Below are 144,179 nucleotides of genomic sequence, written 5' to 3' on the forward strand. Positions count from 1 at the left end.
ACCCTGAAAAGCATAAAGGGATAAAAAGCAAAATATAAACTTTGTCCCACATTTCAGACAATCCTGGTATGTTAGTATGTTTTTTCAACCTTTTTTTAAAGATTTTATTTATTTATTCATGAGAGACACACACACAGAGAGAGAGAGAGAGAGAAAGAGAGAGGCAGAAACACAGACAGAGGGAGAAGCAGGATCCTCGCAGGAAGCCTGGTGTGGGACTCAATCCCAGGACTCCAGGATCACACCCTGGGCCAAAGACAGGCACTAAACCGCTGAGCCACCCAGGCGTCCCTGTTTTTTAAACCTTTTAAAAAGAATCTATATGTTTATATCTATATGTGCTAGATATAGAGAAAGATTGGTTGGGACGCCTGGGTGGCTCAGTGGTTGGGTGCTTGCCTTAGGCTCAGGTCATGATCCCGTGATCCGGAATCAAGTCCCACATCCGGCTCCCTACAAGGAGCCTGCTTCTCCCTCTGCCTATGTCTCTGCTTCTCTCTTTCTCAGTCTGTGTCTCTCGTGAATAAATAAATAGATCTTTTAAAAAAATAATAAATAAAATAAAATAAAATAAAAAGAAAGATTGGTTATATGTATGTATGTTTATACATAAAAATGTCATATATAATTTATGCTTTTTAAATTTAAGTATAGTTGACATACAATGTGACATTTGTCTTAGATATACACATAGCTTATACTTAACAAAATGTTGACTATACACACTCACTTTGAACTTTTCCTCATGTGAATTAATACTCTTACAATATAATTTGTAATGGTAGCATCTAAGAACAACCAACACTACATCAGCATTTCTTTGTGGGCTTCCTAACTACCACTGTTTTATTTGGAATCCCTAGCCAATGTTTCAGTCTGCTATTGTCAAAAAAAGAAACTTTATAAAATTATTATTATTCAATCAGTTGTGATAATGGCATTATGGTTATATTTAAAAGGAAGAAAAAGGGATCCCTGGGTGGCTCAGTGGTTTAGTGCCTGCCTTTGGCCCAGGGTATGATCCTGGAGTCCCTGGATCGAGTCCCACGTTGGGCTCCTTGCATGGAACCTGCTTCTTCCTCTGCCTGTGTCTCTGCCTCTCTCTTTCTGTTTCTCTCTCTCTCTCTCTCATGAATAAATAAATCTTTAAAAAAAATAAAAGGAAGAAAAAGTCTTTATTGGTTAAGACATACTAATAAGTCAAATGTGAAGATATTTGGGACTTGCTTTAAAATATTCCAGGAATTGGGGTGCCTGGGTGGCTTAGTCAGGTGGGTGTCTGCTTTCAGCTCAGGTCATGATCCCAGGGTCCTGGGATCGAGTCCTGAGTGGGGTCACTGCTCTGCGGGGAGACTGCTTCTTCTCTCCTGCCTGCCACTCCCCCTGCTTATGCTCCCTCTCACTCTCTCTCAAATAAATAAATAAAATCTTTGAAAAAATAAAATAATTGAGTCTAATTGACCCTAATAATTTGTTGACTTGGATTATGTCATTGGCTGATCCTCATGTAATCTCTGTGGGCAGACTGGTGGGAGACACTGTCTGGTTTAAGATAGTTGGGCCCACTCTTTGGGTTGGAGTTAATGCCAACTAAGCCACATGGATGAGAAATGCAAGCGACTCTTAGGAAGGCAGACATGGATGTTGGAAGGCTGAAAATTAACTCCAGACCACAAGTGCCACATCCTTCCATGATGGCAGGCATGTTAAGGTACTTAACTGCCCCCAAGATGGCAATAACAATATGTGTCTGGGGCAGCCCGCGTGGCTCAGCAGTTTAACACAGTCTTCGGTCCAGGGCGTGATCCTGGGGACCCGGGATCAAGTCCCATGTCGGGCTCCTTGCATGGGGCCTGCTTCTCCCTCTGCCTGTGTCTCTGTCTCTCTGTGTCTCATGAATATATAAATAAAATCTTTTAAAAAATATATGTGTCTGCACACCTTTTCACAATTTGCCAAGTTCCTTTCCATCCATTACCTCCTTGGAGCCTCACATTTTCTCTGAAAGCTAAATACTAGTAACCCTGATGTCCAGATAAGCAAACTGAGATTCAGGCCAAGAACACATAACTAACTGGTCAGTAGCAGAGATATGACTCAAACTCCTAAATCCTATATTTCTTCATGACAATGCCACTGACGTCTAGAAAAACACATTCAAAGCTGCCCCCAAATGGTAAAACATGGTCTGAGCCCCAGTTCTTGATCCCTGACTCCGTACACAAATTGGCCCACCAGGACAGCCTATTTTATGATGTTCATAGTTCTGGAAATCGTGAATTCTACCATCTGTGAGACCAGCGTTGACACAGCCTGATCTAAGGCTCTGTGACAGCACTATTGTTTCCCATTGGGCAGATTCCCCAGTTGTATCCAAGCCAGCTTCATTGGATTGCAAGTCCTTTCTTCTTGGACTCTCTTCAACCAATGTTTATTAGATATCTACTAAAGCCCGAAGTCCTCGCCATAGCAGTCAAGCTCCCCTACCTGTTTCTCTGGCCTCCCCTACAACCACTTTCCCCTCATTCACTCAGCTTCCTTCAACTTTCTCTTAAACATCCCCTTATCGTGAGGACCCTTCAGAAACAGTATTAACATCCCCAGCACTTACCAGTCCCATCTCTGTTTCAACTGTTTCCATAATAATTGTCACAACAAATGTCTTACACATTTATATTGTATTGTGTGTTTCCCTTTCCAAAGGGGGGTAAGCACCTCAAATTCAGGGATCTTATCTGGTTTTGTTCATTGATGAATTCTAAGTATCTGGAACTGTTCTTGGCATGTAGCAGGTGTTCATTCAATCAATATTTGTGAAATAATGAATGCTATCAACACAACCAACCAGCCATATTCTTTTACCTTTAGAGTTTTCCAGGCATGGGTGACATCAGCTTAGGTGCCCCCCAGTGTCAGAAGACTCAGATGAGGTTTTCCAGGGGGATGTCCTCAGAGCCCTTCTCATTCTTAAGGTGTTCCTCCTCCTCCTCCATGACAGTGGGAGGCTGGGGTTGATATCCAGAACACCAGTAACTTCAAAGAAACCCTCTCTCCTTCTTAACGTCAACTTTTTATGCTCTCAGGGCTGGTCAAGCTTACTTCAAAATTGATAAGTATGTCCTTCATGGGTTTCAGAATACAGCCTCACTTTACCTAAGGGTACTTGGCACCTATATTTTGTTTCTGGCTTCTGTGGCCTTAGCTGACATTGAGATACAAATAACCCCTTTGAACACCCTGCTGCCTGAGTGTTCACGGTACCACTGCAACACAGATGTCTTTATCTCCATTGTTGCAGATAGGGAAACTGAGTCCCAGAGAGTCCTTCCTGTCTGGCCTCTGAGACTGTAGAAATGCTCACCAAGTACTTGTTTCTCAGTACCCCAGAGAGCTATGGGTATTGTTGTCCTCCGCCCCTGGATATCACCTCTAGATAGAGAGTCAGTGTCTGGTCATCTGCTGTTTGCTCTGTAGGACCCTGCTTCCCACCCAATCGTTAGAACATTTTCTACCCTCAACCAGGCAGCACCCAGAGAAGCTACTGACCCTGATCAGCTGGACCTCTTGTCCACCGCTGCGATAAGCAGCTTGGTAGGGAGATAAATGGATGTGATGATTAGCCTCAAATGAGGTTTAGGGATTATCTGTGGATTTTCTCTATCCTTGCTGGCCGACACAATGGAGAGGGGAGGGGCTATGATTTCTGAACCCAGGGAAAGCGACCAAGCACATTCATGACTTGCATTGTGCCAAATCTTAAGAGTCAAGGGGGTTTTGGTTTGAATCTACATTCTGAGACCTTAGACAGTCGCCTCACTTCTCTGGACTTCTCTTTACAAGGGTTGGAGACATGCTGACAATGTTCTTCCACATCAGAAGAGGATCACTCTCCAAAGCTCTGGTTTGAAGGATTCTATGTGCAACTGCAAGCTCTCCATCAGTTCCCTCTAAGCACCTTATCTCCTAGTGCATCTCCTCAGCAACATCTTGAAGGAGCAAACTGAATTACTATATAAAACAACAACACTGATACTAGCAGCCAACATTCGCCAAGCTTCTTATGTGCAATGTGCAAGCACTTCACTGGCATGTGACCATTTAATCCTGTCAATAATCCTAAAAAATAGATTCTACTTTGTTCTCACTTTACAGACGAGTAAATTTGGCCTCACGCGGCTTGCCCCATGTCACAAAGTTGGTGACAGGTAAGATCAGGCCTAGAATCTAAGTTCTCTTCCTCAAAGCCACCCTCTGCTAAATGCCTCAATTGCATATGCCATGATTTCTGTAGACTATTCTGACTGAGGCTTGAACTGGCTTCATTAGAATAATCTTTATGCAATCTGAACTATGTTGATGAGCACATACCATACTTGCCTCTCCGTGTCCCTGTTTCTTCATCTGTAATCTGGGGTGATCACATTTCCCTTCAAATGGCTGTTTTGAGGATGTAATGAGATTATCATAAAAGTTCAAGAAATACCAGCTTTCCTTCTTTTGCCCCTCAAAAAATTAATATGAGTTGATTTGCTGAAATAATGACAGCTGGGATGTTAAGAATCTCAATAAAAACAGGAAAATAAGCCAGGCATGAAATTGGTAATGTTGGAATTGTTTACCTACCCATTCAGCACATCACAGAACGCCATGACTTTTAAGATGCTATGCATGGCACTGACACGAGAGCTAGATGACACAGAAAACAGAGTGGAGAAAGTGTCATTCTCCCTGACTCGCTTTCTTTTCCCAGCCCCGCAGTTTCAGAGAAAAACACAATCGACATAGCACTTGCTTTCATGGAGATTATATTCTTGTGAGAGAAACAGAGAATGACAAATTAAATAAGATGTTTTGAATACGAACAAGTCTTATCAAAAATAAAGCAAGGTAATCATCTAGAGTGTAACTTCGGAAGAGAAGGGGCTATTTTAGGGAATGTGGGCAGACCAGCCTTCTGTGAGAACACATTTGTATGAAAGCCTGAAAGCACAGAGCTGAGGCCTCTGGCTAAGAATGAGAGGTACATATTTAAGGAATGAAAAAAAATGCTATGACTGGTGTGGAGTAAGCAACAGGTTAAGTGATGGAATAATACCATCAGATAGATAGGTGGGGACCTGGCCAGGCAAAACCTTTAAGGAAGTTTGCGTTCTACTTTGAGTTCAACAGGAAAGATGCCATTAGAAGTCTGGCAGATTAATAACTTGAGCTGTTTTATACTTTTTTTTTAAGATTTTACTTATTTATTCATGAGACACACACACACACACACAGAGAGAGAGAGAGAGAGAGAGAGAGAGGCAGAGACACAGGCAGAGGGAGAAGCAGGCTCCATGCAGGGAGCCCGATGTGGGACTCGATACTGGGTCTCCAGGATCACACCCTGGGCTGAAGGTGGCACTAAACTGCTGAGCCACTGGGGCTGCCCTGTTTTATACTTTTAAAAGTCACATTGGACCCAAACAAATAAGGACAAAGGGTTTATAACAAAGACAGCATGCAGAACAGTGCAGGGGGGATGGTTTTTCTTTCAGCAAATGGTGCTGTGTCAATAGAGTAGCTATATGATCAAAAAATATTTAATCTTGGGACACCTGGGTGGCTCAAGTGGTTTAGCGCCTACCTTCAGCCCAGGGCATGATCCCAGAGTCCCAGGATCCAGTCCCACGTCGGGCTCCCTGCATGGAGCCTGCTTCTCCTTCTGCCTATGTCTCTGCCTCTCTCTCTCTCTCTCTCTGTATCTCTCGTGAATAAATAAATAAAATCTTTTAAAAATATATTTAATCTTTCACACCACATACTAAAATCATTCTATGTGGATTGTAAATCTAAAGGTAAAAGGTAAAACAATAAGGATTCTAAAAGGTAACGAGGAGAAGGTTTTCTTGACCTTGGGTAAACAAAAATTTCTTAAACAGAACACAAAAAGCAGTAACTGTAAAGGAAAAAAATGGTAAATTGAACTATGATAAAATTAGCAACTTTTGTTCATCAAATGACACTAACAACAAAGGGAAAGGGAAAGCCCCAGCCTGGGGGAAGATATTTGCAACACATATGGTTTCACAGCACCTAGGTGGCATGGTGGGCTGAACATCTGACTCTTGGTTTCCGCTCAGGGTCACGGAACTGAGCCCCACATGTTGGGCTCCCTACTCAGCAGGGAGTCTGCTTGAGATTCTCTCCTTCTGCCCTCACTCTGCCTCTTCCCCTACTCGCCCACTTGTGCACTCTCTCTTTCTCTCTTTCAAATATATATATATATAGTTTCAAGGGATTCCTACCCAGGGGATACAAAGAACTCCTACAACTCAATAAGAAAGTAACAGATATCACAATAAAAGAATTGATTAAAAAAACATAAACAGGGGGGCAGCCTGGGTGGTGCAGCAGTTTAGTGCCGCCTGTAGCCTGGGGTGTGATCCTGGAGACCTGGGATCAAGTCCCAGAGTCCCACATCAGGCTCCCTGCATGGAGCCTGCTTCTCTCTCTGCCTGTGTCTCTGCCTCTCTCTCTCTCTCTCTCTCTCTCTCTGAATAAATAAATAAATAAAATCTTTAAAAAAATACAAATTAAAAATTAAAAAAATTTAAAAAATAAAAAATAAACATAAACAGGCACTTCACAAAAGAAGTTCTCCAAATTGTCATTAAACCTGCTGAGAAGTACTTCATTGGCCATCAAGTAAATTCAAATTAAAATCATTACATACTCGCTCCATACATAGAATGGCTAAAAGTAAAAATAGATTGACAATACCAAGTGTTGGTGAGGATGTAGAGCAAGAGAGCAAGGAGAACTCTCATATCCACTTTATGGGAGTGTAACTTGGTATTCCCCACTTTGGAGAACTGTTTGAAAGTGTCTAATAAAGCTGAATATATGCACATTTTACCCGTTTATTCCACTCCCAGGAATACATTCAATAAAAAAACCATATATATATATATATATATATATATATATATATATATATATCGAAAGATCTATATAAAATTTGGAAACAACCCAAAAATCCATCAATAAATTGAGATATAGTCATATGGGGGAATACTACACGATAATGAGAAGTAACACACTGACACAGGAAACATGAATGAATCTCACAAACATGATATCAAGCAAAAGAAGCCAAATACAAAAGAATACACACTGTATGATTTCATAAGCCTATAGCATTCATCTGTAGAGTCAGAAGTCAGAACTGCAGTTACCTTTGAGGAGGAGTAAGGGGCCAACAACCGGGGTGCCATGATGGGGACTCATAATGTTCCATTTCACTATCTGGGTGTTGATTGCACAGTTGTGCTCATGGTGTGATAATTAATTAAACTGTCTACATGATTTGTGTTCTTTTCCGTATAAGATACATATTTTAAAAATCACTTTGGGGAACAAGAATGGAACTAGAGAGACCTTCTAAGAAACTTATAGTAGTCCAGGAAGGAGATTATGTTGCTGTGGAGGAGAGGGATTGGGTGGAGGAGACAAGCAAATTAAGTTGGAATGCATGTTGGTGGAAGAGCTTAAATGATCTGCTAACGGATTGGATGCTGAGAGAAAGGAAGAATTCTACAGCGACCTCTGGGTTTGTGGTCCAAGCGTTTGGGCAGATGTGGAACCACTGGTCCAGGTGAGGAAGACCAGGAAAGGAACCGGCACCAACTAGATGCCTTCATTTGTGACTTCATCTACTTCCCCCAGCAACTTTCCTTGGTAGTTACTTTTAATCCTCATTTTATAGAAAAAGAAACTGAGGCTGTCAGAGATGAGATGAAATTATTTCTCTAGGCTTACACAGGTCTGGAAGGAAACAGAATGGGAAGATTTTACCCAGGAGGCGATCAGGTATCACGTTGGAGCCTGCAGGCTCAAGTCGAACAGCCAAGATTTAAATCTGCCTCTGTCAGCATGCAACCTTGGGCAAGGCTCTTCTTTTTTCTTTACCTGTAAAGTACAGATAAGAGTCATACCCTCTTCATAGGGTTAATATATGTTAAGGAGCCTGATGCAAGGCAGTGGTCCTGATGCAAGTTAGCCACATCAGGGTCTGTGTAGACTTCCCAGAGGGTCGAGAAACAGAAGGTGGATTTTTAGTTCTTGAGCCAAGACTGAATTTCATTAGCATGGTGATTGCTCCTAAAAACACTGAAACAAATGATGGCATATAATGTTATTGTCACATAATAGAGATCATCGGGACAAAAATCCAAGAGCCAAAAGACATCAAGTGTGTACAACAGAGGAAATCCTGGCTTGACTGGGTGTTGGCCACCTGGGTGCCAATATGCTTTTCTGTATGTTGGAGAGGAAAATTGTTGTGATTATTTCAGCAACCATTTTGGAGGGCTATATTCCAGCTTCCCCAAGGTGCTCTGAGGTAGAAGGCCACAGGTGTTTACTTTCTTGAGTTAGTAGTCAAAGAATTCTGCACTCTTGGTTTAATTGGTGCTTCTCATCACTTCTCTCTTATTTGAATCATTGTAGTAGCCTCCAAACTAGACTCCTCCAATTTCTTCCTTGTCAAAGAATACTTCCTGAGCACTTACATTGTTCCAGGGTCATTGCTAGGTGCTAGGGAACAATAACAATGAACCCACAGGTATGATGCCTTCATGGAGCTTCAGATCCACATCACTCCAGAGTGATAATTCTGTTAGAAAGAAAGCACTTTACAGATTGTAAAGGACTGATCCAATGTTGTTACTGTAGGATAATCAAGGTAATGACGGCAGTTGTTAAAGCAGAGTTCCTGCCTTCCCACGTGGCTCTCCGCTGCTTGTAGGATAAAGGCATAAGCCAATTCCAAGCTTGGGAATGATCCCAGTCTCATTTCCCAGTCCCTATCCCTTATATTAGTCTTATACTCCATCCACACCAAAACACGAACAGTCCCTTTATTTCCACACCCCAAGGCCCTTAAATATTCCTCTGTCTGAAATACTCTTCACCTACTGTCTGCCTGGAAATTCCCACCTACTCCCTCAAGATCTAACCCCAACCTCCCATAAACCCTCCCCAGAGGTAGGTTCATCCCTCCCTCTTCTCCTTTTGAAGCATCCTCTCTATTTGGGTGTTTCTCAGTAGGGATTAAGATGTAACAGAATAACTTAAGAATCATCTTCAAATCTTGAGCCAACCCTGCTCACCAGTCATTTGGGATTCAGTTCATCTGGGGTGCATAATGGCTAAGAACTCAGGACTCAAGTCAAACAAACTCAGGTTAAGTCCAAGCTTACCTCTTTACCAGCCTCATGACCTTGGTCAGGTTATTTAGCCTCCTTAAGGTTCTATTAACTCCATATGTGGGAATAGAAATAAGCAGGAATGATCAGTTGAGACAAAGTATGTAAAACACTTAGCATGGTACATGACACCTAGGAAGTACTGAACAAATTGTAATGGTTATTGAAAGAATTTTTCTTTATTCTGATCTAGGGAGCCTATCCATTTCTTCCCCACTCCACCCATCTCCAGGTTTGCGAATTAAACTGTATTATGATCCATTGTTTATGTGCCTGTGTCTCCTACTGATGTGAAGCCCTGGAAGGCAGGAGGTATACCTTAGTTCTAGATGCCCTGCACGTAGCACCGTTCTGGGAATAGCATCACCATTTGCAAGCTGAGTGATCTTGGTCAAGTCCATCTGCCTCCTGGGGCCTCAGAGATTTTCAGTGTTGGGGCAAATGATGCTTACCAAGTAAGGCTGTTATGAATACCAAATGAGATTATGGCTGTGAAAGTATTTTGTGTGCTGTGAGGTGAGTTGTCATTATGGTTATGCCATCCAGGGTGAGAAGGGGCTGTCATTTCATAGCCACATATCTGTGGCCCTCCATTCATCTTCTTTTTCATCCCATGGAATATCAGCATGACACTTTTTCCTCAAACATGCTTATTCTATTTATACCATATAAAAGATCCCACCGTGACCTTCACAGTAGCTCCAGCCTTTCCAGGGAGAGAGGGGCTATGAATGCCCTGGTGTGAGCTAAGTTCCTCTCAGTCACTGAGAAAACTGCAGCAAGCCAGATAGACATGATCCTTGTCCCAGTAGAGTTGTAATTCCACTTGAGGGAAAGCCAATGATAAATAAGCAAATCTAAATCTGTAAATAAAATAATTTCAGAGAATAATAATTACTAAGAAAAATGAAGTCGAAAATGTTATAGCAGAATTGGGGGAGCGAACATTATCTAGAGGGGCCAAAGGTCTTTTGAGTAGATGACAGTTGAGCCCAAATCCAAAAGACAAGAAGGATTCAGCCATGTGAAGATCAAGGTTAAAAGGGTTCCAAGCAGAGAAACAACAACAAATTTTTTAAGTAAAGTGGTACAAAATGGAGGTTACTATAGGTGGAAGTACTGGGTCAGGAGAGAGCCGGTGGTGATGAGGCAGGAGGGGTAAACAGGAATGGTACCATGTGAGGTTTTACAGGCTGTGATTAAAAGAGAGATGGAGAAAAAGAGAGAAAGAGAGAATGAGAGAGAGAGAGAGAGATTGAGAGAAATCAAATGAACAATCAAGGGCAAGGAAGTTACTTCGACCTCCGCTTCTCATATGTGCATACATTCAGCAGACACAATTCAACATCTCTTGTGTGTCAGTCATTGTGTCAGGAGATGGAGATACAAAGAAAAAATAAAATATGGAACCAGTTTTTATGAGCCTGGTAACTGAGAATATAGATGCATAAGTAATTTTAATACAAAATGATAAGAAGTCTCCTAGAGGGATATAAAGGCTAAGGGAGCTTAAGGAGGGAGTGATTGTACCTTAGGGATCAGGAAGTTCTCACTGAGAATGAGGACACTTTAACTTGCAAACAAAGTGTAAGCAGTAAGGGGAAAGAATGTTCCAGTCAAAGGGAGCAGCAGATGCTAAGGCACTGGGGTGAACCTGTTCAGAATGAGTGGTTATCTGTTCCGGTGGGGACACACCTAGAAAGGAGGCCCTGGATCTGGCTGGAGAAGGACCTTCAGTGCCACACCAGAGAGTCTGCATTTTATTTATGATGCACTGTATATGCGGAAGCTTTGGAAAGCTCTCCCTAGGACGCGGTAGATGACTGCCTGGAATGAGATATGAGAGGCACTCACTAGAGGTACTGCAACCGAGCAAGTAGGCGACCTGCATTTGCTTCTTGGTCACGGAAATGGGGGAGGGGGGGCGGGTAGACTTCCAAGGCAGGCTGCCCTCTGTCCTCTAAGTAACAGGGCCCTATGTTCCCAAACTTCAGGGCAGAACTGGGTCTCTGGGAAGCTCCCCCTATGTCTCCCTGTAGGTTTCACTGCTGGCGCCCTCTCTCGTCCCCGTCGCTAGCCCCCGCCTCCTATCTCAGGAAGCTTGGGTCTCCCTGGGAGCGGGTCTGCCCTTGGGGGAGGCCTCTCGGCTTTGTGCCCTGCGGCTTGGCGGACCTCGGGGCGGACCGAAGAGGGGCTGGGCGCCCCCCGCGAGCACAGGTGCTAGCTCAGGCAGGAGGCAGCGCCTCGGCGGAGGAGTGCGGAAGGGGGGAAGAAGACGCGCGCCGGAACCTGGTCCCGGGCGCCCGGGTCGGCCGCGGAGGAGCTGCAGCCTCCAACAGGTTCGTAGAACGCAGGCTCGCTCGCGCCGCCGGGCCGCCGCCCCCTCCGCCGGAGCAGGTCCGCGGGAGAGGCCCTCGCCGTAGGCCCCGCGCCGCCGAGCTGCCTCGGGGTGGCCTCCTCCGGCCTCCTCCCTTCTGCCGGCAGCTCTCAGCCGCCACCGGCTCCTCCGGGGAGAGGCGGGGGCGCCGCGGGCTCCCGGCTGCAGCACCACCTGGGGGACAGCTCCCGCGCCCGCGGGGTCCTGCGGCCGGGTCCGCCCTGCCCCCGCGGGCGACGGCCGCCCGCCGCTCCCCGCCCCCCCCCCCCCCCCCCGCCCCGGGGTCCGGGCTCCGCGCCACGGCCTCCGCCGACAGCCCCTCGTCCCCGCCGACTCCGCTCCCCGCGTCAGCACCGCGGCGGCAGCAGCTCCTGCCGGCCGCCTGCTTCCCGGGAGCCGCGAACAAAGCGGGGCGCTGGGGCCTCTCGCGCTCCTCGGCGGTGGCTGGTTTCACCGGTCGGGGATGTCAGCTTCCCCCGGGGCAGCGCGCGCGGCGAGTTGCGGAAGGGAGCCCAGGCACAATCTCGAGCCTCTGGCTTGGGTCTGCAGTTTGCCAAGGCCTGGCCGTGCAATGGCGGGTCCCAGCTGGAGGCCGGAAAGGGGGTGGGAGGGGAGGCAGGCACGGAAGGGTCCTGGACTCCGGGGCGGCGGGCTGGGCCCAGCTGGCAGGGAGGAAGGCGCTGCCGCCCCGCCCCCCGCCCTCCAGACCCCCACTTCCACCCTAGCTCAGCACCACGGACTTCCTTCGGAGAGCCCAGCACAGACGCCCGAGGCTGACAAACTGCAATCTCTGACTCAGGCTGTCCCCGGAACATCCCTAGAAAGTGTGAGGCTGAGTTTCCGCGGGGTGGGGGGGGGGTGCGAGAAACCGCGGGGAAGCCTCGGGAACCGGGCAGCGACTTGCCTCCCCTCCTCCCTGCCCAGGGTTCCGCCCCCACCTCCGAAGTGATGCCCGAGAGGAAAGAGGGGGAAGGGAGGGACCCCGGCACCAGGTCGTGAATGGCGGCTTGGCTCCGGGAGGCTGCAGTTCGTAAGAAAAGAGGTTGAAAGAGCATGAGAAACGGGGAGCTTCCCAAACTGGGAAGCCAGCTCGGCGGGGCGGCCGAAAACCAAACGTGTAAGAGGAAACCTTTTCCGTGCGAGCCCAAGCCCGGAGGGCCCTTGCCTCGCGTCACCCTCTCCATCCCTGGTAGTCTCTACCAGAGACCCGAGACCCCGAGACTAGGAGAATCGAGAGTTGGCGTAGAGGGCTGAGGTGAGTTGCCCAAGGTCACTCAGCTACTTAGTAGCAGAAATGGGCCTAAAGCTCAAGCTCCCCCCAAATCCTGAGCCTGTTGTGTAACATTCACGGAGAAGCGTTTTTAAAACCCCAGATGCAGACAGAAGAGCCGAGCTATTTCCATTCCGAGTCCAAAATCTGAGCTCTGTCACTTAACTAGCAGGTAACCTTAGGAGACTGACCTTCTGAAAGGACAGGTTAAGATACCCACCTGTGGTGAGGATTTAATGAAATGCCTATATAATGAGCTTAGGGCAGTGCCTGGTACACAAAAAGTACTCAAAAAAAAAAAAAAAAACCGAGCTACCGTTTCTGCTATTATTCCCTCTGTAAACATGCGCTGAAGATCTCTTATATGCACTGGCTGTGCACTGGGGAAACAGAGAAGTGTCCTGGGGAGGGCATAGACCGGCAGAGGAAGCAGAAAAGAAATCAGTTGCAATAGGATGAGATAAGTGCTATAATTAAGGTGAGTACACATGGCAATGGGATCTCAGAGGCAGGAATGATGAGCTGTGGGGAGACAAGGGGAAAGGTATCTCAAACAGATGGAACTGTGTGTAAAGGCCAGGAGATGTGAGATCAGAGCCACCAGGGTGATGCCAATGTGCTGGAGAGTCCTCGGGATGGGGACTGTGAAATGAGAGTAGAGAGGAAAGCTGTAGCCAGTCCCCAAAGGGCCTTCTGTGATGAAATATTTCAACCGTATTTTAAAAAATAGAAAGAATAGTATAATAAACCCCCACGTATCCATCATCAAGCTTCAACAGTTGGCCGATTTTGTTTCATCTATACCCACACCCACTCTGATCACACTCACACACACACACATACACAAAGAGCTTATTTTGAAGCAAACCCAAGACATCATATCATTTAGTGCAGAAAGATTTTAACATCAACAACAACACCCTGCCATTCAAATGTTGTTCTACCTTGGAAGTCTATAACTCAAGCTATGACTTTCCTTCCACAATCTGCTCTAAATGTTCCTGTGCTTAGCGGCAGGTTTTGAGAGAGGTCCACCCTATGGTGGTGATGAGCCATGTGCATTAGAGGAACTAGTTCAGAAAAAATGGAGGGTCATCAGCCTCAACAGATTTTACCAAGCCAGAATTGTTTATCTCCACTATCTACACTGTGGCTAGAGACCAGTAACTATTTTCGCAGCTGACCAAAAGACAAATTGAGCCCCATAAAGAAAAAGACAAAAGTAAGAGCTTCCCTTTCAAACTAATCTGAACCATAATGTTATGAGAACAGAAGGCTTGAAGTCATGGAAGTCTCTGATTTGAAAATCATCAAACCCAACAGCCACATTTTATAGATGAGGAAGAGTCAGAAATAGAGAGGAATTTACACAAAGTTCTACAGTGCTGAGACCAGAGACAAGACCTTTGAACTCATAATCAAGAGAGTTCTTGTCAGTTCACCATTCTGCCTGAAAGATTAGGTCTTAGAGTTTTTCAAGCCATAAGCGTGGGATGCCATTTCCTTCCCAAGCTCAAAGAGCTGGAAGGAAGAGGGGGAAGTAGGACAAGAAATGTCCTTCCTGGTTCTCAGAGGATGGCAATGTATGGTAGTTGGTCTTTGAGACACCTTGACATGTTTCCCTTCCATATCCTTCTGAAGAATGTCTATGACAGTGGTACCTATATTCTGGCCACTATGTGCATCTCCCGTCTCATCACTTGGTTCTCATTAACAAATTTCTTCAGTCAGACACCCAGACCTCATTTCTGTACAGTTTTGCCCATCCTGCTTGAATGATGAATATTAAGCCTCTCTTTTTCCATTTGCCCTGAATTGGGCTGCACATCTCTCTCAGCTACAGACTCTGAGGTACAAACAGTGTTTGGCCCAGGTCCTGGCATGACTCAGAGTTCTTGTGCCTTTCTGGAGCATGAAGTCTCTCCTGTTACTGATGAAATGTGATGACTGTGACAGGTATGTGTGCTCCCATCGGGCTCTGGGCACTTCACAAGTCAGCATTTTGCTTTTCAGGGATGTCCCTGCCTGCAAATGGGGAAGGCAGTATCTCACAAGTCCGAGTCTTAGGTGGGCAAATTAAAGCACACATAAGGAGTTCTAAGCATCTCTGGTGAAGAGAAGTCAGCAGAGAATGGTCAATAAAATTGTCTCACTTCTGGAGTATGACTGTAGGCCAAGCTGTAGGAAGGTGATAAAGATAGTAAATTTCAGTTTGTGAAATTATCCCAGCTTTTAGCCTGAGGTGAGACCAATTCAGATATATTACATACATTATATTATTAAATTATATTTTATTTTATTAAGATTATCCATGTTTTCCCTGCTAGCTACAAGTTTGCATTATGTCATATCACTTTTGTGGAAACTACATTAGTACTCGTCTTTGCTAACCAAAGGAATTTTTTTTTTTTTTTACCAAAAGAAATTTGAAGAGGATTTCACTTTTACAAAAGGGTGATTGCTTCTTTGCTTTACACCATTTCGGTTTACAAAAGGTTTCATAAGAACACTCTACTTTCAGATAGAAGGGGAAAGCTGTATTACATTATATTATATTATCCGGGCCTAGTTGAATTGCAGTAGGTAAGATTCCAAAGGGACCTTAGCGAGCATTTATTCCTCCTCCAACATTTACTCATTGAGTGGCTGTTCTGGGTCAGGCATGGTTCTAGGTATGAACAAGACACCTCACGTGCCTGTTCCCATGGGACTTACAGACTTGCAGTAGACATAATTGTTAGTAACAATTTAAAAATTAATAAAAAACATTTAAGCAAACAGATAGATAGGAAGGGTCTGTCTGAAATGGCTACGTGAAACTCAAGCCCAAATAACAAGAAGTCAGTCATGTGAGGATATGGGGCCAAACACTCCAGCAAAGGAAATAGCTCTGGAAGAGGCCCTAAATGTGAGCCTGGTCTCTTTGGGGACAGACAAGAAAAGGCCAGTGTGGTTGGAGCAGGAAGCAAGGGGAAGAGTGGCAGCAAATGAGGGTGGAGAGGGGACAGAGACCAGTCTCTCACACATAGCCTTCTATGCCAGGGTCAAGGTTTGGGATTTTATTCTAAATGCAATGGATTGTCACTGGATGATTTTAAGCAGGAGAGTGATATAAACTGATTTTGCTTTAAAAAGATGCCTCTGGTTACTGCATGGAGAATGGATGATGTGAACCTGCTGGGCTAGGCAAAGAGCAAGCAGAGAGGGTGAGACACAGCTTCACCCACTGAGGTGCTCAGCAACCATTGAAGTGCTCCGCACCCAGCAGAGGAACCAGAATAGCAGAGCCCTGGGGGAAGGGCTGCCATGGGGAGGGATGTGCAAGGCATTGTGGGAACCCAGAGCTAAGAACTCATTGAACCTGGGAGGCATCAGGGAGGACTTTGTGGAAGTGGACAATGGCTGTTGGAGCACAGCTAGGAAAGGAGAGAGCAGGGCTGGTACCAAGGACAGAGGGCATGAGCTGGGGGCCAGGCTGCCAGGGTTCAAATCCCAGCCACACCATTTCATAGCTGTATGGACTTAACACAAGTTGCTTACTTCTCCGTGTCTCAGGGTCCTCATCTTGAAAGTGGGGATGACAATAATCACAATATTTATTTCAAGGGAGTTCTGTGAGGATCAAGGAAGTTAAACTTTGTGAAGCCCTCAGACAGTGCCTGGCAAGCACTTAGACAGTGCTGTTATGTGTGTTGGTAAATAAAAATGGAGTGAATGGAAGTGGGAGAGCAGGAACCTATGCTGGGAAAGGTCAAGTAGATAGAGCCCAACTCTGAGGGACCTTGAAGACCAAGCCAGATATGCTCATCTTCTCTGTGAGCAACAAGGGGCCATCAGAGGCCTTGAAGCAGGGGAACCAGGGGAGGAGAGTAAGCTTAAACCCAAAGGCCTGGAGAGGGAGAGGGACCTACCCACAGTCACACAGCCAGTTACGGGTGGAACACTGTCATTGGTCCCCCTACTGCTTCAATATTGTAGGAAGGTTAGGGCAGTATATCTTTTGTTCCCCCATTGCATCCTTAGGAGTAGAAGGGTGCCTAGGAAATTCTCAGGATTTGCTAAACCAATGACTACATCATGCAAGGAAGATCAGAAACCTTGAATCCTCAAGGTCAGTGTATTTCCAACAGTGGAGAAACTGCCCTCAGGAAAACTGACCAAATTCCTAGTGATATTGACTTGGGGGCCTCATGCCCTCTAAACCCCCGCTCCCCCTGTGACTGAAGATACTGCTGCCCACACTGCCCCAGACACCCACTCAAGCTGCAACAAGCATTGCTGCACAGGTTCAGAAGTTAATCTTGGTGAAGTGCCTGGCAGATGAAAAGCTTTCCCCAGACATCCAGCATAGTGATTGCCAATGCGGAGAAAATGTATCTCTACATTTGCAAGAGGCAGGCCTTTGTGTTCCACAAGAAAACAGCCATTAGAATTCTCATCTCTGAATCGTCAGGAAGCTGTGACAGCCTGGCAGGCAAAGGAGGGTCTTGCAGTTCAAGCAGCAGATGGCAAGAGACTCAGAGGAACTCAGATCTAGCTATCCCATTCCTGGACTCCTGCTCTGGGCAGGGTGTGGGGCCAGGCAGTTGTCCAAACTGGAGAGAGCCCCAGCCCCTTCATTTCCTGGCCAGTGACTTTGGACAAGTCCCATATTTCTCCGAGCTTCAAGTTCATCAGCTAAACAAGAGGGATAATACTGCTGGCCCCAAACTGGGTCATTTTACTTTTGATTCTGACCGTGTTGGGTTCAGGTTGCAATCCGATTTCGCAGAGCTGGAAACTGAAGCCCAGGGTATGGTTCACTGATTCCTCAATACTCACTGAACAGCCATGATTGGCCAATAACTATCTGAGAGCTGAAAAGCCAATGAAGAATAAGACAGACAGGATAAGGTCCATGCTTTCCCTGAGCTCACATTCTAGAGTGGAGACAGAAAAGCAATAAAATAATTTCACAAAGTCATAAAGGTGCTAGGAAGGAAATAGGAGAGGATGTATCAAGGAGGCAGGGGCTGTTGGAGTAAGAAAGGTAGGGATTTAAGGAATAGGCACTGAAGCTGACATCTGGACAGGGAGAAGCTGCTGGCCATGGGACAAGTGTCGAGGCAGACCGTGCTGAGGTAGGAAGCCGAGGAAGAGAGGGAGCGGGTGGTAGAGATAAGGGCAGAGAGGTTAATAGGAGCTGGAGCAGGCAGGGCCTTAAAGACTGGGTGAAGCAGAGGGGTGGCATAATCTAAACTGCAGTGGAGTCACTTCGCTTCCTCTTCTCACTGGTAAGGGGCCTGATGGAGCAAAGCCCACATCAGAGGGATCACCCGGACCCCCATCAGGCCGACAGTTCCTGCTTCCATCTCTAGAGCAGGTCAGCCAAAAGGCAAGCAAAGTGATGGATTCCCCTGCTGAGAAATAAATGCATCGACTGGCTGGCTGCTGGGTGGGCACCGCAGCGCCTTGCAGGCAGCATCCTAATGCCATGAGGCAGGAGGGTGCGGGAGAAACATAGGGCTGGCCAGAACTGGGATGAGGCAAGGGAGAGAGGCACCTGTCTCAGGTACAAAATGTAAAGGGATGTTAAAAAGCTCAGTCATCAAAATGAATAACATCTGGTGCAATATTTTTTAAAAACAAAATTAGTGCCCCCAAAATCCACGATGAAGGAAACATTACAATTTTCAAAGAAAGGGGCACCTGCCTTTGGTGGCTCAATTGGTTAAGCATCTGCCTTTGGCTCCAAGGTCATGATCTTGGAGTCCCAAGATCGAGTCCAGGCTCCCTACTTAACAGGGAGTCTGCTTCTCCCTCTCGCTCTGCCTCTCCCCGTCCCCCTGCTCTCCTCTGTCTCTGTCTCTGTCTCTCTCTCTCTCAAATAAATAAACATAATATTTTTAAAAATAAACATAAATAAAATTTTCAAATAAGGACAGGATTCCAAAAGGGCCAGGTTGAGGGTAAGACACATGGGGTGAGTCATACATGCGCAGAATCTAATCCTGATTCTGAGATGTTCACTCAACTACAGGGACACTTCCTGGGCCAGGGCTCTGTTCTCACTGGAAGCCAGAACCCAAAACTGGTCTGCTCATGACAAACATTATGAAACAATTCCCAGTAGGTGCCTCAGGGACCACCCTCTGCCTTGGCTGTGGAGACAGAAGCCCAAGCCGGGACCTCACAGCCAGGAGGTAACACCTGGCATGCAATCCCTGACACGACGTACTCCCAAGCGGACCTAAGTTCGAAATCACCCCTTGTATGCTATGGGACCCTGAGTGAGGTACATTGCCTCTCAAGCCTCAGTGTCCCCTCCCGTAACCCCAGAGCTAAAAAGACCTAGCACCCAGGATTCAATAAGGTAATATTTGAAGTCCTCCAGCACCTGGCTGCTGGAAGTGTGGTCCCTGGACCAGCAGCATCAGCATCTCCTAAGAACTCATTAGAAAAGCAGAATCTCAGCTGCATCTCAGACCCACCCAACCCCCCTCTCCCACCAGGGATTGGCATGCGCGGAAAAGCCTGAGATGCTGCTCAATTCTTGGACTTTGAAGATGCTCAATAAACAAATGATAGTACTGCCCCTTTGCCCACCCACCAAACCCTGAAGGAGATCCTGACTTCGGGCAAGGGGAAAAACTTGAGCAATAGAGAGAAGAAATCTGAGGTGAGCACCTCATTAAATATTAAGTGGTCAAGTTTTAAAGCTGAGCTCCTTCTATACAGAACCATATCAGCCCTCCCTTGTTCATCTGGAAAATGGGAATAATAGCAAATACCTTACATGGTTGTGGTGAAGACGAAATCACATAATATGAGTAAAACCTTAGCACGATGCTTGGCACACAATAGGTGTTCAGTAAATGCTTGCTGGTTGTGGGAGAGGTGGAGGGGGTTCAGTAAATGCTTACTGAGCACAGCCCATGTGATGAAATAGGTCATGTTTGCATAGCTCCTTGCCACTTACATTTTCAGGGACTGAAATATACCACTTATACCATTTCAATTGACTCTTCTCATAACCTCTTGGGCACGATACCATGAAATATATTCATTTTACAGAGGGAAAAAAATCTAGGCTCAGAGAGGTAGAGTGATTTGGCCAAGTAAACGAGGATTTTTTTTAATTAATTTATTTTAGAGAAAGAGAGAAAACAGGAGCAGGGGGCAAGGAGCAGAGGGGACAGAGAGGGAGAGAAATAGAGGGCTGGTGGAGCACAGAGCCCCACTCAGGGCTCGATCTCATGACCCTGAAATCATGACCTGAGCTGAAACCAAGAGTTGGGTGCTTAACTTATTGAGCCACCCAGGCACCCTGCAAACCAGGATTTAAACCCCCAGAATCTGACACTAAAATCTGTGCCAGCAACAGAGCATCCAACCAGTAACCATGGGGAAAGGTCAGAAATGGAATAAGATAATATTAGACTCTAGAGATGGTGTTGTTCAATCTCCTTATTGTACAGAAGAAAAACCTGTGGCCCAGGGAGGGGAAGAGGCTCATCCAAGGTCACTCAGAGTGGCAGCCCAGGGGTCAAAAGCCAGCTCACCAGGCTGCAAGTCCAGAGTCCTATCCTGAGTCCACACCCATGTCCTGCATCTGATTAGCCAGCCTCTGCCTCATGAACCCCAGGCTGTGCGGTGGGGGTGCCCCAGGCTGGTTCCCTGAGCAGGTCTAGTGGACCGGAGGCATTCCAGCCCCACCTTCCTTTCCAGGTCAATCTGGAAGAGAGTGCAGAAGCCCTCGTTGCCAAGGTGAGGGCTGTGAGGTTGCTAGGACACAGTTTGGGAGCAGTCAAGTGGCAGAGGAGGGCTTGGCTGGGGCTGGGGCTGGGCCTGGGACAGAGACTAGGACCTGCCACAACCTTCTTGAGGGTTGGGGAGGACCTCCAATTCCACAGGGCGGATCAGCCAATGGGAGAGTTGATTTTCACAGACCCTCCATCTCCATGCACCACCCAAGCCAGGCAGAGTCCGATTCTCCCTCTAGCCCAGACCTCATCAAGCATAAGTCCTGCTACCAATCCTCCCATCCCCCCACTCCTGCCCCTGCCCCAGGAAGGAGCTCCCTAGAGCACAAGGCTGAGCCCTGCAGTGGCTCTCCATCATCCTCTGGGTGAAGCCCGCGCCCCAATATAGCTCCTTATAACCTGCCCCAAAAACTTCCACCCTCATCTTTCTCCCCAAGAATCTGGCCAAACGAAATTCCTCCAAGTGAGACCATGCTTCCTCCACACCTTTGCAGATGCTCCTCCCTCTAACCTGGAAAGCTCTTCCTGCTCCTCTGTCCTCTTAGCCTCAGCTCAAGACTCACCTTCTCAGGGAAGCCCTCCCCTGATACCTCCTGGCAGTGTGGCACCTCTGACAAACGTGCATTTAGGGGAACATCACACTGTACTTTAACTCTCTGCTTTCCTGTTTGTGTCCCCGTTAGACTGGGCTTTTTACGTCTCACTCCTAGAGTGAGACCCAGGTTCCAACTGTGCAAGATCAGGACTTCTCTGAGTCTCTGTGCCCTCCTCTGTGTGATGGGGATTGTGACCTTGGCCTTGCCAGGCAAATGGGAGCATTCACGCTTGTGGATGTGAATGGCTTGGCCCATCACAGAGACACTGAAAGTGCTGCTGCTGTCGCCCTGTTATGTCAATACCACGAGCACCCAACCTAGCATGCTCACCTGACGTGGTCTCAGTGTACCCCTCACCTGCACCGGAGAACAATAACTGCCGTGTGAATGGGCTCGGAGAACAGTGAAGCCCCATTCAAGTGTACATCATAATAATTCCAATCCTTAGCACTCTGGATCCCCACAAGCCCTTGGACCTGAGTCATCCTGACACACTCTGCCTGCCCCTTTGAACAAATGGCTTTATTCACTGAACAAAAGTTGAAGTACCTACTCTGTGTCAGGCAGTGTGCTAGCTGTTGGGGACTCAGCAGCAGGTAGACGTTAAATACATAATTGCACCACCTTTCTTTCCTGGCCTCCTTACAGGTCAGCCTCCCCACCCGGAGCACAGATGGCTCTGCCAGAGGCCAGGGAGGCCACCTTTTGCTCCAACGTGCTCCCTGGGCAGTCAGCAGGCTGGCAAACACTCCCTCCCCACTTCCCCACCCAGCCAGTCAGAGAACAGTCACAGCTGCCCGGTTTCTAATCTAGTCACTAGTTTTCAATTCAAGTATTATCAGGATCCTGAGAGCCAGAGCATACTTGCCCTTTTCCCTGCGGTGTCGCCAGCATTTCGAACACAGCCTGACAGCCATTCAGCCACTATTTACTCATTCATTCACTCACCCAACAGATATTTATCAAGTCCTGCTAAGTGCCGGGCTCTGGGGAATCCGCGGGGCCCTTCCTCACTCAGCTCCTAGTCTAGTGGTAGGACTGGGACAGGAGGAGATTGTAGGAGGAGGTAAGAGTGCCTTGGAGCTGTGGAGACCGAGAGGTTAGGTGCCGTGTTCCCAGGATGGTCCCAGAAGACCACCAGTCCAAGGAAGGCGCTAGGGTCAGCTGATTGGTTGGAATCCGTGCTTCACCCGTACTGTATCTATGATCCCGGGCACATCCTCAGTTCCCATTTCTGGAAATGATACAACAATGTTCCCTTCCTTGAGTCACAGCAGGACTGTGGTTAAAGGAGGGAGGGAAAACAGTGGACGTGGCACCATGTTGTACACAGGTGCCTGCGGTTGCTGGAGCTTTAGCATCCAGCCAGGAGAGGCCCTGATTGCGGGGCGCTGGTGGGGGGATGGCCTAGAGTGGGGACTGTGGGTTCTCGCCTGGCCCCACACTCACCCCCAGGGGAAGCAGAGCAGATGACCTCCCCTCTCTGCACCTGTGTGCTCCTCTGTAAAATGGGAGAGCATCAACCTCAGTAACCCTAACTCTGAGAAGGCAAACCTAGCAACCTTGCAGAGCACCGTTCAGTCGACTCATGCAAGGCTCTGGAGATGTCATGGAACCTGCCCTTGCCTTTTACGGAATGTTTGGTGCCTCCCAGGGGAAAGCAAGGGAAGGTAACTAAAATTTGAGGGGTTACAACGTAATAGATATCTTCACAGATATTCCTTGTCAACAAGGACAACAGTGATTACAACAAGCGCTTATGTGGCACTGAATGTATGAGGTCAGCACTGTTTGCAGTTCCATTTTACACATAAGGACACCGAGGCTTGGAGAGATGTCATGTATTTTTCCCAAAGCTAGAATTCAAACCCAGATATGACAGTAAACCCCATCCATTGACATGGATCAGAAATCACATTTAAACCAAAAAGCAGTGTGGTCAGGGGTACCATACAAGCATTGCCTGAGCCAGTGCCCAAGATGGGTAACTGGTGTCAGGGGAGTAGGTGAGGTGGGGCCAGGGGTTGGGTCTGATGCCAGGTAGGGTCCCATCTTGCCCAGTCCTTTGCTGGAACCCAGGGGATCAGTGGTGGCCTTAGGAGAAGCAAGAGCATGTCCTCAGTGGAGTCTGGGGTTCAGTGCCCTTTCAGAAAGCCAGCTACCTCAGAAGTCCTCTCTTCTCACCCTTAGCACCCTCTCTCCTGCTCCAGGAAGCTGTACATTTCTGGCATGCCACCTGCTCTGCTCGTTGACTGAAGGCTCCTATATCTCAGCTCAGCCAAGAAGCAAAGGTAAGGGTACTTCCCAGGGTCATGCCCATGGGTGGTGTTCAGGGCCTCCACTCCTGGGGCCCTATTGAAGGAGGTCATGATGACATTTCCCCTGTGATCACCAAGAACACTTCTAAGTAGAAAGGGGTTGGATCAATGGGGCAATGTGGTGGAATGGTGCTAGCATGCATCATCAGAGCCATTTACAGCAGAGAGGTACTTTCTTGTGCATTAGACCTTTGGGAGTATTGTCCCCAGTTTACAGATAAGGAAGCTGAGGCACAGAGAGGGGACAGCATTTACAGCTGGCAGGTGGCTAAGCCTGAATTCTCACCTACATTTTCTTGACTGTATCCCAATATGTGGCCTGTGCATGTTGTCTGTGCTTGGTACATGCTTTAAGAATGAATGAGTGAATTAGTGAGCTGCTCAAGATCAATGGCAGGGCAGAACAAGGCTGGAACCTGGCTCTCCTGTCACCCCAGTTCCTATATTCTTTCTGCTAACTGTGGCTTCCTGCGCTGATGAGCTCAACACTACCCACCCCCCAGCCTGCACCCTCACCCCAGCATCCCAAACATCTCAAATTGGTGTCCATTACCCCTCCTGCTGGAGACAGAGGATGAAGGTGGAGTGGTTGGCCTCAGCCCCTCTGTCAGATGGCCCCCAAGCTTGGATCACACCCAGAGTCCCTTCATCCACATTGCCTCTTCCCCACCACCCACTACCAGTAATCCAATGTGCATAGTTGTAAACTTGTTTCTTTAAATAAACAGTCTTGAGTTTCATACCAAATAGTCTTTTAAGAGGAGGAACGTCTCCAGGCCACCTCGTATTTAGCATACAGTGAGCCACATATTTGCACAGAGAGAGTGTGTGTGGATATAGAGATCGCTTGATCGCTATAGATATCGTTGCTCATCCAGATGGGAGCTATTTATGATGCTGAGTCACTCGCAATGAATGCCACTGAGGGATTCCAGGCTGGGCTCTGAGCCCCAGCACCACAGACCTCATGGCTCTCTGCCTCATCCTCATTCTTCACAAATGAGAGAGACAGAGGGAGAGTGTCCCCCATCTCAGTGCAGGGACAGAAGGAGACATTTTTGCCACAAGAAATAAAGACTTTCTCATAACCAGGTTCTATTTCAAATCCTTGTCCTCCATCCAGAACACCACACCCTTACAGAGCATCTAGTCCAATTCCTTCCTTGTATAGGAGGGAAAACTGGGACCCAAAAAGGGAAGGACCTTGACCAGTGTCACACAGCAAGTCAGTGACAGAACTGGTCCTAGAGCTCAAGTCTTCTGATTGCTGCATGGGGGCTCTGTCCTTTTCCCTGGCCATCTTCTTCAGTTTTATCTCCAATGTCTTAGCATTTCAACCTCTCCAGAGCTTCCTGTCCTCTGAAAACTTGGAGATATCACTGGGTACTTCTTTCTTTGGGCTTCTCCAGGAGAAGAGCTAAGTCTGTTTTTTTGGGGGCTATCCCCCATACTTACTGCAAGAACTGCACACACTGGGCACTCAATGCATGTGCCTCAGGTGTTATATAAGACCAAACTCAGCACCAATTCTTGGGGAACCCTAGTTTTCATTTGAAAAAGCATCCATTTATCCCCACCCTCTCTTTCTTGTCTCTAGAAGCCAGTTCTCTATCCATGCAAAAATAGACTCCCTCCCACTCAACACCCACCTCTGCCCAATTGTATAATGAATCAATTTTATTAATAGGCTTTGGGATGGAAATTTGACAAAGGCTTTTTGTGAAAGTCACCCTTTATCTCCCTATATAGTTCACTTCTCAAAGAATTCTAATAAACTGGCTCAGTGAGATTTTGCTTTATATAAAATATTCATTAATCCACTTTCCCTCCATATGAAAGGTGTTTGTTTAAACAACCTTTATTATGGATGCTATCCAGTTGTTTCAAGAGACAGTGGGATGAGAAAGAAAGAACATGGGCTTTGGAATTAGCACTGGTTTAAATTCTAACTGGCCATGTACTGGTTTTGTATCTACAATGGTTGTTGTGAGAATTAAATGAGATAATGTCTATAAAGTGTCTAGCACATGGTAAGTGCTCAATGCAAGTTTGTGAATAAGTGAATGACTCAGGACCCATATGAACCATATCCTAAAGGATAAGGGACCAACTGACCTGCAATCTGAAGTCTTGAAGTCATTCAATCCCAGGAGGGTAGTTTGAGAAGTCTTGAGGAGCAAACTCTCTAGATATTACATTGCTGGTTGCGATGTTTCCAGGCTAGAAAAGGAAGCTCTTTCTCCAACCCCTTGTGCAAGGATTTCCCTCAGCTCAAGGAAAAATCAGAGTCTGGAATCTAGGTTCAAAACAGAAGACTCCTTGAGAGTAAACATTGTGTCTTATTAACTGTTGGATCCTACTTCTCCCAAAACTAGAACCTAGCTCAGGGTAGTACAAATAGGCAAAGAGATACACAGTAAGTATGCATTGAATTAAAATGAGTGAGTTGAGTTGAGTTGAGTTGGCTTAAATTGACTTGATTTGGGTTTGCTAATAGACCCAACTCTAGGACCTGCCAAGGAAAAAGCTTCCTAGCACTCAAGCTTAGCTTAGCCCAGGTCCCACAGCACAGGAGAAACCCCAAGGGTGATGGTTCTGGGGACATTCAGGGCCTTCCAAAGATGGAGGCATCTTGGAGAGAGCCAGGACTATAGCCAGGGCTGAGGAAAAAGGGTAGAAATTTTGGCTTGGTCAGAGGGCAGGCACCATAAGGCTGAATGTCCTTTAGTAATCTTTAAAACTTATTGGAAATCAGACAGGATTTTCCTATATTTTTAGAGTGACAGATTCTTCTCTTCATGGCAGAGAAGGGTCCTTTAAGGGAACCCACTTCAGTGGGAGATCTCTAGGTTGGAGCAGGGGGTAGTCATAGACTGCCATGAGGGTAGAAGGCAGGCTGAGGCCAGGAGCCAGTCAGAGCTCCATATTGCAGATGCTGGCACAATTGTAAATTGGAGTGAGGTTTTGGGGGTCTGAGTATGGTATGATTCTAAGTCCAGACTTAAATCAGGCATTAGTTGCTAAAGGAACAGTGACCCAAGAACCATAGGGGGGAATCAGATAAGACCTCTGGCACCACTGGAGTCCCTTCATTGGCTCCATCTCAGGCACTGCTTCATACAGGATGCAACCAGGTACCTAAAGGAGACAGGACCTGAGACAACAATAAGACTCAGATGAACAGGGGCTGCTCCACATCTTATTCCATTTGACTGTGTCTATCCGTCTCACATATGGGCTTGGGAACCCATCAAAGACACTACCTCTATTCCTCTTGTATTATCTAAAAATATGGATACAGGTTAGACATCAGTGTTCGATGAATGAAAAATTAGGTCAGAGGAAGCCTTCAACACCAATGGAAGATTTTAAGATAGTAAGATGGAAAATTTTAAGATTTCAAAATGGCAAAGGTCCAAAGTAGCAAGGCCCAGCCAGGAAAGATAACACAGACCCAGAAGTTGTCCCTCAGGAATTTGGCTCATGAGGAAAATTGGACTAAATGAAGTCAAGAGATAGGGTGGTGCTATGTGGGTTCAAAATAACATTCCTCAGAGTCCTGGGCTTCTGAGACAGGTTCTCAAGGGCCATTGTATGATGGATTAGGGCAAGAGAAGTTCCCCTCCCCCAAAAAAAAGAAGCTCTGCATCCAACAATCCCATTTAAATAATTCTTTAAAACCCCAATTTTATCTGCTTTATATATTGGATTTCCAAACACATTTTCATTTTTAACGGATTCTTTGGATTTAAAAAAAAATCCATTTGGAAAGGACTGATGTTGAAAGAGCCTTGGCATTTGGAGTTAGACTGTCTGGATTCAAATCTCAGCCCCAAGCCTTTCTGCCTGTGGGACTTCAGGAAGAGAATCCTTTGAGCCTCTACATTCTTACCTATAAACCATCCTTCCAGAAATGTGTGAGAATTAACTAAGGAGCTACAGTATTTCCCAAAGGCTGGTACATGGGTGATTGATGGTGTACACAATGATTTTAAGTGGTAGATGGAAGAACATTTATTATTTTAATAGCTCACAATTGATGCATGTTAGAAAAATATAACTGACGCACCGAACTCTGTGATTTATGGAAAAAATATGGCATATCCTTTTGAAATAAAATTCTGAGCTTTCTAAAAGACAAATCAATTTAAAGAAAACTACAAGGTAAATGAATAGTACCGATATGGCAGAAATTATGAAGGTGGTGGTTGAATGAATGAAATGTAGGGAAAACTGAGATAATCTGAGTAAAATACCTATCAGTGTCTGTCACTTAGGAAGGGCTCTAAAGACTTCATTCTTGTATTCTTCTCTCAATTCAAGGGCTAGACCTAGAACCAAGTTCATCAACTGGGGCAAGGTAAGCACCCAGGCCTGGTCAGCTTGGAATAGTGTGGTGGGTACAAGTGGGGAGCCATGGTCAAGTCCGGACAGACAGCTAGCCAGGGGATTTTGGAGCAGGCACAGGCTAGAGAGGAACTGCTTTCCACAGGGTGGGGACCAACCATCAGTGGTCCATGATGCCATTTTAAGAGTTACTCAGGCACAAGTTAAGTAGCCCTGGGAGAGAGTTATCTCCTTGTCGGTTGATTACATCAGGGAAGAAATCTCAATTGAGGTTAGCATCCACTTAATGCCTCTGTAACACTTACTGGTCTTCCTTTTGGACAAAGAGGCCCAGATTTCCAGCACAGTATCCCTCTGAAATTAAATAACAATGTTGTATTTTCTGTGTCCTTGTTTTTACCATTATCTTCCATTTATAGAACATGATGCAGGTTTCTTATTTATGAGAATGATCAGCATGTTCCCCTTAGATATATATGTATTAAAGGTTAAAAAGTCAGTGCGTTATTTTTGTTTGGTGTAAAGTGAGTAATAGTACAAGATGATATATGCATGGAAACAAGATAAAGGTGGTCTTGACCGAGAGAAAAGCCAGCCTGTCAGAGGCACTGAGAGGAGTCCCACAGCTCTAGAGCCCCTGGTGGGCTCACAGGCAAGATGTGTCCAGACTTATCTACAGACTTAGGTTAAGCCTTGTCCTGGGGAGGCAGAGGGGGCCCCATCCTAAGGAGCCAGACTGCTGGACAAGTGACCTTGAGCCTCCAGACTAAGCTGCTAGTTCAGGGATGACAACAGTGGCCCAGCAGCAGTCAGTATAGTCAGGGCTACCCCCAGAGGGTGTGCCTGGAAGAAATACCAGTCCTCTGGTTTCTGGTGAGGCTGGGACTGCAAAGGATGACCTAGTGGTTCCAGAAGAGGAGATGGAAGGAGCTGAGGGTAAGGAAAAGCCTGCCTCTACAGCCTATGTAAGCTTGGCTTGGCATTCAGGGGAATCCAGTGTGAACCCAAACCATTCACACCTGCCTTTGAGAGGGGCTGTGTATGATTGTTGGTAGCAAATAACAGAAACCAAATCAAACAGAACCAGGGGTTATTGAGAAGTTATCAGATAGCATCTAGAAGCAAAAGGCTGGGGATCAGACCCAGGAAAGGACAGGAACCAGAAGAGACCAGGGCTCTGGCAGCAGGAACTGAGGCCAGTTTTTCTGAGTTCTTCCTGTGGGATATATTAGCCACTATGTCTGTTCCTCCTTGCATCACTCTGCTCATGATCCATAGCCCCAGGAGGGGCACCAGCTGGCCTGCCTTGGGTCCTGTTTCCTCCACTTAGCCAGCAGAAAGCACGAAGCTTGATCAAACTCCCTCCAAGATTTAAACACTGAGGAAGGGATGACTCTCAAAAAGAAAATCAAGGGACTATTTCTAAAAAGAGGAGACCTGTACTCTGGGCAGCCAAAAGCAGCAAATGTCTACTATGAGGAGCCAAGGGAGGAGTGAACAATGAGGTCCCCTAGGCCCAACTCTTTGGAGCCATCCCTGGGGTTTCCTTTTGCCCACACTGGCTGGACCAGGGTCACTGTCCTGATCTGGGGCCAGTAGTCAGCCATAGTCAAGACAGGAGCCCCTCAGACTTCTAGGGAGGGGCTTCTGGATCCTCTAATGAGCTGTGGGAGGGAGAAAGCTAGATAAGCCTGTCCCTTAGCCCCATGGCTGAAAAGGATCTCTGGGTTGAATAAGTCTAATGAGGATTACTCACTCAGGGGCAGCAAACCCAATTGTCTGCAGGGCTGGCCAAGAGCAAATACATGAAAGGAATTATGGTCATCTGGAAAATGCATGCCTGTCTAAGGGGGTAGCCACTGCCAGCTCCAGATAATTCTTGCTATACAGACTCTTGGCCTCAGGTGTTGGTCAATATCCTGACTTTTTAAAGTAAATCCCCAATTCCAGATTTTTTTATGAGACTCCTCCTTTTTAAGTATTGCTAACTATCAGAAAAACAGTTTAAATACTGTGCTGACCAAACAATACAAACCACCAGTTTGTGACCACTGAACTAGCTTCTCTTCATCCACTACAACTCAGCTAAGAAGTCACTTCCTCCAGGAAGCCTTCTGTGCTTGCCCCTCCCTCTGCTTTGCCACCCTTTCTCTGGATTCCCACAGACCCTGTATTTCCTCCTATCACAGCACTCCGAGTTATAAAAACTCATTTGTTTCCATCTGCTGCTCTTTAACTATGCTTCCTAGAGGGTGAGGGTGCCCACCACGCCTTCCATCCATGCCCTGCCTAGTGCCTGACACATTCGAGGCACTGTGGCATCAATTAAAGGGGAGATATGGGGACTGCAGTCAAGATGGCTAGGTTAAACAATGGCAATGAAGGAATCCTGAAACCTCTGTGACTTTAATACAAGAAAGGCTTGTGTCTCCCTCATCTCCTGTGGAGCCAAGCAGTTGTCCAGGTAGCTTCCTTCCAGGCGATGACTCAGAGACCCAGGCTGGCTCCACCACTGGTTGCCAGGGGAGGAGAGCCAGCAGAGAACTCCCACCCACTCCAATACGTCAGCCTACAAGTGGCATTTGTTGGCTCCCTTCACAGTGCCTTGGTCAGAACCAGTCCTGTGAGCTGTCTCACTTCAAGGGCAGAGCCCATGGGACCCACTGAGTCCATGTCTCTGTGGCACAGACCCGGGGCAGCAGCTGCCAGTGCTGAGGCTTCCTGGGGTCCAACAGGTAGACTCCAGCTGCTGGTGGGCAGAGGCAGCCAGGGCCCATGGTTCATGGGAAGCAATGAGACTCTTCATAGTCAGCACATAGAAGCCACCTCTTAATTTGTACATTTAACTCAAGACATCTGGAAAAATGGGACGAGCATGAGGAGAGAATTTCATTAGCTTGAGCTTTCCACCTCTCCTTATTTTCCAATCAGTAAACATTAGGAAATGGAAATGAAGTTGATGGAAAATAGAGGTCAAATGCCAATGAGCAACCCATTTAGAGTGAAATTGCCACCTGGCCCCCTTAGCGTCTCATTTGAGGTCCGTGACGACCTGGGAGTGACTGCAGCTGCTCACAGGACCTCTCTTCTGTGATCAAATGCCAGTGCACTCAGGGAACCCGATCCCTACTGTCAGCCTTGCCCAGAGCTTCTTCGGCCAATGGTGCGTTCCCCAGGCCCCACCCGGGGGTTCCAGGGCATTTGCCAAGCCTTTCATCAGCCTGGGAGCAATGCAACAAACAGCTAATGTTGCCTTGGAATGTAATCATGGGATTTTAGAGATGCTCTAGAAAGAGGGCCAGCTTGGGAGCCAGGAGGATCTGGGTTCAAATTTCAACTCTTTCCTAGTAACTCAAATTCCTAACAAGACCTTTCACTTCTCTGAGCCTCAGATTCATCATCTCTAAAATAGGCACAATGATAACACCTTCCTCCCAGACTAGCTGTGCAAAGTCTATGAGATTACATATGTAAAGAGCCTGGTACACAGAACCTCAGTTGATGTCCTTTCCCTTCCTTTTCCCCATTGGGCTGGAGGGATAAAGTCTAACCTCCCACCCATATCACCCCCAACTGCAGCCAGCCAGTTTCCATTTGCATGCTTCTGGTGACAAGAAGCTCACCACCCCACCCTCACCTCTTAAGCATCCCACTCCACTTTCAGACCACTCCCATGGTGTTTGTGGTGAAAGGATCCAATGTCACTAGGGTCTAGGCTTTGAGGGAAAGGCACCTAGCCCAATTCTAACCTCTGGCTGACCAGACACTGCCTTGGCCCCCAGGAGTTATCAGGAGAACTGATTGCAGTAAAAATGGAGGACTTGGGGACGCCCGGGTGGTTCAGCGGTTTAGCACCTGCCTTTGGCCCAGGGTGTGATCCTGGAGTCCCAGGATCGAGTCCCACATCAGGCTCCCTGCAGGGAGCCTGCTTCTCCCTCTGTGTATGTCTCTGCCTCTCTCTCTGTGTTTCTCATGAATAAACAAATAAAATCTTTAAAAAAAAAAAAAAAGGAGGACATGAGGGTAAGGGAATGTGTGTCCATTTCCCAAAGAGAAGACAAAGAAATCCATCACATGGGAGATAGGATAGATCACAACTGGAGACGTTTATCCCAGAGAAGAGAAATCTCTCAGAGACTGTCATAAAACAATGATGGAGGTTTAGCTTGATTAAATGAGGGGAGCATCAGAGGGGCAAATAAGATCCCCAAATAAGAATATCTGCTCCTTCATTCATTCTGCAAACACTCAGTTTGTCTTCCATGCCAGACCCCCCATACTGAGCATTGAGGACAGAGAGACTAATCAGCCACAGGCCCTGATCTTATGGGAGTGGGCAGGGATGTAATACTAATATTAAAACCACATGGGGGAGTGTGGAATGGGACCATGAGAGATCAGAAGAGGAGGGGTACCTGGCCCACCCGGGGATGGGGTGTCCAGGAAAGGATGAGGAGACAGACAAAATGGGGAGAAAGGGAGGCCTTCCTGGCTAAGGGACAACATGAGCAAAGGCCCAGAGGTGAGAAATAGCCTGGCATGAGGGAAGACCTACCCACTGTCCCAGAAGTGATGACGGAGGCCAGAGCAGGCAGCAGAGGGCCTTGATGATGGCAATGGAGCCAGGACCCTGTCCTAGGCTAGAAGGGCACCATGGCAGGTGGAGGTTTTGTAGGAAAATGTTGTTGAAACATCACCTACACTCATAGAAGTATTCTACTCATACTCTACATCTACAGCTCAATGAATTTTCACAAAGTACACCAGCCCCACATCAAGAAACAAACATTACCACCGTTCCTGAAAGCCCCTGTTCCTCCTTTCATCACCACCTCTCAGAAAAGGAACCACTATGCTGACTTCTAACCTCATTGATTAGTTGGCTTATTTTTGGATGTCACGTAAATGAAATCATGCATTCTTTTACAATTTGACTTCTTTCACTCATTGTGTTTGGGATTCTTTCATGTTATTGCATTATGTTGTGGCATGTGTCGCTCTCATGTTCTTCATTCTCATTGCTAAATTATATGCTGAATATAATCATATTTGGAATTATATATATTATATTATAATATTAATACATAATGTATTAGACCATACCAAAATGTATTCATCCATTCTGGTGTTGATGAGCATTTGGGTTGTATCCAGCTTAGGACTCATGAAAATGCCACTATTAAGATCCTTATATGTATCTTTGGATGAGCATATAAACACATGTCTTTTGGGTCCATGCATTGGAGTAGAATCATTGCATTATAGGGGATATGGGTTCATTTTTAGCAGATACTGTCAAATGTTTTTTTTCCAAAATGGTAGTCCTGATTTACACTCTCTATGGTACTATGTGAAAGTTCTAGTAGTTCCATGGCCTCACCAATATTTAGTGTCCTAAATAATAATTATAATAATTATAACAATATTATAATTATAATAACAATTATAATGATAATTTTCTGTCCTTTCCATTTTAGCCATTTTGGTGAGTATATAGTGGTTTGAATTATAATTTGCATTTCCCTGATGACTAGTGAGGTCGACCACCTTTTCATATGCTTACTAGCCATTTGGACAACCTCTTTCTTAAACTGCTTGTTCATGTCCCTGGAATTTGAGGAACAAGGTCTGCATTTCATTTTAGAAAGTCATCTCAGGCAGCTGAGTGGGGTGACCGGGATTATAGAAGCAGCTTCTCTGGAACCTCTGGCTAGCTCCAATGGCGTCTCACGTAGGCACAGAGCTTAAGCTACTTCCTCTTTAAATTCTTATAGCCTCCTTGAGAGGTCAGAATTGTTATCAACATGTCAAAGATGAGGTGACCAGGCTAAGAGAGGAAAATGACTTGCCCAGGTTCTCATTGTTGGAGCTAAATGTAGAGCCCCAGCATGAGGGCTTTAGCCCTAGGTTCATTTCCTTATCAATCTCAGGCAGGAGCAGGAAGGCTGGGAAGGAATAGAAGAGAAAGGAACAGAAGGAAGGATAAACAGAGGAACCCATGTGGCTCATTTGGTTAAGGTTCTGACTTTTGATTTTGGCTCAGGTCACAATCTCAACATCATGAGATTGAGCCCCATGTGGAGCTCCACACTCAGCACAGAGTCTGCTTGAGATTCTCTGTTCCCCCCCTGCCCCTCCCCCTGCTTATGCCCTCTCTCTCTCTCTCTCAAAGAAAATAAATCTTAAAAAAAAAAGAAAAGAAAGAAGAAAGGTAAAGAAACAGCTGTAAGAACATCTATCTCACTATTTTACACAAAAGGAAATTTTCTCTCCCTTTCCTCTCTTTCTCCCTCTTCCCTCCGCTCTCTCTGCGTCTCACCAAAAGCCCCAGCAGAGGTGAGTAGCCACCAGAAACCTAGTGACTCCCAACTCCATTATCGTTTTAGATGTCCAGTGATATGAAGGGAGGAATTGGGCCAACCTGAGTTGCCTGGTCTGCCCCCACTCACTCTCTGGCCCAGAACCAGTCACTTTACTTCCTTGGGCCTTAGACTCTTCCCCTGTTTGTTTGTTTGTTTGTTTGTTTGTTTGTTTAAAGATTTTATTTATTTATTCATAAGAGATACAGACAGAGAGGCAGAGACACAGGCAGAGGGAGAAGCAGGCTCCATGCAGGGAGCCCGATGTGGGACTCGATCCCGGGTCCCCAGGATCATACCCTGGGCTGAAGACGGCGCTAAACCGCTGAGCCACCCGGGCTGCCCTTCATCTGTTTTAATAGTCCTTTCCTCGGAGCCTTATGGAGAAAGGCCAATGAGCCAGCATGGTGCCTGCTACAAAGCAGACCCTGGTTCAGATGGCACATGCTCATTCCTTCCCTGGCCACTTCCAGGACTTGTGTGGCTCCACGTCCTGCCTCCAGCCCAGTCCTTTGGCTCTCTGCTCCCTCAGTAGCAGGGGCAGCATCCCTTTTGTCTCCTGCAGCTACAGCAGGCCCCTAGTGGTTTCCTCCCTGCCAGAGAGCAGGTGTGGCAGGGGCAGGCAGAGCATCCCTCCCCTAGGACCTCCCCGCAGCTGCCCTCACTCTGGCTGCCAGCCAGCCAATTAGCCCCAGAAGGGCCTTTCTCTTCTCAAGGGCTCTCATCTCAGAGCCCAGACGCCTTTATTTTGGGAGCCTTGCCTGGCAAAGTGCTTTGTCAAGGCTACCTGCAAGCAACATCCCCACCCCCACCACACACGCACCGCACACTGCCAGCCATCCAGCTTCTTCTTCCATTCATGAATCCACTCAGCATTTGGTGAACACCCCAGGCACACTGCTAGGCACTAGCAGACCCACAAGGTCCGTATCCTCTTGGCAATGCCCCATGTAGAGGGAGAGATAGATAAGAAACAAGAAGATGGACAGAATAAATAGGATCACTTTTGGATGGTGCTCCAGACTATGGATGGTGATGGCCAAAGTCATGATGGAGAGGGGCCACTGGTGGACCGCCCAGTCCCAGAACAGAGTGGGGCAACTCACAGGCCTGCTGCCTTCTCTGGTCTGGGCTCCTGGAGGGAAGGCTCACAGCAGGGCCACCACTGGTGGGGAGGTCCCCGGATGTGGCACAGGAAGGTTCTAGGTGCCACTCCCCCCAGCTGCCTTGTCCTTCCTTTCTGTCATTGTGGAGCCCTGCCAGCTCCTTCAGTTCCAGCAGCTCTCACAATTGGCTGGTCTCTCCCACCCCAGTCTGGTAGTGAGAGTGGCTACAGGGACTCTTCTTGACTCCCCAGCTACTGGGGAGTCCCATGGGGTTTATCCTTCCAACCCTACTGGGTTCTGGGCAAACCAAGTCCTTTCCAGAGGGTTCCCTTACAAAACACCAGGAGTAAGGTCACCTGAACCCCAGTAAAAGCCAGCAGACCCTCCCAGATCTCCATACCCAGAGCATTCTCTCTGGCTTTCCAGCTCAGGCCTCCCCTGACATGCTCTCTTTCACTTCCTCACTGACTCATTCTTCCTTTCTCTGTGCGTCTTTCTGTCTCTGTGTCTCATCTCAATTTTCCTCTGTCACCTTGTCACTCTGATTCACATCCTAAATGTACTTCTTATATGGACATTAATTTACTTCAAATACTTATTTTTTTTTTAAAAATGCATTGAACCCCTATTGCGTGCCAGGCATGGGGCAAGGAGCTCAGGTCTAATCAAGGATGAGTAAAGTACAGACCTCCCTGAAAGGGAGATGAGTCATGTACTGACATAAGTGAAAGAGGGAGGCTGAAAGTGACTGACGCTATGAAAGAGATGTTGACCAGGGCTGAAGAGCATCCAGGAGCAGGGATTCCCGGGGGCTTCATGGAGGAGGTGACTTTTCAGTAAGACCTTGAAACATAGTCATGTAATGGAATGTGGGCTGTGGGGAAGAAGGTCCTCTCCTGTGGACCAGTTCTTCAGTGTCCTCTCTGCTCAAAACTGAATCCTACTCCCTAGCATCCTTCTTGTTTAATCTCCAAAGTATCCTTAATAAAACATGGGCTTTGGTGCCTGACAGACCTGGGCTGCATCCCACTGAATCAGCTCTCTGAGCTTTCATTTCGCCATCTGTAAACAGATTTCTAGAGCTGTTGTGAAAATCAAATAAGACAAAGGATGTGAAAATGCTTTCCTACTGTTAATGAGATTCTTTACTGTTAATGAGGGCCCTTTTAACTGCAAGTGACAGAAACTTAACACAAAATGACTTAAAATAAAAAGAAAAGTCTGACATTGCTGGCATCTGGCACACCTGGATCCAGGGGTTCAAATGACAACTGCAAGACTTTCTATGTCTCTGGATTCTGCCCTCCTCTACACTGGCCTTTCTCTCAGGCAGGATCTCCCCCTCAGGGAGGCAACACAGCAACTACCTTTCTACAAACTGAGCAAGTCCAGTGGAAATAGGATCCCAACCCCAATGGTTCCAGCACAATTCTGGGATTGAATTTCAGTGGTCGGATCCATAATCCACTCTGTAGCCAAGCCTGGATCACAAGCCCATCCCTGGAGCTGGTAATTACGTGAATCTCCCACTCAATCCATGAGGACAGTGAGAAGGAAAGGGGGAGGTGCTCTGGAAGAGGTGTTACACTATTACAAGAAGGAACAAGGAACACAGAGGAAAAGAAAGTTCACTCTTTCTTACCGCTCAGGTCCAAAAACATCTCCAGCTTCTCCTCCAAAAAAGTCTCTGATCTCCCAGGACTATGTTGGGTAACCCCTTCTGTGCTCCTGCAGCATCTTACACTTCCTTATCATCATCCTCATCACCTTTATTATCAATATCATTCTGTTTATTTGTCTGTCTCTTTCACAACAAAGTATTGGGAGGGCAAACGCAGTGCCTGTCTTGTGTGTTGCTGTACCCCCAAAGTTGACAAATGCTACATACTTAGGAAATGGTGGGTGGATGGATGGATGGATAGATCGATGGACGGATGGATCGATGGACGGATGGGTGGATGGATGAGTGGTTGAATGTATGGATGATGGATGGATGATTAGATAGATGAATGAATGAGTGCGTAGATGGATGAATAGATAATGGATGGATGGATGGATGGATGGCGGATGGACAGTTTGGAAGAAAACTGTGAGATCAGTTTGGGACATTTTAAGCCTAGGCTGTCTGTGAACACAGAAACAGAGCTATCCCTCAAGTCATTGACAGGTGGACCTGAAGTTCAGGAAAGAGGTCTGCGCTAGAAACAGAGGTTTAGGAGCCATTAGCATGGAGACTGTAATGGAGACCATGGGAGTGGATCAAGATCACCAAGAAGTGGGCAAAGTTGTGTACCCACTTGAACCCAGGGCTGTGTAATGTCAAAGTCTGATCTCATTCCTTCATTCCAAGGCAACCTGGCCACTACTAGAGGTGGCCATACACAGTTAAAGTCTCTCCTTTCTCCCTACCCTCCCCCTCCTCAAACCACTCAGCCAGAAGGGAGCAGCTGCCTGGGAGGACAGAGAGACAGATTATGTAAACTGTGATTGCCACCCACAGGAGGAGGAGGAGAGTGAATAGGTATTGAAATGCGCTTTCAATAATGCATGTCCTCCCCCGCAGAGGCCTGGGGCTTGGCTGCAGGGAGAAGAGCCTTAAAGGGACCGAGGCTCCCATCCCTAGTGGCAGCACCCACTGGCCCCTGGCCACACGGGTCTGTTGTCCACAACTGGAGGGCTCCATGGACATTGACCACAGGGGTCTCCAACCTCTCTCCGTCAAGGACACCTTTTTTTTTTCCCTCCCAGCCCCAGTGGATCTAAGTTTTTAAAGATTCTGTTTCCCAAATGCACTGCATTTAAGTCATGATTAATTCATTTTCCCCATTTTTTATTAATCAAAGACACTTAACTGCCAGTCAGAGCTTTGATCAGCAAGAGGTAAGCCATGAGGTGATATCGCTCCAACCCAAAGCTCAGAAATATGACAACACCATTAACCAGGCTTACCTTGCTACTGGAAAATGCCCTCTCTCCCTAGCCCCCACTCATTACTGTCTTCCCCCAGATTGGGAAGAGTGAACCTGCCCAGCTCATTTCACAGAGAAGAAAACTGAGACCTAGAAAGGTGAATGGACTTGGCTGGGGTCACAGGGTCTGTGGGATCTGAAGGCTGAGACCTGACCTCTCTGGTTTCAAGTGACTTAGAATTTGACAATGTGATAGGTCATCCAAGGATTCTGAAAGTCCAGAGCAGGGCAGGGGGGGAAAAGTCATCATAGCCAATACCTTCACTGTACCACTATTATGAGCCAGACGCAGTAGACATGTTTTCCCACTTTGTTCTCACACAACAGCCATGATCGGTGGGACTGTCATTCCCAATGAGCATATGAGAAAACTGAGCATCAGAGAGGCTTCGTGGTTTATATAACCTACTGGGTCAGAAAGTGGAGGATCAGGATTCCAGCAGATTCTCATCAACTGTTTCACCTGACTGGCCTGGCTGGAATGAAGGGGAAAGGGTCATTTAGACCAGATTTGAAGTTCTTCTCACCACTTACCAGCTGTGTGAATTTGGCTAATGATCTTACATCTCAGGGCCTCCAGTCCCTCACCTGAGGAATGGGGATAGCCCCTTGTTTCTAGAGTGGTTGCAGAGCATAAGAAGAGATGATGGGTTTCAGGCCCCCAGCCCAGAGCATGGCAATGGCATCCTCTCCCTCCCTTCACCCTCTTCCTTGTTAGAAAGCCTCCAAGCTGGCAGAAGCCAGGGTAAGAGATTTGATTGCTTATGTTTTTGGGGGTCTCCCGGGCTGGGGATTAGGAGAACATTGCCCAGTTCTCCCTCTGTTATTAATTAAAGGGACTGTCCTCTTCTGGTCCAATAATTCTAAGACATGAGCCAAGGATGGGATGAGACTCTCTCCTTCCAGCAGGAATGTGCTTTTGGTCATCGCCATCTGCTTCTGCATCTGGTTTTATTGGCATTTGGACCAGGATACCTTGAAAATTCCCACCATCCTCCTGAAAACCCCATTGATTTCCTCAAAGCAGCCTATGAAAGTGGAGTAGAAATCTCAGCTCCCAGCAGCTAGGGGGGGTGACCTCCTGGACTTGTCGCAGTTGCTCCCCTGGACAAGGTGGAGGATGAATAACTGGCTCTCTGGTCCCTTTCTCCCCTGGAAGTGGTTTTAAATGAATAAGCACAAAAACACATGGCAAGTGGGGTTGTAGCACTAAGCAACTCCCTGGACATGATGCATGATGTATCAGAGGTCTGCGCTCCCTGCGCCAGGTGCTGGAATGAATGGGGCAGGGCTCCGCCCTCAAGGAGCTCCCAGAGCCGAGGGTAGAAATGGACACAAAGACAGCCTAGGACCACTGGGCAATTTGAAGATGGTGATGGAAGGATGTGCAAGGTGCTGAGAGGACGCAGGGATGACTAGGTCTGACTTGAATAGGGAGAGAGGCATGAGGAAGCTTCACAGAAGATGGACTCTTATGCTGAACCCACTGAGAAAAAGCCATTTCCAATAGTGGGACAGACAGAAAGACGGGGCCCTGTGATAGCATTTTAAGGAAGGTGAATGGATTGGATTTGGTGGCTGATTGGATGTGTGGATGAGAGACAGGAAGGACTCTCCCAGGATGCCACCCTGCTTTTTGGGCCCTACCAGTCCCTCTACTCCATGTAGGTGGGAAGAGAGAAGGCACTGATGTGCATCCCCACCCAGGTTCCCAGGGAAGCTCAGAGAGGGAGGGCTTCCTGTTAGCTCTCTCTCTCTCTCTCAAAACCCGAAGAGAAGCTTTGCCTCTTGCACTCTCCTACCGGTCAACATACTTGCAGTTGCAAGTGAAAGAAACTTGACTCAAAGGGTCTGGAGCAAAAGGGACAATTTATTGGTATACATGATGAGCGGCTCAGAGATGACTGGTTTCCACCACAGCTCAAATGATGAGAGCAGAGCTGTTTCTCTCCATGTCTTAGCTTTGCTTTCCAGTGTTAGTTTCATGTTCAGGCAAGTTCTCTTCTCACTGTGGCCCCTAGGCTCCAGACTTAGATCCCCTTAGCTTAGCAACCTGCCACACATGAAGGCTTCCCCACAGCTCTAGCATAAATTCCAGAAAGAGTCTCATTGGCCTCTCTTGGTTCACATGCCCATCCTTGAGCCAATCACTGTAGCCAGAGGAATGGACAGCACTGAAAGATAAAACCCCTGTCACATGCCCTCTATTGGAGCCCCAGGTTGGGGGTTCAGTACTACCTAAAACCACCTGGAGAGAGACTGGGGGAGGAGCAGTTCCAAAGGAAATTGATGCCATTATTAAAAGAAAGGGAGGGCAGCCTGGGTGGCTCAGAGGTTTAGCACCGCCTTCAGCCCAGGGCCTGATCCTGGAGACCCAGGATCGAGTCCCACGTCCAGTCCAGTCCAGTCCCACGTCCAGTCCGGGCTCCCTGCGTGGAGCCTGCTTCTCCCTCTGCCTGTGTCTCTGCCTCTCTCTCTCTCTCTCTCTCTCTCTCTCTCTCTCTCCCATCATGAATAAATAAATAAAATCTTTCTTAAAAAATTAAAAAGAAAATAAAAGAAAGGGAAATGGATGCTTGGAATTCAAAACCACCAGTTAGCCTATGACCTCCTTTCCACAGTAGCCTGGGGCTGTCCAGAGTGGTTGCCATTCCTTCCCTTAGGCATCCCTGTCATGGTCTTAAACCCCGGACTGCTGAACAAACCTCTAAGGTCCAGGAGGAGATGAATGAAGCAGGGACATGCACCTGACCTATCTATCCACTTGTATACTCATTCGCCTCCTGTGTGTCCTGGCCAGCTCTAGCTGCTGTGGGTGACAGAAAGACCCAGACTCTCCCCCAAGGGGTTCACAGTCAGTAGAATCTATTTTAGGTATAATTCCCTGATAAAATAGTAGAGTCAGACTTACTCTCCAAAAAAAAAAAAAAAAAAATACATTTCACTGCATATTTTTTTTCTGGCATTCAGATGCTTTTATTTGCTTTTAGATTAACTGCCCCACATGAAAATCACAAATTGAAAAGGCCTTTAAAAATCCTCTTTACCTCTGAGTCAATTTTTTCTTCACTAGTAAAATTTCCTAATTGTTATTGCAGTATTGAACATCCTCAATGAGGCGGCCTGTGGTGTTTTCATCATTTATTCTTTGGAAATCTGGATCTGAATCCTGAGAAGGTGTGATGATCCTTCACCAACCAAGAGGGTGAGGGTCTGGGATCTGTCCTGTTTGCACAGGGAGCTGCAAAATTGGGAGTCCTGACAATAGAAGACTCGGGACATGTGATCTCTGTTGATGACTATCTACCTGTGGAAGCAATGCATATTGATCCTGAGGGCTGAGGCTGGAGTGACTGGGAACAGATTTTCAGTTCAAGGTGAAAGAGAAATATTCAGAGCTATTACAAATTAAGAAGCTGCCACATAAGGTGGTGAGCTCCTTGTCCCGCAGGTGTGTAAACAGGCACTCTTGGGTGGGAGGTCGGACCAAATGATTTTTTTTTAAAGACTTTATTTATTTATTCATGAGAGACACTGAGAAAGAGGCAGAAACACAGGCAGAGGGAGAAGCAGGCTCCTGCAGGGAGCCCAATATGGGACTGGATCTCAGGACCCTGGGATCACAACCTGAACCAAAGGCAGATGCTCAACCACTGAGCCATGCAGATGCCCCAGACCAAAGGATTTCAGTCTCCTCCATCCAAGAGATACCTGAACTATAGGTTGTAGTTCTGGCTCACTCACTATCTTGCTGTGTGAACCAGTCACTGTATTGCTTTGGTAAGCCCTGTCCCTCTCTGAGCCTCAGTGACCTAGATAACCCCATAGCTCCCGCCTGTTCTAAATGCTTCTCCTCAGGTTTCATGCCTGCCTCTGCACACTCAGATGATTTCTGTCCCATGCACATTTCGAGGCTCCCAAGCCTAAGTAAAGCAGCCCAGCAAGCCCTGAGGTGTGAGGCACCTTCTGTTCCTAGAGACACTGTGATTCATAGCCATGGGATGCCTCCCCCATCTGACAGGTGGAGACAGTGAGTTCTAGGGAAAGAAACCAGCCACTGAGACAAGATGCACCCACACACACCTGATTGGGTCCTTGCACTGCACCATCTCCTGGCCCCATGATTGGCCCGCAGTCCACAGATGATCTTGGGGACTGGCCTTACCTCGTGGGGTCAGGCAAGGGGCACACAAAGGCAGATGCAGATACCAACATCAAGGAGGTAGAAAGTTTGCTTCCCACAGGTCTTTTCATGAGTGGCCTTAAGACCTCTCTCATTTGATTTTTACAGCAGCCCTGCAAAGGAGGCATTATCACTCCAGTTTGTCAGGGATCTGAAGCTTGTCAGGCTGGTGATGGCCTGAGGCCAGCCCGCAAACAAACAGCAAAGAGGGCATTGGACCAGGCCCACTTGCCCACACCATGGTCCCTCCCCACAATGCTCAGAAACCTACTCTCTAGAAAGAGGCATCTACTCCTTCTAGGAAGGTGCCCTTTTGCCAGGACAGTTGGCCAGAGCCCAACCACACCCTTAAGTCCCTCTGTCAGTGTTTGTCAAAGGACAAAGAGAATTAGGTGGGCCTGGAGCTCCACCTGCCCTCTGAACTCTCCTGGGGCTTTTGGAGAGACCATACTACCTCCAGGTTTCATCTGTCTGGGGTGGGTGCTTTCCGGCCATACACAGGCTGACAAAGCATCTTCCACCACCTATCCTCCCTGAGACATGAGCAACAGAGTTCCAGTTGAAGAAATGAGAGGCTGCATCTCATGCCCAAGGCTACACAGTCAGAAAGTCACAGAGCCAGAGATGAGGCCCAGACTCTTCACTCTTCAAAGTCAGTATGTTGATATGAATCTGTGTGTATGTGAGGATAACTTCCCCGAATTCCTGCCTAGGGCCCAAGGCCACAGGCTTCACAGATGTAAGGTTCAGCCCTGCGTCTCATCAGCTGCCAGCTCCCCCATCCCAGACCTGTCCTGAAGCCTGATTTCTGCACCATCAAAACTGCTAAGCTAGTACTTCTTCTGTACACCACTAGCCTGGTGGTCCCCAGGACCTCCCTTCCAATACACACACACACACACACACACACACACACACGGCTGCTTCCTGCACTGTGCTCTCTGGGGTTCTGAATGCAGAAATACATGGTTCCTGGTTATCCAGAAGAGAGACACTGTAGGCAGAGGAGGCCAAAAAGAAAGACGGTAAGGCACGGCAGGCCTGGGGATGCCTACATGAACCAGGCCTCTCCTTATTTGGAGGGCAGTGAGGGCTTGGGGAATAGAGGAGATGTCTGCACCTACCTTCTGTGGCTTAACTTTCACAGCTCAAGAGGGAGAGGTGATTAGCCCCATTTTTCAATCAAAAACACTGATGCTCAGAGACATTAAGCAACTTGTCCCAGGTTACAAAGCCAGGGAGTGGCACAGCCCACGTATAAACCACTAAGTAGGTCACGCTGCCTCCAGGAGGTGCATAATGCTTCCACCCAGTAGGGCAGAGCCAGCAGCTGTCCTCTGGGAGGGGAAGGTTCAGCCATGAAGCCACCCCTGCCTGCCGCCCACCTCAAGCATTCAACCACCTTAGGTATCTTCCTCCTAGCCACAGGTAACATGACACAACCAGGGAGTCAGGGCAGCGCTGGTGGTCTCTTGGGGGGACCATTGCACACAGCTCCATGGGTAGGCAAGGAACAAGTAAAATCCAATCTCTGGAGTCCTCATTCCCCAAGAGCTTTCCTGGGAGCAGTAGGAAGCTATTTTTAAAAGCAGCATCTACAGGCAGTAACCTGGAAGATGAGTCCCCAGCCCAATCCTCACCCCTGCAGACCATGGGTGGGGTTCACTCTGCTCACCTCTCAGCCAAGAAGCCAAGCAGCTACTCTGCCCAGCCCAAGCCTGAGAGAGAGGCCAGAGAGACGTGCCACCTGCCAGAGCAGAGATACAGGTCTGCTTCAAATCCCCCACTGCAGCAGGTTAGATCCCCAAAGGGAATGTGTGTGCTTGTGCTCGCATGCCTGCTGGTATCAATGAGACTGTGTGAGGATTGAAAAATCAAGTCTTTTGTATCTGCAGGGATATGTGTACACAGGAGGCCAAGTGTCTCCATATCCTGTGCAAGTGTGACATTTAGGCACATGTGTGTCTCTGTCTCTAAAAGTCAGTATGTTGTTATGAATCTGTGTGTATGTGTACCTGGGCAGGCTGTGTGTGTTCCTGTGTGTGGGTGTGTGTACACAAGAGAGTTTACGTGTGTCTCCCAGTCTCTAAGAAACCCAGGAAATAAATGAATAAAACTTTAGTAGTGAGAGGAGCACCAGCTATCTCTACAGGACATTCTCTCCTCTCCCCAGTCCTTGAGTCACAGAGAAGTCAAAGCTCAGAGAGGTGAAGTGACTTAGCCCAGGTCAGGCAGTGGCAGAGAGAACTGAGGCCCAGTGTACTTCTTGGCTCTTAGAGCCCACCTACCCAGTCACCCCACATAAGCTCTGCTTCCAAGGTCAGTAGTTATAGCCTCCCTGCCACCATGCAAGCCAGATCAACTGGGTCCGTCATCTCCATTGGCCTTTGAATTGGCTGGCTGCTGAGAAGGAGCAAGTATCCAGACACAAGCACATTTGTTCTGGGCTCTGAGTGGAACATTCACTAGTTCAATACACCCTTGCTGTGGGGACATAGCATGACCTGAGCCTTCTAGTTCCAGAATCCCAGAGCCATGGAGATACCAATAAAGGCCAGACATAGTCCCTGTGCTCAGGGAACCCACAGTCTGGCAGGAGGTCAGTCAGGCAAACCAAAAATCTATGACATAGGATTAAAAGTGTACAAAGGAGGCATGAACAGAATCTTGAAGGGCACTTGATTCTGCCCAGAGGGTTGAACAAAGCTCATGAAAAGGTGACATTTGAATTCAGATTTAAGAGATAAGTAAGTATGCCAGATGAATTTCAAGCTGGGGCACAGCTTAATCAGAGGTATCTTAACCACTTCTGATACTTTGTTCTAGAGAAATACAACTCCTCCCTGGTCTTCCCATAATATTCTGCTTTGTCTGCCTTTCATATCTGTAGTCTGTGCTCCTGTTCTTTCCACCATCTGGAATTTATTCATTCCTTCAGCAAATGTGTCCTGGAGACCAAAATGGTACCTGGCCCCAAAAGTGGTACAGGAGGTACAGATGGCAATCAGGCATAGCCTCCATCTGAGGGCAGGAGAGGGTAGTGGGTGAGAGTCAACCACCCATAGAGCCTTATGTTCTGTGTGCCTGGCCCTGTGCCCAGTGCAGCAAGGGACAAGAAGACTGTGGGAAAGGAGGAGGAAGCTCTTAAGTGCCTTGCTCTGCAGGCAGGAGTCTTCACAATACAGAAAGGTAGATCTTCATGGCCCCATTTTCAGAAAAGAAAGCTGAAACTCAGAGAGATGAACTAACTTATTCAGAGTTGAGTCAGGTGTGTAGTGGGGGGATAAAGGGGACATGGCTTGACCCCCTCAGTCTTCCACACCTTCCAGGTAAGCCTCTCTGCCCAGAACTCTTTGCTGCTCGGACCAACAGAAGGAAGCATGTACTAAGAGGATCCAACGAGGTCACACACACGAACCCTTTAGGACTCTGCTTGCTCCAGAGGAAGCCTTCCTTAACATTAGCTAAGAAAAAATGACTAGGCTCCATTGCATGTCAGTTATGACATTTTTGAGGTTTTTGAAATCTCACTTGCGACTGAATCTTCATAATCCACCCTGTGATTAGGAATCGCCACATCCAGTTTAAAGATGAAAAGCACTGCCTACTACAGATGTAGAGATGAGTAAAACAGTCCTTGCTCTCAGGGTCAGAGTCAAGAAATATGAACACACAGTAAGCCTCTAGGGAATGGTAGGACTCCTTTCCCAACATAGAATTGGGGAAGGCTTCCTTGAGGAGGGGACATCTAAGCTGAGACCTGAGAATGAGTCAGAGTTAGGCAGGCAAATGGAAAGAGGAAGGAATGGAAAGCAATAAAACAAAGCCCTGAGCCCAAAGCCCAAATCTCATTCTGTGGGTTCTTAGAAGCCTTGGTTTAACACATCCATTAGATCAGTGAGGTCAGGAAAGGTTTGGCAACAAGGATTTGGGATGGGGTTGGGAGGCTGGAGAGGTGATAGCTGAACCCACATCCAAAGTCAGTTGGTCCCCAGACTGGAGGGGCCTCTCTCGGCCCCTGCCTGCCATGGTCTAGCCCTGCTTTGGAAACTCCCCTCCACAGACCTTGCACTGTGCTACTGCCTGCCTTCTGCTGCTGAAACTCCAGTTTCCCTGTCTCTTGTCTCCTTTCCCAGTAAGCTGTGGACCCATCTCACCTGGAAGCCCGGGCATCTGTAGGGCCCTTGTCTCCAGCCCCCATCGTGGCCCAACACTCCTCCCTGGAGCACAGTTTCAGCACCAGATTTCACCTAGGGGTGAATCCTAAAACACTTTCCAAATAGCATCCTGGCATGTAACTGAGCTGGAGGGGAGTGGTTGGATTTGGAGTCAGGAAGACCTGCCTCTGCATGCCAGCCCTGCAGTTTCCATAGCTCGGCAAGTCACTATTCTCCTATGGGCTTCAGTGTGCAGGCAAACAGTGACACCGACCACACAGAATTACTGTGAGGATTCAAATGAGAATAAGCCCATGAGAGCTCCTGTAAACTATTCAGAGGTGTGTACACATAGGTGGTTACTGTTGCTATGGCTGTGGGCATGAATAGCAATAAATGTTCATTCACTCATTGAGGGTCTGTCAAGGGCCCATGTGCCAGGCTCTGTGCTCAGAGCTGAAATCTAACAATGAATGGAGTAGATGTAGGGTCTGCCATCTAGAACTTCACAGTCTGGGACAGAGACAAACACAGACCACAGATGATGAGTTTAATATAAGAGGACTTCAGCTTGGGGGCAGTGGGGGGGGGAGCAGTGGGGGAAGAGAGCCCAGAGAGTAAGAAGAGCCAGGGAAGTCACCTAGCCCAGCCTGGGAAGCCAGAAAAGTTTAGTAGAAGTGGTTTCCCAATGGAGTAAACCAAGGCAGGGTCAAGAAAGAGAGCTCAAGGTAGAGCGAAAGCATGGACAAGCATGGGAGGTGAGATCGATGGGTCAATCTGAGAGATGAAGCTGAAAATTAAACAGGGCACAGCAACTTTAAGATTAAATAAATATTAACTGTATTATATCAAATTTTTAAAAAGATCACAAACAATTTGTTGATTTTTTTAGTAAAAACCACAAAACCGGACACATAAATTTAGATCAGAGTTATCAGAGGCTGGAGCAGCGCAAAACAAGAATTTAGGTCACAAAATGTTGGGAAATAGTCCAGTCAACACATAAGACAGAAATCGTGAACAAAACAGCTCCTCAGTTTTGTTTTTTTTTTTTTTAAAGGGAATTTATGGCATCACAAATCTGCCTCATGCTTTTCTGGTGAATCCCACCAAACATTTAAGGAACAAATAATACAAACTGCACAAAATCTTTCAGAAAATAGGAAGGAACCTTCCCAAGTCATTTTACAAGGCAGCATTAGCTTGATCCCCAAACCAGACAAAGCATCACAAGACCATTATGCCTCATGAACACAAACACAGACATTTTCACAAAATATTAGCAAATTAAACCTAAATAAATATCTTCATCTTATTCCCAGATGCTCAAGTCTGCGATATTCCTATTGTCAAAATCAAAGGTTCTGTCAGAATCACATTATTTATTATAGGTGAGTTAGTTTAAAATAAAAAGTCGCCAGTGGTTTTTAGTTTTTAAAAGCTCAAACTGCTCTTAGGTAAAAATGAAAAGGTAAAGTAGTGGTTCACACTGCTGAAAGCACATGCACAGCTGGGTCCTGGTTCTTTGTAAGGTCATCAGGAAGCTAGTTCTCTCCCTCTCTCTCAGCCCTGCCCTCCTCCTGGTCATCCCATTCTCAGGCAGGCTCTCCCTGCCCCCCAGGGTGGCAAGATGTTGCCATTAGCACCAGTTGTTTGTCCAACTGTCCCAAGTAACAGGAAAAGCAGGACTTTTCTCCCGGGAGCACCCACAAAGGTCCTAGGCTTCATTCTGATTGGTTTGGTTTAGGTCACATGGCCTCCCTAAACTAGAGAAGTGAGGTGATCTGATGGCAGCAGAACTCCAGTAGTTCCCCAAATAACAGAACAAGGAGCTGTTGCCAGACAAAGGAAAACAAAATGGGAGGTAAAGATAATGAGAGGTATAGATGATCCTCCGAATTGGTAGTCGTTTCCCTTTCTACTCTCTTTTGAGAAAGTTCAGAGTCATCCCAGGAAACATTATGGCTTTGGGTTTCATATTTTCTCTTATTTGATCCTTGCTATGGCTCTTCTAAAAGGGCGTTATGATTCCCATTTTACAGAACAGAAAACTGAGGCTTAGAGAGGTAAAGCCCTCAGGGTCCCAGAGATAAAAAGGGGCAGATTCCAGATCTGAGCCCAGGTCAGCCTGACTCCAAAGGTCATCCTCTGCACATCACCTTCTGCCCCATTGGTCCCTCTGGTCTCCCAGTATTTTGAGCAGATGAAGCCTTTTAAACCCAGCACCATGGTGAGCTTGAGTGATACTGCCTTGCTGGCTGCACTGCTCTTTCCTGCTCAGGGTAGCCCCTCTGTTTCTTAGAATCCAGAGCCTGCTTTTGAACATTTGTGTTCTGGGCCCTGGTCCCCTAACTGAATGGGGGCAGGAGGAGAGGCATGGATAGAGCCCAGAACGGTGATACATTCCCAGCCAGGCCGGGTTACATATGGATTTCATCCCAGCATCCTACCTCCTTCAAACTATCCCCCCCTCCAGTCCACAGCCCAAAAGACGTCTGTGTGGGGCAGAAAAACCAAGGAAACAGAAGCAGTCATTCCCATGTGTACCTCCCTCTACAGTTTCCAAAGCCATCATCTCAGCTAATGTCCAGTCCGCAAGGCGGCAGAGCAGGAGCCACAGTCGTGCCCATTTTGCAGATAAGAAACGTGAAGAATGAAGATCACACAAGAGTTGGAGCCACTGGCTTGTGTTCAGATCTGCAAGATTCCACCTCCCAGGTGTTTTCAACTCTATGAAAGCCTCCCCAGAGTAAACCAAACCCATGCTTGGGTGTCCTAAAGGAGTCAGGGAGAAGGGATTTGTGTTTATTGGCACTGACCATGGCCAGGGCACCAGGGCCAGTGCCTTCTCAGTCAGGTCTCGTGTACCCACTCCATCCCCGCAGGACAGATATCCTGGATCTGACACTTCGAGGGGAGCCGTGACCTGCTCAAGGTCACGCAGCTAGGAAGGGGAATTCAGCCCCCAAGCTGTGTTTTCCCCTGCCCTTCACCTGGCTTTTAGGATAAAGACCTCACACAGCCACACAGCCATGGCCCTGGGCTCCTGCATCAGGCAGGGGCTAATTGGAAGCCAAAGCACTGAAAACCTCCTGCTGGTGCTGGGTGGCCCCGCCCTCCCTTTCTCCACCTGGAGCCAGGGCCATCTGTTCCCTTTTGTTGGGATGCAGGGGGAGATGAAACTAAATTAAATACTAATCATACTTAACACTGGTCTGGAAAGTGTTTTGCACACTAAATTGCTGATTAATTCTCTCCAGGACCCAGAGAGATCCTGTCTTTGTGTCCCCATTCTACAGACAGACTATAGGGGACCTGGACTGGGAGGCTGGAGAGTAGATTCGGGGCTTATGGGGCAAAAGTCTGGTCTCCATCTCTACTCCGCAGGATAGGGGTGGGTGAATAAATCCATCCAACTCACTGCTGCTCCACAGCTAACAATAAAGACAGAAGCTGGTCCAAATTGTAGCTTGGCTGTCTATTAGCAGCTTAATCGAGCTCAGCCTTACGTCCGTGAGTCTTGGTTTCCTTATCTGTAAAATGGGAACGATGTTCCCTTTTGTTCCGGTCAGTCACTCACCTTGTGCCTTCTGCTGGGCCAGGCCTTGGGAACCCACACTGAATATGACAGCCAAGATTCCTGCTCCCTCATGGCCCACAGTCTAGTTGGGGAGACAGATCAAACAAGATCACTATAGCCAGTGATCATGAGGTTGTTGGCAAACAATTTGTAACCATATTTTTTAAATCACAATACCCCTCAAAAGTACTTCTGGGTAATAAAGTGACTCTTATCTTTCTTGCAATGTTCATCTAGAAATCAGAGATACATTCCCAAAGTGGAGGGAGGCGGAGGCTGCCCCCCCCCACGTGGGTTTCCCAGCAGGGTGCCAGAAAGCCCCAAGATGCCACAACAGGCCCTGGGGGCCACCTCAGGGATGAGAGGGACCCACACAGAGGTCTCCAGGCACCCCTACCCTAGCCAGCACAGCTTCATTCCAAACTTCTTACATTCTGTTTCTTTAAAAGAGGTGGAAAAATAGCTGTCTTGGTGGAGGTGACCTGAGGTCAGAAGGCCAAGACTCAAATCTGACTCTCTTGCTTAATGGCAAGTGACCCTGAGCAGGCTGGACGCCTAGCCTGTAAAATGGGGCTGCTGTCTGACCAGAGGAAGTGAGACCACACAAGTGACAAACTAAGGGCAGCTCTTGACTAGGTGGAGGCACTTGAGCATTTTTTAATCTGAATCATTTCCCAGGTATTCAACAATAGAGCTGGGTTGCAATGTCCAATTTCACCACCAGGCGGACCCTGCCTAAAAAGACCGTAAGATCTGCAAAACAAACTCACGCCTTACTTTATAAAGCCTACAGCTTCAAAAACTCCGTGCATTCCATTCATTTTAAAATAGGAGTGCCTCCCTTTTTAGTTTAAGAGCTTAATGTCTAGCCTTCCACAGAGGGTGAAAAATCAGCACAATTCATTTCAAGGCAAAGTCTAGAAAGCCCACACAAGCCACGCTGTCCCAATGCCAAGGTGTGCAGTTATTCTGAGTCATGCAGCAGGTCCGAGAGGATCTCGCCTCTTCTGCATTACTTGGTGCCAGAGAAAAGGATACACATGGCCAGAAAGGAAAGAGATAGTTTTGCAATGATGTCAAGGAGCTATCCCCTGCTTACACACATGGTTTCACAAGACGTCTTTCTATAGCATGGTCACCTCAAAGAACCTCCTGTGCACTGGGCACACAGGTGTCATCTCCGGTCATTACAATCGTCTGACAGAGGAACCCGGGGCCTGGGAAAGTGGGTAACTCACCAGCCTCCCGCACAGCAGATGGTGGAGCTAGGATTTGAGCTAGAACTCTCTAACTACAAAGTCTGTGCCAGAAATGTTTTAAGGTAGAGACAAGGAAAGCATTGAATTTCATTACATGAATGATTCTAGAAGCAGAGATCTCGAGGGGGACGGTGAGGCTCAGTGGCTGCTGGAGGCCCCTGTCCCCATATGTCCCCTTTGGCAGCTCTCACCTTCCATCCCAGCCCCCGACACAGACACAGACACACACACACACCCTAAATTGCAAAGTTGTACATGGATACAAACATTCAGATGCACAGCCAGAACTCATGCCTGCACAGGTACGCACTTCACGCAAACCCCCAACAGGTGCACACACAGTGACACACAGAAGCCCACCCAGGGAGCAGTTACACCCATAGAGATGGCACCTGCACAGGGGAGATGCACAGGGAACACACAAGCTGAGCCTACTGGTGGGAAGGACCCGAACATAGAGCTGCTGTGGTCCTGCTTCGAGCCACAGGCTCCTCAGGCCCAGGCTCCTGCTACTGACGAAAATCCAATTTCTGATCCGGAGATTCAAGAGCCCCTAAGCCTCCTCCTCCCTACAGGCTCCAGAGGATCAAGGTCCCACACGGTAGAGACACACAGGCACCTCAGCTGCAGAGGAGTCCTCTGAAATGGCTCTCAGACACGTGGGGACCCTTTGGTGCTCAGGCATGGGGGCCAGGGCGGCGGTTTCCCTTCCTTGCCTCAGACCAGAATGGAACAATGACTAGAAACACAGACTGCCCAGCTGTGAGTGAGCAGGAACCAGTCTCTCTTCTCTCTGAGCCTCCATTTTCTCATCAGCAAAATGGGGGTATGATACCTACCTTGCAAGGCTGTAGTGAGACATGAGATAAAGTATGTAGAACATCTAGTAAGAGAAGAATAAACATTAAGTATCTTCCCCTTGACCTTGCCCTTCCACTGCTCATGGAACTGTCAGTGCAGCAGACAGACAGACTGATCCATTTAATCAGCCATAAGCATTCCTCCCAAGGTCCCTCCCTTCCAGAAACTCTGAGAATTATGGCAAAGACAGAGATAGGGACAGATAGATTGTCCAGCAGATAAGGCTGTGAAAGAGGGGGACACAGACCCTGCAGGAGCACAGAGGACAAAGAGGCAGAGCAGGCCACCCGGGTGGGGGGCTGGAGCTGGCCTTGTGGGATGGGCCCACTGGGCCGCATGTCCATCCAGAACAGAAGGTCCCTTAGTGTGCCTTTCATAATCGCTTCCTCAGTCACTCCGTGTTGACACTTACTGAACACCCACTATGTGCCAGACCCTTTACATACCCGTCCCTATCTGATGAATCTGCTCCCCATAACACAGCCAAGAACTTAGTACTATCTCATCTTACAGAAAAGGAAGCTAAGAGAAGGGCTGTGACCTGTTTAAGGTCACAGAGATGAGCATCAAGTGTGGCTCCAAACTCCATATGCCTCCCCCATGTCCCCCTCTCAGCCACTGCAACAACCCCCCACCACCAACCTGACTGTGGTCCTCCCCAAGTTCATTGAAAGACACGCTGTATCCCCTCCCCGCCCCCCAACTGACCTCTCTTTAGACTCTCAGCACCTGGGAAGGATGGCCTTGGGGTCAATGTTCCCCAGCACCCAGCCCTCCTCCTCTGGCCCTGACCAGCCTCAGTGGCCCTGCATGCCCTCTTTCAACTGCAAGATAGCTCTGTGGTGGCCACGGCCCAGGCTTGTGCCTCTGGGTATTGAAGCAGCCCTTCCAGAGCCTGAGCATCTGCTAGCCCTACCCTCCTTAAACTCTCAACGTGCGTCTGCCTGGTGACAACCATTTTGCTGATGGACTGAGAAAGTAAGACCAGAGGCCCCAGAGAGAAGGGCCAGAGGCTCTGGGAAAGCAGTGAGTCTGAAAGCCTAAAGATGCTTCTCACTGCATCCAGAGAATCAAGAGTCATGGCTCCAAATAGCTAATAGCCCACAGGCTGAGCTAGGATTTAGGCAGGTTTTCCAGAGAATGGGCTGCTGAGAGAGATGAGTCACTCAGCCTCACGGGGTCAGCAGCCTGTGCCTGGGAGGGTCAGTGAGCCGGGCAGACATCATCAGCCACCCCGTGGCCAACGGGCAGACTGAGTCAGTCAGGCAGGGTCAGTAGGTCAGACTACAATGAGCTGGCTCTGGCTCACACCCTCCTCCAGGCCTCTCTCCCCATCGCTGCCTCCCCGGGGAGCCTTGGGGGAACACACTCAACTCAGAGGCATCACTGCGATGGCCTGACCTTCCTCAATGCATCCGCCAGAAAGCCCCAAGGTGTAAACAGTGAAACAGTAGCCCCTAGGAGCACACATTGTGTTTCCCCTGCTCCCCCAACATACACGTGCCTATCGTGTCATGTCACACATATGCACATGCTCAGACTCATGCACACCCACACATGCACACACCCACCACATACACACACGCGCATATTGTATGCACGTACTCACAGAGGGTGGTGCACATCCACCCATGCACACATGCAGATACACACACAAACACACACACATGTGCATGCACATGCTTACTGCCTCCTTCCTGCTCACGTTTTGCAATGAAGGCACTTACGTTTTCCCCTGTGGAGGGGGCTCCTGAACAAGGGAACGCCCCAATCCCTGCCTAATCTGTCACGGAAAGGGCAGAGGAAGCCTTCAGGGGAGAGGGGGTTATTCCTCACCAGCAAGGGGTTAATGAGGGAGGAGGTGGCTGGCTCTCTGGGGCCCAGGGTCGTGCTCTATGGAAGCTAAGCAGTGACCCTTCAAAATTATGCACATTGCTCCTCTCATCCGGGCTCCTCTCATGTGGACTGGGCAAATCAGCTATGAGGAGGGTTTTCTGGGAGCGGAGAGCTGTGGGGAACCCATGGCCCTCTGAGACCTCTTCCACTGCTGAGGCCTTTCCTCACCATACCCTGCATAGTCTACTGTGCCTGTTTTACTCCAAGGCCTTACCTGTGTGCGCAGATTTGAGGGCAGACGACGTGCATGCCCCCTAGAAATGCCCCTTGCCCAGCTCCTGACCTCAGGCACACTCATCTCTCTTGACCTTGGTTTCCTCGTCTATGGGACAAGGTCAATGAGTCTTGTTAAAAGGAGGGTGTGGGGTTATATGCAAAGTTGTCTAGGGAGCAGTTTGCAGATTTCTCATGAAGCCACCAGCCAGGGAAAGAAAAAGAACAACCCAGGCATAGCAAATGCAAAGGTCCTGGTGCAGGAATGAACTTGTCATACCTACAGAAACAGAACAAAACCCCTCAGAGCAGAAAAAACAGGAATGAATTAAAAAGGAGGAAGAAGAAAAGTACCTTTGCAGGGTGAAAAAGGGGTCAGATTATATAGGACATTTAAAGAGTGCCGAATGCAATGTTTGTCAACTACAGGGGCTGGGAAGATAAGCCTCTGTTTGGGGGCTGGATTGTACTTTAGGAAAGAATGTTTCAATCAGGATCCCCTAAGAGAGAAGGAAGAAACAGAACCCCAGAGACACGTGTTGGTGGGCTTCCAGTCACTGCTCTGCCTAGAGCAACCCCTGACAAGGACCGGCTCCCAGATGGGGATGCCCCAGGCAGACCTGAACCTCCAGGCCTTCCCAGTGCCCATGACAGGGCATGTCTGCAGGTGCCGCGGTCAGCAGCTCACGCTCCTATAGGTTTTCTCACTTTATCTTCATAACTAGCCTATGTGACAGTCCACAGCTGACCCCTTTTCCAGAACACAGAGCTTAAGTTCCAAGATGTTAGGAGGCCAAACAGTTTTTGGTGTCTCTACTGTCTGGTCCACACCATGACCTCTTGTGGGGAGCAGCTGCAGCCTTCTAACCCATCCCCTGCTTTCAGCCTTCTCCCCTAATCTGTCCTCCATACAGCAGCCAGAGGGGTCTTCTTAAAAGGCAATCAAACCTGTTCCTCCACTGCTTACAATCTACAGAGACCCACTATTCTCAGACAAAAATCCACAATCTGCTCTGGGAACCTCGGCCCTGGGTGACCTGGCCCCCACTAGCCTCTCCCAGCTCATTTCCCCAACTTCCCCCACCCTGCTCCCCCAGCTCCAGCTGCATAGACCTTCTCTCTACTGCTCCAAAACACCAAGTTCATTCCTGCCCCAGGGACTTTGCACCTGCCTCTCTCTCTCCTTGGCACATTGTACCATCTCTACCTCCTGGCAAACTCTACCTCCTTGTGAGGGCTGCTCCCTCTAGAGTAACCCCTCCCCACATCTCCTTCCCTGAACACCACACCCTGTGTTATTTTTTTTTTGGCATATTTACTGACATCTGAAATTATTTTGTCTTTTTGTTTGCTTAAGTATTGTCTGTAGCTTGTTCTAGACTGCAAGCCTCCTAAAGGCAGGGATCTCATTAACACTGCTCCGTAGGGCCCGACACACCTCCAAGGACAGAGTAAGAGCCCAGAGGATATTTGTGGAATGAATGGATGGGTAATGTGCCCAAGGTCACATGATTGTCAGATAGCAGAGGCACGATTTCCACCCAGAGCCAGAGACCTCAGGACTCTAGTACTGCGAGGGAACCCAGGATGGTGGTCCTAGTATCAGGAACTGTGAGTTCATCCTCAGCTGTCTGATAGGTAGGATGGCCTATCTCCTCACCCACCCACCCCTCTCTTGAAATCAGGGGGCCAGACCTGAGACAATGACTCCTGCCACGTGACCTTCATGGCCCTTTCCTTCCCTCATTCTGAGGCTCAGCTTGCAGTCATTCACTACTGACCATGCACATACCCACCCACATCTGGACTGGCGCCTGGCCAGTTCTCCTTGGGGGTAGGCGCAGGGACACCAGAATCCCCACCCGCGACTCCTCAGGACAAGCACAACACAACAATTGGCCATGCCCATTGGTTCCCAGGAGCTCAAGGGCACGTGTGATCAGTAGGCCTGCAGCGGGGTGAAGATGTGGAGGGCAGGATGAGGAAGCCAGAGACACAGGCCCCAGGCCTCTCCACCTCCCTCTAGCTGTGTGACCTTGGGCAAGCACTCTGCCTCTAAGGCTCTGTTCCCTCATCTACAAAAGGAAAGCAGGGTGGATTTAATGATCTCTGAGAACTCTTCAAGCTTCGAAGAGAAAGAAAAAGACTTTTTAGATGCCAGGCATTTATTAAACACCTGCTGTATACCACCATCGTATTTTATTCTCACACAAACATACAGCTACACTCAGGGACTCAGAGAGCCAGAGGCCTGCCCTCACAGCCTGTGGGTGGCACAGCTGGGGCTTGCACCAGGCCTGGCACATTCCCCTCCACCTGCTGCTCTAAGAGCCTGCCCTGCCTCCGGGCCTGTTCAATGCCCTCTACCTCACACCTGTATGTTGGGCCTTCAGCCTCTCCCTCTGAAAAGTTTGCTTCTGTGTTGAAGCCATCCAGGGCTGCCAGAGTGATTTGCTGCCTGACAGCTGGAGGTCCTCAGAGTGGCAAGGCTAGCTCCACCCCACAGGCCTAGCTGAGTTCAGGGACCCCAAAGCCCAGGGATCTCCAGGTGCAACTAGACCCCACCTGGGTGACCTTGGGCAAGTCAGTCAACCTCTCTGAGCCTCGTCTTCACCATATATAACATAAGAAGCATACTTCTTATCTTTGGGCGACACTGCAATGACTCAATGAAGTGTTGGCACCAAGCAGACGAAAGGAACACTCTAGACTGGACCCTAGGCACATAAGCCAAGAGATGTGGGGCTATGGAGGGCTTGGGGTGCTGGCAAAGGAGCCAGGCTCATCCCAGGCAATGTGAGGTCACTGCAGGAAGTTTCTGAGCAGGGGAGTGATATGATGTGAGGAGTATTTTAGGAAGATTCCTCTGGCAATGCAGTACAGGTTGGCTGGGAGGAGCTGTGTGGAGGAGTGTGGGCAGCATTTATGCCTGGAAAACACTTGCAAATGAGGCCCCCTCTCCCAGCCCTCCAGCATCTGAGGGAATCTGAGAAGCAGGAGCTGTGACTAGAGGTCCAGTCTTACCCCCACCCACCCACACTGCATCCACAACCCCAGGGCCATCAGCATGCCCCAGAGCAACTGCAAGCTTGCTTCCCCCCCCCCCCAGCTGCAGAGCACCTTTGCCATTAGAGGGTGCTTTCTTGCATGTCCCATTTTGTCACGTCCATCCAGCTCAGAGTGGCAGCAAGAATAGGAAGCTGGAACTTGAACCAGGTCTGCAGGACGCCAAGTCCTATGCCCCTCCACTCAATGTCAGAGATATCCTGGGAGGAAACAGGCTATCCCCAGAACACTGTCTAAGCCTCAGACAGGCACCCTCTGCCCCACCTCAGTCCAGGGCAGGATCAGAGAAAGGCTCAGCCTTGCTCAGCCCAACCACTCTACCCCAGGAGGGGCCTGACAGGTGACTGCAAAAGTTCCCAGATACAGACAGGGCCCGATACTTGGTACCAGTCGCAAAGGAGTCAATCCCAGATTCACCAGGCCCCACGAGACAGTAGAGAGGAGAGAAGGCCACAGGCAACGACCATAGAGGAGAGGATGCCACTGGCCCCACCTGGTCCCTGGTCTCTGTGGTTCCTCCTGCAAGGCTCAACATGTCTCACCATCAGAGAGCTTTCTGGCAACTGGTACTAGCAATATAACTCTAGTCCCTACCCGGCTGCTGCCTTGCAGGGTTGATCATCACTTCCCCTTCCTTCAGCAAATCCTCTTCTGTGCTTGCTTTCTGACAGGCCCTGGACATTCAGACATGGCCCTGCCCTCAAAGAGCCCACAGACTGGTAGTAGAGGCCAGAACAGTGCAGGGTAGTAAGTGCTGCAAGCGACGCAGGCAAACATAGCCAGATGCAGGAGATGGAGGGGTAGGGGGTGCTCAGCCAGGCACAGGGGCAGGCAAGGACAAAGGAGGAGTATCTCAGGACAATAATGGGGTGGACAGATTGCTATCAGTGGGGTACCTGTTGGGGTCAGGACATGCATGAATCAAGTGGTGCTGAGCTGAGTCTTGCTGGGGATGTAGGAGTCAGCCTGGTGACAAGAGGAAGCCAAGGTGCTCTAGGCAAAGGGAGGGGCAGGCACACAGGCACAGAGGCAAGAAAGAATGGGCTACTTCCGGAAGATTGCAGGTAGTTCAGTATGCCTAAAGGAGAGGGGGCTGGAGGGCAGCTTGGAGCAGTAACAGAGACCCTTTTCCACTGTGTTGAGGAGGTAGGGTTTGTGAGTGCTTTGTGTGCCCTTGGGTGACCTGGAGCAGGTTACTAAACCTCCTGGTGCCTCAGTTTCCTCATCTGTAAAGTGTGATGTCATCCACTAACAAGTGGAAGGACTAGGATCTGAACCCCAGCTATCAGCTCAAGTCTGCATTCTAAAGCACCTCCTTGTCTTCCTACTCAGAGAACAAGTCTCTGGATTGTCCTCTCTGTGCCACTGTGGGTGTTATAAGCAGCAGGACACAGCAATAAAAAGGGCAGATGAGGTTCTTCTCCTCATGGCAATTTTATTCTAGTCAGAGAGGCAAGCAATAAGCACATAAACAAATGTATTTAAACAAATAAAATAATTTCAGACAGTGGCAAGGGTTATAAAGGCCATTAAACAGAGTAAGGAGATAGGAGGTGACATCCTCATTTAAATAGAATTAGATAAAAGAGGCATAGTCTCTTTGAGGAGGGGACATTCAAGCCTCAAAGTGAACACCAAGAAGGAGCCAGCCAAGTAGGGATGTAGGGCAAAGGTGTTCTAGATGGAAGTAACAGCAAGTGCAAAGGTCCTGAGGCAGGAAAAAGGTTGGCAGCTTGAGAAAGACAGAGTCCTTGTGGCTGGTTGGAGCAAGGAAGGGGAGAAAGGTGGGCAGAGGGAAAAGAGGGCTCAGCTCCTGTGGAGACTTGGAGATCCAGGAAATGACTTTGGATTTCATTCTAAGTGTGATGATTTTATTCTAAGCTAATAGAGGGTTTTGAAGAGAGGTGTGACATGATCTACTTTGCATTTTTTCAGGATTCCTCTGCATACTGCAGGGAGACTGTGTTGGTGTGTGTTTTAACGACAACCAGTATTGCTGTGCAGCTCTAATGACATACACATTTCAACAGCTAGTCAGTTTGCTTGTTTGGGTAGTGCTGACCCATCCATGTAACCAGCCACCTCCTATTGGGGGTTAGTGGCTCAAAATGATGCTTAGTCATCTAACAGGCCATTCGCCCTTGAACGAGAAGAGAAGGATAGGACTTATTCCATAGGAACGCATGATGGGGAGTTTCAAAGCACTGGATCTCTCAGTCCGTATCTTCCTAGGGCTGTTCCCACAAAGACCTAGAATCTTCCTCAGGCCAAGAAACATCTATGCCTCGCCCCATACACACAACCTCATGCATGCAGCCAAACTCCATGCTAGATACTGAAAGTGCCAAGACAAATAAGACTTGACCTTGAGGGCTCCTAGCCTGCTGGGGATGATAATCATAACGCAAGCGGAAGCTCTGCCCTAGCATGGGAGTGGGCACGCTCTGGATGAGGACAACGCCCCATCAGGGGAAGTCCCACGCAGAGGTGAGGGAAACTCCTGGAGATGTGCTCTGACCTGAGTCCTGGTTGGGGTCCAATAGGAGAAGCAGGCTTTAGCACTGCATTCAGCTGGGTTCCTATCCTGGTGTTACTAACTGCCACCAGGAACTGCTTGAGCTGCGCAAGTTTAAGCAGTTCCCTCCAGACTCTAGCTCCTCCCAGGGGCTCCCAGCTGGCAGGGCTCTGGCCATCAGGTGACCTGAGATGTGTAAAGCATCAAATACAGTGTCCTGCGCCTCACAGGTGATTAGTAAACATTAGTCCTCTCCTGCAACATTAATGGAATTGTCCCTTGGGGGGAAACAAACATATGACAGAGCATGTTCATGTATTTTAACTTTGGGTGCTGTCTGCCCGGGGTGCTCCTTGGGGAATGTAGAGTCCACGCAGCAGGCTACAACCACTGCATCAGGATATGTCAGTGGTAAGATGCCTCATGAAGGAGGGACCTGCGCCGATGCTGATTAAGATACTCAAGTTTGCAAATGACTTTTTTTAAAGCAGATTAGAGTGGATCCAAAGATTTCCGTATAATAACATCACATTCAGAATGACCTAACATTGGCCAGACTGGAGCCCAGGGGGCAAGATTTCTCTCATGCTACTATCACTTGGGAAGGCTTGAGAAAGGGTTACATTTAGGCTGGGACTGCCTGGAGGAAAGTTGGCTTTGGAGAGAAGGAAAGAGTGAGTCTGGCAGGAGGATGAGTGGGCGGCAGACAGAGGCAGGAAAGCCACAGCAGGCACAGGGAGCATCCGGAGGTTCTTTTTGCCTGGAACTTTCTGGATCTTAGGAGACTGGCCAGACCAGCCATTGGAAAGGAAGGCTTGGCCATGCTATAAAGGACCTTGTCTACCCAGGTAAGGAGTTTAGGCTCTAGCCAACATGCCAGCATTCCCCAAAGTGCATTCTTCAGCACACCCCTTCCCTTGAGACTCTGCATTGAAAGGTTCCGTGATCCTATATGTGCTAGAAACACCACACATTGTGTCACCTCCCCGAGAATCATCATCCACAATAGCTCAACCAAAGGCCCCAAAAATTCCTGAAGGGAAAAATCCGTTTGACTTCATTTAGCCCAGCAATCCCCACTCACCTGACCAAGGGGCCCCTATTCACAGAGCCCCTGTTAATAGCTACACAATCCACTTTGAAAAATGCCAGCAGAGAAAAGGGTGAGTTGCTGACTGTTTTGAGCAGGGTCAGCGCTGTGTGGTCAAAGCTAAGCTCACAAAGGATCTATGAGTCAGCCCCATACAAGGCAGGTGAATGGAGATGCGACCCAGGGAGCCAGGTAGAGGAGGGGAGACGCAATGAGGAGGCTGGCCAGAATGCAGGGACCTTGGGGTTGCTGGGGGTAAGGCCTGAGGAACCCACAGGCAGTGGGGAGGGAGGCAAGAAATGGCTCGGGGCAAGTAGTCTGAACTTGGACCTGCACATCCATGCTGACCAGGGCTTTCAACTTGAGGGACCAGGGAGACAGCAGAGCCCCAACTGTGACAGCTCTGGCGGGAGATGAATGAGTCGGGTTCGGGGCATCTTGTACGAAAGAAGCCTATGAGCAAGTGGCTAAACCACTCCAGAGCCAGGAGCCTGTTTTCTTGTCTCCCTGAAGCTACCCTCAAGTTAGGGAGCTTGAAAGAGGTCCTATATCCTCTCTTGCCTGAGTGCTGAATCAATCTCTGTGGTTTGAGTTGAGGAGCCCCTCAAGGAAACACTCCAACACCATTCACTCCTTCAGTAAACATTTGTCAGGTCCACACTGGGCAGGCCCACACTTGGTCCTGCACCAAGAGATGACTTTGCCCTCTCTGACAAGCAGCTGTGCCAAGTTGCTGGGCAAGCAAATAAGGGCCAACATGAAGCCCCCACTAAGTCCCGATGAGGGAGTTGCCCAGAGGAAGAGATCTGTGTACTGGTTGGGAATGATCGTAAGAGGGACGAAGAGCATCCTAGGCAGAAGCCACAGCAATTCAAAGATGCAGAGGAGGGCTCAGAGAAGAGGACCATGTGGCTAGGATGAGATCTCATCACCAGAAGTCACTTCATGGACTGCACCTCAGCTTTCTCACCTGTGAAATGGGTATGATAATCCCTCTGCAGCCTCCTCTGCAAGTTCCACAGAGGAAGAGCTATGGACAACCCCATTCCACTTGCCAGACCCTGCCAGGCCCAGTGCCAGCCATGAGGACCACAGAGACAAGCAAGCATGGAGACCAGTCTGGGTTCCTTCATGCCAGACATAGGAAATCTATTTTTCGCCCTCTAGTGCTTGGAAGGTGGTTATTGCTGGAATCAAAGCCAGAGCTGTCCTCAGCTCCCAGGGGCCGAGTTCCAGATGTGCACGTCTGGCAGCCGTTCTTTGGTCCTGGCGAGAGTCTGAGGATCCGTGGGCCGCTCAAGAAGAGGCAGATGTATTTTGACAGCCTGCCACAGCTTCTGCAGCCTCCTGAGTCAAAATAAGCCCTTCTCTTGGGCAGCCCCTGGGATGGGCTATTTCTGCACCACGTTCCTTTTTTCCACATGGGGGGCTGAGCAGCAATGATTCCAGCTAAAAACAGAAGCTGCCTCAGCTGGAGCCCACGACATTCCCCTCAATGACAGAGGCATCAGCATGCAGCCTATCGCAAACTCAGAAAGCCTTTCTTGTGGACTCAAACTCAGATAATTTTCCCTGAGGGTGTAGATAGTCCAACCCAAGGAACACGCTGATAACCCTCCCATCCCAGAGGATTACAAATCATAAAAATAAGTCCTTATGTGGGTACAAAACTTTGCCAATGACAAAAGTATTTCCTAATTCATAGGGGAGCAATGGGCTCCTGCTAATGGGCTGCTGTCGCTCCCATTTTACAGATGAGCAAACTGAGGCTCAGGGAAGTGACCTGACCCTGGAGGGAATGAAGGAGAGAATATTTGAGTCCAAGGCTGTTGGACTCTCTAGGTAAGAAAGAGCCTGCAAGAGAGGAGCTGAGGTGAATGTGTCTGTGAGCAGAATTTCTAAATTTGAGCAGATGAGAATCAAAGGGCAGGAAGGCTCACTGCCTGAGTCCCTACTCCCTGTGCCAGACACCACACAGTCACTTTGACACTTTGATGTAGCATCTCATTCTAATCTTCCAAACAGCCCTGGCAAGAGGACTCGTCATCCCCATTTTCTAGATGAGGAAACTGAGAATCAGAGAGTCGAAGGCCTTGCTTCCTTGGTGCTGGTGGAGCTGAGGCCAGGAAGAAGTTCGGGAGGGGAAGTGAGGCTGGCCCCAGAGACAGCAGGTGGCCAGGCCACATGTCTGCCTGCCGGTGTTTTCCAGAGCACGGAAGCCTCAGCACCTCAGGGGCTGGCTGGAGGTTGTCAGGCAGGTTCCGCTTTCAACAGCAAGTCAGACACAGTCAGCTGCAAGGGCACCCACAAGGAAGTCTCCTGCTGGTGCCAGGGAGTCCCTACCACCTCTCTAATATTAGCCCCCTCCCTCTCAATGACCAGAGGGCTAGCCTCGGACTTAGGGCTGGTGCCAGGCCCGCAGAGCACAGAGCTGGACATCAGCACATGCTTCCTTTTCATTGAGTTTATGTGCATTGTCACCCTCCGTTCTAGCAAGTGACACTGGTTTTCCAGTGCGAAGTGGCAAGATGAAGTTTCCTTTTTAAGTAAACGCAATGAAGGGTTTTATTTTTGCAAGTGAGTGAAATTAGAGGGCAATGTTAAGTAAATAGCAGAGGTGGTGTGTAGACGTGGCAAAAACCGCGGAGGAGCTACTTCAGCGTGCGAGAGGCGGGCGCAAGCTGGCTCCTCCTTTTGAGGCCAGGCCCGGGACCAGCCCCACACTGGCACCACCACAGTTCACGATGAGACCCTTGAGAAACCTGGCGCCGACGCCCCTCCTCCCATGTGCAGCCGAACGGGCTGTGCCTGACTGCCAGCATGGGCACCACAGGTTTGCTGACAAGTGTCTCTCCATTGCCCCCTGAAATATGTTAGGGAAAAGGGAAATTGTCCCTTGGAGGTAAAACCATGAGTACAGAAACTTGCCAAAAGAGGCAAGAGTGAAAACTGAGCAACTGCTTCCCCCAGCCCCTTTTCTCACTGAGATCCAAGTTCAAACCTTGAGAAGATCAGAATGATAAGGTGGAAGTTCTGGAACCACGAGGCCAGAACTCAGAGCCAGCTGCCTTGCATGTGCTTGATGACCCTGAGCAAATGGCTTGTCCTGCCCTACCCAGTCTCCTCCTCTGCAGATTGGGATCAGCGGGGAGCACTCTCCCTCTGGTTGTGGAGAGGATGACCCAAGTTCATGCAGATGAAGAATGACAGCAGCCTTGGCCCGTAGCCTACACCACATACACAGTACCTGTTACTCTTCCTCAGGCCCTGGCTAGGCAATTGCCACGTGTTATGTCAAGGCTGGCCGCAGTATTGCAGTGGGCTTGGGAGGTGCAATGCCTTGCCACAGGTCACACAGCCAGGAAGTGCTAAGGCCAGGGTAGGAGCCCAGAGTCTCCAGCTTCATGCCTGGTGCCCTTTCTCCAACACCCCTGAGATCTGCCCCCCCCCCCACTCTCTCATTCTGAGGGTCCCCTTCTCTCCAGACTGCTTGGCCCTCCTCTGACGTGCGCGAAGAAGACTCTCTTCCTTTCAGCAGCGCACAGCCAGGCCTCCACCTGCTGGGTCAACCTTTTAGCTCCCCTTCAGCCTCCCGCTGTTCTCGCTGCCTTCCAACCCAGCCTGACAGTCCCACATTCAAGTCACTGGGAAAATAAGTTCTCTTTTGATTGCAAGAGGCAGACCCCAACTTTTGAAGCAAAAGAGGCCACAGAACCTCTCTGAGCCTTAGTTTGGATGTAACTACAATAGGGTCATTATAGTATATTTGCATACAATTGAAACAAAGATTCAGTAAGGTAATGCGTGTAAAGCCCTCAGGGCTGTGCCTGGCAGGTAGTAAGTGCTCCTAATCAGTATTATGCCTTGTTTCATTGTTCTTAGTATCATTACTACTATCAAGGGATGATGGTCAGACACCCTGCCCCAGTCTTCAAAGAATTTACTGCCTAGTAGGGAAAACCATCCGTCAGTATTTCCACAAAGATAAGGAAGCATCCAAGATCACAGGTACCCTACAAACAGCAGAGCACAAGCGAATTCTGCAGTGTCAGAATGATACAACACTGCAGTCAAACAGGTGTACAATGATCCAGGGCCGCAGTGGGAATGAAAAAGCTGCACACTTCATTTATTCAGCAAACATTTACCAGGTGCCCACCACGACCCAGGCACTGTGCCAGGCTGCGACTCTGCAACAATGGGCAAACAGACATCATCTTTGCCCCTGTGGGACTCCCCTCACCCCAGCCAAAGAGATAAACCTAGAACAAACCATTATGGAAGTTCAGTTGCCATAAAAATGTCTACCAGGAAACAGAGCTTAGTCTGAGGGTGTAGCCAGGGAAGACTTCTGAGGAAAGGGGAGATTAAAGGGGATGACAGGAAAAGCAGGGAGGGCAGTTGGACATGACCTGGAGAGGAGATATTACAAGAGGTTTTTTTTTTGGGGGGGGGGCTGGTGAGCGAGGGGGAAAACCAGCCTCTTGCCATACAGCAATCTAGAGTCAAAATGTCTGGGGTCTAATCCTAAGTCTGCCTAGCTGGGACACCTTAATCAATAAAAATCTCTCTGAAGCTAAGTTCCCTCATCTGCCTAATGGACACCCTATCAACTACCTTGTTGGATTAAATGTAATAACATACATGAAGTAGTTAGCTTAGTGCCAGTCAACCCTATTTTATATGCAGGTAAATGCTTTTTTCTATCGAAAAAGCAATCAAAATACTTTAAGGGCAAAAAACAGGATTGTATGAGTTAGTGTGACTAAAAAATTCAAGGGTGGATTCTGGATTTCAGGAAGAGCTTGATCCAGGAATCAGACTGCATCCTTAGGGCTCAGTCTCTATCTGTTCTGGCTTGTTCAGTTTCTCTCTGGCTTGGCTACCCCCTTACAGTCTCCTTTCACACTGTGACCTTGCAGCTCCAGGTTCATACTTTCTTAGTTCAGTAACTCCAATAGAAGAAGAATTTTTCTAACATTTCCAGAACAATTTCCATGACTAAGTCTTATTGGACCAGCTCAAGTCACACGTCCAAACCTTAATCCTAGGCCTGGGTTATGCACCAGTTCCTAGAGCTTGAACGAAAGAGGATTGGAGGACCCCATCCAAACCACATGACCAGAGAATAAGGGAAGGGTGGATCACTAAAGGAATATTAAGCTGCCATACAGAAGAGAGGCCACAGGGCAAGCTAAGACAATCTATGTCCACCACACAGAGACACAGGGTGACCATGGTGCAGTAGTCAGTGGCACACTGAGAGTGCTGAATGATCACTTAGGGTCTCCTCACCCTACACCCAGCCGTGGAGTGAGCCCTGTCTCCCATTCTGACCTCCTTGTCCCAAAAGAGCAGAGAGGCAAGTGCAGACTCCAGGGCCAGACAGGATGCAAATCCTCAATGGCACCTTCTAGCTATGTGACCTTGACAAGATCCCTGTCCTCTCTCTGCCTCTTTCCTCAACTGTGGAAAGGGTATCATATTAGTTCCTCACCTCATAAGGTTGCTGGGCCGCTTAAATAATATATAGAGAGCACACAGCACAAAGTAGCTTGGTGAAGTGTGTTCCTGTTATTATCATTATTCCACAGGCTCTGGACATTAGGGGTCACGTTGGTTCACCCCTCCCCATAGGTAAAGCCCCTTTCCATTTCTTCCAGAAGATCTACCAAAACCCAGAGAAAGACCACATTTGACTTCTCCCATCCACTTGGTGAAATGAAATGTAAATATGAAAGTCCAGTTGAGCAGGAAATCTAAGTAAGTGGATCCTGCAACGTGAGGGAGCCTGCAGCCAGCCCTGAGTTGGAGGGAGCCCTTAGGAGGAGGCACCAGAGACCCCTGGACAACCCGGGCCACGTCCTCCCAGTGACCAGCCTCCCCCAGGTTACAGGCCCTGTGCAGGTCTGCTCTGGAAGCTGGCTGCTTCCCATGCCCTTACCAAGGAGTCCAGCAGCGTCCCTTCACTGTCACCTGCCTGAGCCTGCAGGCATCCAAGTGTATGGACCCTGACCTCCACCCAAAACATCTAGAAGCAAAACTGATCAGGGAAGGAAAAGAAGAAAAGGAGAAGGAGAGAAGGGAGAAAAGAGGAAACATTTTCATTAGGCACTCACATGTGTTCCACACTCGGCCCGGCACCTGTGTACAAGCCCTCATCTAATCTCCATCACGGATATGAGCTACTATCCCCCCTGCACTTCTGGTGAGGAAACTGAGGCTCAGAGAGGTGAAGTCGCCTACCTAAGGTCACTCGGCTAGTCAACAAAGGCGCCTGCCCGCCCAGGCCATCAGATGCATGTTGCCGCCATGCTCCGCACTGAGCCAAGCGGGGAATCTCACAGCCCTGCAGCCTGAGTCCAAAGAGAAAGCAGGTTTCCAAGGAGAAGGAGGAGAGGTGTTGGGAACATGCAGTTATTTACAGGGTGCCGTGTGGGCTGCTGCGGGAGGAGGGAGACACGTCCTGAGGTGAGCAGGGAGTGGGAGAGGCTGGGTCCTCAGTTTCCTCATCTACAGAGCCGAGATGATAACAGCAGCCGCCCATGGAGATGGGAGCCCAGGAAAGGAGACAGCGCATGTGCAGGAACTCTAGCACCTGAAGCACAACAGGTTCTTGGGCTGGAAGGGATGGCTGTGGTCTCCCTCAGGTGGATCAGAGCAGGACTTCTGGGATGGTGGGTCCCAGTTTCCTTAGAATTGAGGGGGAAAACTGCTTGGATCTTTAACAGAGACTCTTAGTTCTCCCAAAATGGCAATTTGTTAAAGAAATAGTTGGGGGGCCTGGGTGGCTCAGTTGGTTAAGTGTCCAACTCTTGATCTCAGCTCAGGTCATGATCTGAGGGTGGTGAGTTCAGGCCCCATGTTGGGTTTCAGTGTGGAACCTACTTAGAAGAAAAAGAAAGAGAGATAGATAGATAGAGATAGAGATAGAGATAGAGATAGAGATAGAGATAGAGATAGAAAAAGAAAGAAAGAGAAAAAAAGAAAGAAAGAAAGAAAGAAAGAAAGAAAGAAAGAAAGAAAGAAAAGAGGGGCACATGGTGGCTCAGTGGTTGAGCATCTGTCTTTGGCTTGGCCCAGGGCATGATCCTGGAGTCCCAGGATCGAGTCCCATGTCGGCTCCCTGCATGGAGTCTGCTTCTCCCTCTGCCTGTGTCTCTGCCTCTCTCTGTGTCTCTCATGAATAAATAAAATCTTGAAGAAGAAGAAGAAGAAGAAGAAGAAGAAGAAGAAGAAGAAGAAAGAAGAAAGAAGAAGAAGGAGGAGGAGGAGGAGAAGGAAGGAAGGAAGGAAGGAAGGAAGGAAGGAAGGAAGGAAGGAAGGAAGGAAGGAAGAAAGGGAGAAAAGAAACTGGGCAAATGAGGTCAGAGGAAGAAGACTTGGAACTGGAGACAGGAGAATCCAGAGACTCACTGCAGGTTGGCCAGATGGATGGCCCCCATTCCAGTTTGATAACATCCAGTCCCCTCCCTTGGTCTGACAAGGACCCACAGGACCTGGACAGCCCACTTCTCTGTCCTGGGGTACTACCACTACCACTGTTCCCCTCCTTCCCCACACTCCCCTATCCTGGGCTCCATTCTGTCCCAGGAATGAGCCAAGTTCTCACCCAGCTTGGGGAAGTATCCTTCAGGACAAACTTTCTGCCCCAGATCTTCACACAGGCCTCTTACATTCCTTCAGATCAAGCTGAAATGTCATCTCCAGGAGGCTTTCCAGGACACCCTGCCCCATCTTTCTCACATCACCCAGTTTTATTTCTTTAGAGCTCTCATCACTCTCTGAATTATCTTTCTGTTGATTTGTTCATTGCCTGTCCACTCCTACCAGAAACACTGTGTGAGGCAGGGACCTCCTCTGTCTCATTCACTCTGTATTCCAGCACCAGATATGCTCAGCCCAGAGCAGGTGCTCCGGGAACAGTGTTAAATGAGTTAATAGATGCTGATCTTTCCAAGCATGGATGTGATGGTTAATCTGGCTGTGATTTCCTGCAAGCCTCCCATGTGCCAGGGCCTATGTATGCTCTAGCTAAGCCCTGCAATGTGCCTGCAATGGAAGTGCAATATCCTTTTTGCAAATGAAGAAATGTAGGCTCAGAGAGGGATGTTGGCTTGCCCAATGTCACAAAGTGAAAACCCAGCCAAGTCAATGCAGAAGCCCCTTGCATTCCATGCCATGGGAAAGGTGCTTTGAAGAGCAGTGTGCCACAGGAGGTGTGAAAACTCCTTGGGAAGAACTTACTGGACTCCCAGACTGCTCCATGCCGATGCCTGGGAGCTGTCTGCCTGTGGTGGAGATGGCCAGGGCACACCCACACCTGTCTTAATTCTCTCCCTGAGCACAAGCAGCTCCATGCTTCCCAGCCCCTTACAGTCAGCTGGCCCAAGGCACTAGATCTAGCCAGTGAATGGGGAGCAGAAGTATGAATATTAGTGAGAATCTTGTCAGGAAACACGGGACATTCCATGACGGCCATTTGAGAGCTTCACTAAGGGTGGGCAGAACACGCAGATTTCACAAGGGATAGCACAGTTCCCAAGGGCCAGCATTAGTGCAGAGCCATTGCCACCTCTAAGCATGAATGACAAGGAGGGAGTGGCTACCAAGCCTGCAGAGGGGACATGTGTAGGAAGGACCACTGCCAGGAGCAGTGGCCTTCAACCGAGGGACACTCTGATCTTGTTGTCCTCATGCCTCCAAACACTGCCAAGGCCTCCCTTTGATCGAAGCCAACCAGAGGACAAAGGGAACCTGCTGATGGATCCATACCCATATGCCTCCTGGGTTCACATACGATAGGGGGAGTGAATTTGGAGGAGGAACCAGAAGCGAGCCTGCAAGATCACTTCCCACCTGGGGCCTCGGGGAACTCTGTGACACTCCAGCTCTCTCTTCCTACCACAGTTATCCTAGAATCTACATGTTGAGGTGGTGAATCCCAAGATAGCACAGAACCTCCTCCCTCCAACCACAGCCCAGCAGAGTCTGACCATAACAGTGAGAAACAAAACAAAACAACAGGCTAAGGAGAGGCCATTGCAAAGAGAAAGGAATCTTTTGGGAAATGTTTAAAACTGATGGCTTAGAATCAGGAAGCCTACCTGGAACAGGGGGGCTTTGAAATGATGCAGTCCAAAGACACCCTGAAAGTCACCTTGAGATGGACTGTAGGGCCCAGGATCAGAGGTCTTGCAAATCCATCAAATGGAAAGCAGGTCAGATAAAAGACCAGTGAGATGCTTGATGATCGCAGCTCTGGGAGAGAGCTCCGAGATGAAAAAAAGATATCCGGAACAACTGAGAGCCTCAGCCTCAGCCATGACTGAGGAGGACCTCAGGGCAATTGCTGCTCCCAAACTGTCTTTTGGAAGTAGGGGCGCCAAAGGCACTGCTCCGGCAGGCAAATGTTCCAACTCCAATTGACAAACAAGATGCAGACAAATTGCCAGGAACGGATGGCACCCACCCAAGAACGTTGATGCCACTCAAGGGTGAAATTGCAGAGCTGTTGGCAAAAAAAAAAATACATGCATTTTTGAGGGGCTGTGGAGACATGAACTGGGATCTGTGCATATGAAATCTGAGCTTTGGCAAAGCTTTGGGTGTGGACTCACAGTGTGAGATCCTTCTCTCCCCTAAATCAGCACAACCATGGGATCATACGATACAAGGGAGGAGGCTGCTTTAAGACAGAGATCCAGGACTGGGATTATCAGCTCCTTCTTGGAAAGTGAGAATATTAAAGGAAGAATCCAAAGTCAGATCCTGCTTGATCAGAAGTTTTCTGCAAGAAGGGACACAGCTCCAAAGTTACAGATTCCAGCAGGCTTCTCCTAGGTGGAAGAGACAGAAACCTCATTCAAAAGAACTTAAGTAGAAAGGCAACATTTATTGATCACATAACGGAAAAGTACAGAAGATGAGGCTTAAAGGCACATCAGAAACTGGGCACTCACACGCTGTCACCAGAAATGTGTCTCCTATCCTCCCCTTGGCGCTGCTTTTCTCTGTGTTGGCATCACCCTCCAGCAGGCTGTCCCTGGGTGGTGGCAAAACAGCACAGCTGCTCAAGCCCACAGTCCACCAGCTCTGCAAATCCTATAGAAATAGAAAGCATCTTTCCTATAAAATCCCAGGGCTGGCTCTCATTGGCTTACCATGTGTCACTCGCCATCCTTGAGTCAATCTCCATGGCCACAGCTAATAATGTTTTAACTGGCTGCTAGAGGGTCTAATGCTCACCCATGGGAGCAGGGTGTGGAGTTAACTCCACCCAAACCATAAAGTGAAGAATAGGGAAGGACAGGGACTCCAAAGAGATACAAAATAGGCCAAAAACATATGTCACACAGCAAATGCCACCAAAGACATTCCTCATCACTGGCCACAGTGATGAAGCCAAAGCACAGAAGGAAATCATGGGGTTATATGTATGTATGGACTAAGAACGAAAAAAAAAAAGTTGTGGGGGGGCAAGTACAAGATTTAAACAAGGATGGCAGAATTACTACTAGCCCAAAAAGGGACTAAGTCTGCCCCTGAGATGGGGAGCCAGGACAAGCCATTTCAAACCCAAGCACATGGGGCAATGCTATGCACAGATTTCACCTTGAGGAAGGTTCGTTGAACAGTTACAAGTGAGAAGGCTTTGGGTCTGATGTTGATGTTGATGATTCAAGGATGAGTAAAACATGATTCTTGCCCTCAAATAGCTTACAATCCAGTGGGAGGAGACAACCAAGGGTGTGTAAATTAATTAAACCAAGGAATAAAATGAACATCAGAGGTATTGAGTGTTCTGTAGCAGTGAGCGCTATGTAGGAGAGCAGTGGTGGTAAACAGGCTGCAAAGGAGGCAGAAGGCAGATCAAGGGAAGCCCTCATGGGTCTGGACGTGATGTCGTTAGGCAATAGTGAGTCATTGAAAGCTTTTGAGCATGGGAGCAACACAGGCAGGATGAAGCTTCATCGTCTTAATGGAGCCAGATAAAGCCCAGAAGAGAGTCACAGGGATGATCAAAGGGCTGGCAACAGGCCTGTGGAGGAGATAGATGAGTGAGGACTGGAAGATGAAGGCCAGTGGAAGTCTTGATCAAAGTAAGGCAAAGGAGCACACAGCTTCCTGATGCTGGACCAAGGCAGGGATGGAGCCATACCATGAAGTCAAAGAGAAATGTGGCTTTTGTTCAACTCTCATCAGGAAAGGTGAGTGTTGTATGCATTAAAAAAAAAAAATGTCATTTATATAACTATACCCCAAGATAGGGTGTAGGCTGAAAATGGGGAATAAATGACTATCAAAGAGGTTCTGATAGAGTCCAGAGTTACCAGTAGAGTCATAAAGAGAGGCTGAGGGGCACAGGGATGTCTGGGGATGTTCTTTATTCATTCATTAAATGGTCACTTCCTGAGGGCTTACTTTGAGCCTGGCCCTCCTCTAGGCTCCAGGCCCAGAGACAGGAAGCAGGCATCCCCATGTTGTATTATTTCACAGCCCTATCACTTTCTGAAATGACCTGGACCCCATGTCGTTTCCTTATTTTGCATCTGCTTCCCCTAATAGACCAGAGATGGAACTTTGAATATATATTTTCACTGTTGCTTCCCCAGCACCTAGAGGAGTCTCTGGCATGTAATAGATGCTCACTACATATCTGCTAAGTGAATGCATCCCTCATCTTCTTTTTTTTTAATTTTATTTTTATTTATTCATGAGAGACACAGAGAGAGAGAGGGAGAGAGAGAGAGGCAGAGACACAGGCAGAGGGAGAAGCAGGCTCCATGCAGGGAGCCCGATGTGGGACTTGATCCAGAGACTCCAGGATCACACCCTGGGCCGAAGGCAGGTGCTAAACCACTGAGCCACCCAGGGATCCCCATCCCTCATCTTCTAAGAGTTCAAAATCTTGGGAGAAAGTCAGACAAGGAAACCAACCTTAAGTGCCAAGTTTAGTTTCATTGGTGCTACAATGTAAAGGTCCACATGGGAGCATACAGGAGACCTCTGTTTCAATCCTATTTCCCAGGAGGGATTTCTTTATGCTTTAGCTGAGCCACGATGGTCCAAGTAGAGGCTTACCAAATGAACAGAGCAGACAAGGCCATTTCTCCAGGAGCAAACAGCATGGGCAAACGCTCATAAACACCAGGCGACAGCATGTCCAGGAGCAACATGGAACACAGGTGGCTGGAGACAGAGGTCAGGGTCTGATGATGGAAGGCCTTAAAAGCCAATTTGAAGGATTTGAACTTTCTCTTGAAGGCAATGGGAAGATGAGAAAACATCAAAGTATTTTTGTATCAAAACTAGTCAAGAGGGCAGCCCGGGTGGCTCAGCGGTTTAGTGCCTCCTTCAACCCAGGGCATGATCCTGGAGACCCGGGATCGAGTCCTGTGTCAGGCTCCCTGCATGGGGTCTGCCTCTCTCTCTCTCTCTCTCTCTCTCTCTCATTCTGTCTGTCTCTCATGAATGAATGAATGAATGAATGAATGAATAAATAAATAAATAAATAATAGAAAGAAAGCTAAAGATTAAAAAAAAACTAGTCAAGATCCTTTTGGTTGCATGTAAAGAAAACAAAAACAAAATAGCTTTAACAAGAACAAGGGGGAAGAGGTAGTTATTGGCTCATAAAAACAACAAGACTTAGGAGAGCTGCAGGCACAGCTTGATCCAAGGTGTAAATGATGTCAGCAGGCTAAGGGTCCCCCACTCTACTTTTCTTGACTCTGCTGTCTCTAAGCTGATCTCCATTCTGAGGCTTCATGTGGTAGCTCCTGAGAACCTCAGTTCACATCACAGTGGACCTCAAAGGAGAGTCCATTTCCCTCAGCTCAGGCAAAGTCCCAGAACTAAGTCACTTTGGCCCTGAGTGATCTGATTTTGGGTCTGGTGCCTATTGCTGAACTGATCTGGGGGATCAGGGAGACCCTCTGTGCTGATTGGCTCAGTCCAGGTCATGTGATGCGCCCCGGGGTTCAAACGAAATACATGTTTGCTCCTCCAAAGCTGATGCCACATGAGGGAGGAGTGGCAAAATAAGCTGTGACCACCATGTGTTTTAAGCATGGGAATGAATGATACAGTCAGATCCATGTTTTAGAAAGCTATGATTCTCCTATAGATCTGGAAGCCAACTAGAAAGTCAACCTAAAGGTAGGAGCAGAGGCAGGAGCAGTGGTTACATGACTGGTGCTAAGAGCTAGGCTGTGCCAAACTGAGCAGAGGTGGGCAAAGGGCTACCACAGAAGGAGATTTCTTATATAAATCCTTTGGGCATAATTTAGGGCTGAGCTACAGCCCCAACACTCTTGATTACCTTCAGATCTAGAATACTCTTCACATTAAGAACCACTGTGTGGCAAGGTGTCCTAGCAGAGTCATCCAAACTGTGGGACCAGTTGTCTCGAAGCTGCAGACCCAGGCTCAGCTTCCAGAAACCCATTTAATCTCCCTCTGGAAACGTGGCCAGCTGCACAGTCACACCAAGCTCAAATGCTGATGCCACTACTTCTTGGCTGTGTTATCCTGAACAAGGTGCTTAACCTCTCTGAGTCTGAATATCCCTATATGAATATGAAGTGGAGGTGATGACATTTAAAGTAATGGAAGTGCCAGTGTGGGGATTAAATCAGATAAAGATTATGAATCACCTACTGCAGTGACAGGCTTGGGGGATGAAAATTTCTTCATTCCCCTTTCTGCTTTTCCCTGGCTTCCTCTGCCTGAGACCTCTCCAACCCTTTGTTTGTTTGCCAAGTAAAAGGTGGTTTGGTTTTATTTTGTTTTCTTCCCAGAAAGAAACAACTGGAGGCTGAGTGGCACAGAGCAGCCATTTTTAGATTTGTGGGTGGAAGATTCCTCATTCTTAGGCCTGATGTCTAAGCCCCCTCTGGACTTCCTCCAGGTGGTTCCCATTTGGGAACACAATATCCTGGTCCCTTGTGTGCTGTGCAGGAGGGGAAGAAGGGGCAGAGATGTAGAAGAAACATCTCTGCTATTTTCCTCTAAGCTTCAAATTATCTTCTTTCTTGTCCCAACTTAAACAAACTCAAGGAAATCATGAGGCAGAGTTCTCTGGCCAAGACTAGAAAAGGGAGATTTTTGTCTAATGGTTGCACTGCCCCCCAAATGCCAGAGGAGACCCCCACCTTGCACAGGTGTTGGAGGGAAAGAGAATCCAAGCTTGCTGAGGCTCGACAGCTGTCTCCTAAAACAGTGTCTTTATGTGAGCCTCACAATTGCCCTGGGAGGGTGGGATTATCCCTTCACTTTCACTGAGGTGGAAACAGAGTCTCCAAGAAATCTCACACCCTCTGGCTTGGTGGCAGGGCCGGGATGGGGGCGGGCAAGGCAGAGGGCTGTTGAACTTGAACCCATGGCTCTTTGTGGCTGGAGCCTGAGATGATTTGGCCGCCCTGGAGGCAGCCACCCTGTCCTTTCCCTGCTTTGGGCTTCCAGTCCCATCTGGCTTGCAAGCTGTGTGTATTTCATTCTGCTCCCCAGAGCTGCCTCTTCACTAGGACAGCACTTAGCATGTTGTATTATCGTCAACTGTTTGTGGCCATCTCTCCCCCGCCTACTTCTGAGTGCTTCAAATCAGAGGCTCCAGTCTGAAAGGATCTTGAGTGTGCGAATCGGTCCGTGTGCTATCCCTCGATGGAGTATATGCATCTCTCACTGCGGACTAAAGAGGGGGAGAGAAATTCTGAAACTTGCTATACGTCTTTGTCTGCCTCGGAGAGTGCCTGGCATAGCACAGGCCCTCCATACATGTTGGATGAACGAATGACTGAGTGAACAATACCTGGCATGGAGGGCTGAGGGCTGACGTCCATAACATCCCTACAGCAATGCTTGGGACGCTGCATGTGTTCTAAGAAGTGTGGAGCTATATGCTGAGTTGTGACTAAGAAGGAATACTTACACCGGCGCTAGGAGTTTCCTTAACCAGCTGTGTGGCACTTAAAAAAAAAAAAAAAGAGGCCCTTCCCTTTTCAGGAACACTGGGTTAGATGACTAGAAAGTTACGCTTTCACTGCTGATTTTCTTATGCATGCTTCATCTCCCTTCACTCCACTCCCCTACACACACACACACACACACACACACACGCCCATCAATCTCCAAAATAGCATTCTGCTCTCCCTCAGAGTTCTCTCTCTCTTTCATTTTTTTTACCAGAAGCTCCATGAGCTTATTAACCTCTGTTGTTTAGTCCATGTGCCTCAAATATGAAACAGCAATGATGTCCCCTCCGATTCATTTTATCAAAGAGCAGGATCTGTTCTGTGGGCCAGGGTGTGCAGGTCCTAAATGGAAAGCATAAGTCATTTCCAGCTCACTAGCTCCATAAATGCAGGGGTTCTGCCAGCTGCCTTTGCACCAAGATGGAAAGAACATTTATCTTCACAAATGTAGGCGACACCGTGGAGGCAGTCCTACAAGGGACAGGGGAAAAAGCCTTCCATTCCAAAAGGAGTGATGAGGCTGAAAAGGAAAAGTTCCTCCTAGAACAGGAACAAAATCGCACTTGAGGGTCACTTCCAACTCCACAATTCTGGGTGTTAAGATTCATAGGATCTAAGACCCTAAAGTTGGGAGAGAATGTGTGTAATTAGTTGGATCTAAGCTTTTGTGCATCCTAAAATATTCTATGATTTCATGATCCAGTATTTTTGTTTACTATAACACTACAGCCCAGAATCATCTGAGTCTCAGATTTTAGTGGCCCAAGGTAAGGGTTTTTCAACTAGTGGGTATATCAAAACCACCTGGGGGCTTGATGCTGATGCAAATTCCTGGGATCCTATCTCAGAGATTTTGGTTCGGTCCACATGGGAAGTGGCCCCAAAATCTTTTTTTTAACAAGTCTCCCACCCCCAGTGGCTCAGAGTAAGGGTGGGCCACTCTTGGACATACAGTGTTTCAAGAGCCTGTCATTCTAGATGTCATTCTAGATTCTGTGACTCTAAGTGTGATCCTAAAAAGGCCTTTGCTCGTGATTCTAGTATTCTGGAACTCTGTAACTCTGTTTCCGTGTGCCTAAGCAGAGGATTCTAAGGTGTAAAAATTGCCTTTCTGAGCATAAGCTTCACAGGAAGGAGGGGGAAAGGATGTCACGAGGATGGAGGGACATTCTGGAAGGGGAACCTCTTAAGGACACGGAACACACTGATGTTTCACCTTTTGTGCCTGAGCAAGTCCAGGGCTAGGACACAAATGAGGAGACTTGGAGGGATGCACTGTCTGGCTCTGCATTGACATGAGCATATAGGGCCATCAGGAAGAATTCCTGATAGAAAGGGTGGTCCAACCACATGCTGGAGAGCTGGAAGGGCTTAGATTGGAGGACGGGAGGCAGAAGTCCCAGGGTTTACACCAAAACATCCTCCCTGTACCAGATGGTAGGGGAACTACAGACTGGTGTGGCAGGCAGGAAAATGTAAGGTTTCAGGGAAGCTCAAGACGAGAGGGAGTAACTGTGTGGGGATATCCCAGGGTACAACACGTGGGCTGAAAGAGGACTGCTTTGACGTGCTAATAAGTGCCTGGATCCGGGAGGGTGGGGATGGGATGAAGGATGGGATGAAGGATGGCAGAGGACCTCTGAGGAGCTGGTAGGAGGATGCTGGGCTGGGGAGGGGCTCTGAGTTAGGGGTAGGGCTCTGGGATAGGAAGGGGCTCCTCAGGGGATTTACACACACACACTCTATGCAACACCAATGAGTCAGGGTTCAGATGGGGAGCCTGGAACCCTCCTTTCGAGAAACAGAAGTGGATAATAGAGAATCCAAAGGTTTATGCAGCTTCCCAGGTGGGGCAAGAGCTAGCAGGTGAGGTTGCCAAGAGCCTCTCTGGTGGGGGAGAAAGGAAAAGGGAGAAATCGGTCACACTCAGTGACACATTTATGCCTGCACAGTGATAATGACACACTTTTGGCTACACATACACACCCTTTCTGTCCCAACAATGACAGTGACACATAGGCTAGTCCATTGTGACACACTTACACCTCTATCCTTACCAGTGATGATGGCATCATTTCATATTGATGGCAACACCCTATCACCTGTGTCATCTCTCCTGGACAGTGACACTAAAACATACACCATTACACAGAATTGGTGATGTCCCAAGAGCCTTTGCATCTGCCACACTAAATGGTACCATCTGTGGTTGTACACTGCAGAACCTGCACAGCTGTAGGTGGTGACTTTGCCTTACCCTCAACCCATCATACAATGCCATTAACATATTCCACTGTGACAACAACCCACTTGGCTTTATAGCTGTGATACACTCACACCAGACACTCCACATCAGGAGGGATACACCACCACACACTGAGAATCACATGGTGACAGGCCTACACCTGTCCTACTAGCACCTGTGTCCCTCCATATAGATGCTGCCTACTGCCACCTGCATGGTCCCTCACTGGTGGGCACACACACTTATGCACCGCTGCACACCAATGGGTGTACCTTCACACTGCCACTCCATGTTGAAGGAGACAGACTGGGCCCACATCCTGACAATGTCACTCTAGCTGTTATCAGTGACAAGAAGGGAGGCACTCATTAGCTGAGTGAGGTGGCCTAGAGCCCTTCCTGTGTACCACCCCCATGGTTCTGTTTCTGCCTCTGGCACACAGGCCACCCCCTCAAACCAAGACCAACTCTGCCCCTCCAGGCTCAAGTTAGAATGGCAGGTGGTGGAGTCAGTGTCTGGAGCATTCAGATGCTTCCCCGCACCCATCAGCTCAACTCCCAGCTGAGGTCAGCCCAGCCAGCAAGCTCTTCCTCATATCCCGCATTGCATCCAGAGTGCCTTCTGGACTGAGGCAACTGCAGGAAAGAAATGGGCTGACCTTTGGACAAACGCCATTCTCACTGATCACTGCATTTATGGTCTGTGACAGTTGTCATTCTTCACACACTGTTCCTCTATCCTCACACAAAGTACTGACATTAGCTCTCTTGATTGGTTTCCTAGTGAACATTCAAAGCATGTACATACTATTTTAAAAATCTGTTCAAATCTGGCCCCCTGCCCCAGACCACAGGGCTTATAAATAGAAGTGGAGATTCAGCACGAGCTAGGGTAAGACACCTTAAGCAGAGCTACATCCATATTTTACCAGGTGACTGTTAGAAACTATCTACAGAGAGGGCTAGGCAGAGCTGCGGCTGCCTGGGGGAGGGGGGGCTCACAGCGGGCTGAATTAGAGATGCAAGAGATGAAGGAGATGCGGACAACCCACATGACATGAGGACCCCAATCTGGGTGTGAATTCAAGGCATGTTTTTTTTTTTTTTTTTTAAGTGAGAAACTGGAGAACAGGGAAGATGATAAATGTCAATGTAAAGAAAATCTGCAGAGCAAAAGTTACATTTCCATAGGCTGTGGGATGTGTCAGATGAGAAAGCAGCCCAGGGGGGTGAAAGGACCCCAGAGCTAGGTGGCAGGCAGGCCTGGGCTGGAATCTTGGCCATGCCAAAGACTCACTGTATCTCTCAGGGGATCAACTACCCCATCTTGGAAATAGAGGTTTGTGTGAACTAAAGGAGAGAATGTAATTTGTGCAGAGCACCAAACTGAGCATCTGACACATAATGGGGGCCTGATGATTGCTATGATCAGTGGTATTATAATCATTAGGGAATGGCTAAAATATTTAGTGATTTTTCTACATGGACAATATTTAGGAACCATGTCTAGGCTGGCAAGAGCAGTCAGGGAGCAGTACTCAGCTCTCCACCATCTTTCTTCAACAGAAAGCATCAGTAGCCACAGTGCCCTGATTTATCCCTAATCATTCAATGAGACAAAGCCAATTAGGCTTGACTGAGCTGTCCTTTTATTCACCAGTAAGATTTTCTATAGCTAGACATGATTCATGTCAGTTCATACAGTTTTTTATAGACTCACAGAAGCTTGAGTTCAAAGGGGACATTAGCTGTCACCTGCCATCCAACTGTCATTTTCCAGGGAATGGGGAACTCACTACCTAATATGAGGCAGTCCGTGCTATAGCTGGACAGCTCCAAATGATAAAAGATTCTTCCTCGTAGAGCTTCTGTCTGCCTCCCTTTACCTTTCCCCCATTGCCCTAATTCTGTCTTCAGGGCTGGTAAAAACAATAGTACTCTTCCTTCCTCACAGTGGTCATTCATTCATCCAACAAGCATTTCCTTAGCACCAACTTTGTCAGGCACCATGCGAAGTGCTGGAATTACAAACTGAGCAAGTCTTGCCCCTGCAGCATTTTCTCCTCCAGGTGAAACACCCTTAAATCTTTCATCTCTCCTTCATTTGGTCTGATTTCCAGACACCCACCATCTAACCCACTCTTTCTCTCCTAAACATACACAAGCTTATTAAATCCATCTTAAAGTATGGTGTCCAGAACTCACCTCAGTATTCTTCTGAAGGCCAAGTTGGATTTTTAGCCCAGCTTGGTGGATGTTCATGTTAAAGAAAATGCCCATTGTGGAAAAACCCCAGTTGTAACTAGAGTGCTGCCAGCCAGGTCCCATTCACTGAGCTTCTGTTCTAGAAGCACAGGGAGAAAGGAGGGAGAAGGAGAGAGAGGAGGAGGACTGTGAGTCTTGAAATGACATGGTGTCTATCTCCCTACCCAGAACTCCCCTCAGGCATTAGTGGCAAGTCTAAATCACTCTAATCAAACAGCCTCCCCTCTACCCTTCCTCCATTAGTGTCTGCCTCAGGAAAGGTAAGAAAAATTTTAAATGAGCATGCTGATGGCCCAACACATTGTTAAACAGAACTCAGCCATAAATGAAGGGCCTTCCCTAAACCACGCCCCATAGCCTATAAGGGGAGAACAGAAGATGACTCTACAGGTGAGGAGGATGATTCCATCAGTAGCTTCTGACCTGTGGAGGTCCCTTGCTTTAAGGTCTCTGCTGTGAACTTGTGCAAAGGAACAGTCCGTCCCCTACTTTTGGAACAAAATCATACATCCTTCCTCTCTCAATCCTGTCCCTCTGCAGCTCTTGCTACTCCCTCCTTGGAAGGAAGCCATCCCCTTACAGAAGCAGAAGTCATCTCCACTCTGACATAACCTCTGATTGATGCATAAACTCCTGCAAATCTTTCAAAGGCTTGATGCAAGGTCCCTCCTCTCCTAAGCCATTTTCTTACACATTGGTCTGGATTAAAGGAAGATTTTAGAGCCAAAAGATGGCAGGCAGAATGAAGAGGCTCAATAGGAGAGAGTAATAAAATGAGAAATGAGTGTGAGAGGAGAAGGAAAGTCCTGGGGTGGGGGTGGGGGGCGGGGTAGATGTTGCTCTGCCTCTTGAAGGTCCCTTTTCTTCCCTGGGCATAGAAAGAATTAGCTTTCTAGAATAAAGTTTGCTAAAGGATTCCTTATTACTCATAGGATATCAGATCTACAAGGGATTGGCAAGGGAATTTTATACCGTATTTTGCAGCAGTCTTCTTCCTCTGGGTCCACATGAAGGATTCCTTACTTCTTGTTGGGGCCTTACCCACATGATCCATTGGTGTTTCTTCAGCACTCTTGTGCCAGGACATGATGCTGAGGGGCTGTAAAGATGATGTGATGGTGACCTGTAGGAGCTCACAGGCAAAAGACAAGCAAACAGGAACAAGAGCCTCTGAAACAGGGGTGTGACTAGGGGTGACAGAAACCCTGAGAAGAGCGTGACCAGTTCTTCCTGGAGGAATCAGGAGGGCTTTCCTGAGCAGGTGATCTTTGAGTTTTGCTTTAAAGAACCCTCCACCCTCGGTGCATTGAGGCAATAAGCTTGTGGTCTTAAAAGCTCCGGCCAGGACAAGTGGCTGTAGGGGAGGTTGGGGGCGTCTTGGGGGGAGGGGACAGCAAAAGGTGGAGGAAAGGGACTGGAGAGAGAAAAGAGAGGAGAAGGAGGAAGAATGGGAAAGGGAGAGGAAGGGGGAGGAGGAAGAGAGAGGAGAGAGGGAGGAGACAAGGGGGAGAGCAAAAGAAGGGGGAGGAGAGGGATAGGCAGAGGAAGAGGGAGAGAGGAAGAGAGGGAGGGAGAGGGAGAGCGAGGGAGAGAGAGGGAGGGAGAGGAGAGAGAGAGAGAGAGAGAGAGAGAGAGAGAGAGAGAGAGAGAGATTTGAATTTCCCATCTGGAAGGGGAGCGGTAGCACGTCAGGACCAGGCTGAGGGGCGTGATTGGAGGGCGCCTCCGGCAGCCGCCGCGGCCCCAGCTCGCCCGGTGGAGTTGCACGAGGCGGCGGCGGGAGCTGGAATAGCAGAAGGAACCGCCTCGCTGAGTACCCCGGCGCCCTGCAGCGGCTCAGACGGTTTCGTGGGCCGCCAGGTCGGTGCTGACCACGGGCCGGGAGGGCGGAGCCGGGCTGTGGGCAGCAGGGTCCCGGCTCTCGCTGCGAGGCTGCGGGGCAACCTGGGAGGCCGGGGGTGCGGCTTTCGGGGGGACAGCTCCCCAAGGCCCGCCGGGCGCCGGAAAGGGCGGCTGCGCGGCAGCAGCTGGGACCCTCCCGGGCGCGCTCGCTGCGGTGCTGAAAGGACAGCTCCCCGCGCGGGCGACGGGCGACGCGAGCCGCGGCGGGAAGGGGTGAAGCCTGCGCCGACCGGGAGGGAGCGGTGGGCCCGGGACCCGGGGACCTCCGGGCAGAAGCCCGGGACAGCCTGGCTCCCGGGAGGCAGGACCGCCCCGAGGGCGGCGGGAGACTCAAGTCTGAACCTAGAGAACTTCGAGCCCACGGGGTTGGGGATGGGGTACGTCGATATAAGCTACTTGAGGCTTGTTAACCTGGTAGCCTCCGGAGCCCTCTTGCCCCAGGAGGGGGGAGCCGCCCCGGAGGGGGGTAAGGCTCCGGGAGTGAGTCAGAGGGCGCCGGGAGGGGGGCGGACAGGCCGAAGGGGGAGGAGAGGAAAGCCTAAAACGTGGACTGGAGGTGAGAGGCCAAGGGGACTATTTGTCCTCGGAGGAGCAGCAGCCGAGGTTTGGCCAGCGCACGTTCTCTACTTGGGGTCATTAGTTACTGTCCCATCTAAGACCCTCGCGGGCCCCACTCTGCCCCCTCCCCCATCAAAGTTTGATACCCGGCTGGGTCTTGGGGTTGGAGCTTTGTGTGTTGGGGGAGGGGCGCTCTCAGTGGCCAACGAGGAGCTCCATGGCAGAGCTGCTGGCAGTGCTGGCCTCCGCAGGGGACCGGGAGAGGGGCGCCTGGATTCTTACCCTCTTCTGCGGGGGGACCGCGAAGCCCCCGCCAATTCCGCTTTTCTGAGGGAGCGGGTTCCCTTACCCCCTCCCATCCTCCACTGCCCCATTCCCCTCCCCCAGTGCTTCTCCCTTCCAGGGGCGTAGAGAGGGGGTGGGGTGGGGGATAAAGGGACATCCCCTGTCTCAGCCATCGCCATTAGCATTAGGGTCTCCTGTGAAAAGCAAATGAGTGTTGGATTGAGTAGCGGTGAATACTGCCCGGACTTAAGCCATAAGAACAGAAAAACAGCCACAAGGACAAACACTGCAGGTGCCCGAATCTGCTCGTCGGATGGGGGTGGTGGGCCAGTCCCAAAACCGCTTGGGGCTCAGGAGGCCAAGCCAGAGGAGATACCTCCGCTGCCTTCGGGCTGGGACATGCTGAAGGAAGTCCGAGAGGGAAAGCTGAAGATATGTCCTAGGTCTTGGATGCGCTAAAGGCACGGAAACGTGCTGCAGCAGCATCCCTCTTTCTCCCTGTTTTTGTCTCCCCTCCCCCAGCGCCGCACCACCACCACCACACCCCACAACCACCACCACCACCACCACCACCACCACCACCACCACCACCACCACCACCCTTCCCGCGCAGGGATACACCACGGTTTCCCATAGAACCACTGAGGAGCGCCTCCTGGTGGTCTGGCCAAAATCCTCAACTGCATGTAACCTGCCCGACCTCAGCACTCCTACAGGCATATGGCAAAATATCTACACACACGCCTGCACACACGCTCACGCAGACTCACATGATGCCTAAGTTCAGAGTTAAACACACAGGATCATACTCTGAATGCGTACAATCACATACTCGCTGATATACACTAAATTCAACCCAGCAAATATGTCAGGAGGTTCTACCATGAACCAGGAGATGTTATGGACTCTGGGATAAGGGAAATAAACGAGATACAAGTCCTGCCCTGAAAAGAACTCAGAGTGATCAGGAAGGGAAAGACACACAGGTGGGCAGAGCACATGAGCTGGAGGCAGGCAAGGCTGCCCTAGAAAGTACCATAGGTCTCTGAAGAGGAAGACACTGTCACGTCTCACCCAGGAGATGCAGGATATTTCATAGAGGGAGTGATTTGAGAGGGATCTTTGAAAATCAATATTGCTACTGCTAAGTATGATGATGATGATGATGATGATGATGATAGCTAATACAAACGGAGCACCTACTATGTGCCAAACACTAGGCTGAGCACTTTATTTGTATTATCTCATTTAATGTTCACAACATGCCTTAGGCATAGGCATTATCGTCTCCATTTTACAGATGAGAAAATATTAAGTCACTTGCTCAAGGTCACTTAGTGAGTTGTGAAGCTAGGATTTGAACCGGCAGAGATAACGTTAAGAGGCTCCCGGGCTGTAAAAACAGCATGAACAAATTGCTCGGTGGTTTTCAAATAGAATATGTGTTGGAGTATAGCTGAAGCAGAGCCACATGCAAGGGATGGGAAACTAATGGCAAGGTAGGCAGGTGCTAGATCCTGCAGGACTTGAAGGTCAGCACAAGGACTATGGTAAGTTTAACAAGGCCATGGGGAGCCTTTGCAGGGTGTTTTTGAAGAGCAGATCTGCCCTTTTGGACAATTAATAGAACGCCATGTGGAGGAAGGATGAGAACTGAGGGAGGGACAGACTTAGAGGTTATGCACAAATTCAAAACCTTGAGGCCCTGAACCAAGACATTAGCAGCCTTAGGATAAGAGGGTGTGGATGCAGGATGTACCATGAAGCTATAGTCACTGGACTTCTCTCTTAGCACCCCATCTCAATTTTAACTCACCAATTCCTTGTGTGGTCTTTTGTCCGGTGTCTTCCTCCCCCAAACTGAATGCTGTGAGAGCAAACTGACTCCCTTCTTCCCTGCCACAGCTCAGCATTGAGAACAGTGTTGGGCAGAATAGATACTCAAAGAATATCGGTAGTGTGATTGAGTGACTGAGTGAGTGAGTGAGTGAGTGAAGAAGTCCCGGACTCCAGAATTTTCAGCTGAGGCAACTGGAAAAAACACGCTAGAAGAAAAGATGATTGGGTGAGGAAAGCAAGGGTGAGACTGATCTTTGGACAGATTGAATCTGAGATTATCCATGTGACGATATCCAGCAGAGAATTAAATGTGCAGGTGCAGGGGAGTGTCTGTGAATAAAGAAGGGCATAAATCAATAGGGTTGGTGAGATTCCCAAGGCAGACAGTGGGGGGAGGACGGACAGCAGAAGGGGGAAGAGGGAGAGAGATTGGGGGAACATTTACATTTTAAAGGAAGAAGTCAGCAAAGGAGAGAGAGAAGATTTGTCTGAGAAGCAAGCTGAAGATCACAGGAGTGCTCTGTCATAGAATTCAGGAGATTCAAGAAGAAGGCTGAAAAACAGAGAGATGGGGAGAGAATAGGGGTCCATCATCAACATCTAATGCTACAGAGGGATTGGAGAGCTGTGAAAACACTCCAGGGTCTGGAATCTGGGAGGCCTCCGGTGATTCTGACCAGGGCAATTTCGGTGGCAGTACAGAAGCAGCAGATCTCTGATCTCACAGAGCTGCAGCTGACCCAGAGGTGAAAGAGTGGAGGCTCCAAGTGGAGACCCCTTCATCACAATGGAAGAGGGCAGAGATTAAGGGAAAGGTGGTTCAGAGCGGGAACTGGAGAAGAGAGGGGATAAGAGACCTATAGAGAAGAGACTGAGGATGTGAGGAAGAAGGAGCATGAAAGACTCAAGGAGGAGGTGTAAGGAGAGAAGATTTGCAGCTCAGGCAGACAGATTAACTTCAGGGGTTAGGAGGGAGCCCTTGTCTTCAGAAGCTAGGAAGGAAGGTTGCAGGAGCTGGGTTGCAATCATTTTGATAATGATAGCAGTCACCATTTACTGAGCCCCCCTCATGTGCCAAACACATTGCATCCATTGTTTCTAAATTTTCAAAGTGGTATTGTAATCCTCACTTATAAGGAAGAGAGGTTAAGTCAGTTATTCACCATCATAGAGCTAAAAAGTAGCAGATTCAGGATCGGAGTCAGGTATGCCTGACCCAAAGCCCACAAGCCTTCCAATGCACCACATGAAGTGGGAGGAAAGTCACCTGCTGAAAGGAATAAGGTAGGAAGACATTGAGCCTTGAGAAATTGGCTAGAGGAGCCTCAACCAGATGAACAAGAAATTACTTGAATGCTGAGAGAGCCTCACTGGAAGTGGGCAGCAGGACTCTAGGGTGAACCCAAGAAGCTGCTAAAAAATCCCAGCAGGCTTCAACGGCGGGGGGCGGGGGGGCCCCTAGAAGGACAAGTATGTAATTATCCAGAAGACTCAGTCCACAACTGAGTAGATGTACTTTGCATATGTGGTGGGGGGGCAAGGAAGGGTAATCAATGGTAATCAATGTTTACTGAATAAATACTTAGAAGCATAGAGCCTGGAGAAGCAGATGGTGTGGTGATAGAGAAATGGCATGTTGACTTGAATGCTGCCATGGGATATCCAGAGGGAGGTGTTCAAGAGGAAGGCAAGTGTATTTCTTGACTCATTTATTGCCTATTTCCCTATGCACACACACATACATACTCACACCACACACACTCCAGAATGTAATCTGCATGAGGGCAGGGTGTTGTCTGTCCTTTTCACTATTATACTTCCAGTGCCTAACACACTGCCTGGTACATAGTAGGTGCTCAATTAAAACTTGTTGGATAAATGAATATAGTGGTCTGAGAGCCCACTGAAGATGTCTAGGTATCATTAAAGCCCAAGTAAAGATGAGTTCCCCTAGGGAAGCATTACAGAGGAAAAAGAGGCAGGGGCTAAAGTCAGAGTCCTAGGGAACACACTTACTGAAGAAAGGAAAAGAAAAAAAGAGGAGGCAGCAAAACTGAGGGGTGGGGGCGGGGAGGGATTAGTAGGAGAGGAGAGTGCAGAAGGAGACAAGGGAGGGGAAAGAACTGAGTCACAGAACCAAGACAGGAGCATGATTTGAGGATACAATGGGGTGACCAGCAGTTCAAATGCTGTAGAACTACTCCAACAGAACCACTGGAAAGAGGGCCCAGAAAATCATCTGGTCCAGGAGAGAGACTTGCCAGAGCAGCAAGTTAAGGATGAGGCTGGACCTAAAGCCCAGGTGCCTTGTGGACCCATTTGAGACATCTCAAATTGGAGTCCTGCGTCCTCCACCACCACCTGCCTATTCCTTGAGCTGCATGTAAACACAGAGGAGGAACCCAATAGTTCCTGAAATCATTTGATTATTAAATTGTTCCTTTCCTGTTCTTAGAAATGCAGACTCTTTGCAATGTTTTTGAATTGAGTGAAAACATCTTAATTGACTGAGCTAAGCTGCCTTCAAAACTCAGAATTTTGGGCCAGGGTGGGTTCTCTTGCATTTCCTGGAAATCCTACTCCTTTTTTGCATGTCCTTAAAAATATGCAGTCAGCCACTGCCAACATTAACTGGTAACGGCTACACACAAGGCACCTGACCAGTACCTCCTCTTCTTCAAAAGTCAGTACAAGGGCAGACTTAATCCTCTTCTCACTGGCAGGAAGCACACTGCATTCTCAGGGGGTCACAGCCAGGGAGTATTGAGCCTGGACTGCAGACCAGGTATGTCTGATGCTAAAGCCCCTGGCACTGTTTTTCTACTCCATCATGATTTGCTGTCCTCCAAACAACCTGTCAGGTGGTATGATCATGTAGAAGTCCTCAAATAAACTCTTGGGCCCCATTTGATGGAAAGATCTCAGTCTGCTGATATGTTTTCTCATTTTGTAAGAAATGAGGAAAATCCATCAACAAACAGCCAGTGACCTTGAACTCAACCTGGTTGTGATACCGCCCTGCGTCTCTGCCACCATTTCCCTTTTTCCTCCCAGCAAATCATAAGGACCCCAAGGCTGTGTAGGCTGACAGGCCTTGGGGAGGAGGCCTGGCCCGAGGCCACTACATCACAATTTGGATAGCTCATGGATGTTCCCATCCACACCCAAAAGCGGATTTGTGGTGGCTTTGTCTATGAAAAAAAAAAAAAAAAACCAACAAACGGTGAAAATAAAAAGGAAATCTCGGAGAGTTACAACATCAGGGTTCAAATTCTCCAGGATGTGGGGGGGAACAAGATAGAAAGAGGTCAAAGGTGGAGGGAAGCTCTAAGCTCTCTACCCCTCCCCACTAACATTGGATGGAATAGTTCTACTTTTACGTATCTTGCATATTGAGATTCCCATTAAGATTTTATTTGGAGAAAACCTTCTGAGGCCAAAATAAAATAACAACAACAACAAAAACATAGTAAAAACTGAAAGTTGATAATTTAGAGAGAAGGGGAGGGCTAACATAAGCTGAGAGTTTACAAGGCCCGTGCTTGGTACTTTAAAGGCCCTAAGCCTCAAGAAGATTATTATGTCTCCAACCCCCCATGTGGTATTCAAAATAAAAATAAGTATTAAGCTATAAAACATGAAAACTTACATGTTTGTTTCAATAAAAGTAACTTATTTCTCCATTTGTCTAATTTCAGACATCTGGATATGTTCATCCAAGCTGACTATTCTTTTTCCTAGCCAGCCTCTGATCTGCCAGGGCCCTAAGCATGCTTATTCCACCTAGGGATTGATCCAGTGGTCCAGGCTGAAATTTTCTCCAGTCTCCACAGTAGCCCTGGCAAAAGAGTCACTGCCATTCCATCATACAGATGAGGAAACTGAGGCCTGAATGTCACATGGCAAATAAGGAATGAGGGTGGCATGAGAACCCAGCTCTGCCTGACTCCAAAATCCAGCTTCTTTCTAGCACTCCTGGCTTCAACCAAATAAAAGCAATTCGGTCAAGATGAAGGTTTTAAAATCGGAATCCGAAGATAGGTGACCACATACATGTGCCTGGCATGCAGCAAGTACTCAGGAAACAGCCCCTTTCCATCTCCTTTCCAAGGGTGGCAGGGCATTGAGTCTTGGCCTCAGCTGATGGAGCCTAGGGCTTGAACCAGAGTGAGGCTGCCATCTGTCTGTGCAGAGGCCTCTCCCGTTTGATCCCCGACTCCTCTTTTGCAGGTTGACACATCTCCCTGAACCAGGCCTTGCCAGGAGCACTGCATGCAAACTCGGCTGCGCACTAGGGCACGCTAACTGGAGCTGGAGTCATGGACTTTGTCATGAAGCAGGCCCTTGGAGGTGAGGCCCGAGCCCAGCACCCCTCACTCCCGAACCAGGTCCCAAACCAGATGGGAGGGGTCCACAGAGAACCAAGGCCCTCCTCTATCCCCAGCCCTGTCCCCCCACCCTGACCCCACCTTCTCCCTCCCCAAACCATCCACCGTAGGGGCCACCAAGGATATGGGGAAGATGCTGGGGGGAGAGGAGGAGAAGGACCCAGACGCCCAGAAGAAGGAGGAGGAGCGACAGGAGGCTCTACGGCAGCAGGAGGAGGAGCGTAAGGCCAAGCATGCGCGCATGGAGGCTGAGCGTGAGAAGGTCCGGCAGCAAATCCGAGACAAGGTTGGCACCTCCCACCGCCCGCAGAGTAGAAGGCACCAAGGTCAAGCCCGTCCCCCTCAGAGCCCGGCCACAGGCTTCCCTGAATCCCTGCTCTCACCTTAGACCTCGCTTTCTCTGAGCGCCACTCTCCTCACAGGGTAAAAGGAGTATCACAGGAAAACCTCACTGGAAGGAGCGTTATGGGGATTAAATAAGATAATGCACATGAGAAGTGCTCCCTAATGTTTGCTGCTATGGTCCACAATCTTGTACCCAAGACGCTGAGACCAAATGTTTACCATCCAGAATTTGGGAATTTTAGGGAAGTACAGTAGTGCCTTGAGCACCTGTTACTGTTACAAGTCATTCTCAATGGGTCTGCTGCTGCTACCTATGCCAAACAGTTCAGTGCATGTCTAGTCTCACCCCGGGGGAAAAAAATCAAGGCACCCCATTAGCTCAAATCAAGTTTCATCATCCAAACATATAGGAGGATTTTCAGATGTCAATTCTTGGGGATTTCAAAAGAGTGGAGAAGTTATTACAAGCAGGCATTAATTTTAAAGTAAACCCCATGCACTGACTTTCTTTTATGGAGCACCTGTTAAGACAGGCACAATCCCATAAGGAAGGCATCCTTATCCCCATTTTATAGATGAGAGGAGTTGAGGCTTGGGGAGTTTCCATGAGAAGCCCCAGCTGAGCCTCCATGATCTTGAGACCCACCCAGCTCTCTCTTTGTCCCATTCATGCTCATGTCTGCCCTCCTCCTCCCCAGTACGGGCTGAAGAAGAAGGAAGAGAAGGAGGCCGAGGAGAAGGCAGCCCTGGAGCAGCCCTGTGAGGGGAGCCTGACCCGACCCAAGAAGGCTATCCCTGCAGGCTGCGGGGACGAGGAGGAGGAAGAAGAGGAGAGCATCCTGGACACGGTGCTCAAATACCTCCCGGGGCCACTGCAGGACATGTTCAAGAAGTAATCGGCCCTCCTGCTCTGTTCCCACTCCACCTGTTACTTTTTTTTGTTTTGTTTTGTTTTGTTCTTTCTTTTCTTTTTATTCAGTTAAGTCTCAGTTCTGAAGGGGAAAACCTCAATTGACCTCTGCCCCCCTTCCCTGGCCAGGGACTCCTCCCTCTCAGTATTCCCTCACATACCCTTCATCCCAAGGTATCCAGCCCCCACCTCACTTCCACATTGCTTGAAAAAGGGAAGGCAGCTTCCCCCCTGTAGGGGGCATTGAACCCAGTGCCAGAGACACTGAGGGCCCCCTCCAGAAGCCTAAGGTCTATGCTAGTGTGGTAATCCCCATACATTCCTTCATGCACCCCACTGCCAGGAGGACCACCGTCCCCAGCCAGCCAAAGTAATGACACATTCCAGCCCTGCCCAGCATGCCGACCTTTGGCCTCTGTCCCACAGTGGGCCTCTAGGTCAGGGCAGGGGCGTTGAGTGGCCTGGCCCTGAGGAAGGGAGTCAGGGTAAGCCTGCCCTGTGAGGACCCTGCCTGAGAGGCCCCCCTGTATTCTGGCCAGGCCTAGGTCTGGGCAGGAGGCTGGGGCTCTCCTACTTCCCTCCCCATGAGATGACACCCACCCCAGGAACACTCCTCTCCCAACCCCCACCTGAGGAGGCATAGCCCCTGCCAATTCAGTCCCTCCAAATGGATCCTCTTTGGACTTTAACTCATCTGTAGAGAGGCCCCAGGGTAGAGCAGCCCCTTGTTTCCCCCTATTCCACTTGGGTCCTGGGCCCCCACTGCCAGGCTAGGCCCGTTTGCCCAGCCAAGGGGCTGCCCAGACCCCCAGAAAATACTTGGAGCCATTGGGCAGCGATGGCCCATGCCATGGGACCCCACTACTGGTACAGCCAAGCTGCCCCCATTCCTATCCACCCCTCTTCCCCACCCCATCCTGTCCATGTGCCTCCAGGGCCCCATGGTCCCCAGGAGGACCCTAACTGGCCAAAGCCCCAAAGCTTTGGGGAGAAGCCAGTTCCAACTTGACAGAAGGCATCTGTTCATTCATCTCATTGGCCAAGAACAAACTCTCCTCTGGATGTGTGAAAATGGCCTTTGTTCCACACCACCCCACCCCAAACTGTCAAGACCTCCTGCTCAGGCAGGTGTGTAAGAACTGGTAGGGGAGGGGGTGGAGCAAATGAGACAGGAAAATGTGTGTTCACGCATGCATGAGTATGTATGGCAAAGACTGCATCAGCATTGTGTGTCCAAAGATTGTACATATAGGTGTGTTGTTAGAGTGTGGGTATGTCTTGAGATTGTGTGTGTATGTTAATTGCATCCCTGTGTTATAGAGATCGTGTATGGTAGGCAGCCTTGTGTATGTGTGCTTGTTTGATGGGCTGTGTATGAATTGAGATTGTGTCATATCTGTTCTCTGGCCATCTTGTATGTGTCGTAGAATTTGCATGTGTTAGCTTGTGTCTGCATGTGTTTTCAAAATGGCATGCACGTCTGGAGAGATGGATATGTGTTAGATTTTGTAGAAGTATGTGTTTGAGAGAACGTCAGATGTGCTGAGACTATTGTGTGCATGTGTGTGGCTCTGAATAGGTAGTTGTGTGCAGAATGTGTGCTTGGGGAGAAAGAACCTGGGTAAGATGCCCCCCCCCCCGCCGTCTTGGCCCTAAAACCATTGGTCATAGGTGGCCACATCCAACAGGAGACCTTGTCCTTGGCCTAGAGTCCTCCCACCCTTAGGGGGTTCCTGCCTGAGGTCCTCAGAAGTCCACTGGGACTGACCTGGCAGTGCCCTGAGAAGCCATTCTGGGCCCCTACCAGGGCCTACCCCCAAAGCAGGGCCCAGGGAGGGGGCGACTTGCCTGCCCCCGAAGCTCCTGCCCCATGGACTCCAGTTTGCATTCTGCAGGTTTTCCATTTTAGTGGATTTATGCTTTTATTTCAGAGAGAGACATGTGTCCTCTCTGTCCGTTTCCAATAGTTAAAGCCATATCAGTTAGACTGCAATACTTTAAAGATGAGACAAAACAATCCATATGTTTAGGGAACCAGAAAAATCTCCTGGTCTGTCCCTTTTCTAGGGAGCAGGGCTCCAGCAGCTCCAGCTCCCTGGATTTGCCCTTCTCCCCCGCCCCCTCCCCTGTGCCCCTGTGTCTGTGCCTGTGTCTGTGATGGGGAGCCACCTCGCACCCCTATTGTCTGCTTGTCTGTGTCTCTTTTCCTGGGCAGGATGGTCATTCTCTAGAGCCCCGGGGTCCAGGGACAGAGACAGGCAGGGCCCAGTCCAGGGGCCCCAGGCTTTCCCAGACCCTGTGTGTGAGCCCCACCCAGGCACAGATGTGGATCCCAAGTATTCAAAATTAAAAGTCTGCCCCTTGACAGGGGCACATAGATCTCACAGGTAGTGCCAGGGAACAACGGGTGCCAGATGGGCAGTGGAGACCGAGGCTCTGGAAGCTTCAGAAGAGCAGGGGAACTCAACTGTGCAAGATATCCCTGGTGGACCTGAGGGACCCCAGGCCCTCAGAGGATGTCCCTGGTGGCCTCCACAGCCCCCCTGCACCCCCAGAGCAGGCTCAGGGATTTTCCCATAGGACAGCACCCTCCAGACTGGCTGGATTAGTCTGGTGCACAGCCTAGATTCCTCCAGACTTCTCAGGCCTACTCCTGAGAAGCAGGACTAGAGGTCTTCCTGGAAGTGGGAGCAAGGGACAATTTCAGCATTGGGCATGCCTTCCTCTAACCACTGCCAGGTGGTCATTGTCAGGTCCAGGGAGACATGATGACTGTCATTACTGATATAGACCTGACTGTGGAAAGAAGCTAAGGTGTGACCAGTGAAGATGTTGTGTGCAACACACTCAGGTGGAGGGAGAGGGGAAACAAAATATGTATGTAAATATGTCCTCTAGCAGGGAAGGGATGGTCACATGATGTACTTGGGGTGGGAGGTGTGTGTGGCCCACTAGATGGGAGGGGGATGAGTTTATCTCATAAATGGGGCAACATGCATATGATACACTTAGGAGGCTAGGATGGGGAGGGAGTGGTCCCGGAATTCAGCACACACATACAACATATCAGGGAGACATTCTCCAGCTAGGGAAATAAGAAGGAGCAATCATTTAGATATGGCAAAAACAGTGAGATGCAAGGGAGTGGGCACACCTGATGTGGGCATGCATGGTTGCCAGGGAAGGCCACTGCCAGATGTGCATGGCTGGGAGCTCACACCATCAAGAGAGGAGGGAGAAGGCTTCTCCCATGCTGGGTGCTGGCAGTGAGGCAGGACTTCCACACATGGACATTCTCAGCTCCTGGAAGGTGTCCTTACTGGCAAAACTGTGTGGGGTCTTCTCCAAAGGCAAGCAGGAAGTCCAGAGACCCTCTTCAGTAGGGTGTGTGTGTGTGTGTGTGAGAGAGAGAGAGAGAAAGACAGAAGGAGACAGCGGGGGGAGGTGGGGAGAGAGAGAGACAGTGAACAGAATGAAGTATTTCAGCACCCATCTCAGGTAGGACAGGTGGGTAAAGAAGCTACCCCACGGCTATGGCTAGCGTAAAGTGGGCAGAACCCCAACCCCAAGAGCCCCCAGTACCTAGCTGGCAGGGTTGCCCACCCCACCACCCAACTGCTCCATCCTAGGGTCCTACAAGCCCTTAACTGGAAAGGCAGCTGGGGGTCAGATGGCTCAGGGGAGGTGTGCCTCCCAGGCCTGAAGACTTGCCTTCCCCAACCCATCCCCTACTCTCTTCCCTGCTCCTGCTACCCAGTCTTCACTAGGGAGAGACCAGGAGGTGCTTGTGCTGGCCCCAGGGTGGGGGCCCTAGTGAGACCCAGGTGAGGATGACCATCCTGCTCTCGCGGGGGAATCCCTTTCCCACATCTGTGCTGTGTCCTTGTTGCTCTGCTTTCTTTAAATGTGTCAGTGCCTGGGGGGAGAGGAGGGGCACCCTCTCATGCCCCCTGAACCTGACCAAAAGCCATGGCTGTTGCTCCCCCCTTTGTATGACGCAGATGCTAAGATGTACCAAACCAACCATGACAACAAAGAAAAGACCTTGTACAGCAGCTCTTGGTCTGTCTGCCCTCTTCTGTTCATTGGCATCACCAGGACTACACAGGGCACCAGCTGAGGTGAAGGGGGGCTGACCTGCAATGCTCAAGAGGCCCTAGAATACCTTCCATTTTACCTTCATGTCTGGTTGGGACACTGGAAATGATCCCAGAAATCAACTGAGACCAGAATCCAGGGCTGACCCAGAGATTCAGGGCCACTCACCTCCTGCGCCTCGAAGTAAAAGGCACAACGAACCCCTGGAGCTGGTGTTCCAGCCTGGTCACAATGCCCTGCACCCCATACCCCATCTCTGGCCATCCTTCTCCAAAAGTTCTTCGGGATATGGCATGCCAACATGAAGCCAGGTCCCATGGGTAGGCAAAGGTCACCGGTCATCCCACCAACACTGAGGGAGTTCCCACTGTGTGCCAGGCCATGTGTGGGAGCTGGGGACACATAAACAGGTTGCCACTGAGCATTGCTCCTGGACACAGACACTCCCCAGGCCTTGTTAAGCCAAGACAAGAGAACCCCCTTTTACCCTTGTCTGCCCCCACCATTGCCCTGCCTTAAGCTGGGCCTCATCTTTCCTCTATGTGGCTAGGTACCTCCCTCTTGTCACACACTGGCCTCCCAGCATCGATATCTGCCCTCTGTCCATCTTCTCCCCACCACCCCACCACACCTAGAAGACACAGCAAAACAACAAACTTAACCATGTCACTCCCTTGCCCAACACCCTTCAATGGTCTTTAGGAAAGTACCTGCCTATAGGATAACATCAAAATTGTCAACATGGCCCTGTATGATATGACCCCAATGTGCTAGGTCAGACCCACACCCAACTCTGAGCCAAGCACCCTCTCACGTACCATGCTGTTTGCAGGCTCCATCCCCTCTGCCGGGAATGAATGGTACCCTCCCTCCGGCTCCCGGAATATTTGTTGAACTTCTCAAAATCCAGCTAAGACGTCACCACCTGTGTGAAGGCCGCCCTGACACAGCCCCATCCCCCCTGCCCACAGCAGTCTGTTGTCATGCTCACAACAGAGCATCAGAGCTGCGTGCTCAGACAGCACTGGGTTTGCTGGTGGGTTCTGTCACCCAGCAGAGTGATCTTGAACAAGACACTTAACCCCTCTGAGTATTTGCTCACAAGTAAAATGGGATAATAATTGTTCTGACCTCCACAGTTGTGAGGAGTAAATGGGGTCACACACTCACACTCTTAGGACAGCGTGCCAAGCATTCAGTGAATGGCACCTTGCAAATTCTACTATAATTTACGTCGCTGCAATGTCTCCCTCTAACTTGGAGGCTCTACAGGGGCCATGCTGGCTGGTGCCTCCCAGCACCCACGGCAGAGGGTCCACAGGAACCCCAACGCTAGCTCAAGGTCCAAGCATTCAATCTCTGTCTCTTCAACTTGATGGCCACAGTCACTTTTCCTTCAGCTCTCTGTACCTACCAGACAGTAGGGGGAGGGGAGGCAGAGCCTGACCCCTCTCTCTTCTATGCCCTAACATCACCCATCCTGCATTTCTCCCAGAGCAGCCCATCACTCTGGGCTCATCGCACTAAGGGTAGCAGGTCTCCTGGACTCTCAGAGCCAGGGGAGCTCAGTGTGTGACAGGAGGCTACATTAGTTATCTACTGCTGCAGAACGAATTACCACAAACTTGGTGGCTTAAAGCAACACATGTTCATGATCTCAGTTTCTCATAGGAGGCCAGGCACCTCTGCTTCAGTGTCTCTCACCAAGCGGCAGTCAAGGTGCGGGCCAGGGTTGGGGTCTCAGCTGATAGTGAGGACCATTTCCACAGTCATGTGATTGTAGCCAAGATTTAGTTCCTGTTGAATTGGGGGCCTCAGTCCCTGGCTGGTTGTTGGCCAGAGGCTGTCCTTTGTTTCTCACTATGTGGAACCCTCTATTAGGGCAGCTCATGACATGGCAGCTTTCTTCATCAAAGTGCGCAAGCCAAGAAGGCAACAGAGAACATCAACTGGTAAGATGGCAGCCTTGGTGTTATGTAACCTGATTGGGGAAGTGACATCCCATCACTTTGGCCGTATTCTCTTGGTTAGAAGTCCATACTTATAGTCCCTGTCCATACCTATATAGAGAGGGTTACACATGATGTGACTAGGAGGGCAGGAATCACTGGGTGACTGCTTAGGGTCTGCCCCCACAGCGGCTGAGGCAACTCCTCCCTTCCCTACAAAGAAGCAGGAGTTGAGCAGGGCCTCAGAGGAGCCAAACCTCATCTACCACAGGGTCCTGAGTGGTGGAGGAAGTGTGTCAGAGCAGAATAAGAGCCAACAGTGGGCTCCTCCCAGGCTTCTGCAAAACCAAAGCCATTCCCAGAGCCAGGGGCTGGGCTCTGAGGGCCTTCCAAACTGGAGATTGGAGAGAAATGGAACATGAGGGATTTAGGCTTCCCTGGAAGTCCATGTGTGTTCTTTCAGCATGCCAGATGCTGTCTTCCCAAGACCCAGGTACCCCCCTCAGTAAACAATCCAGCCCCAGACACTCAGATGCTTCTTCCCTGCCTGCCTTGTCCCTCCTTCCCACTCAGTGGCACCCCACAGTGCCCTGTGCCCTAGTGGGGAAATCTTACTTTCAATCCTGAAGGTTTTCTCCTCAGAGTCCTAACTCTCTCTTAAAGAGCGCTTCCTGAGCTCCCACCACTTACTAGGCATGAGACTAGGCCCAACAACACTAATCACACAGTCCCTCTCACCAGAAATCTCCCTGCTAATGGGAGAAACAGATAGAGAAATAGTCCAATTAGCCACCATAACGGGTGTGGTGACACAGGCAAACTCGCGGTGATTGGGGAAGGCTCCCAGGAGGAAGCAACATTTGAAATGAGTCTTACACAAGAAGTCAACCTGGTGGCAAGGAAAGCACTCTAAGCAGAGGGGTTGGCATGGGCAAGGGCATGGAGGAGACAAATGTAGTCCAACATGGGTGGTGGGTATCAGGGAGGGAGAAGCAGAGGACATCTGTAGGAGCTTACTACATTCTTGGCAAAAAGTGGAAAGCCTGGAAACAGCAATCAGGGTGCCAGGAGACAGGACTCAGGCTCTCCCTGTAGGCCATGGGGAGCCACTGAAGGGTCTTGAGCAGAGATGTGATATGATCAGATTTGCAGATCGAGGAAGATCATTAGGGCTGTGAGGAGGAGGAACTGGGCTCCAGGAAGGAGCTGGTACAATGTCAAGGTTGCAGACGGTGAGGCCTGGCCTTAGGCAAAGGCAAAGGGCCTGGGAGAAGCAGACAGACTGGGGGGTGACATAGGAGAGCAAACTGGCAGGATTTGAGGACGAGACGTGTGGGGTATGGAGGAGGAAGGGGCTGAGGCCAAAGCCTGTATCTCCATCCTGGGTGGCTCCATTCTCTAAGATCCAGAAAGCTGGCAGAGACTGATTTAAGAAAAGATAATGAATTTGGTTTGGAGCTTCTGGATTTGAGGCACTTAGGGACAGTCTAGTGACCAGTCTGCTGTCCATGCCAGAGAAAGACAGGGAAAGCACAAACTTCACTGTGCATAGCTGGCCCCCAAATGGAGCAATGTCTCGACCATTTACTTTATTTATTACAAAGATCTAGGCACAGGAAGTCAAGAATCCATCCTTCCATACAACCCAGGAGTCCCTCTTGTGCCATCTTGGGCAGAGGGCACTCTGCTTGCATTTCCCTCAGTGTGAGAGAGCTCATTACAGTTGGACACGGGCCTTCTTTCTCCTAAACCAAAAGTTGCCAGGAGGCAGGGGGTTAATGAAGCTTCCTCCAGCATCCCTTTAATTGACTGCAAAACCCTGCTTCCAGACCACTCACTTAGCACTTGTAATTAATTGGGGCTTCTTGCCTGGACTAAGAGATGATTTGATACCCCTCACCAACCCCAGACAATGTTTTCTCAGCTGGGATTCCCCAGCTGGAACCATCTTTACACAATGGCCTATTTATAGGCACTGACCTGGACCTGAATACAGGTTTCAACCTTTTCTTCAGCTCTGGGTAAGCTGGGGAAAGCACGTCTCCACCCCAGGCACATGGCTAGCATGAAGTAAGGGTCAGCAGGTAGGACCAGAGTTGCTGGTGCTACCATAGCTTTGGACTCCAGGTGCTGGCATCCACCCTATCCCAGGGCAGGCCCACTGGTCTCATCAACTCCCTGCTGCTCTTACATTAACAGACAACGACATGACCCTGTCTACATGAGGGTTACAGTAGCCCATCTTAAATACGTCAGGGGAGAGAGAAGAAAAGGGAGGAAGAGCAAGGAAGCCTCCACTTCCTCAGTCCCTGCAACATGCTATAGCAAGAGTTGTTGCTCTAATGTAGCAAGAGTTGTTGCTCTAAAGGCACCACCTCTGCTTATCCTGACAGGCATCTATGAAGTCAGGATTATGTTCATTTTACATATGACAACACTGGGGCTCAAAAGTAGAGGCATACAATGGGAATGAGCATAGGCTTTGGTTTTCAGACAAACCTGGGTTGGAATCTTGATTCCTTCTGTTTGGTCTTGGGTATATGACTCCCTGGACCTTGGTTTCCTTACCTATTTAAAACAAATGAACATAGACTATATGCTATCTATACTGAAATTAAAGTAAAAATAGGGCAGCCCAGGTGGCTCAACAGTTTAGTGTTGCCTTCGGCCCAGGGCGTGATCCTGAAGACCCGGGATCGAGTCCCACGTCAGGCTCCCTCCATGGAGCCTGCTTCTCCCTCTCCTGTGCCTGTGTCTCTGCTTCTCTCTGTGTGTCTCTCATGAATAAATCAATAAAATCTTTTTTAAAAATAAATAAAGTAAAAATAAAATAAAAGAGTATAATAATCCCCACCACCACCAGGGGCATTAAGGTAACTAAATAAAATAATGTCTGTAGATATCCCCTAGCACAGTGCCTGGGCACATAATGGTACAGAAATAATGACAGCCACTGCTACAAAATGTTACTATTACTATGGCAAGACTGATGAAGCAAATGAGAAAAGGAGAATAGGAAAGGGGAAAGAAGGAATGAAAAAGATAAGGAGGAGAATTAATTTCAGTAAAAATCCTCAAGTCACCCAGGGCGCCTGGGTGGCTTAGTCTGTTGAGCATCCAACTCTTGATTTCAGCTCAGGTCATGATCTCAGGGTCATGAGATCAAGCCCCATGTCAGGCTCCACACTCAGCATGGAGCCCACTTGTGATTCTCCCTCTCCTTCTCTTCCTAACCCCCCACCCATAAATCTTAAAAAAAAAATCCTTAAGTCATTTAAATAGTAAACTGGTAACCTGGATTTAAAACCAACTCTCATGTCTTTTCACATAATATATACAAAACAAGCTGAGAGGCAGGGGTTGCAAGTGAGAAGGGGGACAGGAGGGAAGAACTGCCTCTTCCAGGAAGTTCTCATTAGCTCAAAAGAGACTTAGCAATGTGTATTAGTTATCTGTTGCTGCATAACAAATTATCCCAAAATTCAGTGGCTTAGAACAATAAGCATTTATTTTTCTCTCACAGTTTCTGAGAGTCAAAGATTCTGGAGTGGCTTCACTGGGTAGTTCTAGATTAGGGTCTCTCATGAAGTTGCAGTTACCATGTCAGCTGGGGCTGTGGTCTCATCTATAAAGGCTTAACTGGGGCCAGAGGATACACCTCCAAAATGGCTCAGTCACACTGGTGGCAAACTGGTGCCAGCTGTGGGGGGAGGCTCCCTCTCCAAAGGGCTTCTTAAGTGTCCTCACAATATGGCAGCCAGTCTCTCCTGGAGTGAGTAATCCAAGAGAGCAAGGTGGAAGATGCAATGTCTTTTATGACCTACCCTCAAAAATCACACCATCACTTTTGCAGTATTCTGCTGGTCACAATGTGGGAGGATCCTACACAAGGCATGAACAGCAGGAGGGAAGATCACTGGGAGCTGGGGGCTATCTTGGAGGCTGTCTGCCTCAAAATGCATCCTTCCACCCACCTTCAGCCCCTAGTCAGCAAATACTCCTTCATTAATCCATCCACTCAGCAAACATGTCCTCATTCCTTTTTGCCTTCAGCAAACTCTTCCCAGAGTTTGGGGAAACTGGGCTAGGCCAAACACTGGGCTAGGCCCTGCCTTGTAAACCTGAGTCTGATATGGTCATGGGAGCTAAGAATCCAGACATGCACACAAACACACAGCAGAGCATCATGAGACAACATTTGGATTTTTCCCAAATAGACTTGGCTATAAGCCTAACTTGTTATGTTGAAGCCATTTGATCTTGAGCACATTATCTCAGGGCCTCCATACAAACAGATAATAATACTTGCTCTGCCCAGCTTTGCAACAAATGTATTAAAGTGCCCAGCAAGTAGCACATTCTCAATAAATGATGACTAATGCTATTATATTAATATTGCTGCCCTAACAAAAGGAGGATTGCACTCCCAAACTGGACAGCAGCCCCATCTAGGTTTCCCGTGCCCCTCAAGAGAAGGCTGGGCTCTTGTACCCCATGGCTGGCCCCCAGCACCTGCCTGCCACTTCCACTCAAAGGCCTGGCTGAGTCCTGTGGTGGCTGTGACAGCCAGAGGTCTCCCTGGCTGCCAGCCCTAATCAGCAGCTCCAGCCGAGACCTCAAATTGATTTGCCATCGTTTAGCTGGGAAGCGAGAGTTCTTCTTGACTCGCGGCCAAAATCCATTTTGAGAGCAAAGTAATCACCTCCATGGCGGGTGTCCGGAGAATGTTATAGAGATCTAGGACAAAAAGTCTCCATCCTACCACCCAGAACCACTGTGTGTGTCCTCACAGGGCAGCATGTCCCCCCACCCCATGCTTCACGCGTTCTAATGCAGTGAGTACCTCTCAAACTTTGCAGCAAATGGGACAATCTGGGGATTTTTAAGAAATACTGGGGACTGCCTTGGGCCCCAGATGTTCTGACTCAATTGGTAAGGGCTGTGCCCTGGGCATCGGGGTTCTTACCGAAGATCTTCAGGTGGCTTGAAAGGGCAGCAAGGCTGATGAACTGGTAATCTAAAGCACATAGCATCAGCATGCACATACCTCTGCATTATTCAAACAATTGTTTATCCAGTACCTATGATGTGCCAGGCACTGTTCTAGAAGCTAGAGATAACACAGAGAACAAAGTGGTTGTCCTCATGGGATTTACATTCTAGACAAAGAAGGCAAACAAAAAAACAGAAGAATAAGAAAAATATATATTAGACAAGAATAATTGAGAAGCCACGTGTGGCCAGTCAATTTTACATGGCACTTGGGTCCCCCAAACATCAGCTGATAGCATCTGTGCTGTCTACTGCTGACCAGCATCTGATCCCCATCCTGGACCCAGACTGAGTCTTTGCCCCAGCCACACAGAGATGCCAACTCACACAATAACCCCAACCGTGGCCACACACTAAAGCCCAACATAAGCAGAGTGAGGCTTGACCCCAGTGACAGACAAGCCCTAAATCTTGATAGTCCCTGGCCATTTGTTCAGGACCCCAATTCTCCCATGAACCCAGCACTTCATTTGCTCTAGCCCACCTCCCTGGCCCCGTCTCAGGTCCCAAACTTGGCCTTACTCTGTGCAACTTCCCCTACAGAAAAAACTCAGGTTTTCTAAGGATCTTTACTACTAGGATCTAGACGCACAAGAAAATAGATGGGCTAAACAGATGGGAAAGGCCTCAGAGTGGTAAGGTCCCTTGGAGGGCATCCCACTTTACCCCCTCATTCTATAGCCAGGCCCAGAATGGTTAATAAGTAACTCACCTCAAAGTCACACAGCAGCAAGTTGGCAGTGGAACCAGAATCAGGACCCAGGTCTCTTCTTAATCCAGGGTTCTTTTCACTACTCCATCTTGCCTTCCTCCAAGAACCATGGGAGCATCACCTATCTGGGAAAACAGCCCCCAGAACTTCCTCTAGGAACCCACTCTTCCTTTGTTCTCTACCCATGACTTGGGTAAAATCCAGTCCCATAGTCCCCTGATTCGTTCGGGGCTAGACGCAAGACTCGGGCAAGGCAAGGCGGGACAGGGAGGCCTGCTGAGATGTAGCAGGTGCTCTGGTTCACTAAACCTCAGGACCACAGGTGACAGTGGCTGCTGCCATGTTGCCATCTCGTGGGGGCTGAGGATGAAGCCCAGCCAGGATGGAGAGGAGATTTGAGAGGTCGAGGGAAATGAAGTTGTGGGACATCCTCTGACCCTCAACCTAGCCATACCTGGAGAAATTCTCACCTGTGACCTTTTAGTCAAATGGATCAGTAAATCTCCCTGGTGTTTAAAGCCAGTTTCGGTTGGGTTTCTGCCACCTGCAGGCCTGACCATTACAGACAGGAATTCCTTTCTGGCTCTCCCAGAAACTCTCTTACCTGCATCAAATCATCCTACTCTGACCCAGGCTGTCCTTTTGCCCTTTGTCTCCTCCATTCTTAGAGTCTCACAGAGGGGTGCCTCTCCCTCACATGGCACTGGCTTCTCTAGCTTCTTCTTTATTGTGTTGGGCAGGACAGTGGCTACCCAAAGATGTCCATGTCCTAATCCCTGGAACATGTGAATACATTGTTATCTTATATGGCAAGAGGAATTAAGACTGCAAATAAAATTAAGGCCATTAATCAGTTGACCTTAAAATAGAGAGATTATTCTGGATTTTCCAGTTGGGCTCAATGTAATCATCAGGGTTCTTAAAAGTGAAAAAGGGAGGCAGAAGAGAGAACCAGAGAGATGGTAGCATGAAAAGGACTCAGACCACCCTGCTGGCTTTGAAGATGGAGAAAGTGCCCACAAGCCAAGGAAAGTAGAAAAGGCCCCAGGAACAAAAGGCAAGGAAATAGATTCTCCCCTATAGCCTCCAGAAGGAACGCAGACCTGTCCACACCTTGATGATGGCACAGTAAGACTGAGCCCCATCAGATTTCTGGTCTTTAGAATTATGGGAGACTAAATTTGCATTGTTACTGAGTTTGCAGCAATTTGTTACAACACAGACAGGAAACTAATACACATATCAAAAGACCCTGATGAAAAAAAAAAAAAAACAAAAGACCCTGATGTTGGAATTTGAGAGATTGGTTGACATTTCATTTCTTCTGTAGCCCTGCTTAAGCACTTACCATATGTCTGACTCTGCTGGATGCTAGAAAGAGCAAGATCAACAAGACACCCAACCGTGGCCCTCCAGGCTCCCACAGCTAGCTGAGGGCAGGAGACACATCTGTAGTCAACTCTGATGGACAGTACTAAATGCTATGATGCAGAAGCATGTGGGATCCTATGAAAGCCCACAGTAGAGATACCTAGACCTGCTAAAGTGGGAAGTAGGGTGTTCAGGGAGCATGTCCTGGAGGCGGCAAAGCTGATCATACAACCAAAAGTGGGGAGAGGCATTCCTGGGAGGGGGAACAGCATGAGCAAAGGCTCAGAGTGGGAGGGAACACAACACATTGTGGTACCTGGAGTATGCAAAGGATTGGAGGGGAACATGCAAAAGGTGGAAGCAGAGGCTGCAGTAGAAGTGAGGACACATGGAGCCCAGAATACCAGGACAAGGAATACAGACTTCATCCACAGGTGCTGGGGAGCTACTGAGAATTGTAAGCAGGAAAGAGATATGGACAGGCAGCATGGAGGGTCAACCAAGGGCTCAGAGACCAATGTGGAGACTCAAGGAAAAAAGGAAAGTTGTATGAGCCAGAGAGCAGCCATGAGAATGAAGTGGAAGGAGACAATGGAAAGCTAGTGCAGGGTTGGCTTGCCTGTGGCAAGTCAGGGGAGGAATGGAGTTGGGAGTTGCTCTGGTCTGCACTAGTGGGCAGACAGTGGAGCCCTTCTCCAAGATGGGATGCCACAGAGGCAGAACAGGGCAGGGGGATGAGAAGAGGTGGAGTCTGTGGAGCCTGGGAGCACCCCTGGGAGATGTCCAGGAGGCAGCTGCTCAGCAGGAAGTCTGAACTGGAGGTAGCATTTGAGCCATCACTGCTGACCTTCAAGGCCCTACAAGCTAATGACCCAAGGGGCTGGTGGTAAAGAAGAGAAGTCTGGGGGAAACTTAGCAGATTTCTCTCTACATGAGAAAAGGAAAAATGACGTGGGAGATAGGTCTACAGTATGGAAGCAGCAGTATGCAGCCTCAAGAGTACAAGTAGAACTAGTGGGATTCTCAGAAACAGTACTAGGGGTGAGGGTCCAATAGACACCACAGCCCAGCTCAGCCACCATAGTAGCCAAGAAGCCCCTGGATGGGGGTACACCTTTCAGAGGCCCTAGGAACCAGCACTAGAGTCAATCCAGCTCCATGCCTGCATCCAAGGATGCCCATGACACTATCCCTGCTGACAAGGAGGGGCTTGCTCCATGGTGACAGGTGTAGACCCTGGAGAATCCCCAACCTCAGCCTTCCCCTCATATGATGAAAGGAAGGTGTCCCCTAGTCCAGAAGAGGCAGAACCAATTGCAGCCCACCCCCCCACAACTCCCATGGCTGTTTTGTTCCCTCACCCGCCAAGCTCACCATCCTAGGGAGCGCCTAATAACTGGCTGCCAAATTCCCTGGGGACAGACTAATGAAGCTGCCCTCCCTGCCTCCCACCTCCTCTGGGGCCTTGGCTCTGAGTCCCACCCCTTCCCATCTACTCCCACCCCTCCTGTCCCTCTCTGAAACCTCCCATGCTCCGCACTGAAGTGCTCAGGCCTAAGGGCCTCCATCTGGGCCCCAAACTGCTGGCCTTTACATAAGAAAAGGATCTATGGGCTCTGGGAGAGGCCACAAGGGAACTATCAGGGGCAGGACACCGTGGGGCCAGAAAGAGAAGCCCCTGTCCATGCCTCATTTTCGAGCATCCTCAGCATGGGGAATCTCTCACTGAGTATCTGCTGTGTGGCTATGGGATACAAGTAGCTCAGGCCACTCGCCACATTTCAGGGGGTGTTGGGCTGCAACTGAGTCTCTGGGCCCCAACATTAAAGAAGCCCCAGCTGAGAAGAACCAGTGCTTGGACATCAAATGGGCACCACACCCTCCTAGTATGTGACCTTGGGAGAAGTTTCCTAGCTTCCTGGAGCCTTGGTTCCTTTCTCTGTAAAATGGGGACAATCAGATACCACCTCACACAGGGAAGATGAAAGGAGGCCCTATATGTAAAGCACTTGACATAGGGCCCCGGCCACAGAATGTTTGCAATAAATTACATGCCAGAATGTTTCAAACTGCCCTCCTCACCAAAGTGAGGTGTCCAATCAGGATGTGGTTGCCCTGGAAACAGGTTTCTCTGTACAAAGTGTCAGTGGATGCCCTGGGGACTGGACTCCCCTCTCTTGGTTCCCCTGGGCTGGTTCTGTCCCTCCTGGAGTTTGTAAAACTCTTTCCTCCTTTTGGTTAACCACTGAGAATCCCTGGAGGCCCTCAACAGGCAGAGTCTTGATGCCTACTTCATGAATCATGGAGGCTCAGATGCTTCCATCACAACTCCTTGCTCCAAACAGCAATCCAGAGAGTGCAAGGAGGGCATAGGACAGCTGCCCGCCACACCCAAGGTGTGGACTGTGACCAAACCAATTCACTGGCATAACTCCTCCAGCATCAGGGACTATTGCACTGCCATGCATGCTGCTGCCTGGGGCCAGGTGCCTTCCCCTAAAGGGCTCCAGGTAGGCTTTACTGACTCCGGCCCAGATGCCCCAGGCTTCCCTCAGACCCAGGTCATAAGAGATCAATGGACGGGTCTGTCTCCACAGCCCAGGCTGTGGGGATCTTCTGGGGCTCTGTGAGGAACACCCACTGAGTTCTCCAGCCAGCCATCTCCCCTTTTTTCTGGGTGCAGGACCCCAATATCCCCTGGCTGCAGGTCGGTCATGTGAGAGGCCAGATTTGTGAGAGGACCACATTCCCCTAGCCATTCAATTGTTCATTGAAGGTCATGTGACCCAAGTATGACCAATGAGAGGACCATATCCTCTTAGCCACTTGATTGGTTCAGGATGGTCACGTAACCCCGGTGTGATTAGTGAGAAGACCACATTCTCCTAACCATTAGCTTGGTGATGGCCTTGTGACCCAAGTTTGACCAGTGAGAACTCTCTCTAGGACTTTAGCTGGAACCACTGAGAATAGACTCCCTCTCTCCTTTGCAATGGCTCTCCTGGCCCAGTGAAGGCGTGGAGCTGCTAGCAGCGATGTGCCACCTGGGACGGGAGCTCACAGAGGAAAGCGGAGCTGAATGATGGTATCCCAGTTTGAGCACCAGGCAATTTTTCTTCCTTCAGATGCCAAGGCTGCCCCACATGACACAGCAACCCAACTTAACAGCTCTGAGCTGCACACAGATGGGTCTTGAGAGTGCTCACACTCACATTCTGAGGTGAGCATTAACCACTGGGCTCAGAGTCAGACAGAACTGGGTATGGAGCTCTGCATTCCTGCATGCTTGATTTTGAGCAGCCACATCTTCTGCATGAGATTTGGTTACATCCTCCTTGAAATGGACTTAGCACTTGAAGGCAAGCTGGGAGACCCCATACTATTTCCTGCGTTAGAATGTACTACTGCCATTGTCTTGTGAACTTCTACTTAGCTTTCAAAGCCCCACTCACTGTCACCTCCAAGCAGTCTTATTCCTTCCACTAGGCCTCCACAGAGATAATACATATCGGAAGTTTACTATATGCTAGACATTGTGCTGTTGCATTTAATCTGCACAATAATCCTAAAAGACAAGAACTAAAATATCCATGTTTTTGCAAATGAGATACCAGAAACTCAAAGAGTTTAATTAATTTACCCAACAACCAAGATCATACCCTCCACTCTAGTCTTATAATTATCCATTTGCTTCATTTTGCTTTCCTGCTGCCTCCAACAAGACTTTTAACTCCTGGATCTTGTTCATCCTTGCATCCCTATCCACTCACCAGGGAGCTTTTAAGCCAGACCAAAGCATCCATTCACATGCTGACCACCGAACCCACAAGTACCACCTCCTATTCATCTTGTCCTCCCATAATCCAAATGCTTGCGCCCCCCCCCCTCAGGCCCTAGCATTTGCTGAATGTCTACAGGATAGACAAGGAAGACTGAAGTCTAATGTTCCCAGGGGCCCTCTGGATATGCAAGAAAGAAAAGTGGTATAGGGAGATTTCAGTTAATGGGGTACCTGTCCCAGAGCACCGGCATCTCTCTGCAGATTTGTAAATATCTGCTAGACACATCATTAAGTAATCAAAACAAAGGTAGAACCTATTATAAATGAAAGAGAGCTGAAGGCATAGCTATTCATATTTGTTTGTATCTGCATTTTTAAAAAATGGAAGGATACAGGAGAATCTGATACAAGGCTTTATTTGTGGTGAGGGGCTGAGAACACAATGGATGATGACAGGTTTGGGAGTCAGACTTTTCATTCTTTACTGCCTTTTATTGTTTTGGTTTTTGAACCCTAAGAATGGATTGTCTATTTAAAACAAATTTTAAAATGTAAATCACAAAAGAGTAAAGTCCCACTCATCTCTAGCAGACTGTTGCTATGCAAAGGTACAGGCCCTGGGTTGTGGGAATTTGCAATTATTCAGAAGAAACCAGAATATAGGAGTTTAATGTGAAACAGCCCCATTTTTTAAAATGTTGGTAATTAGCAGCACGTTTTTCATATGTTAACATCATTAAAGTTTTGGGGTTTATCTTATAATCACTGGCATGTCAGAGTTTGTGAACTTTTTTTCCTTAATGGTACATAAAATAGAAGCATATTTTGCAATAAGTCTCATAGTAGAGCTGATGAGATAATACAGTAATGGTAATATAAATAAATGTTTTCAAATGTTTGTCAGCTAAAGAGAGCATAATTGAAGGCCTGATAGGTTCAGGGGCCTATGGGTCTGGCCCCCCTCAGCCATCCAGCTCCCTGATGCCATGTACCACGGCACACAATGAGGCCAGGTCCTTAGTCACCCTGGGTCCTCACTGGGGAGAGGGCGTCAGACACTACCACCAGGGCCCAGTACTGGGGCTGGCAAAAGTAGATGGTAATAAATTGTATTGAATGGATGCAAAACTGGCAGAGGAAATGATCTAGAAGACAAATTGGAGTCGGAAGTTGCCCTCTCAATCCACCTAGACTTGACCTCAGTCTCTGGACCCAGCAGGTGCACCTCAGAATCATGTCTGGTAGACCATGCAGCATGTTTCTAGGCAGCCACATGTCTACATGTGGGACATATTCTTGAACTTAGCACATGCCCTCACATGGGCAAGATTGGTCTGATGCTCTTCCATCCTCTAGATGGAATAAAAGAAGTCTTCCAAGGTGGAGAGAGTGCAGATTTCTCTCTTTCTCTCTCTCTCTCTCTCTCTCTTTTTAACCAGCATCTGCTGCTTTTTATTTTGCTCACAGCATCTCAGTTTTCCTTTGAGACACCTCCAATCCCCAACTTCCCATCAAGAGGGGCTGACCTCATCCTTTCTCCTGAGCCTCCTTCTCAAGATGGCCATATGACGCAGAGCTGGCCAATGTCAGCCCTGGAGTGTATCCTAACTAGTCATCACTGGGGGCAGGTTGGTCCCTCTTTCTGCCAATGTTCCTCAGCTGGCTGGATGTGGGCCTAGAACTTTTGGGGGTCACCTTTAGCTCCACAAGGGCAGATTGCCCGAGAGTGGAGGCAACACAGAGGAATTCAGGACTTAGAGATGTGTGTGTGTATATAGAAAAAGAGATTTAGATCTATCCTGATGAAATCCTTTGAGCTCCCGCATCCATCCATTCCTGAAGTCAATTAATTCCATGTTGCCAATTATGTGAACATGTGAATTCCTTTCATTATTTGAATTATTTTGAGTCAAAGTTTTATCACTTTTAAATATTCTCAGGAATGCCTGAGTGGCTCAGTGGTTGAGTGTCTGTCTTTGGCTCAGGGCATGATCTTAGGGTCCTGGGATTGAGTCCCACATTGGGCTCCCCACAGGGAGCCTGCTTCTCCCTCTGCCTTTGTCTCTGCCTCTCTCTGTGGCTCTTATGAATAAATAAATAAAATCTTTTTTAAAAATCCTCAAATAACTACCTATAAAGTATGCAGGAGCTACCATTTATGGAGTCCTTATCAATTAACCAAGCAATAGCTAGGACTTTTTTTTATCTCTGTCTTACAGACAAGTGAACTCACAGGTTTGGGCGTAGATACTGTGATAGAAATAAAGACCCTATTACCCACTTGGCAGAAAGTAAAACCATCAGGCAGAGAGCCCTCAGCTACCAGTACCTTCAGGGACTGCCTTAGCAGCAGAAGACCACCTCACCTGAGGTGACACCTTGTTCCCAGGGCTTCCAGGGCCTTTTGCCCCAACCTAGAACAACTCTAAAGGATCATACCACCTTCAGGACTCACTGCAGGGTTGAAGCTGAAGCTTCAGTCAGCAACCTGATTTCTCTCTCTGTTCAATCCTGTTTCTGTCCCTCCCCCTCCACAGGTGTTGATCCTAAGAATAATTCTTAATAAATACCCCACATGCTGAATTCTGTCACAGAGCCTGCTTTCTGAGAACCCAAACTGTTACATACAGTTGGTACCAAAATTGGGTCAGTAAAGCAGACACCAGGATGGGAGTTTGGAGCTGAATCACCTGCAGCCCAGCTGGTTGAGTGATGAACTAGGACTGACAGGGAATCCATTAATTGGTGTGGTGTATTTAAGAAATATGGAGGAATCGATAACTTATAAGGACAATTGAATTGGGTAGCTGTCGTTAAACCTCATTGATCCGGAAAAAGATAACAGAGCTGAGTGTAATTAGTCAGCAATTAAAAGCTAAATGTGAAAGCTAGGGGCCCTTCTTTTGGTGTTTGTCATCTCCTGCCATGGAAGGGCAGAAAACATGAAAACTTGTCCCAGGCTCAATTCCATCCAAGACACGACCACACTCAAGATCTGCCCCACTTCTCCTGATGCCATTGGTCCAATAACTAGGGTTAAATCATAACATAAACTAGCTGTGGACACATTGGGCCCCATGTGGAAAGATGGGGGCTATCCCCCAAAGTGGCTGCAGTACCTAGTCAACACAGGACTGAATTGGGATGGAGGGTGAATGGTCAACAGAGCCAGAGCATAAATCCAGACAAAGGGAGTGTTTATCAGTATGGCAGCACCCACCCAGAACACAAGATTTAACCCCCTCCCAAGTGCCCTTGGAGATAGTACAAACTCACTCCTGCAACAGTCTCCAGAAGTATGGAGAAATCAGTGGCCCACGTGTAGTGAGAAGTGCCACAGCAAATGTTGAAGAAGGGATTGAAAGGCTCAGAGAAGCAGGCCTGGTGGAGGGGACGTCCTATACTATGTAAGGTCAGAACCCCCCACCTCCAACCAGAAGCCTATGTTGCACATAAGACCCAGAAGACATACCACCTGCAAGACTGTCAGGAGTGCACTGGTGAGTGGTTCCAGCATAATTTGGGGATTCAAGGATAGCTCTTCTCTCTAGGCTGGGGCTGGTGGGGAGGAGTTACCATTGTAAATGAACCCACTCATAGAAGTGGGGATAATGGAGTCCTGAAAACATGGGAGACACCTGAAGGCAGGAAGATCCAATTTCATGAGTGGTAAGGTGGAGGGACAGGCAGGAGAGCCCAAGCTGCAGAGGGTCGGAGAGTTACTAGAACATGGCATCCCTAGGAGCAACATAGATGGGCAGCCAACCAGGGTACTACTCCATCTACATAATAATAAAAAAAAATCTAGGATAGTCTGAAGGTGAATTCCTGAAGTTTAGGATAGGTAACTAAAGATAGTCACCCCAATAAGAAGTAACAAATCCCTTCCCTCATTTCATACCTGGGCAGGTTTACGACCTGGAAGCCATTGGTTGAAGGAAAGCCCATGTCCCCAGGAGGAAGGATGCTGCAATAATACACAGCAATGATTTCCCCAGTCCTTTCCTCACGTTACTCAGGTAACTGAATACTGTGGAAAGGGAAATACTCAACCATTTCTAGGACAGATAGAGAATGGAAGATCACTTTGCTACCTGGAAACTCAAAGCATCAACATGGTCCCTGTTAAGGGGGCCAAGTGATAAATGGAGTTCTAGCCCAGACCCTGGTCACAGCAGGTCCACTGCATCCCACCCAGTGGTCTCCAAATGTCTCAAAATACACAGACCTAGTAACCAGCACAACCTCCCTTATCCTGTGAGGTAAGAGCTGTCAAGGTGGGGAAGAACAAGTGGATGCCTCTGAAACTGCCCCTTGTGGGTAAGATAGTAAATCAAAACTAGTATCATATCCAGGGAGGAATGGTACTCTCTCTTAGTGCTACTCTCAAAGATCTAAAGAATGCAGAGGGTGGTAATTCTTATCCTAGCTCCATTTAATTCACAAGTCTGGCCCCCATAGAAACCAGGTAAATCCTAAAGGATTGTAGACTGCCAGAAACACAACCAATAGTAGTCCCAAGTACATCCCCCTTGCCAGGGGTGGTCTTGCTGCTAGAGCAGATCTGTGTGAAATCAAGTACATGTTACAAAGCCATTGATTGCTCAGTGTATTCTCTTATATCCCAATCAAGAGAGAGAATCAGAAACAGCACATGTTTATAAGAAAGAGACGACAACATACACTCGCCACTTTCACCAGGGCTCTGTCATGGTAGTCCAAGATCAGGACCATTCATACATGCTGCGGAATATCACACCATCCCATTACACTGATGACGTCATGCTGCTTGAGCCAATGAATAATAGGTGCCTAGCTTGCTGGAGGCCAGAGGATGAGAAAGAAAACTAATGAGGATCCAGGGGCCCACTGTGTCAGTAAAATTTCTAGGAATTCTGTGGTCTAGTAAAGACTGGGACACACCTTCAAAGACAAATTATTTCCCCTTTTACCTCCCATCATAAAGAAGAAAGCACAGCATCTGATAGGTAAGTTTAGAAGCAAAATATTTCGTACCTGGGAGTACTATGACATGAAGGGCTGCCAAGGCCCAGAGCAAGGAAGAACTCTGCCAAAGATTCAGGTTGCCGGCACCAGCACCTGTATGGCTTGGGCCATCAGACTCAGTAAACTGTATGATGTTAGACATATAGGACAGTGACAGGAAAGGGTGCTCTGTGAAGTGCCACAAGCTTTGAGGGGATACCCCAGAAATCCTGGAGCAAGTGCATATAATTTGTAGTGAAGAATTATACATGTTTTGAGAAAAGGGTTGTGGTGTGCTCCTAGCTCTGGTAGAGACAGAGTGCTTGATTATGAGACATCAAGTGATTATGTACCCAGAACTGCCCATTATGAGTTGGGTCTGTCAGAACCACGGAGTCAGAAAGTAGGTTATCCTGAGTTGAATATGAGCAGGACTTGTGTTCACCAGCAAGCTGCACAGTAGGTAGAAAGACTCCTGACATCCACTACTGTTGGACTGGTACCCCACCTGGGATCCTGGGCCACCAGCTACAGAGGAGGACAAAACCTTAGATTGATTTGGGTCATTATGTGGTAGATGATGACTTTGGACTCTTCCACCATAGAAAGACCAGGAATATAGACATGTTCCTGACACAGATTGCTCTTCCTTGCCCACGGCTTTCTACACAACAGCATATGAGGTGTTAGATCCACAGGTACTTGATCCCACATAACATCACTTCAGACCAAATAACCCATCTTATAGCAATAACCCAGAAGGTGGGGGAGTGAGCTGCCATTGCACACCCCAAAAGCTGCTGGCCAGATGGAGCAAAATAACAGCCTGCTGAGACATAGCTGAAAAGTGACCTCAGAAACAGTACATCATGAGATTTGGGCATCATCCTCCAAGACACAGTATCACTTTAAATCAAATATCTTATATGGCACTGTGTCCCCAGTGGGTGGGATACATGGATCTAAGAAACAAGGGGGGACGCTGAAGTGACCCAGCTTACCATCACTCCTAGTGACCCACGTAGGAATCTGTGCTCTCCATCCCCTCAACTCTGGGTTCTGTGGGCACCTTGTTCCCAAAGGGAAGGTACCTTTTCTTTAGTGGGCACAGGAAGAGTCCCTTAAACTATAGACTACAAAAATAAAATAAAATAAAAATAAACTATAGACTACAGCCACCTCCTTGGTACTTCGGGCTTCTTGAGTCAGGGAACCAGCAAGCAAGAATCGTCCCCATCCTGGTCAGAGCAACTGATTACTCTGGTCATCAGGAGGAAGTCACACTTGGGGACAAAGAGAATATGCTGACTCGTAGGTGATCCCCTTGGGTGCCTCTTAATGCTCCTTTGCTCATTTTGATGGTAAATTACAAGTGCGGCCACCCTGGCCTAAAAAGGGCATGGTGACCAGAGTCTCAGTCCCCACAGAGCTGTCACCTGACAGTGACACCTTGAGTGAAAAATACAAGCTGAAGCCCCACTGCTGTCCTCATGGCTAATGGAGGAAGAAGCTGAAGAATGTTGGTTGCAGCTGTGATACCACAAAAGCTTCAGTCGGAAGGGTGAGGGGTTCTGTAGTTCATTCACTAGTCTTCTTTTTCAACTTCCCTCCAAGAGGAGCCTCTCCCCAGAGAGGCCCAAGGAATAGCCTGTGGTGGGCTCTGTGAGGTACCACCCAGGTCCCCCTGCAAGAAGAAAGCAGTAATTCCCCCAGCTGCTGGGTGTGCTGCTGGCAGACTGTTTCCAGCCCCTCATGCTCCATGTAGTGGCCTATATATAATGACAGATCAACATGGGGCGCAAAGGTCCAGCTCTTTTGCCTCAACTCAGAACAGCCCTGAAGAGCCATCCCATCCTCAGAACTCTGTGCAGGGCCAGCTGAACTTTCATCAAGACAGCATTATAGGTCTGCTTCCTCCTCTGGCCAGTCCTGTGTCTGTCTCCTCCCTTCATATTGATCTCAAGAACATCCCCTGGATAAACTCCCTGGATAAACTCCCTGGTCTCCTTGGGCGGAGACCAGCCCAAGATCATACATTGCCCTTGAGTGACAAATACAAGCTAAAAACCCACTGCTGTCCTCATCCGAAGCCCATGCATGCTCCTTCCTCTAGAGCTTCTCTGGCCCCTTTACCGAGAGGTCCCAAAAGTCAGCACCCAGAAGGGGAGACACAGAGAGAACCTCCTGATGGAATTCCCAGCACTAGTTCAATTACCTAAGCTGCTCCAGAATGACTGGTGGCATTGCTGAGTCCCCATTCCCGGGATAGGGGAGAGCAGATGTTCAGCCTCAGTTTCCCCAACTCTAAAATGGGACCAATAAAGATGTACCTGTGCATCTTGTGCAGCTTCAAAGTTTGCACATTTGCAAGGCTCCTGGCATGCAGACACCTCTCCGTGAATGTGGCCATTATTATTCAGGAGCAGCAGAGCTAATTAGCCACGTTGCTGATGCAACAGGAATTCACAGCCAGCAACTGGCCTGTGAGGGGAGGATGAGGCTAGAACATCTCATTTTGACAAATGGCTTTTGTTTACCCACGACTGGCAAACAAACACTCTATGACATGCGGCTAATCACCTAAAAATAACAGCACATATGTTCCCTCTAAGGAGTGTTCCTTGCTAACAAGCACAGTGGCCGTGGGGTGCTGGTGGGGGAGCAGGCTTTGCAATCCTTTCCCTACCCCACAGCCCCATGAAAGCCTGAAAGCTCTGGACATGCACCTTCTGAGTACCCACATCCAGCCTGTCACTCAACTCCATCAGTCCCACACAAGCCCACCCTGGCTCCAGCCCACAGCTGCAATCCTGGGGTCAGGCCTCTCTGCCTCTTGCCAAGACTGGCACCTCAGTGTCCTCACTGCGCTCCCAGCTCCAGCTCCACAGTGCCCCTCTTCCCCTTGCCCTGGATTTAACTCACAGATCTGGCACAGAATCCTCTTAGAACCCTCCATGGCCTCCAGTCCACAAGGCTGGGCCAACCTCATTTTCCACACCAACTTGGCCAGCAGTACTCAACGTCTCCTGGCATCCTGAGCACACCATGAACTCTCAAGCCTCAGGCCTTTGCCGATGCCTGGATTAGGGCCACTTCCATCTACCTTCTACCTCAGTACTCTCAGCCAAGCCAGGCACAGCTTTCAATGACATCTATACTAGTGACATACAAGGGTCTTCTCCCTGAAGCCCAGGTCCACGTGTCCAAGCATGTCCTGGATATCTCTTCTTGGTTGAAGAGTAGGTATCTTAACAATGTGTCCAAGCACACACACATGCATGCGCGCGCACACACACACACACACACACACACGTGCACACACATCTCCTGCCATTGTCTTAGTATTTCCAGTTGCTCAGGCCAAAAGCCATTGAGTCTTCTTTGACTCCTCTCTTTCTCTGCCACCCGGCAACCAACCCATTAGCAAATGGGGTCCCCTCCATCTTCCAAACATGTCTGGTGCCCCCTCAGCCCTTCCACACTGGCCCCCATCTCTCACCTCCCATGGGCCCCTCAGCTTCTGCCCATGCCTACTGCAGTCTGGTCACAACATAGCACCCAGAAGATCCCTTTAAAATTGATCACATCCTGTCCCTCCTCCGCTCCAAATCCTTCAGCGGCTTCTATCTCAAAGTCAAGCCAAAGACTTAGAGAGAAAGCAAAACACTAGGGTGGCTAAATTTAGCAAATGAAAATACAGGACACACAGTTAAATTTGTATTTCAGAGAAAGGCAGTCTTGCATGGCTCATACTTATACTAAAAAATTATTTGTTTATATGAAATTCAGATTTAACTGGGTGTTCTGTATTTGTCCAGCAGCCAAACCCACAGGGCAGTCCCTACTCCCCACACTACCTGCACGCCCACCACCCTCCCGGCAGCTCCCTGGTTCTGCAAGGGTCCTCCACCTCAGGGACTGTGCACTGTGTTCCCTCTGCCTACAGTTTTCCCCAAGTCTCCATCTGGCTCACTCCCTTGCCTCCTCCAGGCCTCTGCCCAAATGGCACCTGTCACCAATCCCTACCCTGAGCACCCGATACAAAACAGCAAGCACCATCACTACTCTGCTTTACCTCTCTCCACAGTACTGTCACCCCCCACCCCCAAAGAAAGTCATTTCCTTGAAAGCAGAGATTTGTCTGTTTTGTTCACAACTGTATCCCTGTCCTTAGAACATTGCTTGGCACACAGTAGCAAGCAAATATTTTGTTTGATTAATTACATCCCTGCTGTCCCATGCCTAGGCTACCTAGGCTACCTCTAACTGCAGGTACAGCTCCATGTCCCCTCCTCTGAAAGAATCTCCTTGATGACACACATGTGCTCCAGGCAAAACATGTTGCCCCTTACCCCAGCTTCCAGGGGCTGGGTTGGCCATTGCCACGGCATTATCAGTCTGTCCTGGCTGATACCAATCCCACAGCACCAAAGAACTTCAGGTATGTTGCCACATTTTGCCACAAAAAATAAAAACAGTGACGGAGATTAGCAATGTGTTAATGAGGACCATGAGACAGTACATTTGAAATCAGGATGTGTGGACAAAATCCAGGCTGCAGAGTCCCTAAAATCAACAGCCTGCCTTACCCAAATTCATGGCAATGGTCTCTCCCTTTACCAGAATTCCCACTCAACTGGCGGCCCCGCAGAGGTGAGAATCATGTTCTGTTCACCGTTTTATTGCCAGTGCCCAGTCGATAGCAGCCCATGGGAAACACTCAATAAATGTGAGTGAGTGAATGAATGGAGTGAATATTTGAGTAAAGAAATGCATAACTTAGGAAACAGAGTTCTGTTTCTAAGGCTCCCCATGGAGGCTGGCTTAACTCCCATTGTCCCCAAAGGCACAGAATTTTGCTGTTTAGCACCACTAAAGAACAATCTTGAAAGAGAAGCAAAAGGAGAAGACAAATGTGCCATCACATCCCTCTGGTTCACACTCCACAAAGCACATCCACATTCACGAGCCTCTCAGCAGCCCTGAAGAACTGCTTTGACTACCCCCTGGTCCAGATGAGGAGATGGACCAAAAAAAATGGAGTTATTTACAGAAGGCCACACCATGAGAGGTGAGAGGTGCAACTGGGACCCAGACACCACACAACACTGCCTCTCCAACTGACCAGACATTACAGTGACCCATGGGGGAAGAGGTATTATATTCCCTGGATTCTTTGCTGGACAGTCCAGGGAGGGAGGAATCAGACTGCACAAGAGGACAGACTCTGCCCAAGTTAGAGCTGCTTTGCTCCTCCCTTCCCACTGGGCATCCTTGAGACCAGGCCTGGTTCTCTTCCCACCACATCAGCATTGTTCCCTCTCTGCCTCTCACCACAGTTCCTTTGCCCACACCAGCTTCAGAGCTATCCCTACACAGGCACCTAGCCTGAATCACTGCATTTGTCTCACAAGTTTTTGGATATTAATGTCATTCTGCACTAATGAGTCCAGCCTACTTGGTCCCAGCTGGAGCCTAGAAGATCGGCTGATTAATTGGCGCAGAGCTTTTGGAGGGAGGCAAGGGGAGTCGGGGGGGAAGGCAGAGAAGAGTGGTTTCCAGCATAGAAACACTTTTCCTTGGCTGTGTGGAAAAGGAACACTTTTCCAGTGATTCCTCCCCGCACTCCCACTCCATCCTTAAGTTTTCAGCTGGTTATGGGGCAGAAACTAGAAGGCCACCCCATCCTTAGCAGCTTTGTCCCCAGTTCAGGAGGAATGAGACCCATGGACACAGCCCCAGGGTGCATAGGGGTGGGCTGGAGAACACAAGTCAGGAATTGGAAGACTTGGTATCTGTCTCACCCCAGCTCTGCTCAGTGCTCCCTAGGGCAAGTTGTTGACCTCTGTGAGCTTCATTTTTCTTGTTCGTAAAATAGGGACAAAAATCTTACTATAGCACAGAGAGCTTAAAGTTCTCAGGTTTGATTATTTGGCTTCTGATTCCTACTCCTTCATTTATATTATAGTCTATGTGGCCTTGGGCAAGTCACTTCACCCCATCTGCCAAACAGGAGAGTGAACACACCTACCTGAGTAGCAGTAAGGACTGAATAAGCTAATGAAGATGCTCTGCTTGGCCTGGCACCTGGCAGGATCAAGCACTCAATAAATGGTAGATACTATCACCATGTCCAGCAACAGCCAACTGGTTAAGTCTGTGGAATACCACACAACCTCCAAAAAGGATGCATACAAGATGGTGTGGCCCAGGAAATGCCTGTGTTAAAATGCCTCTGTACTATACCTACTTGAGGGAATCTTATCTCCAATTTACAGAAGGGGTGGCCAAGCCTCAGAGAAGGGGCTAGATTTGTCCCAGGTTGCAGAGTAAGTAAACAGCCATGTGGGAAATGGAATGCAAGGAAGACCTGCCTCAGAATGCAGACTCTTTCTTCTTTGCTACAATTCCTGCACGTCGAATTTTAAAAAATGATTTATTAAAGTCTTGAGCCTTGCAGGCATTTTGCTCTGATTTCTGTCCATGTGATCATGATGTTCTTCTGCCATAGATAATCACTTTTTAAGGCAGATATTAATGTCTGTCCTGTGCTCTCCATGTGGCTCATGGGCAGATCAAAGGAGCTAATGGCTGTGCAAGGGCTTTGGGAACAGAAAGTGCTGGCCTATAGGAGCATTACAGGATTTGGGTGGTTTGGCTTAACATTAAACATTCATTCATTCACTCATTCATTCACTCCGCATTCCTAGAGCCTAAAAGTACAAGTTCTAAGCTTCAAAGATACAGCAGTGAACAAAAGAGATAATACTCTGCCTCCTTGCATCTGACATCACCATGGAGGAAACAGACAGCAGGCAAACAGAAACAGGTATTACAGAAGAAAATAAAGCAGGGTAAGCACACTGGGGAATGAGGCTTTTTTGTCTACAGTATCATGGAAGGCCTCTCTGGTAAGGTGGCACTGGAGCCTCAGATTTAAACAAAATAAGGCAATAAAATCATGATTCCAAGGGGAAAGCTTTCCAGACAAAGGAAACAGCAAGTGCAATGGCTCTGGGGCTGGAGTAGCCTTTTTTTGTTCAAGAAACCGCAAGGCCAGTGTGGCTGGGGTGACAGGAAGGTAACAGGAAAGGGGGTGCAGTTGAGACAGCAGATGATGGGGGCCTTGTGGGCCATCATAAGAACTTCAGAATTTATACTGTTCTACTCAAAGAGTCTAGCATATCACTTTCTCACTTGTATTATTTGCATGACCTTTACCTTCCAATAATTTCCTATTTCCAACTAGATAAAACCAAACTCCTTGGCATGGCATTCAAGACCTTTCAGAGTCCCAGCCCCTACATAATTTTCCAGCTTTCAATCTCTTGGCTCCCTGCCCCACCTCTAACCCTGCATCACACACATCACAGAGCTCCCCTCCCCGCTCCTCAGTCTTCACTCAAGTCACACTTAAATACTCGGTGAGCACCTACCAGGTTCTGGGCACTATGGAGGTGCTGGGAAACCATGGGGAACAAAATCATCTCTGTTTCTGCACTTCCAGCATCAAGCAGAGAACACAAACAGTAACCAGCGAAGTAGGGGAAGTGAGTAGGTGGTTTCTATGAGCTGTGGGGCCATGGCTAAAGCTAACAGGGCACCTACCCACTCTGGAGTGGGAGGTGGTCAGGGAGATCTGAGAATGACCAGGAGTCAACCCAGGGCAGAGGTGGGAAAAGAAAGACCCACCCTCCTGCCACTCCCAGGGAGCAGCACATGGGACATCTGCAAGAGGAGAGAGGAAGAGGCAGGTCTCACAGGACCCTGGGGCCCCAGCTAGGACTTTATACTGAGGCCTGTGCAGGGCTTGGCCACCAAGGAGGCACTCTAGACTCCCCTATCTACCACATTCTCTGCTGCCCCAGCTTCCTCTGGGGCGCCTGAGTCAGGCCAGGAATAGAGCTCAGCAAACAGGCAGTGCCTGCTTGGCTCACTGCTGGGTAAACAGGACTCTGCCCAGCACCTGCGGCCTCCACTCAGCCCACAGCTGCACAGGGATAAATATTTGCCAACAGCCCCATCTCGCCTAATGACTGTTTGGGCATCCGCTAGGCAGGCTGGGCCCAAAGGGACCTGGCAGGAAGGGGGACAGCCCTGGGGGACCCCAGCACCCCACTCCCTTGGGCCCTGCAGTGCAGGACCCAGACCTGGAAGGTCCACAGCCAGCACGTCATCACCAGCACATCAGTGGGATTCCAGGGTGCCTGATGCATGGAAGCCAAAGAAAGTGAATGACCTTGAGAAGGGCAGCCCTACACCTGGCCACAGAGTATCAGCCAATGCACCTCATCCACCCTTCTTACTCATTCTCTTCCCCCTCCTCCTTCCAAATATCAGAAATACATGCTAAGAATACATTACTTCTCTATCAGGTAGCTGAGAGGGTAACTGTACACTTCCCTTTTTTTTTTTAATTTATTTATTTATGATAGTCACAGAGAGAGAGGGGCAGAGACACAGGCAGAGGGAGAAGCAGGCTCCATGCACCGGGAGCCCGACATGGGACTTGATCCCGGGTCTCCAGGATCGCGCCCTGAGCCAAAGGCAGGCACCAAACCGCTGCGCCACCCAGGGATCCCCTGTACACTTCCCTTTGTGCGTTTTGATGAATGTTTTCACCTCATGCATTATTATTAATGGTAGTCAGATTCAAGGTAGTCAAATAAGCAAACAAAATAAGTAATATATGTTTATAATTTTTTAAAAATCTAATTATTAGTAAGTTGAAGATAAAATCTCCTTATCCATTATTTCAACGTTCTAACTGAATTTCATCTGAATTTTGGTAAGATTTCATTTTTGTTTCAACACAAACAGCATTGTGCCACCCATCCTGTTCTCCCCTACCAATATGGTGTACCCTAGACACCTTTCCACAGCCACACCTCCAGGGCTACCTCATTCTTCTCAGCAGCAGCTGAAATGTATTCCATAGTTTGGATGCACTGTGATTCATTTAGACAGTCTCCCTTTTTTTAAAGATGTTATTTATTTATGGAGAGAGAGAGCACATGCACTAGCAGGAGAGGGTTAGACGGAGAGGAAGATAGAATCTCAAGCAGATGTGAGCGGAGCACAGAGCCTGATGCGAGGCTCATTCCCGCAACCCTAAGATCAGGACCTGAGCGGAAACCAAGAGTCAGTCACTTAACTGACTGAGCCATCCAGGGGCACCTAGACAGTCCCCTTTTAAAGGGCATTGTTTTCAGTTTTTGCTGTTACAATTTTGTACTGAACAGCCTTTTACTTGCATCTTTGCATATTTGTTGGTGTTTACCTGTAAAGTAAATTTCAAGCAGGAAACGTGCATTTTTATATTCAACAGACATTGCCAAATTACCCTCCAAAGAAGCATGTGCCAGTCCATGAAAGTGTCTGTCTCCTCAGCCCCAGGTGTTAGGCAATATTTAGCTCTTTAACAAACTCATGAGTGAAAATGATCTCATCTTTATTTGTGATTCTTAATTATTAGTGAGATTGGACATTTTTCAGGTGTGTGTTGTCTATATTTCTTTTTCTGTGAACTGCCTCTTCATACACTTTGCACACTTTTTTGTAGGGGTGTTCTTTCTTTGCTTTACTTCAACAATGTTTGAGCACCTACTCTGTCATGGATATTGTGCTCAACAACCTTCGTGAAACTTGGGATAAAGTATGTCCACACACGAGTAGGCATTGGAGGCAATGAAGAGTTCCCATATGGGACATTCCCAAAACAAAAGAGAGTCACCAAGCCTTGATTTTCTTTACCAGTAAAATAGAAAAAAATCAGTAATTCCTATCTGTTAATGGGGGGGGGGGGGAGCACAAAACAGTTTGTATAAGTCAGAGTAATTTCAGGTGCAAGTGACAGAAAGTCAATCGAAATTGGCATAAACAGGGCAACCTGGGTGGTTCAGCGGTTTAGCACCACCTTCAGCCCAGGGTGTGATCCTTGAGACCTGGGATCGAGTCCCGCATCGGGCTCCCTGCATGGACCCTGCTTCTCCCTCTGCCTGTGTCTCTACCTCTCTCTCTCTCTCTCATGAATAAATTAATAAAATCTTAAAAAAAAACTTCAAAAAAATTGGCATAAACAGAAAAAAAGAAATGCATTTAGGCATGGCTGGATCTAGGTACTCAAACAACAATATCAAATATCATCTGTCTCTCTCCATCTTTCAATTCTGCTCTCCCTGTATTGGGTTCATTCTTAATTTAGATGTGCTAAGATGGCATCACCAACTTGAGACACATCCCATGGATATGTCACAGATGCAACAACCTGTGAAGAGTGACTGTTTTCCATTAGGCCCAGCAAAACTCCAGGGATGAATTTTGATTGATCCCAACTGGTCTTATGACCACCATCAAGCTAATCAATGAGGCCTGATTAGATGACATAGATTAGCCCTTATGAGAGATGAGGATGATGAGTCCTGCATGAAGCATAGGCCCTGAGTCTGAGGATGGGGAAATTCAACATCCATTACTGAAAGAAAGGGCAGGCTAAAATTACAGATATCCCTACACTGGATTCTATCTAGCCCAACCTCATCTATGTGATGTTGGACAAATCACTGCTCCTCTCTGACTTATAAGTTCCTCATCCATAAGATTTGGACATCAAGCTCAATCACTGACTTTTATATGTTATAGCAGCAGAAATTTTTGCTTTTCAATTAATAATATATGGAGCTTGATATAGAAGAGATAAGAGCTACGTTTTCTTAGAAACTATGTTTAATCCCGTTTTAGGGTAGACCAGGACTTGTTCTAATAACAAACCCCAACATCTCAGTACCTTAACACACAAAGATTTGCTTCTTATTCATTTCACAGTTCAGTGACATTCAGGAAGCACTTCGTGGCAGATCCCCAGCTCTCCCAATGACCCACCATCCCACTATCTTGTGATTCTGCAATGATAAAGCCCTGACCTCTACAGAAGGAAAAGAAAAGAGCATATACCATTTCTGCCCATATCCTGGTGGCCCTGGACACCCAGTCACATGTCTCCACTCAAATGCAAGGGGCTCTGGGAAATGTAGTCTTCCTCTGCCAGTAAAAGACAAGTTTTTTTGGTGTCTCTGCCACAAACTATAACATTTACTTATTATAAGGTCAATCACTGAGAACAATAAGATTTTTCTAACAGATCAAAGAGAGTAGGGAATTTTTTTTTTTAAGATTTTATTTTTCTTGGGCAGCCCCGGTGGCGCAGCGGTTTAGCGCCGCCTGCAGCCCAGGGTGTGATCATGGAGACCCCGGATCGAGTCCCACGTCGGGCTCCCTGCATGGGGCCTGCTTCTCCCTCTGCCTGTGTCTCTGCCTTTCTCTCTCTCTCTCTGTGTCTCTCATGAATAAATAAATAAAATCTTTAAAAAAAAAAGGATTATATTTTTCTATTCATGAGAGACACACAGAGAGAGGCAGTGATGCAGGCAGAGGGAGAAGCAGGCTCCATGCAGGGAGCCCGATGTGGGATTCGATCCCAGGTCTCCAGGATCATGCCCTGGGCTGAAGGCGGTGCTAAAGCGCTGAGCCAACTGGGCTGTCCAGAATAGGAAGTTTTTTTTTTAAAGAATAGAAAATTAGGTATTATGATGACAGATGCAGTCATGTTTCAACCTCAGCAATAACTTTAAAGCCCTACTCTTTTTACCATTATAAATATGAAGGTAATCCCTGGTTGCAATGAATAGGAGTTGGAGATACTAGTGGTATTTAAAAGTTTGCTTTGTAATTTCAGTATTCTTTTCAATTACACATACAGAAACAAAAGGAGAAACTTTAGGGTCAAGCCTACACATACCTGAGTTAACAGCTTAAGAAACCATGCTGGTCACCTCCAAAATATTAATATTTAGCATGCAGTGTATCTGAGGTTCTTGTTGCATTTAATACAATGTTTAAACAGTTAAACATATTTAAAAGGTGAAGTTCAAGTGTGTTTGTGGAAGCCTCTGCTTTGGAGAGCACAGTGATGGGTGGGTGACCTCTGAGCTTTACACTCAGTCCAACAGAGTGGAGCCCTGCTGGGTGTCCTCAGGCAAGATGCTTTACTTCATTAGGTATTGGTTTTCTCATCTGTCATAAGGACGGCTTAGCAAACTCAAGGGACTTGATCAGAGAAATAAAAATTAAAAAAAAAAGAAAAAAGGACAGACCAAGGTGTACCACTGTACCACACAGACATCTGTACTCAGCTGGCTGCCTGTAATTTAGCAATGTGCAAAGAGCATTCAGTTGAAACATATGAAACCCCTGTTTTAATAGATCAAAAACAGCCAAATATAACCATATATTTGCAATATATTGCATATTATATACAATGTAATTTAGCATATAATATAAACTAATGTATGAACGCTGGTAGCCTGTGGTCCTTTTCTAGCCCATAAACATGTTTTATTTTTATTTTTTTGACATGTTTTGTTTTTAAAAACACAAACTGAGATTTTTCAGATGAAAAGCAGACTTCTGGCCTCTCTTTAGGAAAAAAAACTGGGCAGCCCGGGTGGCTCAGCTGTTTAGTACTGCCTTCAGCCCAGGGCCTGATCCTAGAGACCCAGGATCGAGTCCCAAGTCAGGCTCCTTGCATAGAGCCCGCTTCTCCCTTTGCCTGTGTCTCTGCCTCTCTCTCTCCCTCTCTCTCATGAATAAATAAATAAAATTTAAAAAGAAAAAAAAACTGTGAGCAAACATAGGAGAAAACCTTTATGATCATTGGTTAGGCAAAGATTTCTTGGGTATAACATAAAAGAATGATTCAAGTAAAGTTGGTAAATTGGACATCATGAAAATTAGGAATTTCTGCTCTTCAAAAGACACTGTTAAGAGAATATAAAGACTACATACTTGGGAGAATATGTTTGCAAATCATATATCTGACTTAAAACAATATGTATCCAGGCCATATATAGAACCCTCAAGTCTTTAAGGTCACATATGATTCCATTTATATGAAATGTCCAGAATAGGCGAATCCCTATATAGAGAAAGAAAGTAGATTAGTGGTTGCTTAGGCCAGGGGGAAGAAGGGCATCCTGGGGAGTTGTGGGGTGATAGCTAAAGTCAATATAGTTTGAAGTGATGAAAATGTTTCAAAATTGACTGTGGAGATAGCTCTTTGAATATACTAAAAATCACTGGATTGTATACTTTAAATGAGTATATTTATGGCACATGCTTTTTCCCCCATTTCCTGGAAGGTACTCCCTCCTGATGGCCATGTGATGCTTCCCTCCATTTAGGTCTTGACTTAATGGTCATCAGAGGAGCTTGCCTGAACCTCCTATATAAAACAGGATCTCCACCTCCCAGTACACCTGCCCTGTACCCTATTTCATTTTTCTCCACAGCACTTAACCACCCTCTCTCAAGTATTTATTTGTTCACTACAATAGATCAATGACATTGATAGAACAGATCAGGGACATTGTATCTTATTCACTCTATGTCCCTGGTGCCTACAACAGTATCTGAGTCAAAGCAAGGGCTTGATAAAATATTTGTTGAATAAATGAATCCCAATTTTACAAACAAGGAAATGAAGTCCCACAGGTAGTAGGTGGCAGAGCCAGGATGCAGTCCCAAAGCTCATCAGTTTGACTTTAAAGGATGTTCTTTTAATCTGGATCAAGTGGAGGGGGCCTCGGAGCACAGGCTTTGGAATCAGAAAGATCTCGAGCTAACCTCGTATGTCTTTACCATTTGGAATCACTGACCTTTGATAATCTGTTGAAAGTTTAGGCTCTATACTCTCAAAAAGGGACAGAAGTGCAAATGTAAACCATTTTGCAGATGACCATAAGGAGCTCTTGGGTACTCTTTGGTAGCTTTCCTGAGCTTCCCGGCTTGTATCTCTTGACAAGTCACCTTAGCCCTCTGAGTTTCAGTCACTGCCCTGAGGTGGAGATAGTGACTGCCCTCTCAGGGTTGAAGGCAGATGTGAGGACATCAGCATGATCATCTAGTGTTCAAATACTGTCTGTCTGTACTGCCCCTGACCCATCGAGCCACGGTGTGACAAACTGGGGAAACAGACTCAAGAGACCTTGTTCCAGCCTGTGTAACTCTGAGATCCTTATTTTCTATAACCTGTGCTTGCACCCACCAGGAAAATGAGATTATTGCTCATTTAACAGACAGGATAAAATGAAATAGTTGAAAGCCCTTAGGAAACCCTAAAGTTTCCTGGAAACATTTCCCAAGACATTCCCACTGAATGCCACAAATTGTTTTACTGTTTCAATTTCAGCTACAAAAAGCATTCAACAGACCCAGGCCTAAGGAGTTCAAGGATAATTCAGGTCAAATCCCATTATACCAAATCCTCTCATAGTGCCACTTTGCTGCACAGAGGTACCTGGTGCCTTTAATCCCAGAGCCTCTCTGGAGATGTATGGTGCTAACTGGCCAGCTTCTGGGTTTCCACCACAGGTGGCCTAGCTTTCTGTTTCTTCTGCTCTGTTAAAACAGTTATCATCCATCCAGTTTCTTTCCAGATTCCATAATTTTGTTGCTGCTGTTACATCCTCTCCTGTTTTCTTAGTCATTGTGAGTGAATATCCTTTAAAGCTTTCTTTGTCACTAGAGGGGCCCTTGGTGAGGGAGCAGAGGAATGTGCATCTGCTCAACCCACCATGTAAGACCAGAAGTTCATCTTTGCTCAAGCTCATTAGTTTAGGATTTCGTCACTTGTAAGTAGAGTTGTGACCCATGTAATTATTATTTCCCTTTGCAGATGAAGAATTCAAGACCCAGAGAGGGCAATCTATAGGCCCAAAGTCACACAGCTGGCATTTGGAGTGATGTCAAGATTGGATCTCATATCTGCCTGACTCTACAGCCAGTGTTCTCTTCCTCCTTCTCCTTACCCCTTACCCAGTCCTACTGTGTCTAGCAAATAAGACATTTTAGTAAATTAAATTTGGAGGAAGTAAATCTTGGTGGCCAAACATTTACACAGAAGTCTGACAAAAATCAGAAGTCAATACATTTTGTCCAACAGAAGTGGGGAGTAGTAGCCCTCTACACTGACTGGAAGGCTGATATCTGCATCTGAGGCCTCCCCTTTCCTAGAATTACACAGTAAACAAGCCAAGGAGAATTATAATCAAGTGTTTTAAATAGTATCCAAAAATTTAGTCTGGAAGGTTGCTATGGGCTGACTTGTGGTCTCCCAAAGACCATATGTTGAAGCCCTAACCCCCAGCACCTCGAAATGAGGCTGTATTTGAAGATAGGTCCTTTAAAGGGGTGATTAAGTTTAAATGACTGGACCAGCTTCACTATTGCCTATCTCTGGTGATTTCTGTGATAGGGGAAGGGAACATGCTGCACGGCCTCACCCAGGCCATCAGGACCCTCTGGAGTTAGAAGGCTGAGTGGAGTAAATGCGTTCAGAGTCACATAGCCCTCTAAACAGAAATCAGGCCTTCAGAAGGAGGAAAGAGAAATGTCACTAGAATTTCCTATTTTCCTTTGCTTCTATCTGCATGTCTGCTTAATTCTTTCAAGTCAGTGTCTCCACAGGGCAAAGAATGTGTCTGTCAAATGATAGCTATGCTATGCTATGCTAAGGGGGTAAACAGGGTTGTCAGCTCTACTTAAAAAAAAAAAAAATCCCTAAGAGAGGATATAATTGGCCTCGTTTAGGTCACATGCTCATCATGGCCCAATCACTGTGGCCAAGGAGATGGAATACTTGCCTGGCACAGCTAGGGCCAAATACGTACACTGCCTTGACTAGTGGCAGGTGCTGGGTTGCACAGACAAAATCACAGGAATCCTCTCAATCATATCTATAAGGCATAGTTGTTGCAAGAATGTACTCTAAGTTTCTTTTTTTCTTTGGTATCCAATGTGTCTTCAATTTCTTTTATTTTCTCAACCCACCACCCTCACCCTGCTCTCCAGCCCCAAATTTGCCAAGCTAAAGAGCAGGTCCTGGGAAAAAACACAAAAAACAAAAAACGCATGGGTAAGTTCTGTCTAAGTAGGCTCTGGCTCCCTTATTAACATCTCTCTCATTTAAAATAAATAAATCCAAGCCGAAGGAGCTTGAGTAAACCACCATATCCTTGAGACTCAGACTCTTCAGCTGTCAGGTAGATTTAGTAACAGTCCCTACCTCAGAAAGTACTTGTGATATGAACCAAAATGACACATGAAATGGGCTCTGAACATACGGTGGCGACTTAGTGAATGGTAACTATTATGTTCCATTCCATTCTGTACTTTTACAAACCCAGTCAAAAGGCAATCTCACTAAAAAGAATTATCCAAGAACATTTCAAAGCCTCCTCCATGGCCAAAAAAAGACCATATCACCTTCTCCCCAGGGAGCCCCTGTCCCTTGGTATCACCCTCCGTACCTCCACCTGCGACTCTGCACACCCAAGCTGAGTCCCCTCCACCCGTTTCTGAGAGTTCAGATCTGCACACTCCCCTCCAACTCCTCCCTCCCCACCCTCCAGTCATCTGTGTCACCCAGCCCAGCTGGACAAACTGCCTATCTCTCTAACACCTCACCTACTTCATTATTTTATTTTCCCACTTGTCCCTCTCAGCAAAAGCTTGGAGCACAAATAATCACACAAGGCAGGAGACCCTGAGAGCCAGCCAGATGCAGCCCCTGACCCCTGGTGCCATGCCCCCACCCACAGCTCCCACAAGCCTACCTCTGGCCTTCTGGTGCTCCCCTTTTCCTCCGCATACCTCTCCTATCACTCCCACGCTGAGCAACCAGTGCTTCCCAGTCCCCACCTCTCTTTCCTTTTGCTCTGCCCAAGACTGCTCACAAAGCCAGGCCAAGTTCCAGACCCTCCATGTCCACGGCTCTGGCAAAAATGCTCAATTCTCCTATTGGGCAGGATTTGTTAGCTAGGGCAAACTCTGAAGTAGGTTGAGGGAAGGTGTAGTTGGAAGACCACTCACTGAGATCCCTAACCCTCTACAAACTCTAGGCTCATTAGCCCTGTTACCTTGGAAATGTTACTCTGTGAGCCCACCTATTTATCACCCCTCCCCCAACAAATACTTCTTAAAATGTAATACCAACCCTTACTTCATGTGACTCTGTTTCCCCTCTGGAACTATGAGGGCAGCACAGTGAGTGAGGACGAGACTTAATCCCCTTCTAGATTGTGTGATGTTGGACAAGTCCCTTTGCCTCTCTGCAGCTAGGTGCCTTATCTGTAAAATGGAAGATCTGACACCTGCCTCAGGCTTGATTTGAGAGGCAAAACAATCACAGCATAATAGGAACACACTTTGTCAAACTGTTGGTTCTCATGGAGGAAGGTTTCTTCTAAGGTGGATTTTGAAAACAAAATAATGGAATAAAAAGATAAAGAACACTTCTGCTTGCAGCAAATTGGAATAATGGAACAGATTTAACACAACAACAACAAAACTGTGAGAATATGAAACCATTTTCAAGACAGTGGACACAAGGCAACATAAGGCAACCAAGGATAATGACCCCTGTGAGAGAAAATGAATGAAGTGAGCCCTACAGTTACCATACCTCACTGCCTGGAAGGAGAGTCCTGGCTTGTGGTTCAGGGAGCAGGGAGACACAGGCTGGCAGACAGCGTGAGTTGATGAGACAAAGCTGAGAGCTGGGAGGTACCAGGGTGTCTATAGGATGAACCACAAAGTGCCAGAGAGAAGTGAGCACACGGGGAAAGCTGTGGAGGCCCCTGGAGCCTTTAGCAAAGCACTGAGCAATGCATGTGAGTATGTGAGGAAACTAGCTGAGGCCCAGAAAGACTCATCCTGTGAGAGTGTTTGAGGGACAACTGTGGGCCCTTGCACAGGCTGGGAACCATGCCTGTTCCTACCATCTGGTCTGTAAGGCCCCAAGCTTCACAAAGTTTAGGTAGAACACTCACAGTCCTGCCTTCGTAAGGAACAATTAGCCCTTCACTAATACAGGCTCTGCTCCTATGTAGTAATCTTGAAAGCGAAATACAAAAAATAAACTGTTTTCAAGTAATTAAACTGCTTTCTAAAATAAAGTTCAAGACTTTTTGTAGAAATATTAAAACAGCCAGCAACCAACCAGGTAAAACTCACAATGTTTGATATCCAATAAGTGATTTATAGGCATGGAAAGAAGCAGGAAAATATGACCCACAATGAGAAGAAACATCCATCAAAATCAGTCTAGAGCCAACACAAATGTTAGAATAAGGGCTCAGCAGTTTAACACAGCCTTCAGCCCAGGGAGTGATCCTGGAGACCTGGGATCGAGTCCCACGTCGGGCTCCCTGCATGAAGCCTGCTTCTCCCTCTGCCTGTGTCTCTGTCTCTCTCTCTGTGTGTCTCTCATGAATGAAAAAAATAAATAAAATCTTTAAAAAAAAACTTAGAATAAGCAAAAGACATTTAAAAAATTATTACATTTTAATATGCCATAACATTATGTATATTAATACTTTATCATACTCAATATATTATGTTAAAATATATTTATATATAATTCATACTTATATATAATATATAATAAATACAAAATATATTTAATATGTAAGAATGTATTTGATATGATATATATTTTTCAGAAAGGTAACTAAAGATATGGAAAATATATTTTTATTTATTTTTTATTTTTTATTTGTTTTTTTGAAATAGAGCCAGTGTGTGAGAGGAGCACAAGGGGGAGAGAGAGAGGGAGAAGCAGGCTCTCCACTGAGCCTGACACGGGGCTCAGGATCATGCCCTGAGTCGAAGGCAAATGCTTAACCAACTGAGCCATCCAGGCGATCTGAAAATATATTTTTAAATATATTTTTAAAAGATCCTAATTTTTAAAAACGGAAACTACAATACCTAATGAAAAATATGCTGAATGGGATTAATAGTAAATCAGTCATTACAGAAGCAAATATTAGTGAACTCAAGGATTTAGCAATAGAAACTATCCAAATAAAACATACAAAGAAAAATTGTTTTAGGGGATCCCTGGGTGGCACAGCGGTTTGGCCCTTGCCTTTGGCCCAGGGCACGATCCTGGAGACCCGGGATCGAATCCCACGTCAGGCTCCCGGTGCATGGAGCCTGCTTCTCCCTCTGCCTGTGTCTCTGCCTCTCTCTCTCTATCTCTCTGTGACTATCATAAATAAATAAAAATTAAAAAAAAAGAAAAATTGTTTTAAAGATGTTATTTTTAGGTAATCTCTATACTCAACATGGGCCTCAAACTCAACAACACCAAGATCAGAAGTCGCATGCTCCTCCAACTGAGCCAGCCAAGTGCCCCCAAAAATAATTTTAAATAATGACAAGACAATATCTATGTCTATTTAAATAATGACAATGTCAATAAACTATGGAACAACTTTAAATGACTATATATATATGTATATATACACTCATAAATTTATATTTATATATGCAATTGAAATTCCTGAAGAAGACAAGGATGGACAGGAAACTATTTGAATAAATGACAACCAAAATATTCTAAATTTGATGAAAAGCACACAGATTCAAAAAGCTCAACAAACTCCAAGAACAAGAAACATTAAGAAAACTATACCAGGACGTATCACAATAAAATTGCTCACATCTAGTAAGTGGGAAAATCTGAATACAGAGAAAAAAAAGTACATCATATATAGGAAAACAAAGATAAGAACATAGACTTCTCATCAGAAACAATGCAATCAAGAAGACAGACAATGGACAACATATTTAAAGTACTAAAGGAAAAAACTGTAAATCTGGGATATACCTCGTTACTGGGCTGGAATACTCAATATTATGAATTGTCAATTCCCTCCAAATGGATGCATATATTCAACACAATCCAAGTCAAACTTTCAGGAAGTTTTTGTATAAATTGACAAGCTAATTCCAAAATTCATATGGAAATGCAAAGGAGCTAGAATTCACACACACACACACACACACACACACACACACACACCTCTGAAAGAGAAGAAAGCAGAAGAGCTAAGACCACCTAATTTAAAAAATTATTACATTAATCAAGATAGCATGGTATTGGCATCCAAGTAGCCACACAGACAAATGGAACAGAAGAAAGTCAAGAAATGGACCCACTCATATCTGGGTTTTTGACAAAGGTCCATAGGGAATCCAGTAAAGAAAGTGCCCCCAGGGGTAGTCCGGGTGACTCGGTGGTTTAGCGCCACCTTTGGCCCAGGGCATGGTCCTGGAGACCCAGTATTGAGTCCCATGTCGGGCTCCCTGCATGAAGCCTGCTTCTCCCTCTGCCTGTGTCTCTGCCTCTCTGTCTCTGTGTCTCTCATGAATAAATAAAATCTTAAAAAAGAAGAAGAAGAAGAAGAAGAAGAAGAAGAAGAAGAAGAAGAAGAAGAAGAAGAAGAAGAAGAAGAAAGAAAGTGCTGCCAAAACAAATCTCAACAAATGATACTAGAACTGGATATCCACATTAAAAAAATTGTCAATCCATACTTTTTACCATCTCTAAAAATAACTCATAAATGGATCACACAGAGAAAAACCAGTACTGTATGATCTCACTTATATGTGGAATCTAAAACAAAACAAAACAAAACAAAACAGAAGCACCTGGGTGGTTCAGTTGGTAAAGTGTCTGCCTTGGTTCAGGTCATGATCTCGGGGTCTTGGGATCTAGCCCCACGTCAAGCTTACTGCTCAGCGAGGAGTCTGCTTCTCCCCCTTCCTCTGCCCCTCCCCCTGCTCGTGCACTCTTTCTTTCTCTCTCAAATAAATAAAAATCTTTTAAAAAATTTTAAAAACGCATGCACACAAACTCTTAGATACAGAGAACTAATCAGTGGTTGCCAGAGACTGGGAGTGAGGAGTGGGCAAAATGGGCAAAGGGAGTCAAAAGATACAAACTCCCAGTTGTAAGATACATAAGTCATGGGGATGTAATGTACATCATGGTGACAATAATTAGTAATTTTGTATTGTATATTTGCAAGTTGCTAAGAGAGTAAATCTTAAAAGTTTTCATCACAAGAAAAAAAATTTTGTAACTATGTATGGTGAGGGATGTTAACTAGACCTACTGTGGTGAATATTTCACAATACATACAGATATCAAGTCATTATGTTGTAAACATGGAGCTAATGTAATGCTGTATGTCAGCTATATCTCAATTTTTTAAAAATGGATCCTAGATCTAAATGTAAAACCTAAAACTACACAGCATCTAGAAGAAAACATAGGGAAAAAATCTTCATGGTCCTGGGTAACACAGTATCTCAAAGAGTTCTTAGATCTAATACCAGAAGCATGACCATTAAATAGATCAAATAGATAAATTGGACTTCATCAAAATTAAACACTTCTGCTCTTTGAAAGACACTTTTTAAAAAATTTTTATTTATTTTATGATAGTCACACACACACACACAGAGAGAGAGGCAGAGACATAGGCAGAGGGAGAAGCAGGCTCTATGCACCGGGAACCCGACGTGGGATTCGATCCGGGGTCTCCAGAATCGCGCCCTGGGCCAAAGGCAGGCGCCAAACCGCTGCGCCACCCAGGGATCCCTGAAAGACACTTTTAAGAAAATAAAACAAGTCACACACCAATAGAAAATACTTGTGAAGCATATGTCTGTTATCCAGAATGAATAAGAACTCTCAAAACTCAACAGTAAGAAAACAAACAACACAATCTTTAAAAATATGAGCAGAACATTTGAACAGACTCTTAACTAAAGAAGATATACAGATGGCAAGTAAGCACATGAAGAGATGCTGTACATCATTAGTGATTAGAGAGGTGCTAATTAAAACCACAATGAGATATCATTACATGCCCATTAGAATGGTTTAATTAAAAAGACTAACCATGGCAAGGGTTGCTGGAGATGCAAAGGAACCAAAAGTCTCATGATGGTGAAATTAAATGTATACTTACCATATGATTCAGTCATTTCACTCATAAGTGTTTACCCAGGAGAAAAGGAAATATATATCCAAATAGTTATACACAGGGATCCCTGGGTGGCGCAGTGGTTTGGCGCCTGCCTTTGGCCCAAGGCGCGATCGAATCCCACATCGGGTTCCCGGTGCATGGAGCCTGCTTCTCCCTCTGCCTGTGTCTCTGCCTCTCTCTCTCTCTCTCTCTCTCTCTCTCTCTCTCTCTCTCTCTGACTATCATAAATAAATAAAAATTAAAAAAACAAACAAACAAAACAAATAGTTATACACAAATGTTCATAGCAGCTTTGCTTGTAATAGCCAACCACTGGGAACAAAGCAAATGGCCATGAATAAGCAAATGGATAAACAAATTGTGGTATACCTATCCAATGGAATACTAGTTAGCATCCAAAAGTAATGCTGTCTATAGAAAGAACATCATGGCTAAATCTCAAAGTAACTATGCTGCTTGAATGAAGCAAGACAAAAGAGCTATATGATGCTATTTAGATAGAACTCTAGAAAATGCAAACTATGGGGTGCCCTCATGGCTCAGTCAAGAGTCTGCCTTCAGCTCAGGTCATGATCCCAGGGTCCTAGGATCAAGCTTTGCATCAGGCTCCCTGCTCAGTGGGGAGTCTGCTTCTCACTCTCCCTCTGCCTCTTCCCCCTGTTCATGCACCCTCCTGCTCGCTCTCTCTCAAATAAATAAATAAATAAAAATCTTTAAGAAAATAAAAGAAAAAGAAAATGCAAACTAATCTACAATGCCACAAAGCTGATCAGCGGTTTCTTGGTAGGGAGATGGAGAACAGAGATAAACAGACACGAAGAAGTATTTGTGGGTGATAAGTATGTTCACTACATTGATTGTAGGATTGGGTTTCATGAGAAAATGCACATGCCAAAATTTAGCAAACCATACACTTCAAATATGTGTAGCTTATTGTATGGCAATATGTACCTTAAAAAAGCTGTAAAAAAAAAAGATAATGCTTATATAAAGGATCACAGCTACATCCAGTACAATTCACTTCAGGTCTTTTTTATTTTTATTTTTAAATAATTTTACACTTACAGAAGAATTGCAAAGATGACACAGAGTTTCCAAATTATCATTCACCCAGCCCCACTGATGTTAACAACTTACGTAAGAATGTACACAATTTCACCACTTCCTCTTCTTCTCTAGGGCAGCCTACTGTAGTCCAAAAGACCAGTCCTCTCCAGTAAGAAGGTCTAGGCCCTGGCCTCAGCTCCAGCTTTATGCCTGCTGCAGTCAACACTCCACATTTCGGACAGCTTACCGTGTTCAATTCCAGCCCCATCTCTCATTACCTCCAGATCCTACAGCTAACCACATCCTACATGTCTCCCCAGCTATCACACAGATGCCTCAAAAGCAGCACAACTAAAAATGAATGCATAATTGTTCCTGCACCCCCAAAAATCCTCTTCCTCCTGCGGTCTTGAACTTAGCAAATGGCATTGTACCTATCATGCATCAGACATCTCAGGGTCTTCTCTGTTAGGGTCCACAAACAGTAAGAGACCATTCAAGTTCTGCTAACTCTTCCTCCACGTCATTCAACTCCAAACCCTTAGGCCCCATCTCCACTGTCCACGTCTTTATTCAGGCCCTGATGTCAACTCTCCTACAGTTGTCAGAACAGGCCTTAAACACTGCTGTACTTCCAGTCTCTCCCCCTGACCCTACTGCCTAGGATGATCTTTCTAAAATGCCCAGTACCCTAAGTTACTTCCTCCTTCCTAAAAACCGCACTGGTTCCCAAATGCCCACAGGGTGATATTGTGGCTTCAGGTATGATATTCAAGGTCCTTTCAAAATAGCCTTCAACATCTTCTCTTAACTATTAGCCAGCCAGTTCACTCCTTGAAGGAGTCATCAAGTTAAATGGAAGTCCTCCCATCCCAAGCCCACAAAGCATCCTCAGGCTTTTGTCCTTGTTGTTCCCTCAGCCTAAAAAGGTGTTTTGTTTTTTTTCTTCCCCATCTTCCCCACTAGGAAACTCCTACCCAAGGTGCAGCTCGATTTTTACCCTCAGAATGAACCTTCTCCGAAATAATAGGAAGAACTCCAAGTCCCCTTTTGTATACCACCAGAGCCAATCATACATACTCTAGAGGCAGTTTTCTGTGTCTTCATCCACAGTATGTGAAAGGCCACCAAGCAAAGACTGATTTTTACTGATCTCAATCCCTCACACCACCATAGGATTGGGGACCTTACAGACACATTGATGGCTACAAAAATGGATAAAGACATAAGCAGACATATCATTCACAGAAGGGTGGAGACAAAAGAAGACTCACAGAAAGATGAACAGAAAATGGATGCCTGGACAAATGGACAGAAGAAGACATAATAAGCACTTTGAGGGCAGAGGCTATTTCTTATTCAACTCATTTGCATACTGTCTAGAACGCAGCTGATATTCAGCCTATGTGGCTGAAGGAGTGAATGAAGCACTAGGTTATTGTGGTAAAGTTCTGGACTAAGAGTCAGAAGACCTGATATCTAACTCTATCTGTATCATGTTATCTATATCTGTATATGAACACGAGTGACTTCGCTCAACACCTTCAATTTACTCTTCTGTAAAATGGGTAGACTGGCTTAAATGATTTCTAAGGTCTTTTCAAAACACTGTGTTCCCTGATTTGAAGCTCCCCAAATCCAAGAGAAGGCTATGGGACAGGAAGTGGAGTTACAGTAAACCAAACGCATGTTTATTTACAACTTGTCCTAACGCAGAGCCGATTCCAGATCCCTGCCAACAATGGGGGAGAAAAGTTAACACACTCCAGATTAGACTGTGTTCAAACTGTCTGGCTGAAAGCCTTGTGGTGGAAATGAAAGACAGGCTGATGGTAGAGCCTGAGGGGTAATTCAGAGGGAAACATGAACCCTCCCCAAGTTGAAAGGAAGGAGGGAAGGGCCAGGCTACACAATGCCTCCCAAGGCCCTTGGCTGATGGCCAAATGCACTCTATCCAGAAGGATGGTTGTTTGTTCACAGAGCACGTGGCCTGTCCTCCCAGAGTCACACCTGGACTCCCAACATGCTCTGGAGTCATATTTGTGCTCAGAGCGCATCTATCATTAGTTACAGACTGCTGTGTGCCAGGCACTGTCTATCACCTCATCGCTTCTCCCAACAACCCGGGGAGGCAAGAGCGATGATCCTCACTTCATGGAGGAGGAAAACGTGGCCAGTAAGTGGCAGATTGAAAACTTGAACCCAAGGACTTTGGCTGCCTGTCTGTGGACAGCTGCCCTGGAATTGGTCAGGTAGCAATGCAGAGACTTCAGATTTCGTGCCACACCAAACTATAGTGACACCTGCTGGAGCCTGCCTGATCCCTCTGCAATATGCTCCCACACTGCTCAAGCCGCCAGTGTTGACCCATCACTCCCATTTCATAGATGGGGACACTGAGACTCAGACCAACAGGTGAGTGAGCCAGCCACGGTCACACGGCTTGCAAATGGTGACTCTGGCATTCCCTCTTCACTAGTGAATCAATCTATTCCCATGTGGCAGCTGGAATGGACATCTGTGATTTTGCCTGAACATGCAATCTACCTACCCCTAGGAACAGCATCTGAATTTTCTTTGGAAACTCACACCCACACCCCACCAGCTACCAACTCAATCCATGTTATTTGGGCCGAACTATATACCCTGTACTTTCCCAACCCCATGCATGGTGGGCAGATGATCCCCTGCGTTCCAATGAATGCATGTGACCAAAGATGTCCAGTGAGACTAAGTCCCAGGACATTAGAGCACATCATTGAGAAAGAGGCACCCTCTTTCTACTAGGATTTCTGAGCTGGTAAAAGGGAAGCCAGAAGCTGCCAGGGGCCACCTGAGACATCGCAAAGGGACAGCCTGCCAGAGAGTGAAGCCAACACAGAGAAAAGCAGGAACAAGAGATGGGGAGACACAATTTTCTAAGGACCTGTTTTGAGACCTGAATATATTCCAGGTACACGAGCCAAATAATTGTCTTTCTACTTAAACCGGTTAGAGTCAAGTGTCTCTCACATGCACCAAAGAGGCCCTGAGTCAATAAAACCCCTTCATCACACTGAACTATCATCACTAGTGTCCTTGGCTGTTGACTACTTAGACCCAGGTCACTTGAGGGCAGAGACTGGGTCAAGGCCACCACTGTGTCTCAGTGGCCGATTCCAAGCATGCCTGATGAATATTTGTTGAATAAATAAAAACCCAGCTTGGCTCAATGCTCCTTTGTGAAGCTGGAGGCATATTGGGCCCAAGAAGACTGACTTCTTTGGCCGGGCCCATTCTTCTCTCTCCTCCACCCATCATTTAAGGCCTAATTCAAAGGCTGTCTCTTCTGAAACTGGCCCACAGCCCTATCCTACTCCAAAAGTGCTCTTGCACACATCAGAGCATCCATAGCATGTTTCTACCTTGTGCAGTAATGAGCACCCACGACTGACCTCTCTACCCAACCAAGAAGTCCTGAATACAGGGTCTAAAATGGTATCATTTATATATCGAGCTAGCAGTTGTCACTCTCCAGAGCTCAGAAAATAATTCCTGAACTCAAGGGCTCATCTCATTCAATAAACATACACCAACCCCTAGTATACACCAGGCACTGAGAATACAGAGGCGAACACAGCATGATGGTTAAAAACAATGACAATAACAAGAGCTAACATTTACTGAGTCATTTATTACCTTGTGCCAGGCGCTGATCTAAGCACTCTGCATGTATTAACTCCTTTAACCCTCAAAGCACACTAGTGAGTTAGCTACTACTATTATCCCCCATTTTACAAGTGAGGAAAGTAAGGCTCAGGTGCCAAAGAGTTTGCCGAAGGTCACAGACACGGTAAGTGGCAGAGCCAGGATTTGAACCCAGGTAATCTGGTTCCAAAGCCGTACTTGCAGCTGGTCCACTATGCTGTGGGATCATGAATACTTAGTAGGCTGATCTGTCATAAGCCCAGCCTTCTCCTTCCTAAGGTCTATATACCCCACTCCTGGAAAGAGGTAAAAGTAGAACCGACCATACCCAACATTGCTGACACAAAGACCTGGATTCTGAATTTCTAATAGCACCATTCTTTGGCCAAATGTATCCAACGGCAACCTCTCTAAGTCTCAGTTTCTTCAGGACTAATAATACCTCATGGGCAGTTCTGAGGGTGAAAAGAGTAAATATGGGAATATCACTTAGCACAATCAGCAAGAGCAGATTGCTATCGCTGGTACCTTTTACTATTCATGCAGAATAAAGCAACTCATCAATGTACAGGACTTGGCACAAGATGTGCCATCAAATACTATCAGTATAGTTCTAGTTCCTTTTCCTTCCTGCACCACACTCTATGACCTTGAAAGAGCACCCACACTTCTCTGGAACGATTCAACCAGTGCTGTTTACCACGCCCCTAGAAAGCCCTGCTTCCAGCCAGCCTCCAAAATGGATTAAGGGTTTGGAATTCCCTTTCTTTCTCCACCCACAGGATCAAAGGGTACAGGCAAGGGCTGAGGAGCGGGGGAGGAATGCAAGATGGAACAGGCCGAGTTTTGAACTGGCAGAAGAACAACTGTGGTTCATCCTAGGCTCTCCTGAGCTGCAGGGCCCAGGCCCCCATGTTCTGCTCTGCTTGTGCCCTTGAGAAATAAACACAGCTGCCAAAAACCAGGACGCTTCAGCTATGGTTAATCCTCAGCCACAAGACAAGCAGGAACTCAGAGGTGCCCTGTGATGCGAAGTGTTTTCCAAAAACGTCAGCAAACACACAGAGCAAGGAGGGAGGGGAGAGCACAATGCAAACACACAATTAGGCTTCAGAGCACGAATAAAGGCTGCGCGCGCGCGCACACACACACACACACACACACACACACACACACACACACACACACACCAGCGCCAGCCTTCTGGACGCCCACCTCCCTCTGGGCGGTCTTGCCTCCTCTGCCCTCTAGTGGCCAGACAGGGACACGCCCGCGGGTTTGAACCAGTGCTGGAAAGAGGTAAAACCCGGCTCCAAGGGGGAGGATCACAGGGCTTGGAGCCTGTCAGAGAAACCAGGTCCCCAACTCTCCATCCCTCACCACTGGCCTCGCTCAGCCTCTCCTTCACCTCTCGCTAGCACCTCTGCGACACCTCCTCACTGGTTTTAATAAAAACGAACAGCCAAGGGAATGCTGACTGCAGGCACTGTGCTGAGAGCTCTTACGTTATCTCATTGAATTCTTATACCACTCTGTGAAGTGGGCAGTATCCCAGCTACAGATGAGAAACACACAGAGGCTCCCACGGGTGAGGAAATGTACCAAATGCCCCATGGGTACCTACAAGTGGAAAAGAGGAGTGACCACTGATGGGTCGCGTTTTTCGAGGACAAGGGTAGTAAAATGTTCTAAAATTATCGTGCAGCTCTGTGAATATACAAAAACCCACTGAATTGTATTGCATGTGTATCAGTTTCCTATTTCTGCTGTAACAAATGACAACTCAGTGGCTTCAAACAACACCAATTTATTCTTTTATGGCCTGGAGGCCAAAAGTCTAAAACCAAGGTGTTGGCAGGACTGTGGTCTTCTGGAAGCCTACGGAGGAATCTGTTTCCTCGTCTTTTCCAGCTTACTGAGGCTGCCTGTACTCCATGGCATTGGCCTCTTCCTGTATCTTGTGTGTGTGTCACTTAATTCTCAAGTTCTAATGTCACACTTCCCTTTTATCTTTCTCACCCATTTGCCTCCCTCCTTATAAGGACCCTCGTTCTAACACTTGACCTACCAGGATAATCCAGGATAATCTTTCCATCTCCAGATCCCCAATTTATTCATATACCCAAATTTGTCTTTGCTAGGTAAGGTAACATATGCACAACTTCCGTGGATTAGGACATAGACATCTTTGGAGGCCATCATTCAACCAATCACAGTATGTGCATAATAAAACTGTTGTTTAGAAAAGCAGGGGAGTGCCTTCTAAATTAAGATGTGAATGGTGAGAAAGACGTGGTGTGGGAAGAACAGATCTGGGAAAGTTCAAAGGGAAGCCACTGCAGTATTTTCAGCAAGGGAGAGACACGATCTGACTTACTCTCCTGCAAAATCACTATCGCACTGAATTGTCACCATCTCCACACCAGGCTGTGGGTTCCCAGGGGGCACAGACTGGCTGATCTTCACACCTGTACCTTCAGCACTCGGCCCAGGCCTGCCACAGGGTAGGTGCTGAGTGGCTGGCTGAATGAGCCTCCTTGCCCCTCATAGCTTATTTCCCTTTGGTTCACCAGGCCAAACCTTTCACCTAGATTCTGCCCATCAGCATCATGACAGCTTTGCCACAAAGTACCACATGAAATCCAGTGTTGATGGTGCACGGTCTTCTAAGAATCCCAAGCCTTTATATCTGTGTGATTGGTACGAGACATCAAGATCGGACTGAACCTAAACAGTTGGAATTTTGGACTCATGCGTGGGGCTTCAAACTAATGCACTGACCAGGCGACCCAGGGCAAGTTCCCCAACCTCCCTGAACCTCAGCTTTCATCTGTAAAATGGGTCCAAGGTATAGCAGTCTGATCTTCCCCTCTTATACAATGCCCAGCACTCACAGGAAGCTCACACGTTGGTCAATCCCACAAAGATTCCTTTCTACAAACAGGATAAGAGGGCAGAAACTCGACTATGCACTTCAGCCACCATTATGGACACAGACCATCAAAGATGTTCAATAAACAAGCATAGGCCTGATCATCTTCAACCTGAACTCCATGGTGCCATCTCATTTCAGGAGAGAAACTTTTCCCCAAATTAACTTTAATCCTCACTCTGGGTACAGTTGATGACCACGTACAAATGGGCCTGTGCCCAGTCCAGATCTCCTTTGGGCCTCAAGGACATGCTGAGATGTTTTGACAGATTCCTTGCCCTACCTGCGCCATTGCCTGACCTGGATCCTAGCAGCCTTACCAAGAAGGTAAAAGGAAACAAGCTGAGCTTAGTAACTTGCTCTTGGCAAATCCAAGGTGGTCCCGGTGACCACTGTTCCTTTTAGATACAACACTTCTTAAGAGTGATTTAATTTCCAGAAGAGGGACTTGGTGATGCTCCAGCTGGGTAAATTGTACCCAGTGACGTTGTTGATAGGCCACTGCTGGCTGGACGGGCATATTTTTATACTCTGCCTGCTTCTTCTAAGGGCTGAAAGACTGAGGTGATGGATGCCTTGAGTTCAACAGCTCACGGCCCCATTTGAGCAAAAATTCAAACATGTAAACTGCTAGTAAATTTGTAAATCATTAAATAGTTTTAAATTTAGTGTCCCTAAATCCTAACAATGGGTCTTAGCTCTATAAATGGGCACTAAAAAATAAGCGTTAATTATTTCTTTGTCCAATTCCCGCTCCCTTTTCTTCTTAAAGTCTCCACTGTCTTCTTTATAACCTTATAACCCTCCCTTTTGCACACAATGTGGTTAGCTCAGGCACAGGGAAAGCCTCATAAGGTAGGAAGACTTCTATTGTACACAGATATAATATGAACACCTACATAATAACAGCTGCTGTTTACTGACCATCCACAATGTGCCAGGCATTTTACAAATGTCAACTCAGTTCTCATAAGCTATAGTATTAAAAAAAAAAAAAGCTATAGTATTATTAAGTACATTTTAAGGATAAGCAAAACTGTGGAGGTGAGGTAAGATGGCCAAATTCTTCCAGAACAAGGATTTGAATCCAGGTCTATCCAAGTCTGCCCTACTCAGCAGGCCGCATTACTAACCAGTATGAACCAACATCACCAAGCCCAACACCTCCCTCCTTTCTCTCCAACCCCACCTCACATTCCACCTGACCACCTCCTCCACATCCCAGAACACGGATGCCACCTCTGCTCTGTTCCAAGCTGCAGCACCCTTTCTCACATGCCCCTCCCCCACAGCCACACCCTCTGTATTCAAGACTTGCACTGAGCCCACCTCCTCTCCATCCAATCCTCTCCCAGCCTGCTCTGCTAATAGGAGCTTTACCCTCCTCCTCCTACTTCCCCCACTGGTGTGCACAGCTCTGACTTACGCTCCGCTTGTCCACTTGCACACATTAGCCATCACGGACCCAAACAGACTGCAACAGAAAGCAGATGGGAGTATTTCTCCTCTGAACCTCCCATCACGTCCAAGGGTGGCAGATAGGTCTCCTCTCTTCACAGCACCTACTTCTGGAATGACGAATGTGGCTCACTCAGCTCCAGCATTTAGAGCCACGAAAGCTAACAGACTGCTGACATGTCTCTGCGGCCAGCCTCTGCGGATTCTCATTAGAAGCTGCTCCTCCCCGAGGAGAAGGGATGTGCTAAGCATCTCCCGCACACCAGGTGCTGTGTTAGACCCTTTACAAATATGTTATGTCCTTTGGTTCTCCAAACCACCTAAGGAGAAGAGGATTTATCATCTGC

The 144,179-nt window shown here is 47.8% G+C and overlaps 1 protein-coding gene across 3 annotated transcripts; it reads left to right on the forward strand.

Annotated features, from left to right (window-relative positions):
* The first annotated feature begins 11,352 nt into the window (after positions 1-11,352).
* On the forward strand, positions 11,353-94,933 carry CPLX2 (complexin 2). Of its 3 annotated transcripts, none has more exons than XM_055324806.1 (5): positions 11,353-11,584; positions 23,421-23,521; positions 89,448-89,567; positions 89,716-89,891; positions 90,649-94,933. In XM_055324806.1, exons 3-5 carry the CDS (start codon positions 89,537-89,539, stop codon positions 90,844-90,846), a joined length of 405 nt encoding a protein of 134 aa, XP_055180781.1. In that variant the 5' UTR covers positions 11,353-11,584; positions 23,421-23,521; positions 89,448-89,536; the 3' UTR covers positions 90,847-94,933. The 3 variants fall into 3 exon arrangements, with proteins under 3 accessions (XP_055180781.1, XP_055180780.1, XP_055180779.1); XM_055324805.1 differs by having other exon boundaries at positions 23,441-23,521; XM_055324804.1 differs by lacking the exons at positions 11,353-11,584; positions 23,421-23,521 and adding an exon at positions 82,329-82,493.
* The last annotated feature ends 49,246 nt before the right edge of the window (positions 94,934-144,179 follow it).

The sequence above is a fragment of the Nyctereutes procyonoides genome, unplaced genomic scaffold (genome assembly GCF_905146905.1).
Source record: "Nyctereutes procyonoides isolate TBG_1078 unplaced genomic scaffold, NYPRO_anot_genome, whole genome shotgun sequence".
Classification (NCBI taxonomy): Eukaryota; Metazoa; Chordata; class Mammalia; order Carnivora; family Canidae; genus Nyctereutes; species Nyctereutes procyonoides.

Excerpts from the sequence above, each read along its gene's own strand:
- CPLX2 (XM_055324806.1), top strand. The coding sequence starts at position 89,537 with ATGGACTTTGTCATGAAGCAGGCCCTTGGAG. Across the intron at positions 89,568-89,715 it reads CATGAAGCAGGCCCTTGGAG|GGGCCACCAAGGATATGGGG; the intron begins GTGAGGCCCGAG and ends CATCCACCGTAG. Across the intron at positions 89,892-90,648 it reads GGCAGCAAATCCGAGACAAG|TACGGGCTGAAGAAGAAGGA; the intron begins GTTGGCACCTCC and ends CCTCCTCCCCAG.